This window comes from Diabrotica virgifera, chromosome 7, assembly GCF_917563875.1.
Source record: "Diabrotica virgifera virgifera chromosome 7, PGI_DIABVI_V3a".
Lineage (NCBI taxonomy): Eukaryota > Metazoa > Arthropoda > Insecta > Coleoptera > Chrysomelidae > Diabrotica > Diabrotica virgifera.
Window position 1 is genome coordinate 236,867,809 of NC_065449.1, and position 144,179 is coordinate 237,011,987.

A 144,179-nucleotide genomic window follows, 5' to 3' on the forward strand; every position below is an offset into this window, starting at 1 on the left:
AATATCGAAGCCGAACAAATGCAGAGATTAAGAAAGTACTAAAAGAAGATATCGTGACCAAAATAAAGCAATGCAGAGTTAGATGGTTAGGTCACATCTGGCGGGCAGGAGATGAAGCAGTGACATATGCTATGATAGAATGGAATCCAGGAGGAAGAAAGAAAAGAGGAAGACCAAGATCAAAGTGGTTGCAAGAAGTTGAAGAAGACTTAAAAAACGCAGGAGTCAGAGAATGGCGGGGAAAAACTAGAGATAGGAAAAAATGGAGAGAAATCGTTAAGAAGATAACATAAGCAAAAGGGACTGATCCTCCTAAGAAATAGGATCTAGAAAGCTTACGCGACTTAGCCCCATATCGGGGTGTACAGTCACTATATATATTTGGATTTCGGATGCTTTCATAATAGAAATTCTTAAATTAAATCTATATTTTTACTGCCTTTATCTTTTTTAAATCTATATTTTTATTTTATTACCTGAGTGAGTTGGCGAGGAAAATACCTACCGGATTAATAGGAACCTTTAAATGTGGTGAGGAAAATACCTGTCAGATTATATGTTTTTACTGGTTGGTGAGGAATTTACCTCCGCCCTTTCGGAGATAACTGTTTAGTCTACTCAAAGTCCTCATCAACATTTTTGTTCAGAAATTACTCAGCTAAACTTCTTGTTTGAAATATTCTTTTTTACGGCGATCCTTGATAAATCGATGTTTTCTGTCCCCCTTCCATACGAGGGGGTGCTTTAGTCGAAAACCCAGGGATAAGAGTGGCAAATTTTTTGCATCCTTTTAGGGGTCCCAAAACTCTTAGCTTCAGCTTGTTCGTGTGATTTTTAGAAATCAAATCTTTGACGACTGGACTACAAATAGATTGTGTAATGTGAGAAATTAAATATAGTATTCTGTAACATCCTTTTGCGTCACAAATCAATCGAAAAAAATAATTGGACGGCCTCAGTGCAAAAGGTAACAAGTCATTTTTCGGATTTTTTTATCATGTGATATTCATTGTTTTACCAATGTCTAGCTCTGTGCAAAAAGAAACAAGTCCACTACCACTGAAAGGCTACATTTTTTTACGTGTAGAATGTAACAAGTTAAATATGAAAAATTTAATTTGTGCAAAAGGAAATAAGTGGACTTGTTACCTTCAGGGCAGTATTTGAATTTATCACCATAATCACTGCCTGGTTGACTTGTTTCCAATCAGTAAAAGTACATAAAGTCATTTTATAATAAATTTAGTATTTTTGTGCCTTAAAGTTGCTGAAAAAACGAAATAGTGCCTGAGTAAGTCTATGCCAACTGCTGACAAAAATGAAGAAGAAATAGAGAACTTTTATAGCGAACTTCAAAAAACATTACAGCTCACAGCATCTAGAGACATAACAGTGATCATGGGTGATTTCAATGCAAAAATTGGCGAAGGAAAATGCTACCCTAATGTAGGGCCATATGGACTTGGCGAACGAAATGACAGAGGGGATCGCCTAATAGAATTTTGCCAGGAACATAATGTTGTAGTCGCAAATACATTCTTTAAATTACCTAAGCGACGCCTTTATACATGGAAATCGCCAGCTGACAAAGACAACAAAATCGTCAGAAATCAAATTGACTACATCCTAATAAAGCACAGATATCGAAACTCAATTCAGGCAGTAAAGGCATATCCAGGAGCGGACGTATCTTCTGATCACAGTCTTCTTATTGCTAGGTTTCAACTTCAACTAAAAAAGACGCAAAAAAGCCGCAACAACAATAAACTTAACATACAGAAACTTAAGTCAGAAGAAACAAAAGAAAATTTGAAACATGAAATCAACACAAATCTAGATAGAAACCCAAGAAATAATTGCAACGTAGAACAACAGTGGCAATTCTTCAAAACCTCTATATTAGATCCAAGTAAGAAAGTACTTACAACAACCAAATGTAAGAAAGAAGAATGGATGACGGAGGAAATTCTAGAGTTGATGAATGAAAGAAGAAAAAACAAAACAATTAATAAGACTCGCTATAAACAGCTTCAAAACCAAATAAGAAGAAAAATTAGGGAGGCTAAAGAAACCTACTTCTCTGAAAAATGTAAAGAAATAGAAGAACTTCAAAACATATATGACAACTTCAACCTACATAAAAAAGTCAAAGAACTAGCCGGAATAGGAAATAGAAGAACCTCAAATATATTGCTCGACAAAAACGGAAATACTATAATAGAGACAGAACGAAAACTACGACGATGGAAAGAGTACATCGAGGAACTATTTCATGACCAGAGAGAAGCTAGTACATCCGTAGATAGCCAAACCGGAGATGTAGGCCCAGAGATATCCAAATGAGAGGTTAGTCAGGCAATAAACTCTATGAAAACCAATAAATCTGCTGGTCCAGATGAATTACCTAGCGAGCTGATAAAGTTGGTCAACGAGAAAAACCTGGACATAATAGTAGAACTGTTCAACGCTATCTATACTACGGGAATCATCCCTAGAGAAATGTTGACATCAGCATTTGTGTGTTTGCCAAAAAAAGTGAATGCCAAAGAATGCAGTGACTACCGAACCATAAGCTTAATGTCACATACCTTGAAAATTCTGCTGAAAATTATCCACGCCAGAGTACACTCTAAACTGGAGCTGGATATTAGTGACACTCAATATGGGTTCCGCAATGGAATGGGCACCAGAGAGGCATTATTCTCCTTCAACGTGCTGACACAGAGATGTTTGGATGTTAACCGTTCTCTTTACGTCTGTTTTATAGACTACAATAAAGCGTTTGATAAAATAAAACATGACCGACTCATGGAAATTCTAAAAACTAAAAACCTAGATGAAAGAGATTTAAGACTAATAACACATCTCTATTACAATCAGCGAGCAATAGTAAGAATTGAAACAGAAACATCTGAAGAAATGGAAATAAAAAGAGGAGTCAGGCAAGGCTGCATACTATCACCTCTATTATTTAACGCTTATTCTGAAGAGGTAATGCGAGAAACTCTGGAAGATGAAACAGTCGGCATAAGAGTAAATGGAGTCTTAGTTAACAACATCAGATATGCAGATGATACAGTAATAATAGCCGATAATTTACAAGACCTGCAAATACTCATGAGTAAAATAGTAAGGTGTAGTAGGGAGTACGGACTCTCTCTCAATATCAAAAAGACAAAGTTTATGAAAATTAGTAAAAACAACCATAATACTAACGAAATCTTGATAGTAGAGGGCCAGCAGATCGAAAGAGTAAAAAAGTACACTTACCTAGGGACACTTATAACCGAAAATAATGACTACACTGCAGAAATCAAAGTCAGAATCGAGAAAGCACGTTCTAATTTTATGAAAATGAAAAAGGTCCTATGTAGTAAAGATTTAACATTAGCTCTTAAAGTACGCCTAACAAAATGCTACGTATATAGTGTACTATACTATGGACTGGAATCATGGACGTTAAATGTAGAGACAATGAGACGACTTAACGCCTTTGAAATGTGGACGTGTAGAAGAATTATGAGGGTTTCCTGGGTAGATAGAGTTACGAACAATGAAGTACTGAGAAGAATAGGTAAAGAGAAGGAAGTTGAACTGACAATTAAAGAAAGAAAACTACAGTACCTCGGACATGTGATGCGGGGCGAGAAGTATGGCATCCTGCGACTCATAATGCAGGGAAAGATAGATGGCAGAAGAAGCATCGGCAGAAGACGAATTTCATGGCTGAAGAACCTGAGAGAATGGTTTGGATGCAGCTCAAAACAACTATTTAGAGCTACTGCCTCAAAAATTAAAATAGCTATGATGATTGCCAACCTCCGTAGCGGAGATGGCACCTGAAGAAGAAGAAGTCTATGTCAATGGTAACAAGTAAGGAAAATATGGTGCATTTTGTACCAAGTCGAAAAAATTAATTAAACTAAAAGTCCAACTATAAAATTTTTTAAAGTTCAATAAAAACAACTATTTTGTATTGGGGTGATTCCATTTCAAATCACTCAATTTTGGATAAAAAAAAATTTTGGATCCCCGATTTGTTTGAAAATTGGTATGTATATAGCATCTGCGGGATGTAGAAATAAAACATTTTAGGTCGAATTGTCTTTTTCTTCTTCTTCTTTTTTTTTCTCAAAATGTTATTTTAAGCGATTTTACAGTGATTTGGTATTTATTTAAACAAATTTGCATTTTTTATCGTAAAGTATTAATGGAAAACATAATATTTTAATAGAAGGGACTCAAAAATGTCATTATATGGCATTATAACAAGTTACTTTGATTCAAAACAAGTTTTTGAACAAATTTTATAGTGTAGAAAACGTTAAAATAACGTTTTTTACCTTTTCCTCCACTACCAAAATATATCAGAATCGATTTTGCTGAAAATTTGCCCACAGATAGCCAAAACATAGGACTTTAAGTGGTTAGAAGGATTTGAATTATATTACAATACCAAAAAGTTCCATGCAATATCATAGTCAAAAAGACGTCTACTGTAAGTACAATTAACTCGGAAAATATAGACCTCACGGAAAAAATTTTTTTAAAGAAATTGTAATAATTGTAAATACGATTTATTTGGAACAACTAGTTCAAAAATGGCGGAGATATTAAGCATAAACAGTTCTCTTTAAAATCAATATGGCGGCTAACGTAACGGAGGAATATTCGCGATTTTAAATTTAGGCTGCTATTGACCCCCTAAAGATTAAAAAAAATAAAGTTTTGGGCAGCTCGGCATACAAGGTCAAATGCTATCCCGACTGGACTAACATACTTTTGAGTCTGATATTATTGCATGTAACTTTTTTGGTATTGTAATATAATTCAAATCCTTCTAACCACTTAAAGTCCTATGTTTTGGCTATCTGTGGGCAAATTTTCAGCCAAATCTATTATGATGTATTTTGGGAATGGAGGAAAGTGTAAAAAACGGTATTTTAACGTTTTCTAGACTATAAAATTTGATCAAAAACTTGTTTTGAATTAAAATAACTTGTTATAATGCCATAATATAATGACAATTTTGAGTCCCTTCTATTAAAATATTATTTTTTCCATTGATAATTATTTACGATATAAAATGCAAATTTGTTTAAATAAACACCAAATCGCCAATAAACCATTGTAAACTCGCATAAAATAACATTTTGAGAAAAAAAAGATGAACACTTTTTGACTTTAAATATCTTATTTTTATGTCCTGCAGAAGCTATACACCAAGTTTCAGAAAAATCGGAGATCCAAAAGTTTTGGCCTGAGTGATTTGACATGAAATGTAGGTACCATTGTTTTCTGAAAAAATTTAAAAATTTATTCGAAAAAAACCCAAAAACCGGTTTCATTTCCTCAAAACCAGGAAAGACTTGTTACCTTTTGCACTGAGGCCGTCCAATTACTTCGCTAAGGATAAAGAAAAAATAGACCTTTGTTTATTATTGCGGAAATTATACAATAAAAGATTGTTAAAGATTTATTTATAATCCCAGTAAATATTTTATTAAAAATAAAACACCGTAAAGCGTTTTTACAGCTATTTGATTGAAAATTACTATCACCTTGCATAAAAAATTGCTCTCGCGCCGTGCATAAAAAATTGACTTCATAATGAGATTACTTGTATTGATTGATTGTGCAATCGAAAGTGAAGATGAATCAAGGTAACTCAGATATAACCTTGAAACTACTTTCATGTCACTATAATGAATATAAAATAAATATAATCCTTACGTTGTTATTCACTGTCCAGTTCATGCATTATTTCTACAACTCATGGGCGGAACATTTCGATATTTATTTTTTGTTAATTAAAATAAAATGATAAGAAGCAGTATTTAGTGCAGTCACTGAAGGTTTTCATCTCCGATTTCGTTGAACCTTCAGCGATTTTCATGAAAATTGGTGAGCAGTTATAGAACACCTCAAGAAACAAAGGTGACATGATGCTAACTTGCGCTTTTACCCTGGAGGTGGATGCCACCCCTTTTCTGGGGTGAAAATTATTTTATTAAAAATAATACCATAAATCGATAGAGGAACAAATTCTAAGCAAAATTTGTTATATTAAGTTATTAACAAAAATCAATACTTTTTCAGTTATTAAAGATCAAAAATTTTATTTTTTCTTAAAAAAATGCATGTCTTAAAGTTTTTTTCACGTATAACTCAAAAACTATTAGCTCTAACAAAAAAGTTATTCCTACCAAAATTGAAGAAAATAAAAATTAATTACAATGTTTACTCAAAGTACTAAGCTAATGTTAAGTCAAAGTGAGGTATGGGTAATTGAATATATATTTTTTTCGATGAGTACTCAAATCTAAGTATTCAAGCTTAAATAACGGGAAAACGATGCATTTTATAAAATATACTTGCTAATCACTTATTAAAGTACTTCAGAATGCCTAACAAGTGAGCTTCATAACAAGTTAATAGCATCAAAATTAAGCAAGTTATAATGAAACGAAGAGAACCCTTTCGATTTTTTTAGAAAAAAGTGAAAAATAAAACATACGCCATTTCCACAAAAATTAAAATTTATAGTAATTCTTACCAAAATTTCTTTATATTAGCATAAGTAATGATTTTAACAATTTTCACCGGTTTAGAATGCATATTTTTGAAAAAAAAATAATTTAAAAAAAATCAGAATTTTTAAAATTATCGTCATTTTTATTTTCTTTTGATAATAACTATAAAAATACTCACTATACGTAAAAAATGGTAAATAACCAAATTTGAGTTTTTTCTATATAAAATATTATACCTGTTCTACTATTTCTGTAGGGTAAAAAATAACCGAGATAGAAACGTTTAAATATTAAATTTTGCTGCGAGAACCATGTAACCGTAGCCATTTAATCTTTGATTTTTAAAAAAGTAAGCGGTGTAAATGATTAATTTTAACGTGTTTTAATAGCATTTGGAAATACCTTTTAAACCGTTTTCAGGTGAACTTGATATCTTAAAAGTTAACGGAGTTATTAGAAAAAAAAACAATAACATTTTTTGGAAAATTTTTTAAAAGATTAAGTTTGAAAAATTTTTGGAGCATAAATTTTAATGCTATTAACTTGTTTTGTATCTCATTTAATAGATGTTTTTAAGTTTTTTCACAAATGTTTAATAAGTTTATGTTATAAAATGCATCATTTTTCCGTAATTTAAGCTTGATTACTTAGATTCGGGTACTCGCCGAAAAAAATATGCATTCAATTACCTATAACTCACTTTAAGTTAATATTAAAAGGTCTTTTTGGCAAGACGTTTATTTAATTTTTTATTAGCTTCAATTTTGGTCATAATAACTTTTTTGTAGAAACTTATAGTTTTTGAGTTATCTATGAAAAATCGGTTAAAAACATGCATTTTTCTTACGAAAAAATAAAATTTTTGATCTTTAAGAGCTCAAAAAGTTTTGATTTATTTTAATAACTTTATATAACAAATCTTAGCAAGTTGGCACCATGTCACCTTTGTTCCTTGAGATATCCTCTAACCACTCACCAATTTTCATGCAAACCGGTGAAGGTTGAACGAAATCGGAGGTAATAGCTCATATCCACCTTCAGTGACTCCACTAATTGTTCAATCTAGAAGAGCCAATATTTTTACTACAGTGAGGACTTTTTGATTGTATTTTCCATTTTAATGTTGTTGTGAAGCTATTTCCTTGTGGCATTTTTATAATCAACTATTTTCAATGGGAAATTAGCCACAATTTTACCAAAAAAATGATTTTATTAACGTTTCGACGCCCAAGTCGGGTGTCGTTGTCAAAATAAAAAATAATTCCTATTCTATTTGGGAATAAAGCCACCGTTTAAGTTTGGAATTAAATTTATTTGACTTTTCGACTTCCACTTCGGAAATCGGTATCAAAATAGGAAACATTAATTAATTATACAAAATATTTGATCTTTTTGCTTGATAAAAAAATTCTTCTAATAATTCAATTTTATCTGACATTTATATTACCAAATAAAATAGTAAATTGCATAAGATGCCACAATAATGTTATGTTTTTTATTATCATCTTGCTTTAAACAACAAAATTTTTTGTGTAAAAAATATATTTCTAAAATATAAATCTTCTCTCTACCATCATTCATTCTTACAGCATGACAAGCCTAGTTCCATTTTTAGTTTGGCAATATGTTCGATAATATCGTAAATTTGGATTTATCCTCAATACATTAAATTTCCTATACTGTATAAGATATTAATAACTGGGTAAGAAGCAGAAGAATAGAATGGAATGACCACATAAGCCGAATGACAATAAATAGGGTAGTCAGGACAGCAAGGGACGGTTACCCAATAGGAAGACGATCAGTGGGAAGACCACGAAAACGATGGAACGACAACTTACTAGAGGCACATTGAAAAAACAGACAGAGTCATGTCTATACAAAAAGAAGAAGAAGACATTAAATTTCCGTAGTTTTGATTGTCACTATAAGTTTTTCACTTGTACTTAAGGTAGTGTGTGATAAGGAGATAATACAAGGTAGCAAAGAAAGAAGCAAACCGCGCTGTAGCTACTGCTAAGAAAAGATCGTCTACACAGCTGCTCTATGAAACACTTGAGTGGATAAAAACGTTATAGTACATTGCTAAAGCAAAGGACTGCATCTAAGGCATACCTACTCATGTATGCTTATCATACTCATGTATGGCATATATGGCAGTTACGAATGCGGATTGAAGTGTGTTAAAAACCAATATTGAAATGAAGCAAAGAAGGTATGAGTACTTTGAAAAGTTGCTAAACTCAGGACACCAGAGCAGAGTCAGATGATGCGGGATTGCCGGGATTCCAAATGAAAATGTAATACCAGGGATCCTGAGAGACAAGGTTGTCGAGGCGTTAAATGGGTTGCAAAATGGTAAGGCAATAAAGACCTGATTGAGTTGCTGTGGAGATTTGGAAGGCTTTAGGAGAATAAGGGTTGATATTTTGTGCGAAGTAATGGGTAAGATATATGAGAAAAGAAGGATGCTCAATGCATGGAGAGAGAGAGTTATGGTATTATTAAATAAAGATAAAGGGAACAAACTAAGTTATCAATCGAAGCAGCGCAGAAAACGACAATAAATATCGCCTCCGTACCACCAGATTGACAACAGGTGGAATACTTTCTTTGGTTACACCTACTGAGACTTTTACAATTTATAAGTCATACAGGTGCCGAGAAAATTAAGATGAGAGAATTTTAAATAATTCACAACTCATCTACTCAGCATGGTAAAGCTCCAACAAGAAAGATTCCTTAATACTCAAAAGAGTAAATGAATTAAAAATGTATAAACATTCTCAATTTCTTTGCAAAACGAAAATGCAGCAGCTGCATAATACTCTGGTTATGGCCCATTCGGGAAGGCCCTAAGCTATGGTAAATGGTTAAAGCGGAGAGAAGAGGATATGGGTTTACTGATGAGGGGAAAAAGATCTCCGAAACCGGTATAGACTCTTCCTGCACTCTCCGCTTTAACCAGAGTATTATGCAGCTGCTGCATTTTCGTTTTGCAAAGAAATTGAGAATGTTTATACATTTTTAATTCATTTACTCTTTTGAGTATTAAGGAATCTTTCTTGTTGGAGCTTTACCATGTTGAGTAGATGAGTTGTGAATTATTTAAAATTCTCTCATCTTAATTTTCTCGGCACCTGTATGACTTATAAATTGTAAAAGTCTCAGGAGGTGTAACCAAAGAAAGTATTCCACCTGTTGTCAATCTGGTGGTACGGAGGCGATATTTATTGTCGTTTTCTGCGCTGCTTCGATTGATAACTTAGTTTGTTTTCCGGTAGATGGCCCTAGTTCATCCGTGACATTTCTTTCTTTGCAATTCGGCAAGGCCCTAAGCTATGGTAAATGGTTAAAGCGGAGAGAAGAGGATATGGGTTTACTGATGAGGGGAAAAGGATCTCCGAAACCGGTATAGACTCTTCCTGCACTCTCCGCTTTAACCAGAGTATTATGCAGCTGCTGCATTTTCGTTTTGCAAAGAAATTGAGAATGTTTATACATTTATAAAGGGAACATTTGGGAAAATTTGGAAGAGTTAATAGAGAAATACGGCGAGAAGAAAAGAGAGCCACATTTGGTATTTATAAATCTTGAGAAGGCGTATGACATAGTTGCTGGACAAGAGCTATGGAGATGTATGAGACAGGAACTAGGTTTATGAGTGCGTAAGGCTCGTGAAGGATATTAAGTAGGGGTGAGCGTACGCCAAAATAAAAACTTGTATCGGATTAACCGAAAATTTTCAATTGACTCTTTAATTTAGGGGTAAGGAAGAAGGCTCTTAGAACACACATTGGCATTTGCCGATAGTTTTTTCACCATATTTGATTGTAAGTACTAGGGATATTCGTAAAATAAGATTCCCTACATCGCTGAGAAAGAATACGACGTTGTGGGAGAAATATGGCACCACTGCCTTCCACATCAACTCTCCCTCACACTTAGTACTCCAAGATTTTCGCTTCGCTGCATTGCTCAGTGTTGGCGTAGCAGACTTTGAAGATGAGGGTCCCGGTCGCTGTTGCCGTCAATGTAAAATTTATGTTGTGCTACGTTTTTTTAATGCAAAATGGATTCACCTATTGAGATTCATCGTCTGTTAATCGAAGTTTATGGATTAAAGAGCATATTTTTTCAACATGTTCGCATCAAAATATAGAGAATTCAGTGAAGACGAACAGAAATTTACGATGAATCTGAAGTCCTTTTGCTCGGCCTTCACTGAATTCTCTACATCATTTGCGAACATGTTGAACAGATATGCATTTTTCTTAAAAACTTCGATTAACTGGTGATGAATGTCAATAGGTGAAATCCATTTTGCATTTAAAAAACGTAGCACAGCATGAATTTCACATTGGCGGTAACACCGATAATAATCTCCATCTTAAAAGGCTGCTAGGTCGACACTTAGCAATGCAGAGAGTCGAAACTGATGGGGAAAAGAGAGGGAGAGTTAATGTGTTAGGCAGTGGTGCCATATTTCTCCCACGACGTCGTATTCTTTCTCAGCAGCGTAGGGAATTTCATTTTACGAATGGCCCTCTAAAAGATAGGCCAATATTTTGTAAGTCACGTTTAGAAGGAAAATAATTCCTCTTTATTTATCACACATTGTTTAATCTCCTTTCGTGTGAATAGGTACAATTATAACTACGTTTTAATCGTCTGGTAGTTTTAACTGTTTCCAAATTAGTTCAGCTACCCACACATACAACAGGTCACATTTTTTGCAGTCAGATGTTTTAAAAGTTAAGAAGGAATTCAATCCCCTCTGTTTTGTTTTTGCATTTAAAACGGTATGTTTTGCTACCTGAAAAGTTCATTCACAAATTTAATATGGTAAAGAAGATACGCTTGGGTCATGTTGATAATCATTACTTTGCGCTTCTATTTTCGGATTCACTAAATTATTGATAACCTACTTACCCAGAATGGATACTAAATGTAATAGATTCATCCCATAAAAAACATATGCGGTACGTCTCTGGGGTGTCATCGTAAATGCATTTACAAGTTTTATTAGCGAATTTTGCATTACAATCATAGCGGTAAGATTGTTATTAAATATTTTAGACACGATCGGCATGTACACTGTACACATGTCCATCCTTGTGATTTACAGATATATAAAAATAACCGTTTGCGGATATCGGTATAACAATAATTGATAATAGTTAAAAATAGATTTGCAACTATTTTTATTCAAAACGGCATTTCTTTAAACAAAAAAACGTGAATGTCCTCTTACTACACGTAACAGATTTTTCTGTGTGGAAAAGATAAACAAAAGTGTTAATAAAAATGCCCCAATTTTTAAAATTGGTTATAGTTATGGTACATCGGGGCAGGGCCCACTTGTGAGCCCTTCGGACACTTAGACCTCCTACAGCGGGTCCATTGTATCACCCCTATCTTACGGATCAAGTTCATAAGAACCTGGTATTCGGCGTTTCTGGGACGCAGGCTGCACCGGGCTCCCATGTCTGCCAGAATCAGCATGGTCTGCAATTCTGTGCTTCTCCTGCCGATGCCACCCCGAACGTCTAATCTCCCAGAAATCTTATGGCCTCACAGAAAGCCACAAGTCTCTTAAAAGGCAACTCAATCACCTGGCTCGGCTGCATAGATGCCGACCCCAGGATCTGCCACCTCTGATGTGCCTCTCTCAATGTGCACTCTCAATGTTATACTTTTCCTCTTGTACTACATTCATAGGTTGTGGTCGAATATCTGGACACAAATTCTTGACATGACCAATCTTTGCACAATGAAAACACCTCCATTTTCAGCTGGACATTTACCTCTATGATGACTTCTGCCACAATTTTTACAACTTTGATCTGCACTGAGAGTTGATCTAAACTTTGGATTTCTATGCTTGCCTCTTTTTAATACATTTATATTATCTCCCTCGGATAACAACTTAACTTGTTTCTGTGCAACTTCCGAGGCCAAAGCTAACTGATAAGCACTCTGAAATGTTAAATCTACATCACCCAACTTCTTTTGTGTTCCTTCGTCTCTAATCCCACAAACAAACCTATCCCTTAGAGCCTCTTCTAGAAACTGTCCAAAATTACAAGAATTTGCCAACTTCCTTAGCTCTATACTGTAATCAGAGATATATTGATCAGCTTTTTGTTTACACCGATTGAAAATAAAACGTTCGTAGATTTCGGACACAGATGGAGAAAAATGTTATCAATTTCCCTTTCACTTCTTGGAACGTAAAGTCCGTTGCTTTCTTTTGGGCCACTAAGTTTTTCAACACCTGAAAAAGACTCGTACCTCCTAGTGTGATTAATATTGAAACCTTCATATTTTCTTCAACCTAATTAACAATAAACAAATGTTCTAATCTTTCTATGTAGGATTCAAATTCTGCTGGAACACCGGTAAAAGCTTCAATATTACCTATCAACGCCATGTTGCTGGCTACAATAACTAATATAAATCACCTCTCTGTATAAACCCTATCGTAAATAGGAACTTTACTTTATTTTTTATCTCGTAGCCAAAATGTTAAGTTTGAGCCCGTGATACAAATACTAAATTGTACTTTGATTACTTTATTATGAAATATCTAATACAGAGATGAGAAAAGAGCTTGCTTCCATTTTCTGGTTACCTGTCATCTGTCACCGTTGACAGCCCAACGCAACGTTGCCAAGCAACTCAGAAACTTACAATTAAATACACATCAGCTTTGAGTAAAAAATCTTTTAGGTTTAGGTAACATATTTCATTATGGTTATGACTTATCTGATGCCTTCTTACAATGTCTTTTTCAGGAATTCTCTTCTTCTTCTCTGCACTGGTGCGCACTCCATCATTTTCTTTGTTCACCAGTCTCCCTTTATATGGCTTTCATGTCCGGACCATCTCAAACTCTTGATATCAATGGTGTCGATTATGCATTGTTGAGACAAAATTTTGAATGCGCGACGATAACGACCAATCACGGAAAACGTAGGATGCCGTTAGCTGTCATTCATCTGCGCGAAGGACTAAAATTTTTGATGCGCCGTCACCAAAATGGAACATGGAGGACAAAGGATTTTCGCGGATTGGCCCTACTAATTCTTCATATACAGGGTGTAACAAAAATACAGGTCATAAATTTAATGACATATTCTGGGACCAAAAATAGTTCGATTGAACCTAACTTACCTTAGTACAAATGTGCACATAAAAAAAGTTACAGCCCTTTGAAGTTACAAAATTAAAATCGTTTTTTTCCAGTATATCGAAAACTATTAGAGATCTGTTATTGAAAATAGACATGTGGCATTCTTATGGTAGTAGTATCTTAAGAAAAAATTATAGTGAAATTTGGACACCCCATAAAAATTTTATGGGGGTTTTGTTCCTTTAAACCCCCCAAACTTTTGTGTACGTTCCAATTTAATTATTATTGTAGTACCATTAGTTAAACACACTATTTTAAAAACTTTTTTGCCTCTGAGTACTTTTTCGAAAAGCCAGTTTTGATCGAGATATTTTGAATATTTGTCAAATCCACCACATATTTTTATATGGCTAAGTACGATTATGGAGACTTGGTAATAATGTGCAAATTTATTTATGATTTACATTTTTAGGCATATTTTGAACCATATTAGAAAAGAAGTAATATCTCGATAAAAAGTGCCTTCTCGAAAAAATACAAAGAGGCAAAAAAGTTTTAAAAACACTGTGTTTAACTAATGGTACCGCAGTAAAAGTTTAATTGGAACATACACAAACATTTGGGGGGTTTAAAGGAACAAAACCCCCATAAAATTGTTATGTAAACATATTAAAAAAGAAGCCGCAACTCGATAAAAACTGCCTTATCGAAAAAATACTAAGAAGCAAAAAAGTTTTAATAATATTGAATTTAACTAATGGTACCACAATAATAATTTAATTGGAACGTACACAAAAGTTTGGGGGGGTTTAAGGGAACATAACCTCCATAAAATTTTTATGGGGTGCACAAATTTCACTATAATTTTTTTTTAAGATGTTTCTGCCATAAGAATGCCACAGGTCCATTTTCAATAAAAAATCTCTAATAGTTTTCGATATATTCGAAAAAATCGATTTTCATTGTGTAACTTCAAAGGGCTGTAACTTTTTTTATGCGCATATTTGTACTAAGGTAAATTAGGTTCATTCGAACTATTTTTGGTTTCAGAATATGTGATTTAATGTATGACCTGTATTTTCGTTACACCCTGTATACTGTGCCCCAAGCTTAATATTCTTCATTCAACTTTTTGATAACATATCTTTTGCCGTATAATACCTAATAAGTAAAAAAAGCGAACATAGCCCAGCAAACAGACCGACGTGTTAATTACGTGAATTGTGGGTACATTTGTCACCAATATACGTAAATTGCTTACGTGAATTTCACGTGAAAATTTGGTTGGAATGTCACATTGAAAATACGTCTTTAAATTACGTGAATAACTCTTTTTCAATAGACGTGTTATTTACCTTAAATAGCAATAAAATGTTTCGGGAAATTCACGTTGCAAATACGTGTTGATTAACGTATCTTTTAGGGAATGTATATATTAGTATTCACGTGAAAGATACGTCCTCGGTTCACGTAAATAATTCGACCTTAATTAACTTATGAATCACCTAATTATTATCCTCATATGATATAAATAAAACTAGCATATAAAGTATTAACAATGTATTTATTTAGTAGAATTTAGAGACTTTAAAACAGTTGTCTTGTATAATTATTATACAAGATAATGAACCAAAAATGGTACCGACCTGAAGACACATTAAAAAATTTGCCAACACAAAACACAACACAGGTCACTTCGAGGACACTTTCTTGTTTTTTCTAATTGCATCATCGGCACTTCAACCCTCGAGCAGTGAGGTAAACGTTAATACGAAAGACATTATTATAAATAAACCCGCATAAAATAAAACGAGGGAAATAAAGCTCTTCACGTTTCGCTTTTTGTTGTGAGAAGCTGATATTAGAGGTTATGATCATCGATTATAAAATTCGATTAATTTTAAATTACAGTTACAATATTCTACTTACTTTAAATTAGTATTACGTATTTTCTTTTTGTTTTTAAATTTCTTCTACTATTAACTAATTGGTCTTACTAAAAATCTATTTCAATACCAGAATAATAAAAAAATAATCCTATCGAAACTTATCTATTATTCGATAAATCGATTAACTTAGTTTTCGAACCAACTATGTTAGTCACGTGGTAGTATTTAAAGGAGGAGCAAGGCTTGGTAGTACGTCATCACCGCGCGCGATTTGAAAATTAGAGTCAATATCATTTTGTGATATTTTTAAAGAAAAAAATAGCAAAAATAGCTTCAAATCAAGGTTGGATTGAAATAGTAATGCTAAATGATTTTAAAAGCAAAATCATGAACTTTTTCTTTAAATATTGGTATTATTTACATTACTTTTACGTGAAATACATCTAATTTTTCGACGTCCATAAAATACAGTGAGTAAAATTTAAGCGATACGTATTTAACCAACACCGTTGTAAGATTTTGTTTTCCAAAATATTTTTGAAAATTTAACCAAAGGAAGTTATTTCTGTTTCGTGATTATTACGTGAAATAAACGTACCTTTGCGATGTAACCGACATTCACATACTATACAAAACATGTACTATATTCGTCATGATGATTTTATATTATTCTAATGACAAACATGTATACTTAAAGGAAGCACTAATATATAGGTGAATGATTTGGCACTGAAATACGTTTTTTTCCCGTCATAAATCACCGAGTTACGTATTCATTGAAATTTGCCGTAAATTTAACGTAATCATCACGTAACTGGGCTCAAACTTGTTTGCTGGGAGCATACATTGTCATTCTCATTTTTATGGCTTTTACTTTCATCATAGACATACCAAACTCTACCAACTTGAAGAAATCTTACTAAATGACATATCTAACAAATAATCGCATTTTAGTAAAAATCGAATATATCAACATTTGCCAAAACACCGCAGATATTATAATATGGGTCATCCATCATACCAACAAAATACCAATATCAATCCTTTTGACAGATAAATGTCCTGTCTAAGCCTGCCTTAATATGGTAATGCTTTTTGTCTTCTTGAATGATAATATATATTTCTCTTTAGTTCGCTAGGAATTTGGTGAAATTTAGGAAATATCTTCCAATATAATATGTCTTCGGTTTCAAATATTTTGTCATCTAAACTGCGGCCTCTTACGGTATTATTACGAAAGTTTTTATATCTAAACGGCTTGACTACACAACTTGAAGGTTCTTATAGTAGAAACCTGTAATTCCGTGTCATTTATATTTACAGATTGCTATTTTTACTTTCACATAGTACAAAAAATTTAAAAAGTTTTATTAGCGGATTTGATGATAGTCCATGTATTGAGGCCTCCTACCTATGAAAAATTTTATGATTCGATGTCTTTTCGGATTCCTGTTAAAAAAATGTCCCCTCTAAATAAATCGGAAAAAGTAATGACCGACCGCACAAGAGATATAGAGTATAGAGAATATAGAGTATATAGGCAACAATCCGCCAATGGACAAGCAAAATTGCTTATATAAAGTAAGAAGAAGGAAAAATCGAAAAAAAAAAATAAGTGGGTTGCCTTATTATCTTATTTCTTATTGTAGTGGTTAGTGGTATATTTTTGGAGGTTTGCAACTTTTATTTTCTGTTATTGAAACCTTGAAGCCATGTATTGTTATGTGATGTTAAGAGCAAGATTATAACAAGAACAAATAAACAACAAATAATAACAAGAACATCAGGAATAGGTACACAGATTTAAAAATTTAAATTTTTAAAATATACACATAAGTATAAATTGTTAAAATTTAATATTTAAAGGATCATAAATAAATTGTGGAAGAATTTTAATGAATATTATTTGTATTTAAATGATTCGGAGTTACTACGCATACGACCTCTTACAGCACAGCATCCATACCAATATTTTAAGATTCAAAGACGTTGACTTTACAGTCGAAACGCAAAGAACATAGGAATCTGTGAGATCTTGGCATTTTTATTTACAGATTACTATTTTCTTATACAAAAGATTTAAGAACATAACTTAAGAGGCTACTAAATTTCAACTCTTATAAAAAATGTATAAAACTAACAGCTAATAGCAGCCAATTATATTCATAAATAAATGAATATAATCGGTTGCTATTAGCTGTTAGTTATATAAATTTTTTATAAGAGCTGAAATTAGTAGCCTCTTTAAGTTATGTTCTTAAATCTTTTGTATAATAAAATAGTAATCTGTAACTAAAAATGCCAAGATCTCACAGATTCCTACGTTCTTTGCGTTTCGACTGTAAAGTCAACGTCTTTGAATCTGAAAATATTGGTATGGATGGTGTGCTGTAAGAGGTCGTATGCGTAGTAATTCCGAATCATTTAAATAAAAATAATATTCATTAAAATTCTTCCACAATTTGTTTATGATCCTTTAAATTTTAACAATTTATATTCTATGTATTGTGTATTCCTGATGTAGAGTTTTTGTTATTATTGGTTGTTTATTTGTTCTTGTTATAATGTTATTAGCCAAAAAATTTAAAAAAATTATTATTTATTAGACAAGAATAATAGGATGAAAGATAATAATTGTTCTATTCTTAATAGGTAATAAGTATTATGCTCAGGAGGTATTATCTCACCCAAAGAAAAGAAATATTAAAAAGCTGAGAGACAAACACGAAAAGGCAATACCTAGATAGATGTAGGTACAGGAAAGTTTGAAAATAACTAGAGAGTTTTATAACTACCTCTATACTAGCCAAAGACCACAAAATAATTTCCTGGCACGAGTAAAGACTCATAAATTAGTGTCAGAAGTACCTAAGGGCTGTTTTACGTTTGGAAGCTCCAGAAAATGATGAGAAGTGACAGAAAACCCATCCCCCCATTACATGGAGCAAACGGCATGGTATACACCATAGAGGGAAAAGTAGAGGTGATGAGGTCCACACTCGAAAGAGAATGCAACCTAAACTTCCACCAAAACGAAGACGACGACTTCTTGGAAGAAGTCGAAGAACAAGAAGAAAGGCCAGAAGACCCAGATGATATCATTCCCCCAACATCACCGGAAGAAATCAATGAACACATCAGAAACAGTTCACCTAGAAAAGCGCCTGGCCTAGACGAAATAACAAACAGAGCCCTAAAGTATTTGCCCAGAAAAGCTATAGTGTACTTCACAAACATAGTGAACGCGATACTAAGATATAAAATATTCCCGAACAGATGGAAAGAGGCCCATGTCATTATGATCCCAAAACCTGGCAAGAACCATACATTCCCGCAGAACTACAGGCCAATCAGCTTACTCCCAGCGATCAGCAAGATAGTAGAAAGAATCATTCTTAGCAGACTGCAAGCGGAAACAAACAGATTAGAGATAATCCCAGAAGCTCAATTCGGATTTAGAGCAGAGCACTCCAGCGAGCTACAAGTACTCAGACTAACTGAGTACATAGCAGCTGGATTCAACGACAAGCAGTACACCGGAGCAGCATTCCTGGACGTAAGCAAAGCTTTCGACAGAGTGTGGCATAAGGGGCTCTTATACAAAATGCGGGGTTATGGGTACAGCGGAGCGATGACGAGGCTAATCTCCTCGTACTTAGGCGGCCGGAGTTTCAGGGTTCGGATAGGACAAGTCCTGTCCGAGCTCGGAAACCCGGAGGCTGGAGTACCACAGGGAGCGGTCCTGTCACCTCTGCTGTACACAATATACACCGCTGATGTACCTAGAACACCAGGTACCCTTATGAGCCTCTACGCCGACGACACAGCGATAGCGGCCAAACATAGAAACGTAGACATAGCAGTGACCAACCTGCAAACAGCGTTAGCAGACATCGAGGAATGGAGTATAAAATGGAAGATAGCCATCAACTCAGAAAAAACGCAAGCGGTTCTATACAAGAAAGGAAGACAACAGCCAGAAGAACAGCTGACGGTGCAGAACACCCCCATCGAGTGGAAAAACGAAGCTAAATGCCTAGGAGTCATCATGGACAAAGGATTAACCTTCCAAAAACACGTAGAAGCCACAGTCCAGAAGGCCAACATAGCAAGAGCAACATTAAGAGGACTCACAGGCAGAAAAAGTAAATTAAGACTAAAAACAAGGTTAAGATTAATAAACAGCATAATACTACCGGTATTAACATACGCATCTCTCGCATGGGGACAAGTATGTAACACCCACAAAAAGAAGATACAAGCGGTCCATAACAGCAGCTTAAGAGAAGCAGCCAGAGTCCCAAGATACGTAGCAGAAAGATTACTGTTTAGAGAACTTCAACAGGTGAGAGTCACCGAAATTATGACAGACAAGGCAAGGGTCAAATTCGCGGAACTAGAGCACCACCCAAGTCACATACTGCGAGAGATGCTAAGGTATGACATGTTCCACCGATGGAAGCACAGACGTCCAAAACAGCAAATAGTGGATTAAAGTGAATAAAAAAGACAAGTGAAAGTGATAGTAGTTAGTTCGTAGCTCGAAAATCTAAGTGCCGAAGAAAATACGCATCCCAAGCGTAGGTCCAACACCACGACCAGGTAAGCTAACCATTAGTAAATTAGAAAATAGAGGAAAAGGCATAAGCCAAACAAAAAAAAACACAAAAAAACAAAGAAGGCGTAAGCCAACAAAAAAATCACACAAAAACGAAAAAATCATAAAAATCTTGAGTTCCGAGCCATTGGACCGAGCTCAATTGGGCTTGGTACAATGGCTTGGGGCCCAAGCAAGCAATTTTTAGTTCCGCGGTTAAGTAAGTAAGAGGATAAAGGCATAGAGCGCATCACGCTGAGCCTAATATTTTTGCATTCGATTAGGGTACCACATGGAATCTTATTACCCAGGGTTCCATTGTGAAGAGCATTTGGCTTCGATAGTTGTGCCCCCATCGCGCATCAGCGTGCTATGGGGGGGAAAGGGATGGCCTGGGGCATTGGAGCGAGGTGGGGTGATCCCTGTTTGGACTCGGGTCAAAACACCTCGCCCCAATGAATTGTTACACCCGAATGTACTTTTTCGATAGGGTGGACATCTCCCACAGGTCGGGTTGAATCAAATTGCTTGCTTGCTTACTAAGGGCTGTTTTAAGGGAACTGAAACGCCATCGACGGCCTGGTGATGATGGACTCGTTATTAAGCAATAACGAGTAAGCAACGAAGTAGGAGATATTTTATTAAAATCAGTAAGCTAACGGCGAACGTTTTTAGGGCATATGCTTCTTTATGAATAAGTAGGTATATCTGCTTCTTTTATATGCATGTCTACATTGATTATTCTTTCATTTCTGGTTATCCTTGTAATTGCTAACTGATAAGTTTCCTAATTGTTTCATTTTCTGGCATATTAACATTACTGACGTATCCAGATTGATAGTCTCTGATTATTCCTCCTACTCTATCTTGTCTCAATCGCAAGGATGCAATTATGTCCTTTGTTTGATCCGACCATCGTACTTGAGATCTTCCTCTAAATCTTTTTCCCGCTACTTTGCCTTCAAGAATTATTTGTTATATGCATTCTCTTCTTTATACGTCCAAAATATCTCACTATATTTTGGTTGATAGTTGCGCGAGTCTAGTTGTTATGATTTTATGTATTCATCATTTTAAAACTGTATTTCAAATGCCAGTATACGCTTCGAATCGGTTTTTTTGATTATCCGTAGGATTTAGGAAGTTTCTAAAGGGTAGGTGTCGATAGGAAATGTTACTGCTTAAACAAGGTTTAAGCAGTATCAAAAAAACAAAAAATCTAATTTTGCATTTTTTGTAAGGTCAGGTTTCTTTCATATTTTTTGAATTTGCCTGTTGCCGATCTGGCCATTGTGATGCTTCGGCGGATTTCGTGTTCACATCCACCACTAAGCTGTTAGTAATAACGGAACCTAAGTAATTAAATTGTTTGACCATTTTGTAGCCTGCCGTGTTTCATATCTCTGTTCGGTTGTTCTTGATTGTATCAGAATTTATTTAAACACATTTATTTTCAAACCATATTCCGTAGGTACTCACCTTGTCTAGCCTATTCATAATTTGTTCCAGTTTTTCTGGTGAAGACGCTAATGTAACAAAGGCATCATAACATGTTTTTGATTTTTCTTCCTCCTATAGTTGCTCCACCTCACCATTCCTCAAAAACCGCCATTTTACTATATATGTTGAATAACATGGGGGCCTTACACATCCCTGTCGAATTCCAGATTTTAATTTAAAGCGTTTCGAAACCACATTATTAATTCTCACATTAGAGGTGCTCAGAGCAACTGTGGCCTAACCCCAACAACGAAGTTTTAAGATAAATTCAATATTTGCGTTCGTATTTCCATTATGCTTATGGGATGGCAGATGGATGGAATACAGATTATGTAGCGCCATTTAGCCAAATATAGAGGGAGGTTGCGTACACCCTTGTTATTCCGAAGATTTAATGTTTCTGCTTTTATAAAAATAAAAATGTATACCATTTTTATTCAGTTGCAATGCGAAGGCAAAACAATCTAATTTTTCACTTAGAATACGGAGCGCAGTCCAGCACTCTGAATTGAAGATTTTCGACTCTTATTGGAGTCTCATCGGAGAGACGTAGGCCTGCTGCTCCATACTCTAAGTGACCAACAATCATGATAAAATAACTGAAGATATGACATGGAGTCGGTGGGCGGGGCCTATGTAGCTACGGCACTCTGTGAGTAGAACAGCATTAAATTCAGTGTTGTCGTATAGTAAACGGTGTTTATTTTTTTGTTTAAGGTGAATTTTACTTATGATTTGTTAAACTTTTATTAAAAATGAGGCGTGCCGTGTTTGGTTGTAATGTGGACAATCAATCACAAGGCTTCGATACGAATATCAAGTTTTTTAGTTTCTCAAAAGACAAAAAAGCGCGATGTGTGTGAAAACAATTATGTAAACGTAAACGTGCAGACAATTTTAACGTTAACAACGCTCGTATATGTTCAACACATATTGTAACAGCGACGATTATGAAAGCAATCTGAAACACGAGCCTCTTGGATATTCTCCTAAAAATTTTCGATGCCTTAAAAAAGAAGCTATTCCATCGCAAAATTTAGCCAAAGTGGGAAAAGGCAAAGTGGATTCTGGTAGAGAGCGACTAACTATTTTTAATGGGAAATAAGCCACAATTTTACTAAAAAAATGATTTTATTAACGTTTCGACGTCCAAATCGGGTGCCGTTGTCAAAATACAAAAAATATTAATGAATTAAACAAAAATGTTGTTGCTTAGTAAAAAATTCTTTCTAATTTATTTAATCTGACTCATTTATATCGGTAATTCAGACATACATATATTATACATTTTAAAGGAGAAGACTTTAAAATGATATTGCCAATTGTTAATTCGATTACATGAAATTAACCCCAACTCAAGAATATCCGTCACAGAAAAAAATCATAGCATGTGATCTGTCTTTAGAAATACAACCACATGCAACGGTGACAGTAAAATTCTCGCGTTAGAGATTTCATAGTCACGAGGAAAACCTCGTGATACTATCCTGACATAGTCAGTACTAGGTCTTACTTTAGTTTATTCTCAAAACTAATACCAGGTTCTAATATAATACTTACGATAATAATAGTAAGACCTAATACTTACGATGTCATGATAGTATTACGAGGGTTTTTCCTGGTTTTCCCTCGTGATTTACTACGGAATCTCTAACGCGAGAATTGTACTGTCACCGTTGCATGTGGTTGTCTTTTTAAAGACAGATCACATGCTATGACTTTTTTTTGTGACGGATGTTCTTGAGTTGGGGTTGATTTCATGTAATCGAATGAACAATTGGCAATATCATTTTAAAGTCTTCTACTTTAAAATGTATAATATATATCTGAAATGCCGATATAAATGAGTCAGATTAAATAAATTATTAGAAGAATTTTTTACTAAGCAACAACATTTTTGTTTAATTCATTAATATTTTTTGTATTTTAAGAACGGCATCCGATTTGGACGATTTCCCATTAAAAATAGTTAATTACAAAAATGCCACAAGAAAATAGCTTCAGAACGACAGTAGAGAGCAACGCTGTGTATTATACAGTATAATATATAATGATACATACCTTGCCTAATAATAAAAAATCATGTTTGTAATTGATTTCTATTATTGGATTATGTTCTCAATAATTATATTTAATCATACTAAACAAAACAGCACTTCTCGAAAATTTCACAACTGATATTAAAAGCTAAAATCCCCAAATCATAATGGCAATGCATTCGAAATGTAAAGGATCTACACACAACGTGACGTCATGCGCGACCTGAGCGAAATTAGGAACGCTGCGTATCGTATCTTGGGTTATTGTATCATGACCAACAACGAGAGTTCATCCCCCACACCGCAACTGACGTGAATGGATTAGGTGACTAGCGTCATCTGGCAATTGAAAGGTAAAGTTTTCAATCCTAATAGCGACATTAATAATATTGAAAAACATTAAAAATATTACTAAAAGATTTTTAAATTGAAAACTTATTGGTCCATTTCCCTGGTGACACCTCCAAGGCTTCTACAATATGCAAGCCAAATGGATGCTGCAGTGAAGACAAAAGGGAAGGAATTCTACACTATGCAATTCACAACCCCCGTCTGCAGATTGGTAAAGTTCCAACGGAAAATGGACCTAGTTACTCTATAGGAGTAATACTAATATAAAAATAAAAATGAATACCATTTATATTCAGTTGCAATGCGAAGGCAAAACAATCTTATTTTTCACTTAGAATACAGAGCGCAGTCCAGCACTCTGGATCGACGATTTTTGACTCTTATTGGAGTCTCATCGGAGAGACGTAGGCCTGCTGCTCCATACTCTAAGTGACCAACAACGAGATTTCATCCCCCACACCGCAACTGACGTGAATGGATTAGGTGACTAGCGTCATCTGGCAATTGAAAGGTAAAGTTTTCAATCCTAATAGCGACATTAATAATATTGAAAAACATTAAAAATATTACTTAAAGATTTTTAAATTGAAAACTTATTGGTCCATTTTCCTGGTGACACCTCCAAGGCTTCTACAATATGCAAGCCAAATGGATGCTGCAGTGAAGACAAAAGGGAAGGAATTCTACACTATGAAATTCACAACCCCCGTCTGCAGCTTGGTAAAGTTCCAACGGAAAATGGACCTAGTTACTCTATAGCGGTAATACTAATATAAAAATAAAAATGTATACCATTTTTATTCAGTTGCAATGCGAAGGCAAAACAATCTTATTTTTCACTTAGAATACGGAGCGCAGTCCAGCACTCTAAATCGACGACTTTCGACTCTTATTGGAGTCTCATCGGAGAGACGTAGGCCTGCTGCTCCATACTCTAAGTGACCAACAACGAGAGTTCATCCCCCACACCGCAACTGACGTGAATGGATTAGGAGACTAGCGTCATCTGGCAATTGAAAGGTAAAGTTTTCAATCCTAATAGCGACATTAATAATATTGAAAAACATTAAAAATATTACTAAAAGATTTTTAAATTGAAAACTTGAATAAAAATGATATACATTTTTATTTTTATATTAGTATTACTCCTATAGAGTAACTAGGTCCATTTTCCGTTGGAACTTTACCAAGCTGCAGACGGGGGTTGTGAATTGCATAGTGTAGAATTCCTTCCCTTTTGTCTTCACTGCAGCATCCATTTGGCTTGCATATTGTAGAAGCCTTGGAGGTGTCACCAGGAAAATGGACCAATAAGTTTTCAATTTAAAAATCTTTAAGTAATATTTTTAATGTTTTTCAATATCATTAATGTCGTCATTAGGATTGAAAACTTTACCTTTCCCGTTTCTGCTTTCATTGAAATATTAATCTAAAAATGTTCAATTTGTGAGTTAGGCCACTGTTGCTCTGAGCGCCTCTATGGCTCTGATCGATTAGATGCTCTGGTGTACCCATTTCTCTAAGCATATACCACATGTTATTCCATTTTACGTAATCAAAGGCCTTCGAGTAGTCAACAAAGCACAAACATGTTTCTATATTAACCTCTCGAGATTTTTCGATAATTTGACGAATATTAAGAATGTTTTTGATATCTAGCACCAAAAATAAAACGGTTTCCCATCTATTAATTCTTTTTAACCTAATAATTTGAATCTTCCCACAGTGCATGCGAGGTCTAAGTGAAATAACACGTTCAAATGATGGTTAATTTTTGTAATATGCCATCATAAATAATTGAGCAAATATTTTTTTACCATTTAAAATATATTAATTGAAAAACCAACAAAAGCACAAATTTGAAGATGATAATCCTTAGCTTAAAAATGACCTTTTATTTTATATTCAAATACTTCAAGATGGCCAAGTCAATTTGTAATGCAGTAATATGATATATCAATATTTTAATTTCAGTTTTTGTATTATGTCAAGTTTTGCCCACACAGAAAATTATGGTAGTTAATTAGATAATATATGACCATTGTTGTTAAATTTAATAACCTTGTTAATCATCAGAACGAATTTCGGTTTCAAATTTATACAAAAGAAATGTTAAATTATACATATTTAAAACTTAAACAAGGATTGTCGAAAATATCAAAGAAAATTCATTTTAAAAAGCTCCAAGCTATGATTTAATAGTACAGGTAACTTATTTATTGCCAATGTAAAATGCTGCTGTAAAATTAACATGCGTGCCCAACGTTTCTTCATAATTTTCAAGAAAACTTTTCGTTTATAAATTCGCAAAGTCTGTGTGTTATTGCGTTGCCGCTCCTGCAATCTTAAATCAGATTTATCGATGGATTCCTATGTAGTTTTTTCTTCTGAATACAAATCTGAAAACGGCATTTCGGTACCTCTAACCGTCTTCGAGATAATCGACCTTAAAGTCGAAAATGTGACGTCACAATCCATTTATTTTCTGCCGACACACTAAACGTCAGCTGAAATCGTTGCTAGTAAGTAGGCTAGTTTTTTAATCTCCATTTTTGTTAAGCAAAGCATAGGTTATTTACATTTGAGTTTGACACTTCGTGAATGTCAAACTAAATTTTAAATTAAGTATTAATAAAATATCAATCACATTTGATAGTGAATTTATTTATTATATAAAATAAATAAGATGTTCAAAAATACAATTAGTAATTCCCAAGGTCCGTAAAGTTGGCTTGTCCACTTTTATATAACAATAAAATTTTCATGCCATAATTTAGTGCTCATTTAGTGCTAATTTTGTACCGCAGTCCCGAATTTTGTGCTCTTTATTTATTTAAAAAAGCAGGTGGACAAGCCAGCTTAACGTTAAGCTGGCTTGTCCACTCTTAGTACACAATGAAAAAATAAAATTATTCAGATTCTAAATAGGCTATAATTTAGTGCTCATTTAGTGCTAATTTTGTACCTTAAACATTATAATGAAATATTTGTTTAAACAATTTGTTATAAACAAAATTTAAAAAAATTAAAAAATCGAAAATTTTTTTATGCTAGAATTTAGTGCTCATTTAGTGCTAACAAAATATCCATATCCTGAATTTTGTGCTCTTTATTTATTTAAAAAAGCAGGTGGCCAAGCCAGCTTAACGTTAAGCTGGCTTGTCCACTCTTAGTACACAATGAAAAAATAAAATTATTCAGATTCTAAATAGGCTGTAATTTAGTGCTCATTTAGTGCTAATTTTGTTCCATAAACATTATAATGAAATATTTGTTTAAACAATTTGTTATAAACAAAATTTTAAAAAATTAAAAAATCGAAAATTTTTTTATGCTAGAATTTAGTGCTCATTTAGTGCTAACGAAATATCCATATCCTGAATTTTGTGCTCTTTATTTATTTAAAAAAGCAGGTGGACAAGCCAGCTTAACGTTAAGCTGGCTTGTCCACTCTTAGTACACAATGAAAAAATAAAATTATTCAGATTCTAAATAGGCTGTAATTTAGTGCTCATTTAGTGCTAATTTTGCACCATAAACATTATAATGAAATATTTGTTTAAACAATTTGTTATAAACACAATTTAAAAAAATTAAAAAATCGAAAAATTTTTTATGCTAGAATTTAGTGCTCATTTAGTGCTAACAAAATATCCATATCCTGAATTTTGTGCTCTTTATTTATTTAAAAAATCAGGAGGCTAGCTTAACGTTAAGCTGACTTGTCCACTCTTAAAAATTAAAATATCGAAAAAATTTTTATGCAGGAATTTAGTGCTCATTTGGTGCTAACAAAATATCCATATCCCGAATTTTGTGCTCTTTATTTATTTAAAAAATCAGGTGGACAAACTAGCTTAACGTTAATCTGGCTTGTCTACTCTTAGTATAAACAATGAAAACATAAAATTATTCAGATTCTAAGTAGGCTATAATTTAGTGCTCAGATAGTTATAAACATTATAATAACATATTTGTTTAAACAATTTGTTATAAATAAAATTTTTAAAAATTTGAAAATAGTAAAATAAATTGTTTTTTAATAATTTGTTATAAAAAAAAAGTTTAAAAAGGTATAAAAATGTAAATATTTTTATTCTGCAACTACAGTAAAACCCAGATATATATTATTTTCGGTCCTTTACTGTAATAGTAACTAATAACTTACTTTTTGCTAACAAAATATATATTTCTTGAATGTTGTGTCCTTTGTTTATTTTAATCGAGCCTAAATCATATTATGTGGTATAAAAAAATATTTTAATAATTTATATACTGTCATGTATTATAAATAGTTTATTCCGTTTAAGATAATTTGACCTTAGGAGCCAGGATATCACATCTTTAAAGATGGCACGTCATAAACCTTTTTGTATTGAAAGGGACTTTTATGCGTGAAATATACCTCCAATAGTGTTTTCTCATGGTTTTTAACTACAGTAGAAAAAATTGGAGACTTTAACCAGCTTTAACCTTCGTCGGGCGACATAGGTACAATTGTAACTTTTGAGTTTTCAAATTGTGATAACTTTCTTTTTCAAAGAGGTAGAGACTTGAAGCTTTGTGACATTTTTACATTTATCCAGTAGATTATGTGAGTCAAATATAACAAAAAAATATTTATTTAGTTCCTAGAAGAAGGCCTAGATAGTTCCGACCCCATAAAAGACGGCATAGGTACATTTGTACCTTGTTAATTTTTTTAAATAAAGGTTATAAAAAACAATATATTTTGTTATTAAATGATAGTTTATTTAAATAAAAATACAAAACTGAATGTTATTGTGGATTTTCGCAAGACATACATGTCGTTTTAGACGAAGAATGTTCGTCACACACAGGTAGAGAACACACTACACAACTTTTCCTCGTTTTACGCTGTTTTTTTTTAGTTCGTTCCGACACACATGGCAACTTGCGGTTATTGGCGTAGATCCACGAGTACTGTGAGATATTTGAGGTGGAGCAACTATAGAAAATGTTATGTTTCGACCAAGGACCATTTCTACAGCACTACGAAGAAAATGACTCCTCATCATCATCCGGTTTTGACTTCGAGATTGAACTGAAGGCAAACAAAGATCTTTAGCAAGATCCTTCAAAAATTTCCTGCGTTGGTCCTTTGTTTTTGGTAATGGATTGTGCTCTCGATATATAATGTAGGATGCTAAGCCAGTGACGTCAATCATATTATAAAAAAAGGCCAAGGGCCAACGTAATGTTCGACGCTTGACCGTATACTCACTCAGCATTTTATCCATAGTGTCAACCCCCCCCCCCTTTGGTTTGATTGTAGTACTTAATAATTTCCGGCTTCGCTACTTCAGTGTCTTCTACTTTGCCTGTAGTATGTATGGACGAAAGTAACACTACTGCTTTATTTTTCTTTGGCACATAAGAACATACAGTAGCATAAGGATTGTATGCGAAATTAGTAGAAAAAACAGCTCTTTCCTTATTTACTAGCATATTGGTGGGTAGAAATCGTTTGTTCTTTCTAACTGTGCCCAATAAAGTCATTTGCCATGAGTTCAAGACTTTAGCCAGTTCAAAACTGGTAAAAAAGTTATCTGTTGTAACATTCCGACCAGAACTTTTATAAGATGTGACCAGATCCAAAACTGTTCGTTCGCCAACGTTAACTTGTCGTGAACCAGCTGCTGGTTTTCCAGTATAAGGCTGACCTTGTAAGGGATACGCGTTTGATGCATCACAAGCCCAAAAATCCTTGATACCATATTTAGCGGGTTTGGAAGGTATGTATTGCGTAAAACTTGTACGGCCTCTATACGGAAACAATTGTTCGTCGATGGTTATGTCTTCGAATGGTTTGTAGCCTTGTTGCAAATTTTTATTTAGCATTGTCCAGATATATCTTAGGGGTGCAGCCTTATCGGTTTTTTGCGTTCTTCCCGGTTACTTTCATTGTCAAATCTGATAAATCGTAACATGGTTTTGAAACGATCACGAGACATTTCTGCACGTATTAATGGCAGAGAATCCATACTCCACATCTCACACAAGTTGTCTTTGTTACTTCTATGTACACCAGCAACAATTAGAATACCAAAAAATGCATTGAGCTCACATTCAGTAAATGGTTAAAATTTTTTTTGTGGAGGCCGTCTTGAAGCATTCTGGAATCTTTGCGCCAATTCTTTGTTAAAAGCCTCACAGACTCTTTTGCCTTTTCTGTTTGTTTCACATTAAAATTATGTCACAAATTTCTGGGCCCATAATTGACATGAATACTTCTTTAGGTGTAAATAAATTACTCCTATCTGCAGGCCCATCTTTTTGTCGTAGGCTATTGCGAGGTTTTGTTTGAGCACTGCGCATTGGATCATTACTCCATTCAGTTCCATCCTTGGATATCAAAATTTTGCTTGAAGATTGAGGTTCATTCTCTATATGCTCGTCTGAGTCGTACTCGTCTGCCTGTTCTATGATAAATTCATCTTCAATGTCGGACTCCTCAGCATTTGTTGTTAACAACGATGCAGGACAATTTAGTGTAGCACAAATGCTGAGCTCAGTACATAATACTAATGCAGTTATGTACTTCCTTAACGAGTGGACTCGTTTAGGTGCCCCTCAACCTAAAGAATTCACGTGTGATGGAGGAAAAGCGCTCATAATCGTCAGCATTAAAGCATTCACTCAGTACCGCACCATCGAAGAATATGTTAATGCTTCTGACCTCCCTCAATGTTTTATTAGAATGGATGTTGCTCATTTCATTAAATTGTACGTTAATTTTTTGAGTGACTTGACAAAATCTAAGAAAGTTAAAGTATTTTATAAAGCTGCTATAGGACAATTAATATTATGTCAAACTACAGAAAGAGCAACCACTATTCTAAAAGCAATTTTAATAGTGGCTTCTTGCGAAACAGATGGATTACTCATTAATACAAATGAAGACAGTAGTTGTGAAACGCAAAAACAATTTTTAAAAAATATAGTTCAGCCACATGGTTTAGAAGAGGCTCTTTTCGACGAAGAAGTAACAGAAAAATGGGAATCAATGAGGCCAACTAATGAATCTATTTTTGACGACACAAACGAAGAAAGTGAAAACTTAACAGATAAACCAATAAATTGTTGGTCAGATTGGTTTGAAAATGTTGAAAAAGAAGTCGAAATGGTGAAAACAAAAGAAATAGGAATACATAACAATCCATTTAATTTGCCAGAATTTTGCGCACGTTTAAAGAAAGACATTAAAAGCTTCCCGTTATGGTCTTGTATTTGGGTACAAAAATTTGGATTAGGTAAAATTCCGGCTTCCAGTTCTGCAGTAGAAAGCGAAATAAAAAATATAAAAAAAGATTTATTTGAAAAAAAAATTGAGAGCAGATGCAGCAGTTAATGCGATTTTAGAGTACCTGGTTGGTCGCTCTAATATAATTCAAGCGAAAACTGATGCAATGGAAAACAAAGAAGATAACGTTGAAATTACTAAAGGATCTGGAAATGAATCGGAGAAAGATCTTGATGCAGAAAGAAATTTAATAATTGCTACTGAACCAAAGTCAATCTCAATTAAGGAAGATAAAGAATTTATAAAAGGTATGTAAAAGCTTCTAACTGAAGTAGGTATTTCTTATTCATTACTCCTTGTTATATATTTTACAACTATTTTTATTTTCTCTCATGTTTAAAGATACCATTCAAGAAGAGAACCTAAGAATAATTAATACCAAAGAAATAATATGCCAATTGTGTTCATGCAGTTGTGTACAACAAAAAAAAAAGGAAGTAGTGAAATGTTGTGCAACAACTGCAATGCTGTAAACAACGTACAACAAATAATCGACTTAGGAAAAGAAGAAAATTGGCGTGGTCAAGTCACTAAGGCATCAAAAAATACAACTAAAAATCGAGAACAAAATCTGCAAAGTTATCAAAATACTTGGATCAAAACCAAATTACTTTTGATTCACTGTTTCAAGATAATTTGCAGAAAGTGCCAATTCTGAAGAATGGAAATGCTTTAAATTTAAAGGTAAAATTAATCAGTTTATATTAAATATTACTTTGTGTTGCAAAATAGTTAATAGTGAATAGTTACTTAATTTAAATGAACTCAGTTCAATCAAATTATGAATTTATTACGATAAACAAAATAACTAAAATATTTAAAATTTTATACCGGTTTCTTTTATTCTAGGGTGTGAAAATTAAAAAACAATTGTATTCATTTTATAACACGTGTGCAATAGATTCAATTGTACAATCGTTTATTGTTGGAGCAATAGACCCTTCTGAAGTCGAAAATGCATTAAAACATTACAAAAGGATTGTCCATTTATTGCACTTGCACTATATATAAAAAAGATGGGAGTTGCACAATCTTATGTAAAACGAGGCAGAATTTTACTGGAGTTTCATGAAAGTGCTATACAGAAGACACTAAACAAAACAAATAATGAACTTCAAAAAGTAATACACGTAGACTGCAACACAAATGCTTTTGACATGATGTTAAAATTAATTGAAAAATTACCAATTAACAGAATAGTCATAAACTGTAATAATGGTTGCCCTCAAAGAACCCGAGAAACGAATTATTATTTTTTGGATAACTTACTCTTTAAGGAAGCTTTAAGCGAAGTGGAAATGCAAGAAGCATTAACAGCTGACAGAGATTGTAGCAGAAGAGGATGCTGAGGACAATCAGAAGTGCAATATGATTCAAGTGGTACGTTTTAAATGATTAAAATCAACAAAAGTATATTATTTTTCACGTGTACACATAAATTAAAGAAAATCCATATTTAAAATAATTTCTTTACAGGTCCAATTATCTTAATTCAATTAACGGACATCAGGACCTTAACTCATCTGGATAACATCCCGATAAAATTTCCCGATGAACTTGAGACCTCTGATTATTATTTACTGGTAGGAGTAATCCGTTACATTAACAATGACCTTACGTCGACTAATGGATTAGGAAAACTGTCCATGGGACACTACACAACAATCTGTCGCAGAAATAATCTGTGGACCGAGTTTAATGATCTCAATGCAGGAACACAAAGAACTCTAACCAAAGATGTGGACAAAAAAGTCAACATAGAATTTCTAATATACGTTAAAGTTGAAAAAACGTATAAATAAAATCAATTAAAACTGTATCACCATGCCTTTATATTTAGACCGTAATTCTTTTCTACATTAATAAAGAGCACCAAATTTGATCTCATGATGTCTTATTTAGTTATTTGCACACAATTTGCGCTAAATTGGATAACTAAAAATTTTCGTTTTTATTACTGTTTAAAATTTTAATGTTTTATTATAATCTTTATGGTACAAAATTAGTACCAAATGAGCACTAAATTATTGCATAAAAAAATTTTCGATATTTTAATTTTTAAAAGTTTTGTTTATAACAAATTGTTTAAACAAATATTTTATTATAATGTTTATGGTACAAAATTAGCACTAAATGAGCACTAAATTATAGCCTATTTAGAATATGAATAATTTTATTTTTTCATTGTGTACTAAGAGTGGACAAGCCAGCTTAACGTTAAGCTGGCTTGTCCACCTGCTTTTTTAAATAAATAAAGAGCACAAAATTCAGGATATGGATATTTTGTTAGCACTAAATGAGCACTAAATTCTAGCATAAAAATTTTTTCTATTTTTTTATTTTTTTAAATTTTGTTTATAACAAATTGTTTAAACAAATATTTCATTATAATGTTTATGGTACAAAATTAGCACTAAATGAGCACTAAATTATAGCCTATTTAGAATCTGAATAATTTTATTTTTTCATTGTGTACTAAGAGTGGACAAGCCAGCTTAACGTTAAGCTGGCTTGTCCACCTGCTTTTTTAAATAAATAAAGAGCACAAAATTCGGGACTGCGGTACAAAATTAGCACTAAATGAGCACTAAATTATGGCATGAAAATTTTATTGTTATATAAAAGTGGACAAGCCAACTTTACGGACCTTAATTCCCACAACCTGTATACATACAAAATCTCCGCTATAAAATTTTTTCAAAGAAAATGTTATTGGTTTTTTTAAAATAACTCCGTTAAATTTTGAAATATGAGATTTATCCAAAAACCATTACAAAGCTAAGTAAAAGTTCTATAAAACTGTATTAAACATAATTTTCTAAATCCTTTATTTTTTTTTAAATACAAGGTGAAAGGGCCCCGGTTACATGGTTCTCGCAGTAAAATTTAGGTTTTAAATGTTTCTATCTCGGTTATTTTTTGTCGTAAAAAAATATTAAAAAAACAAAAAGCTTAAATAAAGTTAAAACTAAAATTTTGTTCTCTACCATTTTTTAAGTATATCGAGTATTTTTGGAGTTATTATCAAAAGAAAATGAAATTCACGAAAATTTGAAAAATTCTAATTTTTTTAATCGTATTTTTTTTTCAAAAATATGCATTCTAAACCGGTCAAAATTGTTGAAGTTATTACTCATGTTAAAATAAATAAAGTTTTAAATGGGTTACTATAAATTTTAATTTTTGTGGAAATGACGTATGTTTCATTTTTCATTCTTCCCTAAAAAATCTGAAAGGGTCCTCTTATTTCCATCATAACTTGCTTAATTTTGATGCTATCGACTTCTTATATAGCTTTTTGATAGTTACCTTTAAGTACTTTATTAAAATGTTTAATATCTATATGTAACAAAGTGCATCGTTTTCCTGTTATTTAAGCTTGAATACTAAGATTTGAGTACTCGCGGAAAAAAAATGTACATTCAATTGCATATAACTCACTTTATATATGTAACAAAGGATTTTTCGAATAAGGAGCTTATTTATTTTTATATTATCTTTGATTTTGGTAATAACAACTTTTTTGAAGAAACTTATGGTTTTTGAGTTATTTATGAAAAACTGCTTTAAAACATGGATTTTTTTCAGGAAAAATCAAAACTTTTGATCTTTAATAACTCAAAAACTATTGATTTATTGAAATAACTTTATATAACAAATTTTACTTATAATTTGTCCCTCTATCGATTAGTGGTATTATTTTTAATAAAATAATTTCCACCCCCGAGAAGGGGTGGCATCCTCCCCCAGGGCAAAAGCGCAAGTTGGCACCATGTCACCTTTGTTTCTTGAGGTATCCTCTACATACTTACCAATTTTCATGAAAATCGATGGAGGTTCAACGAAATCAGAGGTGAAAACCTTCATTGACTCCACTAATTAGACAAATAGGCAATTAAAATAACGTATTTATTTTTTTCCGCACACGATTGCTTAATTTTTTATAAAAAAATCAAATTTGATTATGAATTAAAAGTTTGGTAAAGTGTACCATAGATTTAACAAAATTAACTTTTATTACCAAAATTAATTTTTTTTTAACAAATATTTAATTTATGTTACCACCAATCAACTGATTTATTCAAACAAGAAAAAAATCAGGCCCGGATTTAAAAAATAAGTTCGTTTTGGGCTTAGAAAAAAATTTCACCCTGTATACGCTTTTTGAAAACTCTAATATATTTTTACAAATTAGACAAATAGGTAATTAAAATGGCATATTTATTTTTTTCCCCACACGATTACTTAATTTTTTATAAAAAAAAATCAAATTTGACTATGAATAATTAAAAGTTTGGTAAAGTGAACCATAGATTAAAAAAAATAACTTTTATTACAAAAATGAATTTTTTTTGAACAAATATTTAATTTAAGTTATCACCCAATCAACTGATTTATTCAAACTAGAAAAAAATCAGGCCCGGATTTAAAAAATTAGTTTGTTTGGGTCTTGAAAAAATTTCACCTTGTATACATTTTTTGAAAACTCTAATATGAATTTTACAAATAAGACAAATAGGCAATTAAAATGGCATTTTTATTTTTCCCCACACGATTACTTTTTATTAAAAAATCAAATTTGAAAAAAATTAACTTTTTTTACAAAAATTAATTTACAAAAACAAAGTTTTTCTTAAAATTAAAAGTTTTACCATTTTTTTTTTTTCTATAACACGTCTAGATCTAAAACACTTCTTTTGGACTCTATAGTTTAACATAGACGTCATCAAATTGATAAATTTTAAATTTTTCCACCTAATTTTTGCGATTTACAAGTTTGCAACTTTTACGAGAAGAAGACTGAAAGTCTACAACAATTTTCATAGTCTTCAAAATGGTAAGAGATATGTGTTGTAAAAATTTCAGAAAAAAAATATTAAAATGGAACAGAGTTGTAACGAGTTAAACCGTGAGTTCATTTTTTTTCATTTTTAGGTTAAAATTCCGATTTTGACAAATTTGATTTTTTAATAAAAAATTAAGTAATCGTGTGGGGAAAAAAATAAATATGGCATTTTAATTGCCTATTTGTCTTATTTGTAAAATTCATATTAGAGTTTTCAAAAAGCTTATACAGGGTGAAATTTTTTCTAAGACCACAACGAACAAATTTTTTAAATCCGGACCTGATTTTTCTCCAGTTTGAATAAATCAGTTGATTGGATGGTAATATAAATTACTTATTTGTGCAAAAATAATTAATTTTTGTAATAATAGTTTTTTTTTTTAATCTATGGTTCACTTTACCAAACTTTTAATTCACAGTGAAATTTGATTTTTTTATAAAAAATTAAGTAATCGTGTGCGGAAAAAAATAAATATGCCATTTTAATTGCCTATTTGTCTAATTTGTAAAATTCATATTAGAGTTTTCAAAAAGCGTATACAGGGTGAAATTTTTTCTAAGACCCAAACGAACTAATTTTTTTAAAGCCGGACCTGATTTTTTTCTAGTTTGAATACATCAGTTGATTAAGTGGTAATAGTGTAACGATTAGTCAAAATAAGAGACACATCGATCTGACCGTTCAAAAATTATGACGAATACAAATTTCTGTCAAAATGAGAAACTCGCCCTGTATATTATTAAAAAATGGGAGCAGACACTTTTTAATGGTCATTTGTTATTTCCAATAGGAGCCTCTATACGAGGTAGGAGTATGTACAGTTCCTCATGACTCACCCTGTATTATGAATTAAAATACGTAAATAAACAAAGTTTTCGTTATGATAATGCTCGCATTTTCAGCTTGTTTATTCTGTGGTGGCATTTTCTACTTGTTTTAAAATACAAGGGCCTTCTTCTTGTTTCTGAATTTCTCCCTGAGATATTATTTTGCTGTTATACAGTTGACAACTATTGATTTATACATTCTTTGTATTTTGAACTAAGCATATCATCATAAAATATATTATTTTTAATAAATTTGGCTTTAGATACTCGTTACTAGTTCGCTTTTTTTCAGAACTATAAATTCAAACCAACGTATTTTTTATTTATCTTACATATCCTCGTATCTTATCGCGGAAAATCTGCTCCAACTCCAATACCCCATACATATTCTTTTGGGCTTTGTTTATGAAAACTTTTATATCACTTTTACATCAACTTTTATATAAGTTATAGTAGAAGACTAAATCGCCCTTTCTCAGTAGCTGCCTAAAGTAGCTTTAGGTTCACTAAAGCAGTGTTTTCAAAACCCTTTTACTCCGTAGACCACCTACCAATATTTCTGGTTTCCATGGACTGGAAACTGTCATACTGTCGAATTTTTCGATATTTATTCGATGCACCCAACGTCCAAGTCTCTTTAAAAAACTAAACTACCTTGATCTATATTTTTCTTAGCTGGCACATTGCTTTTATTAATTATTTGTTTTATTTAATTTTTTATGGGTAATAATAATTATTGTAAAATAAAAAACTTACAAGTTTAATTCACATTTTATTAAAAATACACATAAATATTATTCAATATACAAAAGGGGCAAATGTATGAAATACATTCGGTATTTTGTAAGCCGGCGGCTTAAAAGAGCGTAGGCCCAAAATTTCGGACCAATGCTTTTAAAATGCATTCATTTTTTCGAATGCTGAGAAAACTAATAAATATTTTTGTAAAATTTAAATTTAGAATGAAAGATTACATTATTACCGGGTGCCGAAAGTCCCTTAAAATAAACAAACTTCGACGATTCTGCGTTTAAATTTTTCAAAAATACTGCTAGTTTTCTCAGGATTCGAAAAAATAAATTGGTGCATTTAAAATGCATTGACTCGAAATTTTAAGCCTACGCTCTTAAGGAAAATTCCCGAAACAGATCGATTTTTATTTTTAAATTCTGAGTTATTGGCTTATACCTACAGGGTGTCCAAAAATTGTCCTAACAAACAAAGACCGCAGATTCTTCAGATAATTTTAAGACAATTTAACCCAATTATTCATCTAGTCCGAAAATGCTTTCTAAGTGGCTAGAGCTCCTTTAAGATGGCGCCTTGTACATGTACATAATTCGTTTTTTTTAATAACTCCAGTACGCTTCTATTTGGAAGAACGAAAACTGGTACGCCTATTTATCTTCTAGAGATACATCCATTGACCTACGCAGAACGGATTCATGACCAGTACTAGCAATTAAGCAATTAGCAATTGATGCAATCGACTCATGTCTGGAAGGTAAATAAACGTATCAGTTTTCGTTTTTCAAAATACATAGTTTTTATTTTCTCAAATTTCAGAACAGAATAAGAAAGGTTATTCTTTCTGAACCCATAATTATTGTCCACACCTCTTTCTGAAGTTTTTCCTCAAGTTGAGCCTTGGAATAAGAGTGGAGCCAGACATAAAGATTTTTTATATAACCAACTAAGAGGCGTAAATTGCTTTGAATGGAGGAAGACCTTGCAGCATGTCAACTCCCTTAAAGGGGGGTTAATAATACAATAATGGTCATAATGAAAATCCTAAGCATTTGCCAATTAAAAAATATTTTTTTAATATGATGTTACAAGCACGATTAGCAATTGAAGACGAGCCATCACTGTTGCAAATAACTCAGCAGAATGTCTTGTGAATGCCAATAAAAACAAGATTTTTATTTAAACAAATTACTTATTGTATTGAAGGAATGTCACGTTTTTAAATTAATCGAGATAATGCTGCTTGCTATAAACAATACACCTCCACAAGGAAACGTTAGTAAGTACCGGAACATCAATACTCGCATTGGCGTAGTGAGTAATTATTTTACCGAGAGTCAGTGGCGTAACAAACTCCGGCGGGGCCCCCGCAGAATTAGAAATTGGACCCCCTTTTAAAAATCAATAAATGCGACATGTGTAACAGAAACTTATATGTGTTATAGCCCAGTAAATGAACGTAAAATACGGTGATACAGTGTAATTTTCAATGTCACCACCGAAGTGGTCCAGTCAATACGTTTCGAGTTATTTACGAGTGAAAATGTTCAACATTGTTCAACAAAAAAACACGTTTTCAGGCGGTTTTTCGCAAATAGCTCAAAAAGTAAATATTCGTAAGTAAGTAGCAAAAATGTAGCTTAGGTGTATAGAAATGAAGTCTATAAAGTAAATACAAATTTGTAGCTCATGAAAAATTGTTCTTATTCGTCAAATTCCAAATCTAATATTTCAACGTGAAATAACCAAAAAATAAAGCAATTTCAGGGAAAACTGGTTAAAACTGTTTTAAAGTGTTTAAAAAAGTTTTAGGTATTTTTACTTTTTATAAAAATTTCTATTATCAAAACTCAGTGAATTACGCTCAAAATACAGTTAAAGTCTTTTTTGTTAAAAAAAAATTGTGAAAATCTTCCCCTATTTAGCACCCCAAATGAAACTAATCATTACCGCTTTACGAATCACTTAACTTTTTTATATGACCTGTTGCATCGCTTCAAAGTGCTCATTTTTGAATAGGTCTTATTTGAAAGGGCTCGTACGAGTCACTAATTACAAGTATATACAAATTTTGAACAGCCATATCTTTACCAACTTTTGTCTTACAGAAAAACAAAATAAAACCAAAATATTTATTTAAGCAAAACCTACATTTCTTTACTCTTTGAGATTTTTCGTATCACTAATACTCAAGGGCGGATCCAAGACCGATTTTCGGGGGGTCTATGAACTTTTTTTATGATACAGGCATAGCTTAGGTTACCTCATACTTTACCTCGTTCAACACAACCTTTACTACCGTTCAGCACAAAGCTAAAAACATTTTTCTCGTAGCTAGCGGGATATGTGTTTGAAACTAGAAATATTTGAACTGCAAATATTTGAATTTATATTATTTTATATTCTCGAGGGGGTCTCTCCATTTTCTTTGATCGACTCTTGCTAATACTTTTGAAGTTATTTTGAAGAAAGGATGAAACCAATTTTTTTCAAAAATAAGAATTTAAACCGATCCAACTTAAGGAGAGATTTTCACGTTATTTTTTAGCAAAAAAATGGGCTAACTTTATTTTGAGCGTAACTCGCTTAGTTTTGATGCTAGAAGTTTGCTATAAAATACTATAAAAGATGCTTTAAAAAATTTAAAAATACACCTTTTTTAAACATTTAAAAAAAAGTTTCCGTGAAAAGTGCTACTTTTGTTGGTTATTTCACGTTGAAATATTCGATTGGAAATTGAACGAATAAGAACAATTTTTCATGAGCTACAACCTTCCTTTTACTGTGTCAATAGACTTCATGAATACGTACACCTTTTTTTTTTGTTTTTGAAGTTATACTTCTTTACGGGCGTAATGACGGTGAAATTTTATATGGGAAAACCTAGCGACCGGGCGCATGCGCATTATAACTTTGTTCTGATTGGATGTTCAAATGACATGACAAAAATTATCCAATATGGCAGCTGTGGCACAGCTGTGGGACTGTGTTTGGTTATAATGTATGCTTGTTGCGTTTTAAAATTTGTAGGAAGAGAAACAACAAACAAAAAGTTAGTTAATGGTTATACTGCCTTTTTAAATAGTTTTCATATTATATTTTTGGACTTATTTACATAGAAGAGATGATTGTTGCATGCCAATGTGAAAGCTCATCAAACTGTGCCTAGTATGAGTGCCGCAGATCTCGCTTATTCAAAGCTAAAGAATCTTTCACTGGTAAGTGTTTTATAAATAGTTGATCAAATTTTGTTATGATATTTGAACATAGCCACTTTGCACGACGCAAGTGATTGCGAAATGTATTAGTCGTTATACGGGCTCCGATACCTACCTTGAACCTACCAAAATACATAAGTAGTATGTAATACTTTTTTTTACATAATTTGATTACCATCAAAATTTATATCAATATTCACCTAATATATTGTCTTCTTACCCTATGTTTTGTTGTATTTTTTCAATTCTAAATCATTTCAATTCAAAATCAAAATAATTTGATTTACATAAGTTAAAAATGTCAAAAGGTTAATCTGTTTAGTTAGACGATCTTCGCACATAATGACAAGCTGCCTCTGTGGTGCAGTTTTAATGCGGGTGAATCCCAATACAACGCAAATACCAGCCGCGTGGTAAGTTGGTTCGAATCCCAATAGAAACTTTTATTTTTTTATTTTTTTTTATACATTTTATGATTGTAAGTATATTTATTATATAATTTTATTTTCAGAAAATACGTATTTAGTTAAAAAATTTTCCGACAATTAATGTTCAGAAATCATTTGTGGCATTTTTAATGTGTTTGTGTGTGTTTTATTTTTTTATTATTTTAATTTTTGGCACTGTTTTAATAAAAATGTTTGAGAAGTATTAAGTATAAATTAATTTAATATTTAAATAAAATATAAATAAAAAGTATATTAATTTCGTTTATAATCATATAATCATATAATAGAAGTATAACTTCTTACGTGCGTACAAAGTACACACACATTCTTTTTTTTATAAGCTACATTTTTGCTAAAAATATTTTTTCGATACTTTATTAGTTATTTACGAAAAATCACCGGAATATGTGGTTTTTTGTTGAAAAATAAACATTTTCACTAGCAAGTCACTTGAAAAGTATTGACTTAGATAAAGAAGCTCTAAAGTTGCTTATAATTATTATAGTCAATTTATCCATTTCCGGACCCCCGCGATGGGGTGACTTTCACCCCAAAATAAAAGCAACCAACGGCACAACTCCAACTTGAATTGGTGGATAAGTAGAATCTAAATCCAAATTGCCAAACAAATACGTCGTGACGCTGATAAATACACTCCAAAACGGTCATCTACTGAGCTATTGTATATTCATGCACTGTTTATGACAACTTACATTTTTCATCTTTATTGGTATAGAATAAAATAGAATGTGGCTAATGGATTATGTCCGAAGCCAACTACCACTCTGACTGAATAAAATAGAAAGAAAATTAATAAACGACTACATTATTAAATAGTATTATTCTATGAGATGAACTTTGTGTACTACTATCAGCGAATATATCTACAAATTTATTAACACATACGATACATTGTGCCTATCTGCTGGGCAACTTCATTTTCAATATTGCATGGCTTAAAAAACGTTGCGTATGTATGCGCAAAATAATATAACAATAACACATTTTTACATATATTCGACGACAAGATGGGGTCCCCCGCAAGCTTCATGCTGCGGGGGCCTCTGTTACGCCCCTGCCGGGAGTAATAGTTTATAGTAAGTAATATTTAAATAAGAAAGTGTATTAAAAAGTTTGAACGTGGAAGAAACGTTTTAGTTGAAAAATCATGGCTACGTAGATATTGGGACCGTGCAAGTTCAGAAGAGCGACACCTGGATTGATAGCTCAGAAACATTTTTAGTACCTTTAATTATATTGGCCAGTTATATTAGTCCTGGTTACTGGAAAATTGTCAAGGCCATAGCCCAAAAAAGAATAAGAAGAAAAAGTAAGATTAAGATTATGCTATTAAAAGGTAAACATTGTACTGCAAGCAAAATACCATTAATTAAATTCACTTTAATAGATCAATATTGTGGAGCATCAATTCACGCATATCAGATCAACATTGTGGAGCAACATACAGTGCTAGTCAAAAGTCCGTACCCCCCCTCGTATCTTTTGAACGGTTATACCTATAATAGTGAAATTTGGAGATAGGAAATAAACGGACGTAAGCTTCTTAACTAGTCATGACAGGTGACGTAATAGTGACAGATGACTTTATAGCGCCACTGTGACAGATAATTTTAAATGGGACCTTATGGCAAGTGACAAATCGTTTGAAAGGTATTGAAAATACCTATTCAGTCATACTAATATTGTTTAATTTTTAGCTAATTTTGACGAATTAATGAAATAAATATAAAATTGTAGTTTCATTTAATTAATTTAAAATTCAAAAATCCGCCTATGATTACTTGTCAAAAAGGTTGACGTTGACGTAAAAACTACTAGAGAATCGAAAAACGTCAACTTTTTTGACAAAAAAACCATAGGCGTACATTTGAATTTTTATTAATTAAATGCGAAGCTACAATATTATATTTATTTAATTTATTCACCAAAATCAAAATCAACTAAAACACAAAAAAATTAGTATGGCTGAGTAGGTATTTTGAATACCTTTCAAACGAGGTATCACTTGCCATAAGGTCCCATTTAAAATTATCGGTCACAGTGGCTCTGTAACGTCATCTGTCACTATTACGTCACCTGTCATAACTAGTTAAGAAGCTTACGTCAGTTAATTTCCTCCATCCAAATTTCACTATTATAGGTAAAACCGTTCAAAAGATAAGAGGGGGGGTACGGACTTTTGACTAGCACTGTATAATTTTTACAATTTATAACACATCATTTGCGAAATCCCATTCTCTTCAATGACAGTAGGTATGAAATATACGTCAATTTGACAATTTCAATTAAAAATTTAAGAAAAATATTAAGAAAGTTGTAAGATTTCTCCGCTATTCACGCACGATCGTTTCTCGTATCCCCTCCAAGTACTTGCACACAGCGAATACCTGTGAGTACCTGTGAGCGAATACCTAGGGAGTGAGCGGCCGTGGAGGAATGGCATAACCGCTGGCTTCATACGCCAGTGCACGTGGGTTCGAGCACTGCCAAAGACAAACCATTTTCATTTCCAATAATGACACGAGCCGTCTCACCGTGCCTCGGAGAGCACGTTAAGCCGTCGGTCCCCCTGGGCTAGTGTACATCGGCACTAGTTACTTAAAACAGGGTTAAAGATGTAAATGGCGCCGGAACTATCCGAAAGGATCTCCCCGGCAAAAATACCATACGATATTATTATTATTATTATACCTGTGTGGTTAAAGATTTATATTCCTTTATACGAACATAATGTTATTAGGTATCTGATTACTAATGACAGCAAATCCAACACTTAACTGCACAGTAGGTAGGTATTTACCACTACGTTCTTTATTCTGCTAGTGTTCGTTAAACAATGATATTCTCAACGCTATCCAACATTTGTGGATAGTGTTGCAATTATGTTTTTCTACAACCACTATTCAAAGTGCACTTTTCTGCACGGTTTTATGTTAGCAAACTTGATATTTTCTCACAGTATAAGATTTTTGACATTAGTGTGCAGAAAAGTGACGTTTCTGTGCCGCAAAGTGACGTTTCTGTGCCGCAAAGTTCTTTTCTGCACAGTTGACTACCTCATTCTGAGTAACGTTATATTCTGTTTACATCCGTGGACTACCGCATTCTGAGTAACGTTATATTCTGTTTACATCCGTGGTTAAACTTTAGACAAAAATATATAACCTATAAGACAATTATTATATTTAACTATAGCATAGAAACTAAATTATGGATGTTACAACTGTTTTATTTTACAATTTTATTCTTATTAAACATTTTATAATTATCAAATAACCAATAAGGATTTAGCAACCTGTGCAAGAGACGTGGAATGAAGTAGGTTTTGTGTAAATCCGTGACTGCATAAATATAGTGTCAATAATGTGTAATACTTGTTTAAATTTAAACAAATTAAGGCAGTGCATTAATTTTTTAACTGATTTCTGTGCAATTTATTTAGGTATAAGGAATTTAAATTGATTAGTAGGTATTAATTAAATACAGTTTAAAATTTATCACATAGGTACCTATTATAATTAATCGTCGTTTGGAAATTGTGATTTTTATTTTTAGGAAAAACTGTGCTTGTAGAAAAAGTATAGTGTGAAACACGTGCAGAAAGGTAATTTCTCACTCGTTTGAATTGCGGCACTCGCTTGCGCTCGTACCGCAACTTTTCAAACTCGTGAGAAATTAGTACCTTTCTGCACTTGTTGCACAATATACTATTTCAGACTATCCTCTATAATTTCACCTGAAAACTTTAGAATTATCTGAACCTAGTGCAAAACTGGCTAAAAAATGAAAAATCAAGATAAACCTATTTAATTTACTATTAAAAATAAGAATTATTAATAACACTTTTAGTTTAAATTTTATTTCCATTTACTCTCCTTTCGATTTCCACTTCGGAAATCCTTTGGCTATTTTTTCTCTCCTTTGCCTACATTCATCTTCAATTAATTATTTGGTTGGATTAATTGAACGTTGATGTTGATGTAATACCTCTATAATTATCGCGTACGGTTCAAGCTTCTTGTCACGCTGCACTTCGCCTCAGTGTAAGGTGACTTTATAATGGAAATTATTTTTTGCCGAATGTTTTTTAGCTCTAAAATTTTCCATATAGCAGCATGAGATAGGATGTCAAAGGCACGTTCGATATCAACAAAAACCATGTATAGGGATGTGTTCCATTCAACCGATTGTTCCATTATTACTTATTACCCTCACAGTATTAATGTGGTCTATGCAGGAAATTCTGGTCTACAACCTGGTTGATTAGTTCAAAGTTCAACCTTGTTTGTTAATCTTCTAAGTATGATGGTCGTTAAAATTTTATTTATGATGTCAAGCAAGGTTACCCTTTTTGGAAGCTTAATAGTGTTACCTTTTTCCAGCCCGTTGAAATGCGGTTTGCTTCAGCGGTTAGATGCGGATCAGTTTAAGTAACTCGACAGCAATGTTATCGATTCCCGGGGACCTGTTGTTTCTTTGAGATTTGATCGCTGTTATTATCTCCGTTTTGGAAAAGCACTCGCAAGATATATGCAAGTTTATATTCTGCGGGTTTTCGACAATTTCATCTGCGTGATCCCTGGGCGTGCCTAGCAACTCCTGATAAGGCTCTTTCCATCTCTCTACTTGGTCATCTGTTGTAGTAAGTAATTCGTCTGTCTTGGATCTTGCAATGTTCGAACAGCTGGGCCCATTTTTTGTTAGTCGTCTAGTAATTTGGTATAGCTCTATTGTTCAGTTGTGTTGTATTGCTGGGTCTGCTTGTTTTGCCACTTCTTCAGCCCACCTTCTTTTGTTTCTTCTTGCATTCCTTTTAACTGCTTTATTTAGTGTTTCATATTCTTGTGATCGATTCGCTCTTCCTTCTACAGTTCTTGCTTGCAAAATACCTTTTTTTCGTTGTTTTCTTTCCTCGATAAGTTTCCGAGTTTCATCTGATATCTATTCCTTTCTATCTATTTCTTTTTTACCTAGTTTGTCTTCAGATATTTCTGTCAAAATACCTGCCAAATCTTCCCAGCTATTTACTTCACGTTCTCTTGTTTAGACTGAAGCTCACGTGCTTTAGTTGAAGCTCCTCCCTAAAAATGTGTTTTCCTGGGACCGTTTTAATTTGTTTAGACTATATGTCGGTATTTTGGTGCTTCTTGTAATTTTTTTGCAATTTTGATTTTAATGGTACCAATTACAATATGTTGGTCACTTGTGCTGTCTGCTCCTCTTTTATTACATACATCAAAAAGAGATGGTCTCTTTTATGTGGTCTATTTTAGCTTCTCTTGTATGACCAGGTACAGTCCATGTTACCTTGTGAAAATTTTTATGTGGGAAGTTGGTTCCACCAATAACTAAACAATGATTGGAACAAAAATTTGTAAAGCTCTCTCCGTTTATATTCATCAGTCCCAGCCATGTTTGGAGATTACGATTTCTAAATTAATATTGTCTTCTCCAACTTTAGCGTTCATATCTTCCATCACTATTAGTATATCGCCTTTGTTTACTTGTTGGGTCGTTTGTTTTATTTGTTTGTAGAAAATGTCTTTATCTTCGTGGAAAGATGTGTTCGTAGTAGCATAACGCATAGCAATGAATAACTGTTGTCTTACGGTATCTGGTATAAAACCTGGCAGTCATTAATGGGTTTCCATGAAATGAGGCTTTTTTTTAACTTGTTTGCTGAGTAGAAGACCCACTCCGCTCTCGTAACTTCCATTTTCTTTACCACTATATAATAGAAGTTCTCCTGTTTGGGCATGATGTTCATCATCTTACTTCCCATAGACCAACAAAGCTTAATTTATATCTATTTAATTCTGTTACTACTTGAGACAGTTTAGAAATCACATACAGAGTTTTAACATTCCAGCATCTAAATCGTGTCCGTGTTTTCGGTGATGCCAGAGTCGTCAACATTTGATCCGTCCGGTTTGTTTCTACCAAAGTTTCAGTAATAAGATAAAATTTAAAGTAGGTCATTGGCCTTCTGCACCCGAGTCTGATGCCGGGGCTGCCGACTCTAGCTTCCAGACAAGCTTCAGGGGTAGTGGTCCTGGAGGTGGCAACGACATTTCCTTCGTGCGAGATACTAAGGTTATACTGCCTATACTCCGTCGTGTGGGGGGAATAAAGGGAAGGAATTTAGGTTTTGGGGTAGGATAATACTGGGGTTTGGGCCTGGTTTCCCCTAAGTAAGGTGTGGAGGAAAAACCAGAAGCCACGAGCTCGCGTGGGCAGGGACGCTACCTCCCTGAAGTAAGTCTACCCTCTATCGGGATCATAGAGGGATACGTACCCGCTACCACAAAGGAAAAACAATAATATATAAATATTTCTGCAATGCTTTTACTATTCAATGTTAAGACATATTGTTTTATTATTATTATACTTAATTAAAAATTATTATAATGATAAGCATAATTTTGTTTAAAATAAATATGCAGCGCCTATGAAATTAAGACAATGATAGTGAAAACAAAGACCATGAATCTTAGTGTTAGTTTAAGGTCATTTACTGCTTACACATTAGCCATACTCATGTAAATATAGTTATTATTAATTTCTTTTTATATACAGCTATAAATCAAAATTGCTGTTCAAAAACCTACAGATCCTCAAATATTACTAAATAAATCTTTATTGACAATATATCGAAGTTTGGTTAATATAAAGTAATAAAAGAAGAATACTTTTAGATTTTTTTTATTTGGTAATAAAATTCGTATATCAAATATAAATTATTCATAACTAGTTGACTGGCAGTTTCAACGAAAATTTGACCCCTTCCCCCAAAAATTCAGAAACCAGAAGCTTCTTCAAAATTAAAACTCGTCAATTTAACCCCCACTTTTTTTTAATAGCAAGTGTGGTCAAGTGGCACATCAATTGAAAGGTAATTGTTTTCTCTACACGACACTATTCTTTTTAATTTACGTAATAAGTTTGAAGATAATTTTGGACTTAATAAATTTTTTATAAATTATTTAAATCCAAAATTATCTTTAAAGATATTCCGCAAATTAAAAAAAAATAGAGAGTTCTGTAGAGAGAAAAATACCTTTGAAATGATGTGCAACTCTACTACATTTGCTATTTAAAAAAAAATTAGGGGTTGATGCGGGGCAGTAGGGGCTTACATTTAAGGGCATGAATTTTGCATGAAAATTTGTCGCCCTTCCAATACACATTGACGTGTTTTTTAAATTATGAAGGAAATTAGACCGGGCTGTATCGTCGCCCCCGCTAGCGAAATTATTCCGATTCGATTTTTTTGCACAGACTTACTCAAAAAGAGGTCCTTATAACATATTCACAGGGTGCCGTGGTCGAAAAATTGTTTAAACAATTTTTTTAAACAAATTCACAAAAATTATTTTTTCGTTTGGCCCAATTTTTTTGTTAATAATTTGGGTTATTCTGAGCAAAAAAGGTCATTTTTTTCCAAAATTGATTGTTGTCGAGTTATATGCGATTAAAAATTTGAAAAATGCGAAAATGGCTATTTTCAAGGTAACTTAATAACTCGATTAAAAATTATTATTATGAAACTCAAAAAGTGACCAAATCAAGTTTTAAACCCCTTCTTGAAGGTCCTGAAGAGATTTTGTCAATATTTGATTACAAAGCTGTTATTTTTAATTATTAACAATTAGCGATATAGTCCAGGATTTATCGTCACCCCCGTTAGTGAAATTATTCCGATTCGTTTTCTTTTGCACAAACTTACTGAAAAAGAGGTCTTTATAACATACTCACAGGGTGCCGGGCGGTGCCGTGGTCGAAAAATTGTTTAAACAATTTTTTTTAAACAAAATCACAAAAATAAATTTTTCACTTCGAACAAATTTTTTTAGGTTATTTAAGACTTGTTCTGAGCAAAAAAGGTCTCTTTTGATTTTTCTCTAAAATTGATTGTTGTCGAGTTATACGCGATATAAAATTTGAAAAATGCGAAAATGGCCATATAACTCGACAACAATCAATTTTAGAGAAAAGTCACAAGAGACCTTTTTTGCTCCTAATAACCCAAATTGTCTAAAAAAAATCATTCACAATAAAAAAATTATTTTTGTGAATTTGTTTTTAAAAATTAATTAAACAATTTTTCGGCCACGGCACCGCCCGGAACCCTGTGGATGTGTTATAAGGACCTCTTTTTAAGCAAGTTTTTGCAAAAAAATCTAATCGAATAGTTTCGCTAACGGGTGTGACGATACAATTGAACTGTAGAGCTAATTGTTAATAATTAAAAATAGCGGCTTTGTAATAAAATAATGACAAAAATCTCTTCAGGGCCTTGAAGAAGTGATTTAAAACTTGATTTGGTCACTTTTTGAGTTTCATAATAATAATTTTTAATCGAGTTATTAAGCTTTAATAATGGCCATTTTAGCATTTTTCAAATCTTTAATCGCATATACCTCGACAACAATCAATTTTAGAGAAAAATGACAATATCGTCCAAATCGGATGCTGTTGTCAAGATACAAAAAATATACAAGAGACCTTTTTTCCTCAGAATGACCCAAATTATCTAAAAAAATATTGTTCGAAATGAAAAAATTATTTTTGTGAATTTGTTTAAAAAAGTTGTTTAAATAATTTTTCGACCACGGCACCGCCTGGCATCCTGTGGATATGTTATAAGGACCTCTTTTTGAGTAAGTTTGTGCAAAAAAATCTAATCGGACTAATTTCGCTAGCGGGGGCGACGATACTGCCCGGTCTAAATCTTGGTTTCTGAGTTTCTGGGGTGGGGGTCAAATTTTCGTTGGAATACACTGTATACAGGGTGTCCCAGACTAATTAGCCACGCTGTATCTCTTAAACGAAAAGAGATTTTCGAATGGGACAAAAATTGGTCTATTCTACGTGTAATACACTTTATTGTGGCGTAGAAAAAAATCATCCCCTAAATATTTATCCTTTAGTTACAACCCCTAACTTTAAATTTTTTAATAGCACCCTGTATATTTTTTACAGTTTTGGATGTGGTCTTCTATCGTCTATTCAACACATTTTTTGAAAATAAAATCGGTTCGTAAATAACCAAGAAAATATCAGTTTAGTTTTGTTAATTATGTGTCCCAGACTAATTTATCCAGGCTATATTTCTTAAACGAATAGAGATTTTCGAATGGGACAAAAACTGATCTATTACATTTGTAATACACTTTAATATGGCGTGGAAAAAAATTATCCCCTAAATTTTCATCCCTTAGTTACAACCCCTAACTTTATTTTTTTTAATAGCACCCTGTAAGTTAGAGATGAATATTTAGGGGATGAATTTTTTCTACACCATATGAAAGTGTATTACGAATGGAATAGATCAGTTTTTGTCCCATTCGAAAATCTCTATTTGTTTAAGAAATATAGCCTGGATAATTTAGTCTGGGACACACAATTAACAAAAATAAACTGATAGTTTGTGATGAATAGACGATAAAAAACCACATCCAAAACTATAAAAAATATACAGGGTGCTATTAAAAAAATTAAAGTTAGGGGTTGTAACTAAGGGATGAATATTTAGGGGATGATTTTTTGTACGCCATATTAAAGTGTATTACAAGTAGAATATATCACTTTTTGTACCATTCAAAAATCTGTATTCGTTTAAGAGATATAGCGTGGCTAAATTAGTCTGGGACACCCTGTAGATAGATATAATCATTAATGTCGCTAAGATTAAATATACATAGCTTTAAAGAACCGTGAGCTTCTGTTCACTTGACGTTTTAGAGCAGGGCATTTAGGAAAAAATAGATCTATTTTAATTAGAACCTATCGAGTTGCAAATTTTTGCAGTGTGTTCGAGATGACTTCAGAAAAATGTCTAGAATGGAAAAATGGGTGAAAGTGCATAAAATGCATCCAAAAGTGCATGAGAACGTTAAAATCAGTATACAGTGCTAGTCAAAAGTCCGTACCCCCCCTCGTATCTTTTGAACGGTTATACCTATAATAGTGAAATTTGGAGGGATAAAACAAACGGACGTAAGCTTCTTAACTAGTCATGACAGGTGACGTAATAGTGACAGATGACGTTACAGAGCCACTGTGACCGATAATTTGAAATGGGACCTTATGGCAAATGATACCTCGTTTGAAAGGTATTTAAAATACCTATTCAGTCATACTAACTTTTTTGGATTTTAGTTGATTTTGATTTTGGTGAATAAATTAAATAAATATAATATTATAGTTTCGCATTTAATTAATAAAAATTCAAATGTCCGCCTATGGTTTTTTTGTCAAAAAAATTGACGTTTTTCAATTCTCTAGTAGTTTTTACGTCAACGTCAACCTTTTTGACAAGTAATTATCTGCGGAATTTTGAATTTTTATTAGTTAAATGCGAAACTACAATTTTATATTTATTTTATTTATTCACCAAAATTAGCTTAAACTCAAACAAAATTAGTAGAACTGAATAGGTATTTTCAATACCTTTCAAACGAGGTATCACTTGCCATAAGGTCCCATTTAAAATTATCAGTCACAGTGGCGCTGTAAAGTCATCTGTCATAATTACGTCACCTGTCATGACTAGTTAAGAAGCTTATGTCCGTTTATTTCCTCCCTTTAAATTTCACTATTATATTTAAAACCGTTCAAAAGATACGAGGGGGGTACGGACTTTTGACTAGCACTGTATATATAGAGCCAGATTTTGTTACTAGGAGGAATTTGGGCTGGCTAAGGTCATTTACTGCTTTACACATTAGCCATACTCATGTTGTTCTGAAGCTATTTTCTTGTGGCATTTCTGTTATTAACTATTTGTAATGGGAAATAAGCCACAATTTTACTAATAAATGACTTTATTAACGTTTCGACGTCCAAATCGGATACCGTTGTCAAGATACAAAAAATATTAGTGAATTAAACAAAAATGTTGTTGCTTAGTAAAAAATTCTTCTAATAATTTATTTAATCTGACTCATTTATAACGGCAATAAATATCGATATATATGAGTCAGATTAAATAAATTATTAGAAGAATTTTTTACTAAGCAACATTTTTGTTAATTCATTAATATTTTTTGTATTTTGACAACGGCATCCGATTTGGACATCGAAACGTTAATAAAATCATTTTTTTTTTGGTAAACTTGTGGCTTATTTCCCATTAAAAATAGTTAATTAGCCATAGTCATGTAAATATAATGACTATTAATTGTTTTTTATATACAGCTACAAATCAAAATCGCTGTTCGAAAACTTACGGATTCTCAAATACTATCTACCAAATAAATCTTTAATGACAATAATATATCGAAGATGGTCAATATGAAGTAATAAAAGATTATAAGAATACTTTTAGATTTTTATTTGTTAATAAAAAATTTTATTACATTTATTAAAAATTATTCATAACCAGATTATTATATAAATACGAGTATATAGATACATAAATGTCGCTGAGATTAAAATATAGCTTTAAAGAAGGCCCGTGAGCTTCTGTTCGCTTAAAATTCCGATGACCAACCTTTTTCTGTTACACGGATGACCAACGGGGGTAAAAAATGACCCCGGGTCAAAAATGACCTGTAATGAACGTTTTCAGCATTTAAATCTTCATTTAACAATACATCCTCGTTTTCTGATACTATTTCATCTTCTATATCATTATAAAAATCGGTAGCAGTAACAATTTCCTGTAACTCAGCCTCAGTAAGATACTTGCGGGCCATATCTTATATGTACACAAAATACTAAGAAACTATAATAATATATGCCAGGAAATAATAATAATGACTAACTGTAGCAGACAGGAATGTCATGATTCGTACATAACAGGCACCACAGTCTAAAAATAGATTTTGATAACGCGCAGTGTAAAACTACTGGGAATTCCACATAATAGACGGTATTTTACTAAACATCAAGTTCAGAATATATTTTTTATTCGTAAAATATAGGGAATTTTTTTTATTTCAAAATATGAGGATATCTACATAGAATGATATTAAAGTCAAATAAAAAAATAATGAGTTAAAAATTGAAAATACTTTTGAATTTATTAAAGAAAAACATACGCCGGGGTCCAAATTTACCCCCTTGGTCATCCGAAGGTTAAACGGGGTTTTAGAGACGTTGGTTGAAAGAAGGAAGGCGGCGATAGCTGTAAAAATCCTTACATAGATAGAGGTAGAGATGACCTCAGGAAAAAAAGTCGACAAGAGAAAAATGCACACATACATACATTTTAAAGTGCACAAAATGCATCCAAAAGGGTATAAACATGTCAAAATCAGTATAGTAAGAGCCAGATTTTGTTACTCGATAGTTTCTAGGGCAGATAAAGGAATAAATGTTAAGGGAAGAAAACTCAGTTACTTGAGATATGCTGATGACATTGTAATACTCGCTACAAGTTTCGAAGAATTACAGACCACTATGACGCAACTATTTCAAGCTTCGGAAAAAGTAGGTATAAGATGAACTTGAAAAAAACAAAAATAATGACGAAGATTAACACCGAAGATTAGAAAAATATCGTTGAGCGACATAAATTTAGAAACAGTAAGCGAATACATCTACCTGTTCTGGGATAGATAATGAAAGTCAACAAAGAATACCAAACTGCCGAAACTACTTGGAGAATTAAGTTGTTGGATCTTGAAAAGCACTAAAATCTTGAAAACCAGAGTGTACGATCAGTGTATCCTCCTTATACTCGCGTATGGTTTACAGACGTGGACACTCACCAAGGCCAATATGGATAAAATAGTAAAAGAACTAAGAGCGATGAAAAGATCAGTGCTTGGGGTGACGCTTATAGATAAAAAAGCAAACAAATGGATTAGAAACAAAAAACCAAAGCAAAAGACGCAGGAGAACATGTTGGCTAATTAAAATGGAGCTTCGTAGGAAACAATGCCCGACTGAAGAATAAAAAAAGAAATCACGAAATACAATAATGTACACCATGGTTAGGAAGCAGAAGCAGAGGAAGGTCACAAATGAGATGGGCTAATGGCATTAAGAAGACACAAATGGACCCTGGACACAAAAACATTGAAAGAAAGGCACGTAAAACAGAAAACACTGGATTGAATAGGGGGAAGCCTATGTCCAAAGGTAGATTACTTAAGGCTAAAGAAGAACAAATGGTTTTTTGGATGACTGGACATGAATACGTCATCAAAACCGACCCATAGAGCACCTGGTGTCCAGGGTTACTACTAAGGCACATAATCTAGAGGGTTTTCCATACTAAATTTATGCAAACAGATTATTCGAGGGTTTTTGGGGTCGCTGAGCATGAACACGCCATCAAAACCGATCCCCAGAGTTACTGCTAAAGCACGTCATCTTCTGGAGTTTCGAGAGCTTTCGGCACTAAATTGATACAAACAGATTACTCGGGGGTTTTTGGGGTCGCTCAACACAGGGTCATTGCTAAGACTCATCATCCTTTAGAGTTTCGAGGTTTTTTGGCATTACTGAAAAATTGATGCAAACAAATTACTCGGGCGGTTTTAGGGGATGATTAGCACCAATACAACCAATCCTCGGATTGTGCCCAGTGTAACTGCTATGCCCGAGTAGTATATTTGCATCAATTTAGTGACGAAAACTCTCGAAATTTCAGAATATAACGTGCTTAGCAGGGACCCTGGACACCAGGTGCTCCGGGGGGTTGGTTTTGATGGCGTATTCATGTTTATCGACAACAAAAACTCCCGAGTAACAAAATCTGGCCCTTAATACACTGACATTGATATGTTTATGCAATTTGGATGCATTTTATGCACTGTAAATGCAATTATGCCTTTCCACCCATTTTTCTACTGCAGACTTTTTTCCTGACGTCATCCTGAACACAATGCAAAAAGTTGTAAGTCTATAGGTGCAGTATTTAACAATCGATTTATTCTGGTGTTTTTTGTTCTAAATGCCCCCTGGTCTATTTGTAACGAGATGTCGATATACATATAAAAAAACTCAAAAAACTTTTATATCTAAAAGTCTAAAAGTCTAGATTTCACATATATTCTCCTTCTTAAGGTCCGTCTTCTGTAGACGGTTGGTGATCATCATGACTATTTGTATCCTGTTCATTGCTGCTCTAAAAAGCTGCAGAGACGAGAAATTAAAACACTCTATGGGATAGCTTCCAACGCTATGCTTTTCTAAAATGTTTCCCTGCATGATATTCTGCAGAAGCTGGTATTTTATTCCTCTCATCACGTGGATAAATTATTGCAGTTTTCTTTTTTTTAATTTATTATTGAGTTCTATTTAGTTTAAAAGTTAAAAATAAAAAAAAATATATTTGTTAAGAAATAGAAAACCTCCAAATTGCCGTATGCTAAAATTGTTTTCTTTCTATTATCGTTTGTTCTCCGTCTTCTTGTCTGCGATTCTGCTTCAGTTTTTCCTTTTCTTATCTAAACTTCTCTATCAACTCTTCCTCTTCTTGCCTTAGCTTCTCCATCACCTCCCAAAACTTCTCATTTTTCTCTACAGATGTTCTAAAGAAATTTGGGTTTATTTTTTAATTATCAACAATTTAGTGCAAAAAATGTGTTAAAAAATGGAAATGGAACGAAAAAAATATGTCTGTGAATGACTAGAAAAACCCTCAAATTGCAGTATTCTAAAATTGTTTTCTTTCTCTCATCGTTTGTTCTCTTTGTTCTTGTCTACGATTCTCCTTCGGATCTTTCTCTTGTTATCTACGCTTCTTCATCTTTCTCTTCTTGTCTACGCTTATCCTTCACCTCCCAAGGCTTCTCTTTTTTTCTCTTTTTCTTCTTGCCCACGTTTCTCCTCGTCCTATTTTTTAAGCATGTGGGGTCGAGGGACGTATCCATTTCTTTACCAAATTCATGTAACCATTGACAATTACTTATTATCTATTTTATCCCACCGCTGACACGAACGTTACACTTCGTTTTAACTGCTTTTATTCAATATTATATATACTATATGTATGTTATATAGGTACAATAGTAACTTTAACTCAATGATAGAAGTATTCGAACACTTAATTGTCACTACATCTTCATTTGTCGACTTCCTCTGTGTATATACTGAAAGGATTTTAATACTTGATCTATTTAGATTTATTTTAATTTATTTACATTCATTATTAATTAATTTATACTTACCACTATTTACCTTAAAAATTTTTAATAGTTCTTCTTTTATATATGGAATAAATCTTACAGAACTGTAGTTAGTGTAGAACTGTACATTGAGGGGGAGAGAAGTTCCAATGAACCATTAACCAAAAAGCATAAAAATGATAAACCAAAACTACATAAAAAATAATAACGTATAAGGTATCCATTATAGGATTAAGTTCCCTTAATTTTGCTAACTAGCTGGTTTATTGGATTGAATTTTTCATGAATTCTGAACCATGAATTCCTATTTCCTCTGCCCATAGATCCTCCACTGTTTAAGAGTATATATAAAGGAGTAAAAGAAAATAATAAAGCAGACCCAGAAGAGAGAAGGTCAAAAGGGACACCCAACCTAAAATATATGGAACAAGTAGATCAAAATTTGATAGATTACCACCTGGAAAAATAAAGCAAGGAAGACATCAGAATGACGGAAAATCATATAAGAAGCTAAGATGCACAGAGACTCAAAACCATCTTAAAAAAAAACAAAAAATTAACAAACAAATAAATTAATACGGAAAAGACAAAGATATAGCAATTCATCTAGATACAGTGATGAGCTGTAAACATGTGAGATACAGTAGCCATGTTTTATCAAAGTTTTAACACGCGCCTTTTAACATTTCGGTGAAATATTGGTTACCAGTTTTTATGTCCCAACCCATTATTTATTAAATTAACAATTTATCAAGAAACAAAAGATTGTAGTACCTCTGATCTTAAAGACATTATTTATAGAATGGTTTTTATGATAATCGAGTTATTTATCTTGTTTAACTGTAGCTCATTATTAATTGTTAAATTGATTAATAAAAAAAATAATTGATTATTAAAAAAATATTTATTGTTCTTAAACTCCATAACTTATAATAATTAGACAGAATTAAAGAAGTAAATAGCTTGTTGAAAGAACTTAAATTAATAATAAAAGATTTTAAATAATAAAGTACTTTCTATGACAAAAAATTTACTAATTGATGAATACTGGTTTTGATATTTTTGATTATGAATGAATACAGTTGGAAGTATAAATATTATGTTCATTTTTATAGGTACATGCTCTGTTTGCTTCTTCCCGTATTTCTTTAAATGCATCATTTTTTCTTGTATTCCCAATAATGAAATATTTATTTATTGCAGAAATATACTAAAGTAGTACCATCCATCTAAAAGACTAATTCTTATTCAATTGAACGGGATGCTATTGTTGAAGGTGTGGAATTCCATAAACCTGTTTTATGAAATGATCCCTTGTGTATGTTATTTCACACAACAGGAAAATCGTGTTTTTTTCAATTTTTGCTCTATAACTCCAAAGATTTTAACTCTACACCAAAAACATCCAAATAAAAATTAAGCGTAATTAAATTCTGCATAGAAACTTGTTTTTCCCGATTTACTTCGACATAAATTTTCCCCGGAAAATTCAGGATTTTCAGTAAAATTTTAGATAAATAATTGTTCATCAATAATTAAATAACTTGTTAATATAAAAGATCCTTTCGTATAGATTATAAATTAATTTATTATAACGAAACAAAAGAAACTTTGACATTTAATAATGCGTTAGTTGGATGGCTCTACTCGAGCTACTTGGGAACAAAAAAGAATGAAGAAAATTGCTCCATGGGAAGCCGAGCATTTTTTTAGCGTGTACCGATTTTGAACTTTGAGATTACATTTCCTCCAACCTAATTTTTGATTGGAATTTTGCAATTTTTGGCAATTTTCACTCGTAATATCGATAGTTTTTATTATAATAATATATGTTATGAGTATTTTAAAGATATAAAAATTGGTGTGGAGAAAAGGGATAAAAATAAAAAGGTGATGGTTTGACTATGCCGTGAAGGTGAATAAATGCCGGTCAACTTTGAGCGGTTGTATCTCAGGAACCACTCATCGCGATTAAACGTTTTTTCTTTTAAAAGAAGCGTCCTGTAGCTTTTTTTTCCAATACCCCTTTTATGATTTAATTTAACTTATTATTTCCCGAGATATTCTATTTGCTTTTAAGCCAAAAAATTGTATATAATTTTAAAATATTCTTGTGGCCGTAATTTTAATTCCGTAAAGTTTTTATATGATATAATAATTTAAACTAACTGGATTTTAAGGTTTTCAAAAATGGAAGAAACACTTTCAATCCTTCCAAAAACGTAGGGATTTTTTAGGTTTTTATGGGTGGTGGGGGTTTTGAACGTATTTTGTCCAATTTTTGAATGTCCTAAAGGACTGAGTTACTTTAAATAATATATAACCTATAAGAAACCTACCTTGATTTGATCTACTTTGAAGCCTATAAAATGGGGAAAATCACAAAAACCCCTAAAAACCAGTTTTGCGGGTTTTAAAAGTGGCGAACCTTACGCAAAAATCTGAAAAAAATAGTAAAAATAGTTTTTAATAAGATACAAAAACAGAATAGAAGAGATATGTACACTCAACCCATGCGTCTGTAAAAATAGACAATTTTTTGTAAAAGCCTGAACTATGCATGTGAATTTTTTGAAAATTTTAAATTAATTGAATCCCACCTAAAAATAAATAAAAAAGAAAAATGATGTTTAAGGGGAAGCTGAAGGGGGTGGATGAATAAAATAGCACTGTCTTTTTAATGACATAAAATAATACATTTGAAGGGCTTAATATGAAACAATGACAAGTCTCAAAAAGGTTAAAGTGAGATATTTGACTTTGAATGTTAAAAATAATGTTAAAAAATCCAGTAACAACTTTTATTGTTTTAGTTTACATATTTCGATGCATCATGCCCTATGGTTGACTATAGTTGACCACAATATTAATCAAACTACTTGAAACTCGAGAAAAAACACCCTTTATTTAAAAAAATGTGGTTTGTTACATTATTTCATTAATAATAAATACCCAAATTTTAGATATATGTATGTAGATTCAGAATTTTCTATTATTGTCTGCGTTCGGGGTGGTTTCAACCCTATAGGTGTTAAACAGTGTTTATTTCTTTGTCTCCATTAACTTGTTGAAATTTTTGACGGATGTGTTTGGTTTTTATTGACGGACTTTGTTCATTATCCTACAACCAAATGGAATAATATAACAAGCCACGTCATAAGCCACTACATTATTCTTGAATGGTAATAATGTGGCAAGCCACATTTAGGAAAAAATTAAATATCGCTGGATTTTCACTACTTGTGTCACTTCTAGATTGTACATAGTCAGGGTCAAGGTCACTGTCATCGAATGTCAAGTCAACTTTGCTATTTTTCTTTCTAGAATCGTCAGAAATCAATAATTATCCGAAACGCTTCCGCCCATGTTTGCCATTTTGATGTGGCTTGTCATTATGTCGAGTAAATACTAGAACAAACTAGGCATATGCAATAGTGTGACCATAGATTTATCGGGCCATCTATTAACGAAGGGCTGAGATAATTTGTTAGTGGCTTGTTATACTATTACTTTAACCAAGAATAACACTAACTCTTTTTGAACTCATGTGTGGCTTGTCATTGTTTCACATTAAGCCCTTCATTTCATCTCAAATAATGAGATTAACCCAGCAGAAACTCGCAAAAACCCTTAAAAACTTTGAAAACGTTTATTTTGAGGGGTTTGAATGTGTTTCGTCCAATGTTTGAATGTCATAAGAACTCAGTTAATTAGATTTATATAATCCTTTAAAAAATCTTGATTTGATCTATTTTGAAGTTATAAAATGGGGAAAACCACCAAAACCCTCTAAGAAACTAGTTTTTCGGGTTTTATGTAGTGTACTATCCTTATCTAATGGCACATTTTTGAATAAACTGTTTATGTCAAAAGTTACTAAAATATTATTTGAATTAAATTCAATTTTCGATAATTTATAAAATTTGTGTATTTTTATATAAAATATTTTTTTTAATTTTCCCACTAAGCTGACGCGGGGTTTTCAAACATTTGGCGGGGGAGTCTGATAAAAGATACTCATCGCTCTTCAATTGGAGAAGACAGGATAAAATGGTTTGTTTAGTATTGTAGTGTTGTCATAAAATTATTTTAGTGAGTAGTGGCAGGTGCGTTAGTTGAAATTTTGGACAGTGTACATATATACAAGGATGTTAACGAAAAGGGTAAATAAAGAGATACTTTATTTAATAAAAGGAATAAATTAAGAAAAAAATCCATTCATTTAGATATGTTCTTGGCCTACAATGTTAAGTGCAAATTAAATTTATTGAATATCCATTGATTAATATGTTTGTGTGTTCCTCTCAAGGCCTAAGTAATAAAAGAAAATATAATGGCTTAGGTAATTCAATTAAGGATGGTATTTTATATAAAGAAAATGTCATTTCTATGTTTTAGCATATTAATAAGCAATATAGGATTCAAAGAAAATGACTTAATGTTGGTTATTTAAGACATCGTGTGACTAGAATCAACACATTATTACTATTATCATCAGTACTCTTATAAAATAATGCGTTGAGCCCAAATGATAAAAAAATATTTATTTCTTTAGTTAATACAGATACAGCTCTTGAAAATTAAAATATGTTCTAGTATTCCAAAACGCGTAAAGTATATTTCTCTCCGCCAAGCTCTAAAAGTATGTTTTTTTAAATAATCTAGTTTGACATGTTCACTCGTTTTTGTGGAGTTTATAAAATACTTTGAGAAGAAGTAAAGTACTTTTTAGGTTGTTCAAAATTTTAACATAGATGTGGATACTTTCAGTACATACATTATATGTATATCAAACCAGGTTTTTTATTGGCCTCACCCTCGGAATTATTATGTGATATGCACAGTTCTACTACATTTTTTGAATGACTATTTTAATAGATATATAAACAACAAAATAAAAACTTTGCTACTCCATCTTTAGGTGTTTATTCTAGAGTTTTGTGGTCCCATTTAGTTTTAAATACCTTTGTTCATAAGAATGTCTATAGTTTTTCAGTATGTATTCTTATTTCTTCTATCATCATCATCATCATCATCATCAAATAACTCTACACCAAATTAATGCTTAACCAAACACATATGGCCTGAGAATTCTCCTGGCATATGTTTCAGCATTATAGAGAATAAAAATAAGGATTAACTACTGCGCACTGATCCAGTCCCAGTTGGGCATCAAGTTTATCACTGTCTCATAACACATTTTAGTCTATTACACATCATCATCATTCTCTTTGCCTTATCCCTATGCGGGGTCAGCTTCCCTAATTGCATTTCTCCACACAATTCTATCTTGGGTCATATCAATGTCAATCCCCTTTACCAACATGTTCTGCCTTATCGTCTCCCCCCAGGTCTTCTTTGGTCTTCCTCTCCTACTCCTTCCAAGAATCTGCACTTCAGCTATTCTTCGTATTGGGTGATTAACGTCTCGACGTTGAACATGACCAAACCATCTTAACCTATGCTCTCTCATTTTGACATCAGTTGGTGGCAAACCTAGACTTCCCCTAATATACTCATTTCTAATTTTATCCTTCTTTGTCACTCCACTCATCCATCTAAGCATTCTCATTTCCGCCACATGCATTCGTTGTTCCTCTTTCTTCTTCACTGCCCAACATTCAGTTCCGTACATCATAGCCGGTATTATGGCTGTTTTATAGAATTTTCCCTTCAGCTTCATTGGAATTTTTCTGTCACACCACACACCACTTGCTTCTTTCCACTTCATCCATCCAGCCCTAATTCTACTGCACGCATCTCCATCTATTTCTCCATTACTCTGTAATGCCGATCCCAGGTACTTAAAACTATTGCTTTTTACAATCAGTTCACCATCCAAAGATACCATTTTATTTGTAGTAACTCTATCTTTAAATGAACATTCCAAATACTCTGTTTTTGTCCTACTAAGTTTTAAACCTTTTTTCTCCAGAGCTTGCCTCCACTGTTCCAGTTTTTGTTCTAAGTCTCTTTCACTGTTTGCTACTAACACGACATCATCAGCTTACATTAAGCACCATGGAATGTTACCCTGTAGTTTCGCTGTTATCTGATCCAAAACTAATGAGAATAAATACGGACTAAGCACAGAACCTTGGTGCAATCCTAATTTCACCTGAAATTTATCAGTCTCTCCCACACCTGTCCTAACACTAGTCGCTACCCCCTCATACATATCCCTCACAATCTTTATATCTTCACCAGGGACTCCTTTCTTATTGAGTGCCCACCACAGAATCTCTCGAGGAACTCTATCATATGCTTTTTCAAGATCAATACCGTATGAGCGTTTATTTCTTTACTCCTGTATTTTTCCATCAACTGCCTTATAATGAAAATTGAATCTGTTGTTGATCTGCCCTGCATTAAGCCAAATTGATTCTGGGATATTTTGGTCTATTCACGTATCCGTCTATCAATTACTGTTTCCCATATTTTCATGGTATGACTAAGCAGTTTTATAGCCCTGTAGTTTGTACATTGTTGTATATCTCTCTTGTTTTTGTAGACATGTACCAGTATACTGCTTCTCCATGCGTCTGGCATTTGTCCAACTTCCATAATTCTATTAAATAGACATGCTAGCCACCTTGTTCCTGTCTCTCCCAATACTCTCCATACTTCCCCAGGAAGTCTATTACACATATCTCTCTTAATTATCACATACTCACTGTGACCTTCTATTTTGCTAAATGTCTGCGGCAAAACCTCTCAGAGTACATTATCCTAATGTTTTTATTCTTCTTTGTCAGCGTTTTCTTTCCTAATGGTTGCTGTTCGCTACTCCTCTTCGCCACTTATTTCTGTACATCGTGTCATCTTCGGTTAAACCTTTCTTTGTTAAGTCCACTACCACGCAATCCTGCCATCTCCTCCTTTGTTTTCCGCTACCATTCCTTCCCTCAACACACACTCAAAAAAATTTAGTTCGTAATATTGATTAACAGTGTTTATTGAATAATATTTCGATGTAACATTTAATTTTTTGTTTCAACGAACTTTTAGACATTGATGAATGTATTTGGTTATTGTCACAATGATTTAATAATAATAATTGTGAAAATAACTAGAGTACATTAATCAATAACACTCAATTTATTCAGCCAATAAGTTAGTTTCGTATATCTAATAAATAATTGTAATTCTGGCAGCAAAACGCTTTCTTGATTTCTTAGATGATACGCAATTACCTTGGTTTATCGTGACAACGTACATATTTCATTAAAACAAGGTACAAATGTTGTTAATATAGAGTAATATTTGATTATTCCGTAGATGTAAACTGATTGTTATGACAACGAATGCATTAATCAATCTACTACTGCGTTTAATAACCACAATCAATGCGTTCATGGTAACAATAAACGCAGTTGTTGAAACAATAAATGTTTTGCTTGACCACTTGAAATGTAACGGCTTTTCCATATCGTGATACCCCGAGCTTTCCTGCAACGGCGTAACCAGGATTATCTAAGGGGGGGTTATAACTTCAAAATGGCTTGATTTGTCAACAACACATATCAGTATCAATAAAGTGATATTATGGTATACATAATGAAATTATTATGTATTAATAAATGGTTGTTCGTCCATTCAATTCAACTAACGAAAATAATGCATTGCAACTAACGAAAAAAATGCAAAATAAGCATCGCTTTGTTGTTCCAATAAAACCAAAAATTGGACAAATTTTAAGTATTGCTTTTGTTGTCTGAATTAACATTTTTATTAATATTACGTGCCTTTTTCGTTGAGTGCAGCTTTATCCTTCACCCCACACCCACATAGTTCTCATTTCTACGTCTGACCTTACCAAACCATTGTAGTTTTTGATCTTGAGATTTTTTTGAGACGGTAAACCCCTTCTTTTCCCTAATCACGTCGTTTCTATTCTTATCTCTTCTAGTTTCACCCAACATCTACCGCAACATTTTAATTTTAGCTACTTCTATCTTCTTTTTGGATGGCAGTTGGAAATATTAATATAGATCAAGGTCAGCTTTCTCTTGATGGAGAGGAGTTAGAACGGGTAAATCATTTCAAGTACCTTGGCAGCTGGTTAAATGTAAATTGTGACTCTGATGAAGACATAATAACTAGGATCGAAATATCACGGAAGGCTTTTATGACCTGGAAACCAGTTTTATGTAATAGAAACCTGTCGATGAATATTCGAAAGAAGATGCTGAAATGTTATGTGTGGTCTATCCTATTGTATGGTTGTGAGACATGGACGTTAAAAACCACAATGCTAAACAAAATAGAAGCATTCGAATTGTGGTGCTATCGACGAATCCGAAAGATATCGTGGGTTTCGCACACTTCCAATGAAGATGTTCTTCAAATGATGAATTCGGAACGTCTGCTCATAAGCATCATAAAGAGGAGAAAAACAGAATACTTCGGCCATATAATTAGAGGACTTAAATACCATCTGCTTCGCCTTATAATACAAGGAAAAGTGGAGGGAAAGAGATTGATTGGTCGAAAGAAACTTTCATGGTTGCGTAATATTAGACAATGGTGTGGCTGCACAGTAGAAGAATTATTTCGCGCAGCAGCCGATAGAGAGAGATTTCAGGAAATTGTAAACATGATGACGGCCAACGTCTGAATACAGACACGGCACCTAAAGAAGAAGAAGATCTTCTTTTTGTGAACAGTTTACATAGGCCACACCTGACTGCCGTACACCAACGCAGGTATCATCATACTTTTGTATATCTTTACATCGTATTCGACCTGTTAACTTTAAGTCTTTACTCTTAAATAGCCCTTCTCTAACCCTCCACTTCTGCTTCAATATTTGTGTGATTTCCTACACTACCACGATTTCATCCGCATAGAGCATTGACCAAGGAGGTCCCTCCCTTACTTCCTCTGTCGTTCCGTAACAAGATTAAACAGGTATGGACTCTATGAAGAGCCTTGGTGCAAACCAACTGTCATAAATCATCTGTTCTCCTTCTAGACGTAAACCCACACTGTCCTCCTCCTATGGATGTCTCTCTCCTTAATCTTCGCACCATTGTTTTTTCAAAATTTGTATTGTGGTAGGGGAGCCCAATCGGGCATTTTTGCAGTTACTCGAGCACGTCAGATTATTATATGGGGAGAAATCTGGTACCCTGCAGATGTACCTCTACCATATATTGGCTCTTAACAAAGGGAAGTTCGTTAAGGGGGCTCGAAAAAAAATATATCCTTAAAAATACTCGAAATTGTCAGATTAAGATAAAGTAAGTTAAATACATGCAAAAAAGTGTATATTTAAAAAATCTGACGATTTGAGCGGGTCGTAAGGAAATGGGTGAGTCAAAAAGTTTCACAAAAAAAGCGAATATTTCGCGAAATGAACGTCAGATCGAAAAACTAAAAAATACGTCTTCAATATTTTTCAAAAATCTATCGAATGGTACTAAACATGAGCCCCCACGGAGAGGGGTGGGGGGTAAATTTAAAATTTTACATACAAACCCCGCGATATTTCGCAAAATGAACATCAGATCGAAAAACTACAAAATACACTTTCAAAATGTTTTTGAAAAATCTATCGAATGGTCCCAAACACGACACCCCACGGAGGTGGGGTGGGAGGTTACTTTAAAATCTTTAATGGGATCCCCAAATTTTTACTGCAGATTTGGATTCTTTACTTAAAAATAAGCAACTTTTATTCGAGACATTTTTTTCGAATTATGGATAGATGGCGCTATAATCGGAAAAAACGATTATTGGAAATGGAAAATTTAATTAAAAAGTGGAAAGTCCCCACTAAAATGGAAAATTTTACTTAACTTTTTTGGTTTTAGGACCTAATAATCACAACCCAATAGGTCCCCATAACGGTCGAGTGACTGCAAATTTAGCATGCTTTGCTCCCCTACCATTGTGTTCGCCCTTATCATGCATATCTGTTGTCAAAATCAACGAATACGACATACTGCGCGTGTTTTTCGATCTCGATTCTCGATTTTTTTACATTTGTCGATCTCTTTATCTGAAAATTACATTGCTTGTTTATTTGCCTTTTAACGATCACGTTACTATAAAATAATACGTTCCATGCGTTCTGTGTCTGTATATCGTGCGTTCCATGGGTTATTTTGTTCACTGCGCAGGATGGTGATCGTTACACGGACGGTTTCTCGTTGTGTTGAAACAAACATATGTAATAAAAAAAGATACAAACTAAAGATGGGAATGAGCGCAACGTGAAATAGCGCTATTTCCCGCAGAATTTGAGATTAACGATCCTTGGACAAAGCAGCTTGTACTCTTCTGTTGTTTTTCGCAAAATGAGCACAGTTCAAAGAAAATCAGAATCCGAACAGACAATGCCGTGGTCATTTTGTGGACTAACGACGTTATGTTAAGGGGATGGGTACGTATTTTCCGCTGCAATACTATTTAAATGGGGATTCATTTTTTTTTTCGAATCCTGAGAAAACTAATATGTAAGTATTTTTGAAAAATTTAAACGCAGAATGAAAGATTACATTCTTACCGAGAGCCGAAAGTCCCAGAAAACTTATATTATGTTTATTTTAATAAGTTACAGGGGTGAAAACTAAGAGAAAATGTAGTGTGATTTTTAATTTCAAATATCTCATTCTACAGAAACTTTTTATTTATTCTAAGGGACTTTCGGCCCTCAATAATAATTTAGTATTTCATTTTGCGTTTAAATTTGTTAAAAATATTTATTAGCTTTTTCAGGATTCGAAAAAATGGACACCATGTCCGTGGTGATATTTTCCAAATCGAACATTCGCTATCTTTGTCATACAACGCACTGAGTCAAATAGAATATGATGACAAGACAGTGACAGTTTTAAATATTTGACATGGCATCGGGAATGTTTTGAGTTGTTGATTAAATAATATTAATAGTGTATTTGATAAATAGTTGATTTAAGACGTGAACTTAATAAAAATTTATATATTGTTTATTATTTATGAAAGATCCAAGCAGAGAATACATCAGGATATATTCTGTGATCCAAGCATTTTTTTGTTAAAGATGTTCAAAATTGTAAGCGTTCCTTAGTAACAATATATTATTAAAAAATCACTTTAACACTTTTCCTCTTTTCTCGATTGAGTATTAGTTTTTGTTGTACATATTTATAAATTATTACAATCACTGAATACATAGTTAGTGAAATAATTATCACATTTATTATTATTGATTATTATTGATTATTATGAAATTATTATGAATTAATAATTGGCAATTATACAAATAACAGTCATCCAAGAACATTCAAAAGCCATCTCTTTAAAGTTAATGATGACATTGTCAAGTTGAATGATATTCTAGTAATGTTCGCTTATCCATAAATCCTAAAATACTGCGTGCTACGCTTCACCAGTTACTTCGGCAAAGACAAATAGAAATTTATAATAGTAAAAAACACCACGGTTGGCACTCCAAGTTATTGTGAAATCAATATGTATTTACTTTGTGATAAAATCGGTCGGACCACCTTTTCCCGTAGATTATAGAGGTACACCATCAGAGTTGGCGGTAGAAATTTTAGTAGGTTGGTTAATTCATACAATTATAAAAACATTTAAGACCATCGGTACATAATTCGCAAATATTTTATTTAGGGCAATCCCTAATTTTTCTGTCTTTACACGGCAAATTACGTATAGTAAAATACTCACTGGTATGGATATGTAAACATTACTACTTAACAATGGGTGGAATGCATAAAACGTAGTACATACCTGCTAATGCGTCAAGTATATACTACATTTTTGAAGATTTTACTACAGTTACAAAGCATTACATACGCATACGCTTACAAATGCTTTATATGTGTTTTACTACACTTACAAAGCATTTAATGCTATGGAAGTGTAGTAAAATTTTCAAAAATGTAGTACATACATACTTGAAGGATTAGCAGGTACTACGTTTTATGCATTCCACCCATTGTCATCATTAACTTTAAATAGATGACTTTTGAATGTTCTTGGATAACTGTTAGTTGTATAATTGCAAATTATTAACTCAGTTAATAAATAATATGATAATTTTTTCACTAATTACCTATGTATTCAGTGATTGTAACAATTTATGTGCTGTACAACAAAATCTAATACTCAATCGAGAAAAGAGGAAAAGTGTTAAAGTGATTTTTTAATAATATATTGTTACTATGGAACGCTTACAAGTTTGACCATCTTCAACAACAAAATACTTGGATCACAGAATATATCCTGATGTATTCTCTGCTTGGATCGTCCATAAATAACAAACAATTTCAACTTTTTATTTTATTACGTTCACATCTTACATCAATTATTTATCAAGTACACTATCAATATTATCTAATAGGTCTGGATCCCGCGTATGAAAAAAAGTTGATCAATAGCAAGCTGAAAATTTGTTAATAGCTTAAGGGTGTTTAGTCGGACAAACTTTGATATATAGGAACACTGGAACAGGGGAAGTTTTAAATGTGGAACAGGTTAAAAATTTGGAACGGTCAGACCACGAAAACGTCACATGTGTTTTGTCCGACAGAACTTCCAATTGATTTGTTACCCTTTCATTAAACTCTCATGCAAAAATCAGGCTGCTATTTATCACCAAATGGGAATTATAATGAGTGGAACACGTAGAATATGTCAAATGACAGGAATTATGACAGGTGATAAATAGCAGTCTGATTCTTACATGAGAATTTAATGAAAGGGTAAAAAATCAATTGGAAGTTCTGTCGGAAAAATACATGTGACGTTTTCGTGGTCTGACCGTTACAAATTTTTAACCTGTTCCACAATTAAAACTTCCCCTGTTGCAGAGTTCCCATATATCAAAGTTTGTCCTACTAGACACCCTTAAGCTACTAACAAATTTTCAGCTTGCTATTAATCAACTTTTTTTTATACGCGGGATCCAGACCTATAATCAACGACTCAAAAGATTCCCGATACCATGTCAAATATTTAAAATTGTCACTGTCTTGTCATCACATTCTGTTTGACTCAGTGCATTGTATGACAAAGATAGCGAATGTTCGATTTTGAAAATATCACCACGGACCATTTTCCGGACATGGAAATATCACCATTTTTTTCAAATCCTGAAAAAACTAATAATAGTCCGTTATTAAACGGTAAAATATTGCAAAACCTCTAAGTTTTAAAGAACAGCTTGGATTGACATGAAATTTGGCACACACATAGCTAACAACTCAAAGAAAAAAAGTGATATTGTGCCGATATGTGCTTTTGCCCTGGGGGTGGTTTTTACCCCCTTTTGGGGGTGAAAAAATATTCGTCCAAAGAAAGTCAGGAAATGGATAAACTGGCTAATTTTAAGTAACTTTTGTTCTATAGAGTTTTTTCACTAAGTCAATACTTTTCGAGTTATTTGGCAGTGAATATGTTCATTTTTTCAGTAAAATAACCACGCTTTTAGACGGTTTTTCGCAAATAACTCAAATATTAAGAATTTTGTCGAAAAAACATTCTTACCAAAAATATAGCCTGTAAAAAATTTTAAAAAATGGTGTAGGCGTCACGTCTCTACACCTAGTAGAAGCAGAGTTATAGCTAATGAAAAATAGGTTCGTATTCGTCAAATTCCAAATGGAATACTTTAACGTGAAATAACCAAAAATGAAGCACATTTCGGGGAAAACTCATTACAACTTATTTAAAGTGTTTAAAAAAGCTTCATTTTTGTTTTATAAAAAAAAATTTCTAGCATCAAAATTAAACAAGTTACGCTCAAAATAAAGTTAGTCCCTTTTTCGTTTTGGTAAAAAAATCGAGAAAATCACCCCCTAATTATTATCTTAAATGAACTTAATCGTTACGACTTCACAAGTTTCTTAAAGTTGTTCTGAAGCTATTTTCTTGTGGCATTTTTACAATTTTAACTATTTAGAATGGGAAATAAGCCACAATATTATTAAAAAATGATTTTTATTAACGTTTCGACGCCCAAATCGGGTGCCGTTGTCAAAATACAAAATACTATTAATATAAACAAAAATGTTGCTTAGTAAAAAAATTCTTCTAATAATTTATTTAATTTGACTCATTTATATCGGCAATTCAGATACATATGATACATTTTAAAGTAGAAGACTTTAAAATGATATTGCCAATATTTATGAGTTGCGTTCCTGGGACGACTTTACTGAAAGATAGTTCATTCGATTACATGAAATCAACCCCAACTCAAGAATATCCGTCACAAAAAAAAAAAAAAAATTAAAAATCATAGCATGTGATCTGTCTTTAAAAAGACAACCACATGCAACGGTGACATTAAAATTCTCGCGTTAGAGATCTCATAGTAAATCACGAGGGAAAACCAGGAAAAACCTCGTGATACTATCCCGACATCGTAAGTATTTGGTCTTACATTTAATTTACTCTCAAAATTAATACCAAATTCTGACTTTACTATAATTTTGTTTAAATTATAAATAATATCAATAATACATGGGTATATAAGTAATACTAAAATATAAAATATGTACTAACTCGACTATTGACTTACTAATTGTGGTATTTTCTTTCTATTGACTTCCTCTTTCAGTATGGGTATCCACATCCTACTGCATTCCACCGAGGAATTTGCGACACAATTGGTTTCGTTTAGCATAATTAGAGCCGCTTCTTTGATTTTTCTCTTTTTACTATCTGTTTCTTTCAGGACTATACTTAAATCTCTCCACTGAACTCTATGTTCATTATCCCATGCGTGTTGACATATTTGAGATCTATCAAATTCTCTATTTTTAATATAAGATTGATGTTCACTTATTCTAACGTTTAATGGTCTTGATGTTTCACCTATATAAAACTGTTCGCATTCACAAGGTATTTTATAAATACAATTCTTTGTCCTTTCTTGTTCATTGTTAGGTTTAGTTTTAGATAGAATAGATCTCAATGTGTTGGTTGTTTTGAATGTTGTTGAAATGTTGAATTTATTTCCTATTATTTTAAGTTTCTCGGATAGTCCTTTTATGTATGGTATTGATATTTTCCTCGTATTATTTCTTGTGAATGTTGTAGGATCCCGTTCTATGTTGTTCTGTTCCATTCGATCCAATCTTGACAATTCCTTATTTATAAACGATAAAGGATAATCATTTTTTAATAAAACAGATGTTAAGAATTGTTTTTCTTCTAAAAAGGAATTTTCGTTAGAACAAGTAATTTTGGCTCTATCATATAAGGATTTTATGATTCCCTTTTTAACGTTGATGTTGTGATTTGATTTGTAATTGAGATATCTGTTGGTATGTGTTGGTTTTCTATACACTTGAGTCTCATATCCAGTATCCTTCTTTAAGACTAAAACATCGAGGAAAGGCAGGGTGTTATTATATTCCTTTTCCATTGTAAATTTTATTGTCTCTTCTTGATCGTTTATAATATTCAGGAATGTATCCAACAATTCTGATCTATGAGGCCATATTGAAAACACATCATCTACATATCTCCACCATACAGTGGGTTTTAAATTTTGTTTAGAAATGATATTAGTTTCGGAATCCTCCATAAATATATTAGCCAATAATGGAGATAAAGAGGAGCCCATTGCTAGACCAAAATTTTGTTTATAAAATTCATTATTTAGTTGAAAATAGGTATTATTAGTACATAATGTCAATAACTCCATTATAGCTGATACATTTAGTTTTGTCCTAGTTGTCAATGTATCATCATTCTCTAATTTCGTTTTGATTATGTTTAAAGTTTTATCTAATGGCACATTTGTAAATAAACTGTTTATGTCAAAACTTACTAAAATATTATTTGGATTAAACTCAATAGTTGATAATTTGTTTACAAAATGTTTGGTATTTTTTATAAATGTGTCATCATTATTAGCAAATGGTTTTATAATGTTTAATAAAAATTTTGATAGTTCACTACAAGGAGAACTGATGGTACTACAAATGGGTCTAAGTGGTATGTTCGCTTTATGAATTTTCGGTACTCCATAAAAATGTGGTGACTTACTGTAATGAGGTGTAATTAATTTTCTTTGGTAGTATGTTAGATCATTTTTAAATTTGAATAAAGTTCTATAGATTTTGTTTTCCAGTGTTTTCGTTGGATCCTTCGTTAATTTGGTATAAGGTCCATTTGTAATTAGATCTGTAATTTTGTCCTCGTATTGTATTTTATCCATTATTACAGTTGCATTTCCTTTATCCGCTGGTAGGATCGTTATGGAGTCATCATTTTTTAAAGTTTTTAAAGCTTTAATTTCCTCTTTACTGATGTTCTGTTCAATTTGATTTGTCTTTTCCAATTCAAGTTTACATAGTACCCTATACTGTTCTTTTTCATGAGTTGGTAAACACTGTGATATTTTTTCCACTGAACTAATTATGTCTAATTTTGGAATAGATGGATGAGTAACAGCATAGTTTAAACCCTTTGACAATACCAAATTCTCCGTTGCATTTAACTGTCTATTTGATAGATTGACAACTGTCGCTAATATGTCATTATTTCTATTTAGGTTATCAAAAGTATGTATACTATTTTGTTCTAAAAGAATATTAAATTTATTTAAATGTATATTTCTTTGTTTCTGATATGAATTTTGATAAATTATGTGTAAACTAAAAATAATTCGATCAAAAAATAAACAAGTTTCTTGACTCGTGTATTTATTGTTTATATGATCTGTAAGTTTCATCGGTTCAAAGTACTTATTATTGAAAGGGCTGTGGTTAAAAGGGGTTGAACGAGTCGATGATCACGAATGTATGCAAATTTAAAAACACCAAATCTTAATCAATTTTTGTCCAACAGAAAAACAAAAAAATACATGATATTCTGAAAAGCAAATCTGACTTTTTTTGTTTTTCGAGATTTTTGGTATCTCTAACAATTTTTAAGTTATTTTGAAAAAAAAAATATTTTTCAAAATTTAAATTTTTTAAAATTTTACTTTGAAACCAAATTTTTTTAAAAATAAGCACTTTGAATCGATGAAACTTACAGATCATATAAACACAACATAAGTAAAATAATTTGTGTAGCGGTAAGGATTAATTTCATTTAAGTTGCTAATTAGAGGGTGGTCTTCCCGATTTTTTTTTGCAAAAACAAAAGGGACCAACTTTATTTTGACCAAAAGAGAAATAAAGCTTTTTTAAACATTTCAAAAAAGTTATAATGGGTTTTCCCCAAAAAGTGCTTAGTTTTTTGGATATTTCACGTCGAAATATTCTATTTGAAATTTGGTGAATAAGAATCTATTTTTCATTGGCTATAACTCTGGTTCTACTATATCCAGAGACCCAACGCGTACTACATTTTTTTAAAATTTTTATAAGCTATATTTTTGCTAAGAACATCTTTTTCGACAAAATACTTACTTTTTGAGTTATTTGCGAAGAACCGTCTAAAAATGTGGTTATTTTGTTGAAAAATGAACATATTCACTCGCATATAACTCGAAAAGTGTTGACTTGGCGAAAAAGCTCTATAGAACAAAAGTTACTTAAAATTAGTCAGTTTACCCATCTCCGGACTTATGTTGGACATATATTTTTTCATCCCCAACAAGGGGTGAAAGTCACCCCCAGGGCAAAAGCACACATCGGCATAATATCACTTTTTTTCTTTCACATGTAAGCTATGCGTATGCCAAATTTCATGTCAATCCAAGCGGTTCTTTAAAATTTAGAGCAAAAACCCTGAAAGAATGGACTATAAATATTTTTAAAAAATTTAAACGCAGAATGAAAGACTAAATTATTATCGATGGCAGAAAGTCCCTTAGAATGAATAAAAAGTTTCTTTTGAACGAGATATTTAAAATTAAAAATCACACTACATTTCTCTGAGTTTTTCACCCCTGTAACTTATTAAAATAAACATTACAGAAGTTTTCAGGGCCTTTTTGCCCTCGATAAGAACGTAATCTTTCATTCTAAGTTTAAATTTTTCAAAAATACTTATTAGTTTTCTCAGGATTTGAAAAAATTAATCCCGTTTAAATAGCATTGTAGCCGAAACTACGTACCCATCCCCTTAAGTTTTATTTTGTTTTCATGTTTGTTTAATGTTCTTCGTGTAAGTATAAGCTTTGATTTATATAATAATTGATTGAAATTTTTATTTGCGTAAAAAAACCACATAATTTAATTTTATAATATGTAATTGTTAGTCGATTGTGCATCCTGCTGGTATGTTAAATACAAACTCGTAAATTAATACTAACAAAACAGTTACCTGCAATAACTATAAACTATTAATATATAATTCCATCGTAAATGTTTAATTGTTTGTTTTTATGTCGCTATAACCATTCTGTGTTTAAATTATTTAATCTTGTTAATAATATTAAATTAAACATAATATATGGTTTTTATTATACAATCAGGGGACAAAAAAGCAGATTTTTGCTACTTTTGCAAATATTTTGGCATATAACAGCAAAAGAGGAAAACGCTAAAATTTTCATCTGGTCCCATGTAAGGTATAATACCTACAGTATTTTTCTATACCTCGCCAGAAACACCAGAAATTTTAACAATTTTGCCAACATTAACATCACAAGGAAGTGAGAATAACTTATAATAATGCGACAAATTTTCGAAAATTTGTTGCCTGACTATTGCAGAATTAAAATAAGTTTGAGAAAAAAATTGGAGCATTATTTTCTTATTTATTCTTACTATCGTGTGACAGTCTTTGTATAAGAACAAGTGACATTTATTACAATTAATGTGACACACTTTTCAACTTGTCAAAGTCAACAGCACAGTTTAACAAATATTCAGACGAAGATATCAATAAAATATTAGTTAAAATTATTTATAAATACTGTTTTATTCATGAAATAATCTTACCGAAGTAACCTCGACCACTTAAAATTGCCTATTTAGGTATTAAGCACTTATGTGCCTTAATAAAATTACCTAATTAAAGAAAACAATTTTAAAAATCAAATTTATGGTATTTACCAGTGGTGCAAAAGTTCACTACACGTTTTCTATATGAAAAAAAAAATTGCAATGTTTTTTAGTTATATTGCCAAAAACACGATTTTGTAAATATTTTTCTAATTATTAGTTACCGGTTAAATATGGGCTTTAACGAATTTAATAAGATTTTAATATTATCGTAAGTGCGTGGTGATATTTTAAGAGTTCCAATAAATATTGTCTTTGTGTAGAAGATCCGTTGTGAAACTTGTACCATGTAACTACTAACATTTTAAATGATTTCTATTGTGTTTTCATTTTTTAAACAAATACATTGCAACAATATAGTTCACAAAATATCACATACATTGAATAGATTTATCTTGTATATATTAGTATTTTATTTTTTTAATTCGATCATTTTTTAACAAAAATAGTTTTAAAAACTGCTGTGTTCCTGAAAGATTCAAAAATTTTAGAACCTACCAGAAAAGTGAATTTTAGATAATGACCTACACTTAGCGGTTGAATTTTATGCTAAAATACTAGTCAACACAAACTAAAGTAAAAACTGGGACAGGTTGAAGCAGGATTGTTGTCTGCCTCCCATTTTATTTTAAATATACCACGAAAGTGCTTTACAAAGATGGAAACAAAAATGAAGAAGAATGGGGATACTACTCAGTAACAATGTGGTATATACGCTAAACTTTGCACAAGATGAAGTGATGGTAGCTCAAGATTATGACGATTTAAACTAGATGGCTCGAAAATTGAAAATTAATAGAAGAGTACGATATGAGGTCTAGAAGTCAATACAGAGAAAAAGTATATAAAAAGATCAGAAAAAAGAATAAAATTTATTAATACTTTTGAAAGACAAAGACAGATAATGAGAAGGATATTGGGATATTGGTGTGAGAAGGGGATAAAAATTTCAGCACGATTATTTATTGGTTTTAATTTAAACATAGATATAGGTAAAAAATCTGTTAGTTTAAAAAAATTTTAATTTTTTTTCTCGAATTTACCTCGGTTTTTTCGCTTTTTTACTTATATTTTTTTACCGATAAGCAAACAAATCTTAAGTGCGTAAATATTCTACGGCTATCCCTACTTTTTCTTTCATTACATGGCAAATTACGTGTAGTAAAATTTTCACTGGTCTGGAGATATAAACATGTTGACAATGGCATTGTCATCATTAACTTAGAGGTGGCTTTTAATGTTCTTGGATAATCGTTACTTGTATGATCGCTTAAATTATTAAGACAGTTAAATAATACGATTATTTTTTAACTACCAATGTATTCAGTGACTACAATAATTTATATACCTAATATACAATATACGCTAATAATTGAGAAAAGAGATAAAGTGATTTTTTTAATAATGTATGGTTACTATGGAACGCTTAGATAAATTTTGAACATCTTTAACAACAAAATACTTGGATCACAGAATACATCCTGGTGTATTCTCTCCTTGGATATTCCAGAAATAATAAACAATAAATAACTTTTTATTAATTTCAAATCTTAGGCCGTGTCAAATATTTATTAGCCTTTTTTGTCACTGTCTTGTCACCACATTCTGTTTGACTGAGTGCATTGTATAAAGATAGCGAATGTTCGATTTGGAAAATATCACCACTTACACGGTGTTAATTTTTTTCGAATCCTGATAGGAAAGGCGGGCAAAACGGGGTAGCTGCCTAAAACGGGGTACCCTCTTTTTTTTTCAATATCACTCGCTCGATCTATACGACGTTAATGAAATTATATTATAGACGCCTGTTTACGCCTTCTGTCATAAAGCAGATATAATTAACTGTTAGTCGATTGTTGTAAACAGTACAGGTGCGTTTTTAGTTAACCAAGTTATAATATCGGCCGAAAAATAATCCATCGTTATTATTACTAAAACAATTTATTATTTAATATTATTACTTCCAACTAACAGTGAATGTGTTCTAGAGTATTCGTTTGTCATTATGTTAAAAAATAAAAACTTGTAATATTTTAAACAGGTCATAATCTCAAAATCTGCTCTTTGGGCAAAACGGGGTACCAATAGGTAGGGTAAAATGGGGTACCCTTTTTACCATACCTATTGGTAGTCTTAACCCTTTTTACTATACCAAGTAAGATAGCCGATGATCAAACCAAATCACAGACGAGTAAGAAATCGCAATTGAATAAAACTAAAAAAGTAGTCAGATTCAGAAGGCGAAGATAGTGACACTGACTGGCTCTGCGGAAACTTTTAAGTATTTAAGTTCCACAGAAGGATGGATAAGCTGATCCAGTTGCCTTAAATGGGCTAAAAATTAATGTGCAGGTGTAGAAGATGAGGATGACGAATCAGTACTTGTATGCGAATTTTGTCAATAACTTTTTCTTGGTTTTAATTTGGTACCCCATTTTACCCTATATGACGGGCATAATGGGGTACTTTACATTGTTTTTTGTTTTTTTATATGATAAGAAAATCTTTTACTTTTTTTAACTTTAAGTTATATTAATAAATAGTTACTACTATATCAATGGTATTTGGCTTATTTCCAGACCTTAAAAGTTACAGATGTGTTTTAAATCCTAATTTAAACCTTAAGTACTCCATTTTGCCCGGGTCTCCACCTAAATCTAAAAGAATATTTTTGGAAAATTTGAGCGTAGAATGAAAAACGACATTATTACCGAGGGTTGAAAGTCCCTTCGAATATATAAAAAGGTTTTTTTTAATGAGATATTTGAAATTAAAAATTACACTAAATTTTGGATTTCTTTTTTTTTTTCACCCTGTTACTTATTAAAATAAGCATTATAGAAGCTTTCAGAGACTTTCTGCGTCGGTAGTAACGTTATCTTCCATTCTACGTGTAAATTTTTCAAAATTACTTATTAGTTTTCTCAGGATTCGAAAAAAATACTGAATTTATAAAGCATTTGAGCCGAAATTTTGCCCATATCCCCTTAACAAATAATTAAAATCTATCTATGTTTTGAACATACATATGCGTTGCGGAACTTATTTCTCCTTCTTATAATTTAGGAGGTTTGAGTAAACAATAAAAAAAATCAATATACTTATCTACAAATCTTACATTCAGTATGGGAATTTTTCCATGGCCTTGACATACCGATATACCTAGGTACTAGTTTAAAAAAATATATTTATTTTTCAGCGTGTAAATTAATTGTTTTATTTGTTTAAGGTATTTGTGTGTTTACTTATCACCTTGAACGTAATTATATGCCAAAAAGACAGTGATGAAGGTCATAGGCGCCCATACACACGGGCAGGGGGGGGCCGTGGCCCCCCCCTAGCTTTTCGGGAAAGAAAAAAATTAAATTTATATTACATAAACGTATTTTTGTCAAATCAATATTGGATAATTTTGAGAGATAAATTGGAAACAACATATTTATTAATAAAAAAAATTCACATATTGGGTAGTTATTAATAGTTTAACAGAAAATCTTTGTGTCTGCGACAGTGGTCTGTATGGAATGTGCATAATATACATTTCCCACAATCACGGTATGCTACTAACGAAAACATTGAAAGAGATTAGAGGCGTGGGAAACATATACACTGTAATTGACACCCAAAATTACAAATTAAATGAATCATTTATAATACTGCAAAAAAACCATATCAGCAAGAAATCCGATCTCTGATCGATAATCACTAATGAGCCATTTGTCTTTAACAAGTGGTATAAAATAGTAATTATATTTTATATTTTGAAAAAATTCATACTGAAAAATAATTTTTAAAATTTATTGAGCATAGTCAAATTTTAGTTTGCAAAAGTATTTTTTTAGTACATAAGTAGATTATTTTTAAAGTGTTCATTATGATGAACAGAACAATTTTATTTAAATTAAAAACAGGCGATCTTTCATGATGAATGAGTGTTATATACAGGGTGTCCCAAAAGTAGCGGAAAGGCCGAATAATTCGTGAAATGAACATCGGATCGAAAAACTGAAAAATACATGTTCAATAATTTTCAAAAATCTATGCGATGACACTAAACAAGTCCACCACTTCAACCCCTGGGTGTGGAGCGGGGGGTAAATTTTAAAATCTTAAATGGAACCCCTAATTTTTGTTGCAGATTTGGATTTTCCTTGTAAAAATAAACAATTCGAGCCATTTTGCGAATTGTGGATAGATAGCGCTATAATCGGAAAAAACGGTATATCGTGATACCACAGCAAAATTATAGAAACGGTCTAATATCTCGAGAAATATACTTCCAAATAAAAACTAAAAAACACGTGTTTAATATTTTTCAAAAATCTATAGAATGACACCAAACAGGATTTTTCATTCCACACTCCGGAGGTGGGGTGAAAGTTAACTTTAAAATCTTAAATAGGAACCCCCGTTTTTTCTTGCAGATTGAGTTTCCTCCTAAAAAAATAAGTAACATTTATTCGAACTTTTTTAGAATTGTTGACTTGACGGATGGCGCTATATTCGTAAAATGCGATTTATTTGCGCCATCTATCAACAATTCTAAAAATGTTTGGAATATGTGTGCCTTATTTTTCATAAGGATTCTATATCTGCAAAAATAAAGGGGGCTCCTTTTTAAGATTTTAAAGTAAAAACTTGGTTCGACACATACTCATGGTTAGTCTGCTCGCCAAAGTTGAAGGGAAGACTTTGCAAGCATTGTATTCTTTTCAAATGGGTTTTAAAGAGAGGCCCAACTTTTGTGGTACCCATGCCATTTCCATTTAAAAACTTGGTCTAGTGTTTAAATGTATGAATAATTCCTCACAACAGGGTTCAAACTAGGTTTTTTAGGTGGTTTAAACTACAGTAGACTCCCTCTATAACGAGAACTGAAATGGTGAATTAATTATCTCGTTATAAGCGGATCTCGTTATATCAAACAATACATAATAATAATGAAATTTTTTGATGCCTCTTACGTAGTTTATTATGTGTCGATGGTCAACCTGAACAGTGAACAATGAGACTTCGCCGCCATAGATTGTAAATTTCCTATAGTATTCAGTATCGGTCGATAAACAGGCAGATGTTTATTACAGGTGGCCGAGTTTATTATAGCACTGGCCTCGATAATAAGACAGACGTTGGGCATTTCTATGTACAGGTAGTTGGGGCATTTATTTATTTATGACCATTACAACGCTAAAAACAGGTAAAGACAAGTATTCTTCGATTTAAATTTTCCTCGTTATAACCAAATATGCCTCGTTATAGAGCGTTATAGTTCAATAGGGATTTCATGGGACACCTAATGTACCTCGTTATAAGCGAAACCTCGTTATATCCGTGTTCGTTATAGAGAGAGTCTACTGTATATATTGTCATCCGAAATATACAAAATGTAATGTGCAACATCTTCACGTTTGGCCCCCCCCTAAAAATTTTTATATGGGCGCCCTTGATGAAGGTAGGCCTTATGAGTTTGGATTCACTATTGATGGACAGCAGCATAGACATGAGAAAAAAGGTGAGTTTTATCTAAAATTATAATATTTGTTTGTTAGATTAATTTTAAATTTATGACGTGTTAATCTGACATAGGTAACAAACATCCAGAAAAGCTTTAGTTGAAAAGGATAGAGGATAGTGATCAAATTGTGCGCTCAAATAAATGAAGTAGATAAGCAAATATAAAATATTGCTAAGCAGGAAAATTTTTATTTTCAGAAACCCAAACATTATTTAGTTCGTAATAAAATAATTTTTAATAGCTATCTCCATAAAATTTTTAATTCAGTTTATGAAAAATAAAGCAAAATTTAAATTTTCTTATAAATACGCCACTACTCCAGTAATGCTGCCATCTAGTGTTTAATATTCAAAGGTTGGCGAACTTGGTTACACGAACCGTTACGTGAAGATGTTCTAACAATGGATGCATTTCTCTAGATGGCGCAAAAAGGAAACAACATTCCTATTTTAGTAAATTTATAAAAAAAAACTGGGATATATTGGGTTTTTAAAAAACCAGGAATATTTAAGCAAGTTCTTAATTAGAAAATAAAAAACCGGAATCACAGTCTACTATATTTATAATAGCAATAAACGATATAATAAAAGACTAAATTTTTAATCTAGTAGCACATAAATTAATATTAAAAATATTACTCTACATCCCACCATATTGACAACAATGGAAACCTTCTCTGGTTACACCTCTTAGGCTTCTAAAATTTGCAAGCCATAACGGCTGTTGAGACTAAAGAAGATGAGGGAATTTCACAATTTATAATTCACGTCCCATCTGCTCAGCGTGGTAAAGTTCCAACGAGAATGATTTTCGTAATATCGCTAAGCTAGTGGGGCAATAGGTATCATGCATGTTATTTGAGCTGGAAAAGTAACAAAAAAATAAAAATAATTGAATAAATTTTAAGTACATAACAAAAATAAATTTTAGAAAAAATGCATTAGAAACAATCTAATGCATTATCTTATCAATCTGATATCAACGTACTTATCTATGAGGTTTTTTAAAATATGGTATTACAATGAACATAAACATTGTTGGAGCTAGAATAAAGAATAAAAACAAAAAACTGCAGAAAAATACAACAGAAAACAAAAGAAAAATTGAATACCAATATCTCAGTACCTTACAAGACCAGAAACAAAGAGATTGCCCTTGCTAAAATACAAAGAAATGGTTGATTTAAAAAAAGCATTTCTGGAAAATGCAAATGTTAGTGACAATCTAGGACAAAAATGGCAAGCATTTAAAACTATATATTACTGGAAGCGGCGAAAAAAGTATGTGGCATTGTAAAAAGGATAACAAGTTTAAACAATCAAACCGGTGGAATGCCGAAATAAAACAACAAGTGAAAATGAAGAAAAAAACTTTGGAAGAATTATTTACGAAACAAAACAGCAAACAACTACAATAAATACAAAGAGGCAAGAAACACAGTAAGAGATATGATAGAAACAGAAAAGGAAAAGAGTTGGCAGCAATTCGGACAAAATAGCAAAGAAAATCAAAAACTTTTTTACAGAACATTAAAGCCCCTAAGAACAGACAAACCTAGTAATGATATAAGAAATAAAAGCAAAGAAGTAAAAATAATCACAGAAGAAGAAGAAGAAATGATTGAAAGATGGCGGCAACACTTCCAAGAATTATTATTAACTACCACAAAAGTGGGTAGGAATGAAGAAAACAATAAATTAATGATTTTTGCTTTTTTGTGTTCAGGGCCATTCCATACGTCTCGCAGTACTGCGTAGTGCGATCAACCAAAATTTACAGCTTCTCTGCTGTTCACAAGGACTATTGTATCGTGAGCATATCTGAGATTATTCACTAATGCTCCGTTAATTGATATGCCTTCATTGATGTCTTCCAGTGCCGGCAGTGCCTCTTTAAACATTTCTTCTGAGCAAATATTAAAAAGTCGACGGGATGCATATTTACAGATGCTAGCGTGTGTTGACACCAGGGTGTTGAAATCAGTCAGGGTTTGGAAAAACAGTACATTTACAAATACTAACAGATTTGGACACCAGAGTGTTGAAACCAGCTAGCTTTTTTAGTGGTTATATATGCATAGATGCTAACGGCTATTGACATTGATTTTATACAGTACAGTGCAAATGTCTGGATAAATTCATTATTTCGGAAGCCACCGACTTTAAGGAAAAATCCTGAAACAGGTCCATTTTTAATTTTAAATTATGACTTTTTGACATATAGATCATAATAGTGAGGTCATCCATCTGGGAGTGATGACGCAATCGATGATTTTTTTAAATGAGAATAGGGGTCGTGTGCTAGCTCATTTGAAAGGTTATTCAATTCTCTATTCAGTAATATAAACATTGACATAATTATTTATATAGGGTATCCTAAAAAAATTATTTTGAATTAAATTAATTTACCCAAAAAAAGGAAGAATAATATAATATGTAATTTATTTAATTCAAAATACATTCTATTGATGTCAGAAAAGAGAAAAAAATGTTTATTTCATAAATAAACATTTAATTGCTTTTTGCTTAAATTAAAATGTTCAAACTGCCAAGAGACAGGTTTATTTACTTTCTTTCTTTCTACTTTCTTTCTTTTATTTTCTGACAGTAAAGTGTATTTTGAATTAAATAAATTACATACATTCTTCTTTTTGTGCCAATTAATTTAATTCAAAAAAAATTTTCTTGGACACCCTATATAAATAATTATGTTAATAATAATATTACTGAATAGAGAACTGAATAATCGTTCAAATGGGTTAACACGCGACCCCTATTCTTATTTAAGAAAACCATCGATTACGTCATCACTCCCATCACTAGTTTGATATATATGTCAAAATGTCATAATTTAAAATTAAAAATTGACCTGTTTCAGAATTTTCCCTTAAAGTCGCTGGCTTCCAAAATAATGAATTTATTCCAGACATTTGTACCATACTGTATAAAATCAATGTCAATAGACGTTAGCATCTATGCATGTATAGCCACTAAAAAAGCTAGTTGGTTTCAACACTCTGGTGTCCAAATCTGTTAGTATTTGTAAATGTACCGTTTTTTCAAACTCTAACTGATTTCAACACCCTGGTGTCAACACACACTAGCATCTGTAAATGTACTGTTTTTCCAAACCCTTACTGATTTCAACACCCTGGTCTCTACACACGCTAGCATCTGTAAATGCGGACGGGGCATTACGCATCCTTGATCCTTGTCGTACTCCTCTTCTTGTTAAAATATCTTTAAATTTTTGTTGGTCTACCCGTGACGTTATTAAGCTTTGAATTTGAATTGATCAGAATTCTCGTTGGTTTTTCTTTTGTATCATCATCTGAAACGAAATAGACCAGGGCGCATCTGTAAAAATATTAGTACATTTGGACGTTGAGAGGTGACTCAAATTTTTTTGCAGAAATTGCTTGAAAATAAATCAAATAATAATATTTGAGTTATCCTCCCTCTCAAAAAGGTCCGGAACATTGTTTAAATAATCAAAATGTCAAAAAATTAAGGAAAAATTCGATATTTTTCTTCGTTTTTCATTATAACTTTAAAAGTATTCATTTCCGAGAAAAGTTGTACTGACATAAAAGTTGCGTAATTAAATTTCCCATAACATATAATTGGTTAAAAATTTAAAAAATAGTCACCCTTGTTGCAAAATAGCAATAATTGCGAAAAAACCATACAAAAACAAGCAATCGCATTTTACGTTTTTCAACCATTTATATTATACTTATAACCTTCATATTTCACCCAGAAAAACTTTATGATACAGTAAAACAATACTGTAAATTTCATTAAGATCGGTTCAATAGATTTTGCAAAATTGATTTTGCAATCCAGCTTTTGCAAAAAAATTAATTTTTTCAAAATGTTACAGGACTGAAAATAAAGCAGATAGCAAGTTGAATTTTTTTGCGTATAGAAGTGTACTGTACCTTTCATTTGCAATTTTGCAAAATTAAAATCGATTAACACCACTGCGTCAGGATTTTTTTCAAATAAACATTAATTATTGGTGCTACGCGCAGGACAGCGGATAGTTTGCTCTGATTGGGCATTCCAATGACCTTTGATAATGATTGATACATTTTAATTTTTATTACATTTCGATATAAATAAATAAATTTGTTTATTGCAAAATAAAAACACATGCTCTATCCTTTGAAATAACACTTTTATTAGCAAAAACTTTCTTTGTTCATATATTTTACCTTAGAGAATAAAAGTTTATTATTTTTAAACATATGCAATTGTTTAAACAGTATTTCACAAACAATAATAAAATTAGTTTGATTTTTGTGGAATTAAAATATTAAAATACAACAAAATATAGAGTAAGAAAATAATATATTAGATAAAGGTTTAAAAAAATACCGCTGTCCTGCGTGTAGCACCAAAAATTAATGTTTACTTAAAAAATTTCCTGACGCCGTGGTAATTAATAGATTTTAATTTTGCAAATTGTAAATGAAAGGTACAGTACACTTCTACAAGCAAAAAAAATTTCAACTTGCTATCTGCTTTATTTTCAGTCCTGTAACATTTTTAAAAAATGATTTTTTTTGCGAAAGCTGGATTGCAAAATTTATTTTGCAAAATCTATTATACCGATCTTAATGAAATTTACGGTATTATTTTACTGTATCATAAAGTTTTTCTGGGTGAAATATGAAGGTCCTAAGTGTAGCATAAACGGTTGAAAACCGTAAAATGCCAATACTTGTTTTTGCATGGTTTTTTCGCAATTATTGCTATTTTGCAACTAGGGTGACTATTTTCTAAATTTTCAACCAATTATATATTATAGGAAATTTATTTACGCAACTTCTATGTCAGTACAACTTTTCTCGGAAATAAATACTTTTAAAGTTATAATCAAAAAACGAAGAAAAAAATCGAATTTTCCTTTATTTTTTGACATTTTGATTATTTAAACAATGTTCCGGACCTTTTTGAAAGGGAGGATAACTCAAATATTATTATTTGAATTATTTTCAAGCAATTTCTGCAAAAAAATTTGAGTCACCTCTCAACGTCCATCTCAAAACAGATGCGCCCTGGACTAAAAAGAAATAATCGTCATCATAAGTGGCTCGACAATTCGTTGTGGATCTTGGCCTGCTCACAAAGAAGTCGCCACTCCTGTCGATTCCTTGCAACTTCTCTCCATTTTCTTACCTCTAGAATGTTTAGGTCTTCTTTCACATCATCAGAAAAGAAATAATAATCAAAGATTAATTTCCGTTTGAATAAAATTTTCGAAAATATTAAAAATCACATTCCATAATCATAAAACCTATTGCAATGTTGTTCTGAAGCTATTTCCTTGTGGCATTTTTATGATTAACTATTTAGATGGGAAATAAGCCACAATTAAATTGAAAAAATAATTTTATTAACGTTTCGAAGCCCAAATCGGGTTTCGTTGTCAAAATACAAAATTAAACAAAAATGTTGTTGCTAAGAAAAAAAATTCTTCTAATAATTTATTTAATCTGACTCATTTATATTGGCAATTCAGACGTATATATTATACATTTTAAAGTAGAAGACTTTAAAATGATATCGCCAATATTTATGAGTTGCGTTCCTAGGACGACGTTACTAAAAGATAGTTAATTCGATTACATGAAATCCATCCCAACTCAAGAATATCCGTCACAGAAAAATCATAGCATGTGATCTGTTTTTAAAAAGACAACCAAATGCAACGATGACAGTAAAATTCTCGCGTTATAAATTCCATAGTAAATAATTCTCCAGGAACGCAACTCATAAATAAATATTGGCGATATCATTTTAAAGTCTTCTACTTTAAAATATATAATATACGTCTGAATTGCCAATATAAATGAGTCAGATTAAATAAATTATTAGAAGAATTTTTTTTTACTTAGCAACAACATTTTTGTTTAAGAGAAAATAGTAGCGATCAACAGGTAGCGGTAGCAACAAACGCGGTCCAAGATTGCGAAAGTTCTGCGAATTTTCAAAAGTGAGGCAACAGTGCGTCGGTAACTCGACACTGACAGTGACGTCTATACTATCAAAAACAATAATTTTTATACGCATAGGCGCGAAATGTTACCAAGTCAGTGACGTTTGATTTCTTGTTATAAAAAAATTGATTTTTAGTAGTTCCAATGTGACACAAAATCTAGGCACGGGATAAAAAAAGTTTATTTGAAGAAAGTTTATTTTTTGTCTTTCTTAGTAGCGGTACAGGCTCCTTTTTGCAATATTTTATTTAGTTATAGAGTAATTTCCACATAGGTACCGATATATTTCTGAAATTGGGCTCTGTACCGCCATTCTTTATTATATTACGAATATGTGTAATCTCGACAAAATATTCAAAATTACAGCCGCAATCTTCGAACGTGTTTGTTGCTACATGTTGATCGCTACTGTGTGCTCTTAATTTTGTATTTTGACAAGGAAACCCGATTTGGGCTTCGAAACGTTAATAAAATTATTTTTTCAATTTAATTGTGGCTTATTTCCCAAGTAAATAGTTAAACATATTGCAAATTATAAACAACAAAAAGATATTTATTAGGAAGCAAATAATTCAAATGATTGTTATTCGTAGAACCTTCGATGCCACCTACTCCAAATAACAACGATAGCGGCGGCGGCAGGGGAACGGGCAGAGCTCTTGAACAATGGGGAAGCAGAAAAATGCAGGGGCGGATCATGCTAAAATTAATTACTCTCTGTCGTTTTGCAATTAAATTACATAGTAATATTATACATATAAGGAATGACCGTCAAATAGTTAAATCAATAAATTTAATATAGACAAAAAAATTTCAAAATTTACACATTTAAAAAAATTAACTACACATATTGCAAATCTTTTATATTCTTTTAAAGAAATATTGTTGGAATATCTTGGACATATTACACTTGGAAAGAGACAAAACTAGCTTCAAATGATTATGCAGAGAATGATCCAGGGAAAAAGAAGCATAGAAGCACAGAGAATGGTACTGATGTACGTAAAATGCACTTTTCAGGGTAGCCGTCCTTAAAGTACGAATAGGTATGATGATTGCCGAACTCCATCGCGGAGATGGCACTTGATGAAGAAGATTAATTTTATGCTGCAACTAATTTTTTCTACTATTTTTGCTCTAAATATATCTTTTTTCTCAGCTTTTAACATCTAGCACTTGATTTTTTAATCTACTTCAAAATTTTGATTTCGTTTGGCTCTTTACAACGATGTTCAGTACAAACAATTTGTATCTGACTAAGTATTCCCTTACAGTTTTTATATTCACGGATATCTTCTTTTCTGGTCATGAAATTATCTATTCGAGAGTGATCTTGTCCATTTTTGTCTGTGATAAGTCAATCTTTTGACAGAATATGTTAACAATGGCCATCTAATATTCTCCTTCGTATTTTGGCATCATAACGTTAAATGGGTCTTTGTCTGTCTGTCTATTTCCTTTCATTCAGATTTCTCTTATGTCGTTCTCCTCCATTGTCTTATATTCATGACTTTCAGGCCGTCGTCCACGTCATCCAACCATCTGGTTCTGGACCTTTCCTTTTTTCAACTTCTCAAAGGCCATCTAATGCGATATATAAGTCCGTCATATTGTGTCTAGCTTCACTTCTAGTTGCAAAGTCTAGTCTTCTGTCTATTTATCTAACTAAGTGTATAATTAATAATTTTTTTAGGAGAAACCAATAAGAGGATATAGGTTTGTTTTTAGTCACTAAAGATTATTTAGGGAGCAACAGAAACAAAAGAAATATGGAGAAATAAAAAGTCGTATGTACTAGTCCTTAGTAGGTACCTATGCGTGGCTACGCACTGTTTGAGTTGATGAAGATTTAGTTAGACTTCTTAAAAACTTATCATGACAAGTATCCTGCCACCAATTAACAGATAAAACGTGTTGGTGAACATTATTGGGACTCCATCTTCTTATTCTTCTTCTTCTTCTTCTTCTTCTTCTTCTTCTTCTTCTTCTTCTTCTTCTTCTTCTTCTTCTTCCTACTTGAAAAATGGGCTCAATGCCTGTTTTACTTCGATTTTTAGTCTCAACTGACGTTGTCTGACCATCTTTACCTCGGTCGTCCCAATGATCTTGTTCCGTGGTGTAGTTGGATGCGTTTGTGATAACCTTATTGTCCACGAAAACAAATAAATGTAAAAACAACAAACTGCCAATAATATAATATTTAATTCCGTGTTTTGTCGATCTATTCCGACGCCCGCTGGGTCGTGACTGAACGGACTCAACTAGACTACAAACATTAATTTGTCATTACGTTGTTTTACTATACGGCCAGACAGGCGATAATTTATTAGATCTGGTGTTTTAAAAGCTGAAAAGACATTTTACCTGAATAGGTATATATTTCGTTTCTTAAAACTTAACAAGCCCTTCTATGCATATGGTTTATATATTAAATGTGAATTTTAAATGGGACGTCTTATTTCAATTTGAAAAAGTTATTAAAAATTAAAATTAAAATAGTAATAGTAATTTAAAAAATAGTAATTGAAGCGTGTAGCCACAATATTTTTTCATTTCACGATTTGTCTCTTGCTATTCGTACTATTCTAATTTCTGTCATTCTTTCTATGTGTTGATTTAATCATATTTTTTTTGGTCCACATGTTTATTTCTTCTATACCACATCCCGCTCGTATTTCCTCACTACTTTATTTGTCTTTTAGAGTATGGTTTGTTATGTTTCGTATGACATTCATTTCTGTTGTTTCCAGCAGTCCTTGTGTTTTCGCCGTATCTGCTTTCATTTCCGTTGTGAGGTATTTTTTTCTCCAGATTGTGTTGTTGAGACATACTGCTGCTCTGTTTGCCATGTTCGCTTGTTTTTGTACTTCTTCTTCCACTTTTCCGTAGCTTGTCCGTTTTATTCCCAAGTATTCCGTTTCCATTACTTTATTTTATTTTTTACGACCTATTATTTTGTTATTTACGGCCAGTTTACATCGTCTCAGTTCCGCTGATATCACTGTCGATTTAGTTTTTTCTGTTGAGATCACCATGTTGTATATGAGCGGCGTGTCTTCAAATACTTTAATTAATCTTTATAGGTCATCTTCATTTTCGGTTGCTATTATGGCGTCGTCGACGTAGCATATTATCTTCTGGACCTCATCGTATGTAAATATAACAGAAAAGCAAAAGCATATGAAAATGCAGATCAAGCGGCTGAAAAGGCATCATGTTTTGATATCTCAATAGAAAGTATTCAACTTGGTTTAGATTTACAATATGCAATTAAGCAAAAAATATGCTTGTGAGCTTGGTGAAACCTCTGGAATAGAATAAGCTCAAAACTTCATGATATTCGACACAGAATCCATACCTTCAAAATACCAGCACAAGTTGTTATAAATAGATTAATAATTGAACATTGCCGTCTACCTATGATTACCTAATAAGTCAAAGCAATCCTCCTTGGTGCCATATCTGCAATACTCGTGTCACCATCAAACTCATACTAGAGTTGTGTGCCCGCTATATACCACCACTCGAAGAATACACAAAACACTTAACAACCACTTGGCTTTTAGGTCTTTTGGATGAAGACCTAAAGGCGAGTTGACACGATCCAAATGTACTTGGTCAAAATCTGCTTGGGCGCTACGCGCGCAGCACTTGGAAGCTGCTTTGATCGTGTCACCTATTCGTCCAAATACACTTGTATCAACAGGTTCTATCCAAGTTAACTAGAACGCTGGCCAACTTTAATAATCACTCGTAGTGACGATAGCCGATAGCAACTTTAATAATGTGAAAATGTTTTCCAAAGACTGTCAGTTACACTGCGCAATATAGATATTGTTCTTATCATTTTGCAGTTCTTTTTAAATACACTGTAATACTTAATTTTATAACCATGTCAATGGCCTTTGTTGATGAGACACGTTAATTGAAGTGAAAAAAATTAATTTTTATTGTCTCAGGATATGAATCTAAATAATTAATTGGAAATTCATAAAGCCTTTATTAGAAAAATTGATCCATACCGTCTCTGAAAAACTTGGGCACGCTTCACGGACATTACCATTCGAACAAAGCTTTTATAAACCTTTTATGAAGGGCTTTCATCGCAGCTTATAGAGTTAATATTGATTTTTATACGAGATATTGTTTGATAAAAAGGTTTTGTGGTATTACGCCGCCCTGTAACAATGCTTTTCAAAACTTCGTCGACAATGCTTCGGACAATATAAGAATAATTAATCGAGAAAGAATGAAACTTTATTTTAGCGCTCAAAGAAAACCGTGTTTTAGAAATTTATGGATTATTTGAAAACATTTTATACTTTAATGCAAAGCTTGAGGAAATTACACTCAAAAAAATTTAGTTCGTAATATTGATTAACAGTGATTACTGAATAGTATTTCGTTGTCCCAACAATTTAATTTGTTGTTTCAACGAACTTTTAGACATTGACGAATGTATTTGATTATTGTCACAATGATTGAATAATTATTGTGAGGATAACTAGAGTACATTAATCAATAACACTCAATTTATTCAGCCAATAACTTAGTTTCGTATATATAATAAATACTGTTAATTCCGGCAGCAACTCACGTTCTTGATTTCGTAGGTGACAAGCCATTACCTTAGTTTATCGTGACAACGTACAGATTTCATTAAAACAATGTACAAATGTTGTTAATATAGAGTAATATATGATTATTGAATAGATGTAAATTGATTGTTGTGACAACGAATGCATTAATCAATCTACTACTGCATTTAATACCCACAATCAATGCGTGCATTGTGACAATAATCGTAGTTGTTGAGACAATAAATGTTTTGCTTGACCATTTGAAAGTTAACGGCTTTTCCTTATCGTGAGACCCCTAGCTTCTCTTTGTTTTCAAGTGTAGTCCGTAGTAGAAGGAAGTTTTTGTGTGGCTATTATCGTGAAATTTCGGTCGAATTCTTTTTAAATGTATTAATTTTTTTCGAATACTGAGAAAACTAATTATTATTTTTGAAAATTTAAATGCAAAATAAAATATTACAGTATTATCGAGGGTCTGAAGTCCCTGAGAACCTCTTTAATGATTATTTTAATAAGTCACAGGGGTGAAAAAGAGAAAATTTAGTATGATTTTTAATTTCAAATAGGCATACCATTCAACAGAAACTTTTTGTTTATTCTAAGGGACTTTCTGCCCTCGGTAATAATGTAATATTTTATTTTGCGTTTAAATTTTTCAAAAATACTTATTAGTTTTCTCAGAATTCCAAAAAAAATGAATGCGTTTAAAAAGAATTCGATCGAAATTTTGCACCTGCGCTCTCAAAAAGGATTAAAGTGTTATACATTTTTGGAATCACTATTTCAAACGCTTTTAAATAAGCTGTCACATGACGTACTTTCCATTAAAAAAATCAAAGTTACGCCGCGCCTGTCACCTAAAGAGGGATCGTGTAAAGTTCGAAACATTGATGTTATAATATACTTTGATTATATTAAAAATCGACCTGTCCGAGCGTTTTGCTTATGTGCTAAAAATAAATAAGTTAATAAGGGGGTGGGGGGAGTGTAAAACTTATTCCAGTACACTGTGTAAGAGAAATCATATGAAAAATCACACAATGTAAGGTCCTTTAGGTTAAGGACAAAAAAGGCGGATTTAAAAAATTATTATTAATCAATTAAAATCATACATTGGGCTATTGCATTCAGTAATTATTAATATAAAATACGTTCACAGTAGGAATGAACGAAACTGATTGTAAGAATGAATAGAATTGCTTGTAAGAAACACCGTATTTATTGTAAGAATGAACGGAATTAATTGTAACAATAAACCGAAATAATTGTAGAAATAAACGAAATACGTTAGGAGAAATAACACTGTTATTGACACAACGAATAGTCTTCGTCGGTCAATTAACGACGTTGCTGTCTCAATAAATAGTGTTCGTTGAAAACAGAGTTCGTAATATCAATAAATAGTGTTCGTTGACTCAGTGAACAGAGTTCGTAATATCAATAAAATGATATTATGGTATACATAATGAATGTTCATCCATTCAATAAACGTAATACATTGGCTCAACGAACGAAAATAATGAATTGATGAACATCGTTTTGTTGTCCCAATAAAACCAAGAATTGGACAAATTTTAAGTATTGCGTTTGTTGTCTGAATTAATATTTTTATTGATATTACGTACCTTTTTCGTAAAGAAAAACTACAATACAGGGTGAGTCATGAGGAAATGTACATACTTCTACCTCGTATAGAGGCCCCTATGGGGAATAACAAATGACCATTAAAAAGTGTCTGCTCCCATTGTTTAATAATATACAGGACGAGTTTAGCATTTTGAGAGAAATTTATATTCGTCATAATTTTTGAACGGTCAGATCGATGTGTCTCTTATTTTGGTCAATCGTTACAATATTACCACCTAATCAACTGATTTATTCAAACTAGAAAAAAATCAGGTCCGGCTTTAAAAAATTAGTTCGTTTGAGTCTTAGAAAAAATTTCACCCTGTATACGCTCTTTGAAAACTCTAATATGAATTTTACAAATTAGAAAAATAGGCAATTAAAATGGCATATTTATTTTTTTCTCCACACGATCACTTAATTTTTTATTAAAAAATAAAATTTGTCAAAATCGCAATTTTACCATAAAAATAAAAAAAATTAAACGTTTCTCTTAAAATTAAAAGTTTCACCATTTTTTTTTTCTATAACACGTCTAGATCTAAAACTCCCCATAACACTTCTCTTTGGACTCTATAGTTTAACATAGACGTGATCAAATAGATAAATTTTAAATTTTTTCACTTAATTTTTGCGATTTAACTTTGCAATTCACGAAGCTCCACCTTTTATTTTTAAAAATTCATAACTTCTACGAGAAGAAGACTGAAAGTCTACAACAATTGTCATAGTCTTCACAATGGTAAGAGATATGTGCTGTAAAAATTTCAGAAAAATTTTTTTTAATGGAACGTTGTAGTGAGTTAAACTGTGATATCATCTTTTTTTTTTTCATTTTAAGGTTAAAATTCCGATTTTGACAAATTTGATTTTTTAATAAAAAATTAAGTAATCGTGTGGGCAAAAAAAAATAAATATGCCATTTTAATTGCCTACTTTTCTAATTTGTAAAATCCATGTTAGAGTTTTCAAAAAGCGTATACAGGGTGAAATTTTTTTTTAAACCAAAACGGAATAATTTTTTAAATCCGCCCTGATCTTTTTCTAGTTTGAATAAATCAGTTGATTGGGTGGTAACATAAATTAAATATTTATTAAAAAAAAATAATTTTTGTAATAAAAATAATTTTTTTTTAAATCTATGGTTCACTTTACCAAACTTTTAATTATTATTCATAGTCAAATTTGATTTTTTTTATAAAAAATTAAGTAATCATGTGGGGAAAAAATAAATATGCCATTTTAATTGCCTATTTGTTTAATTTGTAAAATTCATATTAGAGTTTTCAAAAAGCGTATACAGGGTGAAATTGTTTCTAAGGCCCAAACGAACAAATTTTTTAAAGCCTGACCTGATTTTTTTCTAGTTTAAATAAATCAGTTGATGGGGTGGTAACATAAATCAAATATTAAAAAAAAATAATTTTTGTAATAAAAGTTAATATTTTTAAATCTATGGTTTACTTTACAAAAAATTAAGTAATCATGTGGGGAAATAAATAAATATGCCATTTTAATTGCCTACTTGTCTAATTTTTAAAATTCATATTAGAGTTTTTAAAAAGCTTATACAGTGTGAAATTTTTTTCTAATGCCCAAACGAACTAATTTTTTAAAGCCGGACCTGATTTTTTTCTGGTTTGAATAAATCAGTTGATTAGGTGGTAATAGTGTAACGATTGACCAAAATAAGAGACACATCGATCTGACCGTTCAAAAAGTATGAAAAATATAAATTTCTGTCAAAATGCGAAACTCGCCCTGTATATTATTAAACAAGGGGAGCAGACTCTTTTTAATGGTCATTTTTTATTCCCCACAGGAGCCTCTATACGAGGTAGGAGTATGTACAGTTCTTCATGACTCACCCTGTATAAAAGCTTTACCAATATAGAGTACAATGACCCAAATAAGGCCCGTCTTATTTAATTATTTTTAAATAATTACTACATATTTTACGATAAGCAGTCTTCTGATATTGCTTCCTTAAAAATAGCTTCGCTGTACAGATTGAATATCTGGGACATGTTATGAGGGGCGAGCGTTATAACTTGTTACAATTGATAATGCAAGGAAGAATACAGGGTAGAAGGAGTCGCGGAAGAAGACGCATCTCCTGGTTAAACAATTTGAGAGCTTGGTTTAATTGCACTTCTGCTGATCTCTTTAGAGCAGCGGTATCGAAAGTGCGAATTGCCGTGATGGTTGCCAACCTTCTTAGAGGAGATGGCACATGAAGAAGAAGAACAGATTGAATATCAATGGAGACAACACGCAGCCTTGTCTAACACCTTAGGTTTCTATAGTTTCTGTTTCGACATTTTCGATTCTAACATTTGCTTTATGTTTCCAGTATATGTTTCCATATTATTTCGACTGTTCACATTCTTTCTTTTAAAAGTTCTACGAGTTTATGATGTCGTACTCTATCAAAAGAGTACGACAACGGAAACTAGAGATCATCAAAATGAGATCATGTAACTGAAAAGGATTAGTATCGGCGGCAATAGTAGAATATTTTAGAAAAATGTACGAAAAACAGGTGGTGGCATAGATGAATAATACCTTCTGACGCTGGTACGCGAATACTATTGATTTTACAGAAAAAATTATAAATACATAAATTATAGGAAATTTTTTCTAGTTTGATTTTGCGTTTTCAAAACTCCCGGAAAACTTTCCAGGTAACCCCTTTTTTTTTCGACCTAATGACTGAACTATATAAATATTTCGAACCGGGCCTTATTTGGGTCGCATAGGTACCTTATTTTTACATCTAACGTGATGATCAGTTATGTACATTTTTCAGATCAAAATGGTATTATCCAGGGAGAGTTTGGTTTCATCACAGCTGATGGAGTGTATCATGTTACTGTATATGCTACAGACGAAAATGGAAATTTTAAAATTTTGAGCATGAGGAATATTAGGATAAGTGCTCGTAAGTATTCTAGTACTGGTAGTTCATTATTTGGCAATTACGAAAAACGGTATTACATTTAGCTATTATTTTTTAAATATTTTATCGAATAAAAGAACGATTTTAAATATTTATATAGGGGGAACACAGATAGCTAAGATAATTATTGCAGATAATTATTCCACAATATATAAAATACAGAAATAAATATAAAAATAGCCAAAAAATGGGAAGAATTAAAGGAGGAGTAAACTGGTTGGAGGCTTAACGAAGATAGAAAAATTACGGAGGAAGATATAGAAACAAGGGGGAATTGCAAACAGCATTAAAACAAGTAGTGAAGAAAAGTGAATTTGTTAAAAGGGAAGGAAGATAATAATACTCTGCCATATTGATGGAACCAAGAAATAGACACCATAAGAAAAAAATGCATAGAAACAAGGAGGAGGGTACAAAAATGTCAAAGTCAAATAGCAAATAATAAGTACAAATATTATAGAAAGATTTAAAAAAGTAAATAAACAAAACTAAAAGAGAATACTGACCTAGACTAATACCAGATTTCTGGTGGAACACGTACAATATAGCCGTAAAAAAAATAAAGGCAGAAATGCCGTATAGTTTGGCGTCATTGGAAGAAAAAAGGTGGCAATAAACGTGTTTCTTTCTCAGCACAATGTGAAACTAAAACAAATCACGAAAGAAGAGACACCGGTAGACTTTATGATAAATATATAAATGTGAGCCGAGATATCCAGTTTTCTACATTAAAAATACAAATAGAGTCTTCCTATTTTTTCGATTTCGAATATCATATCAAATATTTTACTAAATCATACATATTTTTTACTTTATTAATAAAATAACTAATAATTTGTAATTTTGTAGCTCTTGATGGTTCACCAGCTCTTGGTCCTATCTCTCCAGAAGCATCAAAATATCTAAAGAAAGCAGGTTTGCCTAGCCCTGCACCATCAGCTCCGGCAGCTGCCCCTTCAAAACCGTTACCACCTGCTCCTCCAAAATTTGAAAGGATTCAAGAAGCTCCTCCTCCATCAGCAAGTACCCAAAGGGCTCCATACGTGTTCACTACCCATAGTACAATTAGACCTGCATGCGCCGGCTGTGGTCTGATAACAACACCGAAACCAGGAGAGAAATTCATGTTCCAGAATCCTGCATTTAGAAATTCCCCAGAGGCAGGTGTCCCAGTTCCTAGTGGTCCACCTTTATTATCAAATTCGATTCCGAATGGTATAATTGGTAATGGTCCAGCTTCATTGGCAAATTCAGGAACCCCCGATCTACGTTCTAGATTCTCTGAGGTAGCTCCTGACGCAGAGGTATTGCCACCTGGTTACAACAATAGGATTGTTCAGCCATCTAACGAAAAACCATCTCCAGCATCAGAAAAAATTCAAAGTTTTGTCAGTCCACAACAAAGTTTTGGTCCCAATTTTAAAAGTCAAGAGGATTCTGGTACACTTTCAGCTATATCTGATAATGGTAACGCAGGCTTTGTGAGACCCATTGAAGTTCAAGGGCCACCAAGTTCTGTTATTAAGAGTAATGTCCAATCAACTTATCAGGCTGCGGGTAGAACTACAGATGATGGTATTGAAACCTTTGGTGATGTCAAAATTGCACAAAATAGAGGTGGGAAGTCTCTTGGAGGTTTCAGTAATTTGCCACAAATTAATAATATACAAAACATAAATACACAGGATAATGGATCACCTCAAAATATAAGAGGACCTGTTGAAAACATCGATGTCGCAGGTCAAGTTGAAACTGTAGGAAACAGAAATATAAACTCCCAAGAAAATCTACCAAATTATCCACAGGGTAAGTAAATACTATCAACAATTTTTATTTTCTGCTTTTTCTGTTTTTTATTCCTAGGCAGTTATCCCTACAGTTTTCGATCCTTCTAGTCACCTTCTCTAATATCTGTCCAATATTGCATCCCCTGTATAGGTTTTCCGTTTTATAGCTAGTTTTCCTTTCTGTCTTTTTCCTGGCGGTTGACATTTCATCAATCTTTTTGGCCACCTATGAACCGGCATATTTTTAACAGGACCTTATCAGTGTAGTATTCAGTTTTCCATATTTTTTATTGAGCCTTCATTCTATTCCATTATATTTTTACTTTCAACCGGATCCATATTTCCTGGGTCCTAATTCTGCTCCTTCGGGTAATTTGAAGACATTATCTTCTCATAAAGTTCAATTCGACTGTATTGTCATTGGGCACACTTCTGCTTTACTATATATCTCTCTCATTGTTTCTCATTCTAACATTCTTCTCATATTCTTGGAGTATTATTCTTCAACCACTTACGAAATTTACCTTTTTCTTTTAATCATCTCTTCTCTTTTAATCAAGTCTTCAATGCGTTTGTCCAGATATTTATTCTTCTATTGTTCTAATCCAAGTGCTTCTTTTGCCGCTTTAGTTACCGTTTCTTCTAGATGTTGATACATTTTTGTTGGGGTAGGTCATTTCTTGGCCTTCGTTTGGATGTAGAAAATTTTGAAACCTATTTTGATATAACACTTGAACAATAAATTGATGTAGAAGTTTTACTTTAAATTTTGTTTAAATTTACTTTTTGTATTAATAAAATATAGTCACTTTATTATGTCCACTAATTTTAAGTGACGTTCTTTACATCGTTTCTTTGTCCCCGCACAATATGCCGTGTCTTTTTGATATATAAATTTTCTTTTATGATCTATATTCCTATAAAGGTTCCGAAGTCTTCAAATTCCCTATTCATTCAGTTCCATACTTCCATTTCTCATTTTAAAACATGTTTCACTATGTGGATTTTTTGTAAATCGGTCTGATAAAAAAAAGTATTGGATAATAGTATATTATTCAACGAGCATGTCATGATGGCTATTACTCACGATGATGAAGTTTGCGACACGAGCCGTTGGCGAGTGTCGTAATTCATCAGAGTGAGTAATAGCCATTACATACAAGTAGAATACTATACTTTTTCTACGACCTTTTTTATTTGGATTAGTAGAAAAATATAATTATCAACTACTAACATTATTTAAAACGAAATATTTTACTTTTTCATAAGAATATATATTTTATACAACTATGGCAACACTGTTAGAATTACACTCGTTGAGCTTATAAAACCATCAAACAGTTGTCATTATGTCATGGAATGACGGTGGCTTTTAAAAATAAGACATATTTTAAGGCAACTACATGAAATAGAGCATGTGCTCTCAATTAAAATCTATTCTACAATGAACAGTAAGTAAAACAGAATTCATTGATATGAATTTCATATCCTTAAGTCATTTTACGAAATTAATACCGATTGTTTATTGTTTACCTTTTAATAACGTCAATCTTAAAAGTCAAATGTTGAAATTTAAACGTAAAAAATATACTAACCCATTGTTAAAGTTAAAAATCCTTTAAACAATTTTCAAATTTAATTGTTCATATAAATTATAATGATTATTTTATTAAATAAACAAGTTTAAGTAATTTTATTTGTTAATAGGTATATTAAAAGTGCCATGCACCACTTGAATCTAACTTCAACCCGTGAGTAATGACCCGCAAGTAACTTCAGCCCGTGAGTAATGAATTATTACTCACGGGTAAAGTAATGGGTGTTATTATCTATTCAAAAATAGCGAATAATGAGTATATTATTAAACGGTCGTAGAAAAAATAATATAAATAAACAATTTTGTATTGTAAAAAAATGTATTAATTGTCACTATGTATTTAATGAAGCAATCCACTGTTACTTTCTTCCCCTTGTGGTGCTGTTTCCTTTAGTAGAGGTTAGCAATTACACTGGCAAATATCTCTCTGTCCAATGTGGCTCTAAATAAAGATGTTAAATCAAGACCGGTTAATCCATCCATCCATCCATCCATCCAATGGCACTACATCCCAAACCGGGCCTTGGCCTCTTTCAGCAAGCTTCTCCAATAATTTCGATTTACTGCTGTTCTTTTCCATGAACGCGTTTTTAACAGGTTTGAGCAACCTCATCTACTTCGTCTTCCCATCCCTTTTATGGTCTTCCAACAGGTATTTTTCCTTGCATATTTTGCAATTTTCTGGAGATTCTATTCTCATGCATGCAGACCACATGCCATGTCACCATAATCTCTACAGTTTAGTGTATTGTGCTCACCTCAGGCCGGTCCATATCCTGATATTTTTAAACCATGAGATCTGATGCCTACCGGGACCTCGTTTTCTTTTAATCTTCCCCTGGATGATCATTTTCGCAAGATAGAATAGAATAGAAATATGCTTTATTGTCACTGAAAATTATACAATTTTATGGACAAAGCTTAACATAGATTCACGAAAAAGATATACATAACAATAACAAATACAATTTTATAAAATTAGATAAATCGTCAATAAAAAAATTATAAACAAGTTAAAAAAGTGAAGTAAAAAAACAAAAACCAATATATTGCAAAATTACTATAAATTGCAAAATTGAACATACAGCATAATATAATAAAACACAAACAAAGGAACTAATAAGTTTAAGTTTAAGCTGCTGTATGTGACACCCAAATATATATAAATACACTTTAGTTACTTGTACATTACTGTGATTTCTTAGTCATTAAGAAACTCTTCTACTGAATAATATGGTCTTTTAGATAAATGAGCTTTTGTCATTTTGCGGAACTTGAGAAGGGATGTTGCAGATTTGAGTTGTAAAGGGAGATGGTTGTATAGTTTTTTGCGGAATATAGTATAGATTTCTTTACTAACTCAGAAGACGGGATCGGTAAATATACATCAAAAGTTGAATTTCTGGTGGAGTAGTCATGATAAGGCCTTGCTGGAAAGACATGCATGTGTTTACGAATTAAGCAAACAGTTTCTAAAATATACAAAGATGGAAGAGTTAAAATTTCGTGATCTTTAAAGTAACTTCTGCAATGGGTTGTTCTTCTGAGGCCAAACAGATATTTTATTGCTCTTTTTTGTAATTTGAAAATAACATCAAATTGGGCAGCTGTACTAGACCCGCAAAAAGGAAGACCATATCGAAGATCAGACTCGAATAAAGAAAAATATGATGTTATTTTAGAAGATGCTAAATTGAGTTCCTTCGAAACAGATCTTATGGCATGGCAGGCCGAGGCGAGTTTCTTACTTAACAAATCGATATGAAGGGACATTTGAGGTTGCTGTCTAAAAGAATACCAAGAAATTTTACAGAATCAACGGTAGAGATCTGGCTGCTATTCACAAGCAGGGGTTGAAGAACACCTTTATATGATAATGCTACCGTTTTATCCACGTTAAAGGAGAGTAAATTAGAGTCAGACCAGGTTTTTATCGTAAGAAGATCAGAAATTATAGTTGCATGAAGAGTTGCAATAGTTGAGTTGCTCCAAGTGATACTGGTATCATCAGCAAAAAGAAAAATTTTTCCATCGATTTTTAAATTAGTGATGTCATTTATAAAGATCAGGAAAAGTAGGGGACCCAATACTTAACCTTGTGGTACTCCACATATAATGTTTTTGAGACTAGAGTCAGTATCATTTGCTCTAACCAATTGTTTCCTATTATCTAAGTAAGATTTGAACCAATTCAAAGAAATAGCTCGAATTCCATAGTAATTAAGTTTTTTAATCAAACTGTTGTGATTTACACAATCAAAAGCTTTGGAATAGTCACAGAAAACAGTGGCAGTATAAAGATTATTGTTTAGTGCTTCGTAAACCTCGTGAAGTACAGAAAACATGGTGTCAGTTGTACATTTATTAGTTAAGAAGCCGAACTGATTTTGTGATAAAATATTGTTATCAAAGAGAAAGGACATAAGTCGGGTTTTTATGAGCCTCTCAATAATTTTGGAGAGTACCGGTAGTAGGGCAATAGGTCTATAGTTGCAGGCATTAGATTTTTCGCCACCTTTATGAAGAGGAATAATAATGGCTGTCTTTAGGCACTCTGGAAATTTACCGTTTTCAAAGGAATCATTAATTAGTGACACGAGGAGTTCTAACACATTATCTGTGAGATTTGAGAAGATTTTTATGGATAGTCCATCAGTACTACAAGATGATTTGCTTTTGATACTATTGATCGTTTGGATCAATTCAGATTTATAGATTGGTCTTATAAAGAATGAATTCGAGACAATTTCTGAATTAGGGAGATAGAAAATGGGATCTTGTTGAGACTGAATAGTTGATGTTATATTTTTACTCACGTTAATGAAGTATTCGTTTAGATTTTCAGGGTTTGGAAGGGCAAATGTTTTAGCTGCGTGGGTTTTATTTCGAAGATCGTTTATTATGGACCAAGTTTCTTTTGCAACACTTTTGGAGCTTCCCAGGCGATTTTGATAGTAGGCTTTTTTAGCTGATTTGATGAGTTTTAGGTATGTAACTCTGTAATTGGTGATATATTGAGTGACAGAGACGTTGGTAGTAAATTTCTTGATATAAAGTAGTGAACGCATATTTTTTGCTGATATGCAAGACTACCTTTGGTAGTCCAGGGTTTGCGACGTTTTGGCTTCTCCAAAAGACAAAATACAGACAAGCTTCTCCAAAAAATCACTGAAATTATAGTCCACGTCCGTAGAAGGAAAATGCCAGTCAGAAGTTAAACATAAATTTTGAAATTTATGAAAATTCCGAGCGGAAAAAATCCTACCTCAACGTCGGGTTTTCGAGGAGGGTTTGCTGAAGATGTTAAATTTCGTATATACTGCTTCATGATCCGATAGTTCCGCATTAATAACTGTAGAGCAAACATCAAGGGGTGAGAAATCGGAGACAATATAATCAATTATGGTAGATGTAGTTTTTGTAATCCTTGTAGGAGAATTAACGTGCATTGAGGGACCATATGATTCAAATATGTTGACCAAGAACATTTGGGTAGCACAAGCAGCAGCATAATTTATGTTGAAGTCTCCGCATAGAATTTTTCTGCTTTTGTGAGGCAAGTCATCTAACAAATTTAGCAGGTTCTGAAAAAATAGTTCCACGGAAGAGTCAGGTGATCTATAGATGCAAATAATGTAAAGATTAAGATTTTTATTAAAAACTAAGGAAAATTCAAAGAAGGCTTCATTCAACAAAAAGTAATATTTTGTTATCAGAGAAAAATCATTGTTTGCAGAAAGAATTAGGGTGCCTCCATGAGCTGAGTTTCGATGCTCAGATTTCGATTCCCATTATGTCTCCTAGGTAGCTCTTCTTAACTTCGATGAACTTTAACAGCTCCTTATCTGTACCTATTCTCCTCAGGACACTTTCGTTGGTGGTGTGGGTTGTCCATGGTATTTTCAAGATTATTCTGTAAATCCAGAGTTCAAATGCTTCTAACTTGTTCATTAACGTACCATACGTAGCGATGCAGAAAACGGCATCTAAGCCTGATATTAATGCTACTATTACCAATTTCAGATAAATTTGGCCGACTTTTGGCACCACCTATTGGCAGCGGTCCTAATCCACTACTACAACCTCAAGAAGTCGCTAAATTGCCACCAGTGATGGTTTCAGATAATGTCATTCATGTTATGGGTAAAAAGCCGATTGATATTGCTATCAAGGACAAATATCCAGGAATGGTGGATGGTTTACCAAACGGAGTAGAGGTAAGGCAAATAGCTCCATTGAAATTTATCATAGGTATCTTTCTACTACTACGTCATGTCGGTTTATAACGTTCTCCTCTGTTTTCTGAATTTCAATCGCCTCTTCGTCTAACCTCTAATCGTTCCATAGGTTCTCTTCCATGTTTCTTTCATTCAGCTCTTTGTCTATGACTTCTCTTCAACTTCTCGGTCTACCTCCTTTTCTCTTCTGTTTGGTTGCCACTTTTTGTGGTGTTGTTGGTGACCCCCATAACTTTAAAAATTACCCTTATTCTGCTAGACCTTATGTTTGAAAGCTTGAGCGTTTTTTTTATAACAAAACAAATTTATTTCTATTTAAAGGGCTTATTTTGGACCCAGCAAATTTGCAATTCTTTTGCTGACCCTGGCTTTCAAACCAATTATGTAAAAACCAGTGACGACGCGTGACTTTTTTGAAGTGTTACTAAAACCAGATGCAAAATATCTTATTTAAAAAAATAAAGATATGGTTAAATGTATATATACACTCACCGGCACAAAATACCGCCATCCAAAATTTTTGATTAAGTTTGACAATCTATAACTTTATTATTTATACTTCGATTTTAAAGATTCTTGCACGAGTTTGAAGGTACATGTATTGCTGTCAACTGCTATTATTCCGGTAACAAAAATTTTTTGCATACGGGGGTGAATGTAAGCGTTGTTTTTCTCCTAATTTTAAAAAATTCTGTGGAAAAATTGGAGGACTGATTTTGTTTCATACTCATTTTATGTTATCCTGGAGGTATCACTAAGGTCTTGTTTTTCGAATTATCTGAATATCTCTTTTCTTGTAAGAGCTGTAATTAAAAACGCTGCTTTGAAGGTTTATTTAATTAAAAATATCAAACGCACTAAAATTAACAAAACAAAACAAATTTAACAACAAAACAAAACAATTCAATAGCGTCCACCTCTTGCAGCAACGACTGCTCTCAATCTGTTTAGCATCTAATAAAGATGTGTTTTCCTTGCCTGGGAAATAGCCCGATATTCCTCTACCAGGGCCATAACTGTACCAAATTTTCTGGAAGCCTAGGATGACGGCAAATAGCTTTTTACTCATCACACAAATGCTCAATATGATTGAGATCTGGGCTGCATGAGGGCCATTCTAATCTTATCAATCCAACCTCAATCGTATGAGTCACTCAGTGTTTTTATTTACAAAAAATGGTACAGCTCTTACAAGAAAAAAGATATTCGGATAATTCGAGAAACAAAATATTGGTAATGCCTCCGGAAAAATATGACAGGACTTTGAAACAAAATCAGCTATTCAATATTTCCACAGAATTGTTTAAAATTAGGAGAAAATACAACGCTTCCTTTCACCCCTGTACAATGACATGCAAGCAAATTTTTTTGTTACCGGAATAATACCAAACAATATAAATACATGTTCCTACAAACTGGTATAAGAATCTTGAAAATCGGAGCACAAATAATAAAGTTATAAATTGTCAAACTTAATAAAAAATTTTGGGTGGAGGAATTTTGTGCCGGTGAGTGTAGCTTCAATAATATCATTTTGTATATCACTTGAAACTCGAAAAAACAGATGTTTCTAGATGTTGACAAAATGTTTGATCTTTTTTGGCAATTAATGTTAACAATTCCTTGTAATTGCCTGGATTGTCAGAGTCGTCGCACTCAAAATGACCACGAAACGCCAGTTCTTGTTTGGCCCCAAAACATACAGTATCTATTATAAGTGTGCTAAGGATATACCTATCTATTTTTTTAACAAACTCATTATGTTTATCAATATTTGCTTTAAAAGCTTGGTTAAGAGAACTTTTGATTTTTGTTTTACCAAACTGAATCAAATTGGGTATACATCTTACATGTAGGTAACGGAGAAATTTCATTTCTTCTTTTTAAAAATCTAACACTATTTAATTCGTGAACCTGGTCCACCCATTTTTCTGTAGAAACCAGAAGACATGGCCAACAATACAGTATATTTTTCTCGCAACCATAATATAACCAAGGATTTTCACTGTACCAACTAAATTTAAAATATCGAACTACTTTTGTTGATTCCTTTTTTAAATTGTTTAAAATAGGTCTTTAATTTTTAATCTCATTTTTTTCTTCAAAATTATACAAGGAGAATTACTTTTCAAGTAGTTGATCGATTAAGAAGCGACACTCATCCATGGTTAACTGCACGCACACTTTTTATAGGTACTGTCAAAAATTTTAAATCTGGTAACAACGCTACTGATACACAGCGCACTTATGCCGTCGCTTCTTCAAAATTTTCAGTCACTAGCCGGTCCCGAGCGCCAGCGTGGGTATATAACCATTGTAACCAGAAATGAGTCTGGTAACAGAGTATCATAAAGTGCAACTGAGTCACATAAACTCGCCAATATTTTCGTGTCTACGAGTAGTTGGCTATTTACTGAGTTAGGTACTATTACCACATAATATAATAATATATTTATATTGGTAAAAACATTGGTAAATAGAATTATTCATCGTCATAAAATATTTATTTGCAAGATTTTTAACTGTTACCAATGGTAACAGTGGTTACATGGACGCTTCGCTAGTGGTAAAAACTATTAAATCAATTCTAACGAAATTTAGCACAGATGTGTTATATTTAAGGTGTTGAAAAATTTTAAAGGAAAAACTCAATTTTTTGCACTATTTCCCCCAATTATTGCAGTAGTAAAAAAAATAATACAACGTAGAATGGAGTAAACACTTCTGTTGTATGTCGGTATATGAATTTATTAAAAAATTTCTTAAAATTTAGAAGATATAATCCAAAATGTATCCGTGGAAGAAGTGTACAAAAATATAATAGAGAGTATGCAAACATCCGCAAAAGAAGCGCTTGGTTTAAAATCCGAACGCCACAGTAAAAAGCTATGGTGGACGGAAGACATACAAAACCTAATTATGGAGAAAAAGAAAGCGTACGCACGGTGGCTAAGTACTAAACACCAGGTAGACAAAGACAAATATTTGGACCTACGAAGAACAACAAGAAGAGTAGTAACAGCAGCAAAAAAAGAAATGTGGGATAGGAAATGCCAAGAGATCAACACTTACATAGGCGGAAGGAAGTGTTCAGAGACATGGAAATGTTTAAACAAAATAAAAAACACAGAAAGAAATACTACTTCTATTCAGTTAATATCAACAGAAAAATGGAAAGAATACTACCAGAGTTTGCTAACAGAAAGTAGAGCCGAATATACCACACAATCACCAACAGAAGTATTCGTTGAAGGCGAAGAGATAGTAGTGGGAGTTGATATGGTGAAGGAAGCTGTAAATGAACTAAAAAATGGTAGATCTCCAGGGCCAGAAAATATTCCTGCCGAATTAATAAAATGTGGCACAGATTAACTCTTTCAAGCACTTACTTGGTGTATGAACAAATATATAAAGGGTGTCACACCACCCAGTTTATGGAAAGTAGCTTATATTTCTTCCATTCATAAAAAAGGAAAAAAGTTGGATTGCTCAAATTACAGAGGAATATCGGTAACTAGTACACTAAACCGGGTGTACGGGCGTATTCTTAGAAATCTCATTGAGAAGGAGTATAGGGAACAAGAAGAAGAAGAACAGGCTGGTTTCCGCGCTGGAAGGACTTACACAGATAATGTCTTCTGCCTAAAACAATTAATTGAAAAAAAAATCAGCAACGAATCAACAGACCCATTTCATGTTTGTTGACCTGCGTAGAGTGTACGACAGCGTTCCTGTGACTAAATTGTGGAAATCGCTACAAGAAACTAACATCAGCTACACTCTAGTCAAAACCTTAAAAAATTTATACGGAAATTCTACATCACAAGTAAAAATTGGCAACACACTATCTAAAAATTTCATAGTTAACAAGGGTCTGTGCCAGGGCTGCTGTATTTCACCAACTTTGTTCAAGATATATGTTGCAAAAGAACTAAACCAGTGGAAACGTAAATGCCATGGTATGGGTATAGACCTCGGAGAGGTTTGTTTATATACCTTACAATTTGCTGATGACCAAGTCATCATAGCTAATGATAAAGACGACCTACAGTATATGGCAAGAAAACTCAAGGAGGAATATGAACAGTGGGGCTTGGAAATTAATGTGGAAAAAACTAAATACCTACCCATAGGAGCTGAGTTATCCAATATCGAACTAGAGGATAATGAACAAATCACATCCTGTAGTGAATACACGTACCTGGAAATAATCTTCGATAGAACGGGAAAAGACGATGAGGAAATAAAGAAAAGGGTAACACAAGCTAGAAGAACAATTGGCTGCCTAAATGGAATACTTTGGAGCTCCGAAATAGGAATACAGCGAAAATACAATATCTATGAAACACTTATTAAAAGCAGCCTACTTTACGGAGCAGAAACTTGGAGAATAACCGAGAACAACAGGAAAAAATTAGAAGCTGTAGAAATGGATGTGTTTAGAAGATCGTTAGGTATATCCCGTAGGGAAAGAGTTCGAAATGAGGAAGTAAGACGACGAATTGGAATAGATGGTTACTTAACAACAGACATTGAGAGGAAACAGTTGATTTGGTATGGTCATGTTCAAAGAATGGAAGACACAAGATTGCCCAAAAAGATCATGCAGTGGGTACCACCAAACCGCAAAAAACGAGGAAGACCCAAAAAGACATGGAAAGAAGGGGTAACCAAAGCAATGAGTACAGGGATCTTAGAGATGGAGAATGGGATGATAGAAGGACGTGGAAGTTAAGCATCGGACAACGTCGAAAGACGTTCTAAAACCGATATATACATACAATTTTCCACTACCTTGTGGATAAATTTTAAGGAATTTTTTAATAAATTCATATACTTATATACAACAGAAGTGTTTACTTCATTCTCCGTGGTCTTATCGAAGGTATACAGCCAACTACCAGGTTTACCCTTTTTAAAGTTTTAAGAAAATAATCTTTTATGTAAATACAAAGGTATGGATAATTTTTTATCGTTATCTATTTTTTAGGTTAAAGATGTGACCAACATCCTTTATAAATTCAAATACACCGTTGGCTTCCACGGTCACTATGAAAAAGGTCTTAAGGATGGAAGCAAAATCGGAGGCTACTTCGTGAATGGTAGAGATGGCATCAGCAGAATCGTCACGTATGTCGCAGATGAAAATGGCTTCAGACCGAAGTTTAAATTTATCAATCTTGGACTAGACTCTCCCGATACACCCAATGAAAAAACTGAGAAGACTTTCGGTCTTAAAGATTTTGAGTTTGTCTGGTATCCTGTCGACTAAGAGAAGATATAGTTATTATTATAATTTATTAAATATTATAGTTAGATTATCTAATTATGTAATATATTTTTAAATAAGAAATATTTTTATATAAACACTATGTAGTTTGTTACTTTGTACATAATTTTGCAAAAATATGTTAAAGCTGGGGGGATATAGGGAAGGAATTTGGGGCTTGGGTAGGATAATACTAGGGTTTGGGCCTGGTTTTCCCTAAGTAGGGAGTGAAGGGAAAACTAGGGGCTCGTGTGGGCAGGGACGCTACCTTCCTGAAGTACGTCTACCCTCTATCGGGTTCATAGAGGTGTACCTACCCGCTACCACTGAAATAATAGATACATATGAATAAAATCATATGAGCAAAATAATAACATCAATAAAAATACTCATAGTTCAGAGAAATAAGGAAAAAAATATCCTGTTGGTGGCACAACCCCCTCCAGGCCGAAACCATTTTTTTAAGTAGTATGGACGTCTATAATAATAACCTATATGTTTCCTGCAGCCGATTTTAATGATATACATAGTTATAAACAAATGAAGATCAAAAAACGGTAAATTTTCGCTTTTTTCGTCTATTACCAAAAAGTTAAGGATTTTAAACAAATTTGAGAGTAAGAAACTCATAAATCGTATAAAAAACTTTAATATGGCGTTCGCTGAATATGTCTATCCTTATTGGTTGCTTAGAAAATTGCAAAATAAATCATAAATTTTGAGTTTTTGTAAATATTTCATAACTTATGTAAAAATTAACTTAGAACATTCTTATTACACGCAATGCTGAGACTTCTTGTGCTTAAATTTTAAAAGTTTGTGCTGTTTAAAAGTTATTTAATTTGTTTATCCCAAAAAAAGTTTTTTTTGTAACACTATAAGCCAGAAAATGATGAAGTTACAGTAATACTTTGGATAGTTTATGAAAGAAGAAGATTTACACTATTAATTTAATTTAAAAAAATGACAAAAAATAATTCTAAATATTGCAAAATTATTTTGCAAGAACATGTGAATTAAAAAAAGGGGAGGCTAAGTTCGTCCCTACTTGTCCTAGGACAATTATTGTTCTTTCTAAAGGCTATAGCGGGATAAGATGGTCAAAAATGCCCCCGCACCGATCAGCCCCGCTACTTATTTTTTCGATAAAGGATATAAAATTATGCCCTCATGCAAATTTTTAGCTTCCCAAAGGTCCTAGAACCTCTTAAATCGAGAAAAGAAGAATTTTTAGGTTTTATTTTTTTGTGAGCGCAATTTTAACTTAAAAAATCTGAAAAAATTCGAGATGATGTATATTTTGAATACAAAACAGCCTGATTTTTTTCAGATTTTTGTAATAAAAAAATTTTAGGTTATGTAAATATAATTTGGCCAACTTTTAAATAGTATTTTTTTGTGTATCTTTTGTCGTTCTTTTGAATGGCAGAGGCAGAATTTTTAATATCTGAGCGGAAAGACCGAAAAAATTGAAAAAACCGTTTTTTGCTGTCTCGAGATGCATCTCGGGACAGCCAATTTTAGGATTTAGGATCCTGACTACAACAACTTAAAACAACACTAAAAGTGTGAATTTTGTCATAAAATTTGGTATGTGGGTTTATAATAATATTTGGAACAGCTTTTCCAAATAACTTTTTTCGATATCTCTAACGCGAAGCAAATCGAATCGCATATCGAAAATTCACCCTGTTCGTGGATTCGCAGTAGACCGCGTTTAAAATTTAAATTTCAGTTGACCATTTTAAAAATTGTGAACCATTAACTTGTATGACTGTGCCAAATTTCAAATCTGTATATATTTTGATTGCCGAAATATAGGGGTGTCTTCATCTTAAATGCGACACACTGTATATTATCAATTTGATAATTTATTGCAACTAATATAGACGTATTTTTTATACCTAGATTCAAAAAATATACATTCCAAATATACCCTATTCCACGAACATACGCCTGTTTTGGATTACTTCGACAACGAATATTTTACTGTGCAAAATAAGAAGAACGAAAGTAAATTGCAAATTACATTGTTGTTTATTGGAGTAATTATTAGCGCCATTTACTTTCGTACTTCTTATGTTGCACAGTAAAATATTCGTTGTCGAAGTAATCCAAAACAGGCGTATGTTCGTGGAATGGCCCATACTGACTAATTCACTAATTTTATCATAAAAAGTCAAATTGATTGCATTGAAAATTGAACCAATTAATGCGTATTAATATAATATTATTATAATAATTATAATATACAGTGAGTTTTATGGGTTACAATTATAATCAAAATATTTTTTATTTTATTTAAAAAAGGCAATCAATGCTTAATATTTGCTATTTCTTATTATTCTTAAACATAACATTTACAAATGGGAATCTTATTTCCTTTTGGTTTTCAATTGAAAGTTTTTATTAACATTTAACTATTAGGAGTTATTAGGAACAACTCTATTTAAGTTTGATGAAGCTTTTCTGATATTATTGATTATGTTATTCAATTTTTTATGTGGAATTTAATACGAAAAACCCATACATTCATGTCCAAACAAATGAGACTGACCTTTTCCTGGTGAACTGAAAATGTCCTCACACAAGACCCTTTCCTGCTATCCTTGGCTGCGATCAAACCTCGTCCTGGCTTCCAGTGATGTTCTCCTTTGAAAAACTAGCTCGAATAGCTCTCGTTCCTGCTTTTGTCGTGATGCTGTGTTCTACCTTTTTCGAAACTGCTATCAGCTACCGGGACACTCTGGGCTCAAGGAGGTTCTTTTACTCTCGACCTGGCCTACTTCTCGTTCCACGATAGATACTCCACACTCACGGAACTACACCGGCTTTCTCACTCCTCGAACACTACCGTCTACTACTCGACTTCACTTCTCGACAGCTCAAAACATTCTGATCTCACTTTGTCATCCATTCCCCTACTTTCTAAATATCCCTTCCAGATTCACAAATCAATCTTCCACCACCAACTCTCATTCGTAATATTCCTCAAAACCAATTTTTAATCTTTCTAAATATGCTTAATGGATTTCAAAAGAAAATATTTAATTCCCATTCTAAAATACTTTCTAACTATTTACAAATTTTAATGACCTATTCTCTCTTTCAAATGAGTCTTATTTAGCATAGGCTAATGATCGAAACCTTCCGCGAAAAACGATAATGAACTATCATCTATTTCACTGAGTTTTATTTAGCATAGGCTAATGATCGACCTTCCGAGAAGAACGATAATGGTACGCGTCATTCACTTTGTTTATCTAAGCACATTGTTCCGAGTTTCGTACGCTTATTCTAATCACTTCTTAAAATTAAATATAACAATTTGTTGTATACAGGTTGTTCTAAATTTATATGCCCGAGGTTGAGAAAATTAAAAATATTTTATATTAAAGTGAATTTTGTTTATAATTATCAAATTTTAATTTTTATATCAAATAGAAATATAACAGTATAGAAACCCTCAATTATCTCGGAAACATCTTGCTTAATTTTTATAGGTTTTGGTGGGTAGAGGTTTTCTAATGCAGCCGATATTATAGTGATAATTACATTGTTGTCAGATCTTCCGTTTTTCTGGAAATCTAATGAATTTTCTTATTTTTTTTGCGTTTTGAAGTCCTTAGGAAATACTGATTATTTTTCATGTTATATTCTCTATACCTAAATGCCACAGTTTCGGAGTTATTGCTACATGTATTTAAAAAAAAAATTAAACAAATTATAAATATCAATTTTTTCGGCCCGTGTAGTTACATTCTTTGGATCATTGGGAAGAAAAAATGTTTTTGTAATTTTTCTCTAAAGGTTTTCGAGATCCAAATAATTTAATTGAAAAAAATCGAATAATGACGATTTTCAAGGTTCAAAAACACAAATAAAAAATATTATTTTTGAAACTGCTTAGTAGCCAAATTCAAGCTAAGCCCTTCTTCTAGGGGTTCGCTATAAAAATTTTTGTCCCGTTTTATTCTAAAACATTGCCTTTTATTAATTGTTAGTGAAGCGCATATGAGAGGACGGGCGATCGGGGTACATTAACAACTAAAAAACAATATTTTAGAATGAAACAAGCTTAAATTACTTATTGGTAACTTATAAAATAAGTCTTGAACTTGAATTTGTGTAGACAGTTTTCAGTTTTAAATTGTTTATAACTCGAACTCGTTTAACTTTAGAGAAACATTACAACAGAACTTTTCTTGTTCCCAATAGTCCAAAGAACGTAAAATAATGTCTACCCGGGCCGAAAAAATTGATTTTTATAATTTGTTTAAATTTTTTTTTAATAAATGTAGCAATAACTCCGAAATTATGATTTTTAGATATAGGGAATATAACATGAAAAATAATTAATATTTCTTAAGGACTTAAAAAAGCAAAAAGTAGAAAGGGTATTCCAATTGAAGTAAAAAAAATAGATTTTTAGAAAAACGGAAGATCTGACAACAATGTAATTATCACTATAATATCGGCCGCATTAGAAAGCCCCCATCCACCAAAATTTATAAAAATTGTGCTAACCGTTTCCGATATATTTGAGGGTTTCCGTACATAAACCTCACTCTGTATATTATATTATTACACATTAATTGGTTCAATACTTCAATGCAATCAATTTGAACTTTTTATGATAAAATTAGTGAATTAGATATTATTACACATTAATTGGTTCAATACTTCAATGCAATCAATTTGAACTTTTTATGATAAAATTAGTGAATTAGTCAGTATTTTGAATGTATATTTTGAATCTAGGTATAAAAAATACGACTATATCAGTTGCAATAAATTTATCAAATTGATAATATACAGTGTATCGCATTTAAAATAAAGACACCCCTAATATTTCGGCTATCAAACTATATTCAGATTTGAAATTTGACACAGTCATACAGGTTGATGGTTAACAATTTTTAAAATAGTCAACTGAAATTTAAATTTTAAACGCGGTCTACTGCGAATCCACAAACAGAGTGAATTTTTGATATGCGATTCGATTTGCTTCGCGTTAGAGATATCGAAAAAAAAAAAATTTGGAAAAGCTGTTCTAAATATTATTATAAGCCCACATACCAAATTTTATGACAAATTCACACTTTTAGTGTTGTTTTAAGTTGTTGTAGTCAGGATCCTAAATCCTAAAATTGGCTGTCCCGAGATGCATCTCGAGACAGCAAAAAACGGTTTTTTCAATTTTTTCGTTCTTTCCGCTCAGATATTAAAAATTCTGCCTCTGCCATTCAAAAGAACGACAAAAGATACACAAAAAAATACTATTTAAAAGTTGGCCAAATTATATTTACATAACCTAAAAAATTTTTGAAAATTTCGAAAATTTTTCCTGGGCTCATTTTTTAAGACAAAAATCTGAAAAAAATCAGGCTGTTTTGTATTCAAAATATACATCATCTCTAATTTTTTCAGATTTTTAAGTTAAAATTGCGCTCACAAAAAAATAAAACCTAAAAATTCTTCTTTTCTCGATTTAAGAGGATCTAGGACCTTTGGGAAGCTAAAAATTTGCATGAGGGCATAATTTTATATCCTTTATCGAAAAAATAAGTAGCGGGGCTGATCGGTGCGGAGGCATTTTTGACCATCTTATCCCGCTATAGCCTTTGTATGAAAATTCAGTCTTTACAAATATGAAAAAATAAGTTTTCTACGGGTAACGGGTAAAGCGTTATTCTATGGTTGATTTTTTAACCAAGAGGAGTAAACTAAAAAGACAGATTCATACCCAAGAAAGTTACTAGAAAAGTCACCAAATTATAATCCATACATATTATATTATACTAACACATCGCTAAAGAGTTCTAAAAATAAGTGTTTTTATATAAAAGTAGACAAAAATCTCAAAAATTAAAGGAATAATGCAGAAAACACAAAAAATCGCCGACATACTTAATTAACCTATAAATGACCGAAGTGTCAAAATTTGATAAATGTCATTAGCGTCAAAATTGAATAAAAGTGGAGTAAACTTGCCTGCGGTTGGACCAATTAGAAACAAGCATTACGACGCGGTAAATTTGAATCAGTCCTCTTGGTTAAAAAACAAACAATAATTATTTATAAGTAAGCAAAAAATCGACATGTTTTTGCAAAATAATTTTACACTGTTTAAAATTACTTTTTGTCATTTTTTTTAATTAAGTTAATAGTATAAGGGCCGGTTGTTCGAACGCTAATCAACAATGATCATTATCAAATAATTAATTACTGTCAATGTCAATTGTTAAAACATAATTAATTACAATTCTGAGACTATAATCAATTAATATAACAATAATTATTAACATAATTAATAATAAATCTCATAATTGTAATTAATTATGTTTTCAGCAACCCAAACAAAGTTGACATTGACAGTTTTGGTGACAGTAATTAAATATTTAATAATGATCATTGTTGATTAGCGTTCGAACAACCGGCCCTAAATGTTCTTATTTCATAAACTGTCCGACGTGTTACTGTAACCTCATAATTTTCTGACTTACAGCAGTGTTGCAAAAAAAATGAATTTGGGATAAACAAATCAAATAACTTTTAAACTATTTGACCAATTGCTTTGAAATTTAAAATATAATTTAAGCACAAGAAAAGAACTCTCAGCATTCGGTGTAATATGAAGGTTCTAACTTAATTTTTACATGTATATAAAATCTTAAAATTTATGACTTATTTTGCAATTCTCTAAGCAACAAATAATGATAGACACATTCAGCGAACGCCATATTGAAGCTTGCTATATGATTTATAAGATTCTTATTCTCAAATTTGTTTAGAATGCTTTACTTTTTAGTAATAGACGAAAAAAGCAAAAATTTACTGTTCTTTGATCTTCATTTGTTTATAACTATGTATATCATCAAAATCGGCTGCAGGAAACATATAGGTTATTAATATAGATGTCCATCCTACTCAACAAATTTGGTTGCGGCCTGGAGGGGGATGTGTCACGAGAAAAATCTTATTTCTCTGGACTACCATGTTAATATACAAAATCTGTAAGCCATAGGCCATACAAAAAGTATAAAATTGATTTAAATTTGCCTATATATAGATAGATACATATAAGTATAACAACTAAATAATTGACCAGTTTTATCTGTTTAATTTGAATAGTATTATTTGTAGATACTTTTTAAAAGAAGCAAATATATCATTGTTTTCTAAAATCATAAATATGTGTGAATATTAGTTAATATTCTAAAAATCCGATCGAAATGGAACTACTTACGTAGGCAGAACCTATATCGAGAAAGAACGATAAATTTTACAGTATTCTTATATGGCGTGTAGAAAAAAATACAAAACTGCTACAGTTTCTTATTTTGAGTGGTTGTTGACCAGCAGTAACAAGTAACAGCCAAGGCTGTCCGTAGGTTTTTCGACCTGCGAAAAAAACCACCATTATAAGTTACTTCTTGCACGAAAGAGACTTAATGAAGTATTTTACACTTACGCGTTATTAGGAGATCCGGCTATTTGTATTTAATTTGAAATTTAAAGGTCGTTGGAATACAATTCGTGTTGATTGGATTTAATCATTAGTTATTATTTATTTAGATACGGGTGGTACTAAATATAATTTACAGTGATCCTGCTTACTATTATGTCTGGTCAAATAATGAGGTGGAATAAATTAAATGTAGAGTTAAAAAATCCACGAGGAAAATAAACTTCCTCTAGCTGGCTGTATACCATAAATCACAAAAATACCAAGTTTCTTGTAAAAGGTATATATTAAAATACCCTAAATAAGGGTCACAATACAAAACGTTTTCGGATTATGGAATCCATCATCAGTGTTTAAAAGCCCTAAAATTAAGTATAACCTAATTAATTGAGAGAAAAGTTAAAAATTGACAGAGGTTTAAAAAACAAGAGGCCATACTTACAAAAATTGCATGCCTGAGCCACCAAAATGTATTGGGTAACAACCCTTTAAATGTAAATGGTACAGTTGTTTTACATATTTATATAAAAATCATCTGATGTCAAAGATATATCTGGATGTTACCCAGGGCAACACAGGACTCTCCCCACGTGGTTGGAATTTTTTTGGAGAAAACCTCACATATTGGATTTCAATGGCCAACTGACAACTGAATTCAAAATCAACCCAAAATGACATTAAGAACTGTCAATGCAACCTAGTTGTATTATTACTTCAGCCACAACGTTTAAAGATTATTTTGAATGTTTAAGATAAAAACAGTATCGAATTTACATACACACATCAAAATAATCTAGGGGACAAAAATAAAATGCGAGATTACAGAAGGATTCCAAATAATTTATTTCAAGTATTAAAAAAAAGTTTTAAACAAGTGTCCCGAATATAACATAAACAATTTTTTTCCCAAAATTAAGGCAATTTTTCTTAAAAAAATAAAGATAGAACTCCCTAAGTCAAAAATGCTAACAGAAAAAATAAGAAACTCTAATTTGTTGCCCCTCAACTTTCAACAAAATAGTCTTTATGTTAAGCTAGTATAGTGCATGACCTCCACGATTGTTGATTACTGCAATACATCTGCTAGGCTAACTCATGGTCAGATGGTCAGTGTCTTTCTGAGGTATTCTGCTCTACTCCAGCGAAAGGCCTTCAAACAGTTTCTGTCTTGTATTGAACACAATATTTTGTTGTAAAATGCATCTGCCTAATATTTTCCATACATGATCAATTGGGCTTAAATCTGGCGATTGTGCAGGCCATGATAAAACCTCAATTCATTATCTTCGAGGAATGTTTTCAAGACCCTGGCAGTATGCGGACGCGAATTGTGGTGCACTAATTGAAACTGGAGACAAGATTGTTGTGCATAGGGTACAACAATAGGTTCAAGAATAATAACCAGCTACTCTGTTGCATTTAGAATGCGTTCCAGACAAACGAGATTGGTTCTTCTAACAAGAGAGATGCCACCCATACTATTTTACTGCCGCCTTGCTGTCTATGAACCTCCTGTACGGCGACTAATCATTCAGCATTGCCAGATTGTCTCCAAAGTCTTGTCTGTCTCAAAGTAGAGGCCCACTTACGTCTAACCCAATTTGCGTGTTCTTGAACACACTGAAGTCGATGAGCGCGATGTCCTCTGGATAACACAGGCACTCTCACAGGTCTAAGAGCATCTAAATCTACTTCATACAGCTTATTTCTAATAGTTTGGCAACTTAAAATCACTTGAGGGGGTCTTTTGCAGCCCCATTTGTAATTGTGATGCAGTTATAGTAAGATCTCGCAAAGCCTGCAACCTAAGAAAACGGTCATCAATCTGGTTGGGTATCCTTGTATGGCCTGTATGACGTTCAGTAACGTCACCAGTTTCATGGAACCTTAACCACAAGCAATGAATGACATTATTGTTCGCGTGGAGGACCTCATCAACGTCTTTTTGACTTCTGCCAAGTCTAAGCATCCCGATGGCACGCCACTGCATTTCGCAATTTAAATTATGTCCCTTCAATATTGGCAATTGCAAAACTAAATAAAAATTCATATAGACATCGAAAATCAAGTACCAATAGAGAAATATGGCTTCTTATCATGTAGACAAAAACGCATACTGAAGTTATGTTTTATTTTCTATAGCCATTCTTGTCAGCATTATCGTCCAAATTGGTACAATAATCGAAAAAAACAACAAAAAATATTAAAATCATAATTTATTTTGGTATTTGCAGCTAACATTGATTTAAAGCTGTTAATATAGGTATCCCCTAGATTATTTTAATGTGTGTATATTAAAATTAAAGATGTTCGAAAAAAATATGAAAAATTTTTCTTTGAAATAATATAAATCAGAAAATAATGAAGTTACAGTAATACTTTGGATAGTTTATGAAAGAAGAAGATTTACACTATTACCTTAATTAAAAAAAATGACAAAAAAAATTATTATAAATATTGCAACATTATTTTACAAGAACATGTGAATTAAAAAGGGGGGGCTAACTTCGTCCCTAATTGTCCTAGGACAATTGTTTTTCTTTCTAAATGTGTGTAAAAATTCAGTCTTTCTAAATATGAAAAAATAATTTTTCTACAGGTAACGGTTAAAAAGTAACCAAAAAATCGACAGGTTTTTGCACAATAATTTTACACTGTTTAAAATTACTTTGTGTCATTTTTTTTAAGTTAATAGTATAAATGTTCTTTCATAAACTGTACGAAGTATTATTGTAACCTCATAATTTTCTGACTTATAGTGTTGCAAAAAAATTAATTTGGGAAAAACAAATTAAATAAATTTTAAACTATTTGACCAATTGCTTTGAAATTTAAAATATAATTTAAGCTCAGAAAGTATCAGCATTCCGTGTAACAAGAAGGTTCTAACTTAATTTTTTCATAAGTTATGAGCATTTATGAAAACTCAAAATTTATGATTTATTTTGCAATTTTCTAAGCAACCAATAAGAATAGACATATTCAGGGAACGCCATATTGAAGTTTTTTATATGATTTATGAATTTCTTATTCTCAAATTTATTTAGAATGCTTCACTTTTTAGTAGTTGACGAAAAAAGCGAAAATTTACCGTTGTTTGATCTTCATTTGTTTATAACTATATATAGGTATCATCGAAATCGGCTGCAGGAAACATATAAGGTATTATTATAGATGTCCATAGTCCATACTACTCAAAAATTTGGTTTCGGTCTGGAGGGGGATGTGTCACGAGAAAAATCTTATTTCTCTGCACTAATATTTTTTATCTATCAAAGTCACTAAGAAATACTGAATATTTTTTATGTAATGATCTCTATACCTAAATGCCATGGTTTTTGATTTATTGCTACATTTAGATGAATAAACTTTTTTAGTTTGAATAATCTTCAATCAATTTATATCCTTAGTAATATCATAATCAGGTCTAATAAAAGTTTAACGAAACCGCTGCAGTAAAGGATTTATCCAAATCATAGGGCAGAAAATTTTTAGCTGCTGAAAACACATTCACGTTAGAGTTAGAGGTATGTCAATATTTGAGCAGTAGAAAAATTGGCAATTTTAGAAAACCAGTAAAGGCTATTACACAAAGCTTCAGTTCATTCATTGAAGTTTACTTCAATGCAAGGCAAGTGATTTTTAAAAATTCAAGATATATTTTGCAACATCCCTGACTGCTTAATTCTTCTTATCTCTGAGGTAATCCTATCCTTTAATTCCTGAATATTGACAGGTTTCTTTATAAACACTTTTTGTGGCCCCCAGGAAATAGTCTAGTCTAAAGGATATGTAAATTATATCATTTATATTTTATATTTAATGTAGGTTGGTCCTTACCATTGCGGTCGTAAATTTGTCTGTACTTCTCTCCAACAAGAAGGAAAAGAGAAAAAGTGTGCAAAAGAAAATACCAATAAAAGTTATAATATAGTAGTCGTTTATTAAAAAAAATAAAAAGATTAAAAATGAATTGAAATGATTTTGGTAAATTTAAGTCTTTCGCCAGATTGTTCGAAGAAAAAAATAAACAGTTTATTATGAGTACCTGGTGACCTGGACTGAATTGATGATTAGAGCTACATGGATTTTGTTTAGCTCAACTGGAACTGTTGTTGCTTAACACTTTTCACTTAACACTTTACAATTGTTTGAATTAAAGTACTATTTCACAACATTTTATAGTATGAGAATAGAATTACAAAGTTTTGTTTTATTAGCAAAAAAAAGTAACTGCTAATGGTTGATTATTATAGAACATTCCACATTGGAACGATGTAGGCACTGTTCATTTGAACATAGTAAAAATTTTGTTAAAAAAATAAGTTTTTTTTATCATATTATGAAGCTGAAGAAACTCGTTCCGCGAACTTGTATTTATTTCTTCTTAAGAACAACATAACGAAACTATTCTTTTTAATACACTAGATAACTAGACACAAAACATACTCTCTTGGTATTAACTATACCCAACGTTTGTTTTCTAACTAAGAAAACATACTGAAACGAGAATCACTACATCTCATAACTCACAAAACCAAAAACCGTCTCCTAGACCAAATCGGTCTGTGACTGTACACCTTCATCGCTAGATGTTGACTTCCTTTTCGTGCCAATTTCTGAGCCGGTTCCTTCCTCAAAAAAAAAAGAATTCACCTCCCATTCTAACAAACATCAGATAGTTTTATCCAATAAAAAACCAGAGCATCTTTCTAAGACCATCCCACTAGGAGTTGTAAACCAATCAGGAATACTTACTTTCTGTAAACAAGACTTTCGGATCTCGCCAATGAACTGCTGGCTCAGCTGCAACGGTCAACTCTGAGAACCCAACTACTTAAGAATTTTATCAACACTAAAGACGTTGTTTATGTCGACATTCAGTTCGTAACATAAACATTTCCCAGTCTTTATGTCGCAGAAAGTCATTAAATTCTTTTGATACTAGCCGAAACACACACAAAGTATTAATTCAAGTATTTGGACGGCAAACGAAAATTATAATATCATCACATAATATCATGGGATATATACAAAAAAGATTTCGCAGTATAACACTGTATCTAATTCATTCGTCACTACAGGACCGGACTAGATATACATACGAACGGACTAGATATAAACGAACATACTAGATATCATAAAAACTATTGAGAACATCTACCAAAACAACAGAATTGAAGTCAGAATAGATGGACAACTTACAGAACCTATAGATATAGGCAGCGGAATAAGACAGCGAGACTCATTGAGTCCTATACTTTTAAATTTAATCATGGATGAAACCATTAAAAACGTCAACAAAGGAAGAGGTTATAGAATGGGAAACAAAGAAGTAAAAATACTCTGCTACGCAGACGACAAAACATTGATAGCCCAAGATGAAGATAGTCTGCAAAAATTAGTCCACAGATTTAACATAAGAGCAAAAGAATTCAATATGACAATTTCATCTCAGAAAACCAAAACAATAGTAATCAGTAAAGAACCAATCAGATGCAAAATAGAAATTGATGGTATCGGTATTGAACAAGTAATGGAAGTAAAATACCTTGGAATTATATTGTCAAGTTACGGAGACCTAGACAAAGAAGTGAGAAATCAAGTACAAAAAGCAAATAGATTGGCAGGATGCCTTACCAACACTATATGGCGAAACCTACTTATTAACACTGAGATGAAGTCAAGAATTTATAAAGCCAGTGTAAGACCAATAATGACATATGCATCAGAAACAAGACCCGATACAGCCACAACACAAAGACTACTGGAAACGGCAGAGATGAGAATACTGAGAAGAATTACAGGAAATACACTGAGAGATCGAAAGAGGAGCGAAGATATTAGAAGACAATGTAACGTACTTACAGTGTATAAACGAATGGACACTAAATAGAAAAAAAGAATGGAACAACCACATAACCAGAATGGGGGAGACACGTGTGGTCAAAATAGCACGAGATAAATCACCAATCGGTAGAAGAAGTATCGGCCGACCGAGCAAAAGATGGAGTGACAACCTTCCATAGAGGTATCAGTCTGCCAATGAACAATCAGAATTTCTTACAAAGAGGAAGAAGAAGAAGAAGACTTATTTATTGGTCTTACATATCTACAAACTATGAAGAATAATAATCTTTTTACCAAAATAAATGTTTATTTCTCCAACAATCTATATTTCCTTTGTCTGTTTAAAATTAGTTTACTAATTAACATTCCAATTTGATATTTACAAAAGACAAAAATACAATTCTCCCAACAAAGATAAACGTGTATCGCTTTCTTCTAACAGAACTACAAAAGACAAATTAGACATGTCAAGAGGTCAACACGGCAAGGTCTTCTTAATGCATTTCAATTACTTGGAAACGAGGTTAGACGATTGGGCGGACAACAACGTTTTGCATATGTCTAACTATGACATCATTTATCATACAACATAGTTTACAAGAATAAATACCTGAGTGAGAGACAGACAATCGTTTAAAGTTAAAGTAATTCCCTGAAATTGAGAATGATTAAGCGATCTAGTAGTTTGTGAAAACCTGTGGGAAGGTTAAAAGTATTTCACCGTTTACTATGACAAAAATCAAGCCCCAAAAAGGAATTTTATGTTTGTATGGTTTTAAGATTAGATGTAAAAATAACTCTTTTTACGTATTATATACAAGATGATGAAGTGATATCAGATATTTTGTTTAAAAATCGATTAGTCAATCTATATTTGGACTGGTACAAAAACAGCAAATATAGAAGAATTATTATTCACAAAACACAAAAAATGGTTTGTTGAGCTTGTAATATAAGATCGTTGATAAAAAAATATCAAGCTATTGACAGTAATGACATTTTTGAAAACAGAAAACAGAAAAAAATGTTTATTTGATAAATAAGCATTGTTTTTCGCTTAAATTCAATGTTCAAACCAGCTCCCGCCAACCACCTGCCTCTGGGAAGTTTGAACATTTGAACATATACATTTTTTTTTGTTTTTCGACAACAGTAAAATGTATTTTAAATTAAATATATTACATAAGTACATTCCTTTTTTTTGGAAATTATTTTAATTTAAAAAATTTTTGTTGGACACTGTGTATAAACAATTATGCTAATATTTATATTACTGAATACAGAATTGAATACACTTTCAATTGAGCTATAACACGACTCCTAGTCTCATTTAAAAAAATCATCGATTACGTCATCACATCCATATGGACGACGTCATTCGTATGAAATATATGCCGTATGAAATATCGTAATTTAAAAATAAAAATCTACCTGTTTCGGGATTTTTGATTTCTTTGAAGTTATAAAAATCGCATTGCATTGAAGTAAACGGACATTATGAGAATCTCTGTACAAGCCTTTACTGGTTTTCTAAAATTGCCAATTTTTCTACTACTCAAATATTGACATACCTCTAACTCTAACGTGAATTTGTTTTCAGCAGCTAAATATTTTCTTCCCTATGATTTGGATAAACCCTTTACTGCAGCAGTTTCGTTAAACTTTTATTAAACCTGATTATGATATTACTAAGGATATAAATTGATTGAAGATTATTCAAACTAAAGGAGTCTATTCATCTAAATGTAGCAATAACTCAAAAATTATGGCATTTAGGTATAGAGAACATTACATGAAAAATATTCAGTATTCCTTAGTGACTTTAAAAGACAAGAATAAAAATCCGCTAAACGCCGTAAAAATGAGTGGCGCATACAATATTCCAGCTACAAAAGATCTGATATAAATATTACGTAGCGCGAAAATGTATTTTCATTTTGATGCAAAACAAAATTCTAGTTTTATTTTAAAAGATTTTTTCATAATATTTGGCCAATTTGAAGTAAACCGCGCCACAAAAGGGTAACTTTGATAAAGTTTGAATTTTGAAACTCTTTTGTGGCGCGTTTACTTCAAATTTAGCAAATATTACGAAAAAATCTTTTAAAATAAAACTAGAATTTTGTTTTGCATCAAAATGAAAATACATTTTCGCGCCACGTAATATTCAAAGCAGATCTTTTGTAGCTGGAATATTGTATGCGCCACCCATTTTTACGGCGTTTAGCGGTTTTTTTATTCTTTTATCAGGAGTTTTTCAAAGTTATTTATAAATGAAATGTATAAAGTTGAATGCAATGTTTCTCGATTACACGTTAAGCTTTATAAATGGTCGCCTTTGTCGCATTATCTCCCAAATGATCTATTGTCCATGGAATGTACACTAGATTTTTTTTTCTATTCGAAATAGATTGAAAAAAATATTGGGATGGCCGGTCAATGAACTTGGATTGCCCGTTGTCAGATCAAATTAGCGTCGTAACCACTACATAAACATAGAAAAAATGTAAACCATTTAGGGAATAATCGTTAATTGGATTATAATTTGTAGCTTAATAACTTCTAAACGGCTTAACCGATTTTGTTCACTAAACATGAGTTTGAAACGTATTGACAAGTAGTATCTTATATATCTAAGGTCAAGTATGATAACTGAAGCTATTACAGGAATTATTGTGCTTGAAAAACCATTTTTCCCACAAGTAATAGATTTGATCATACTTATGAAGCCTAGAACTTAAAAATTTGAATTTTCCCGGATATAAGGTATACACCGTTAGATTCGTCTAGAGTCCTTCTACAAACGCTCAGTTGTTGGCGTAATTCGTAGGTTGAAATTTTGAGTAATTGTCGAAAAACCAAAATTTTCAAAGTTTAGTTTTTCAGTTTTTCGGCTATACTGAGCCGTGTGTATGTTTGATCCTGACAGCTTAAACACCATTTGAAAGCTTAACTCAACGCTATTGATTTGTTGTATTTACTGTTCTCCTGTATCTTCTTGAACCGAAGATATATACCGCCAAAAATATGCCGTTTTGTACCTACCAAGTCCTATAGCTGGCTTAAGGGTAGTCAAAACTCACAAACTACACCGATTCTGAATCGGCCCTCACCCCCTCTTCAAACACAGAAAAAAAATCAGATCGGTTTAACTTTTCCACACACATACATACATATCCACAAACATTTTCCTTTTTTAAACAAAAATTGACTCATATTTCTGAGCTCGGTAACTTTTGAACGGTATAACCGATTTTGAAAATTAGACATGTGTTGGAAAGGTAATGATCGCTTCTATTAGAAGCCGTAAAGGTCTGAGTTAAATTTTCGACGTTTTTAGGCATTTTGGGGACGGGAACGAAAAACAGACCCTAAATTGGAAGGGCCGTAAAATCCACACCCTTGGACCAAAATGGATACTTGACATATGAGTGTGTGAGTCTTTTCCTAAACTTTAAGATGGGAGTTGGCCCAATTTTCATTTCAGTCAGATTTAGAAAATCGAAAATTTCGTGTATATATAGTGTCGCATGTAGGGGGTGTAGGTGTGCGCCACTGGCGAGAACTGCCGTTCTCTGGTAATAAAAAATATAGAGGGTGTTCTATTTTAAATAAGAAAGTTCATTAGATTTCCAGAACAACGCAAGATCTGACAAAAATTGTAATACTACCAAAATATCGGCCGCTAAGCAAGACCTTTACAGACCAAAATTTTTAAAAATTGTACAAGATATTTCCGAGATAATTGAGGCGTTTCATGTGAAATGATAAACTACCCCAGACAATTGAAATATCATCGGAAAATAATATTTCAATCATCCATGATTGTTATCGTTCACCCTAGCCTAGCTCCGTCTCCCAAGTTGTGTGTTTGTCTTGTCCTAATCAAAACTATGAACTATGAAGATCTGGATTGGAAGCAAACAAATCAATAGGTACTTCAACAAATCATGTTTATTGTTCAATGAGGATATAGTAAAATATGACTTATTAAATACAATAACCTATATATTCAAATTCTTGCCAAAAACTAACAATTTATGGATTATACTTATGGCTTTCGGTATTGGTTCGATGGCAACTCCTTGATGTCGAATGGTACTGCTGTTTATGCAACTGGCTATGGGGTTGCAGGTGTTCAGGGCCATCAGACCTACAGGTGTTAGTTGGTTGCAGTCTAGATGAGATTCATTGTTGCAATCTACATAGATGATTTCGTCTTCGTTGTTGTATCGGCGGCGATTGAGGATACTTGAAGATCCCGGAGGGAGAAAAGTGGTTTTATTCCCAAAAACTAGAAGATATAATGCGTAAAGTGACAATCAAGAAGTTAAAAGCCAAAATGCTCCTTCTGCCATTCTCAAAGAAATAATCAGAAAGAGTAGTAGATGGCAAGAATAAATTAAATGGAATGATTATTAATTATTGCTAGTTAAAATTACTTAATTTCTACTTGCATAATAATAGGTGAAAAAAAAATATTGAAACCAAGCACATGGTTGGAGATTTGGAGGTTAGACAGCTACTCAAAAAATCATTGTAAAAACTGTGAATCTAATGTACAACCATGAATACAAGAAAATACAATATTTAATTTCTTACCCCAAGAGAAAAAGGTGATCTGATGAATAAAAATGTTTTATTTTCAAGCTCCTTTGGCTTTTATAAATTAATTTCCCACCACCCTAACTAAATTGTGTCACCGAAATAATTATATGCAGAAAATAATTATTAATGAAATTGGTTTGCCTTATGATATGATGGTTATGATATTATGGTATGATGGTTTGCCTTAAATAGGCAGAACGTTTATATTTCCTTCAGAGTTGTGACTGCATAAACTTCACTGATGATGTATAAGGATGCTGAAATAGCTATATGGAGATGGTGCTTCAACTCTGAATTAAATTAAACAAAACCTGCCTTGATCTTTTTTATGTTTTTCATTTTTACTCAGTTTTGAGTATTTAGAAACTGTCTTTCGGTTATTTTCCTAGACGAAGAGAAAGTAAATGCGTGGCCTAAGTGTCCTCTATTTGCTTTCTCCTATTTTCGTCGTCTCTGTGATTATATATTGTAAAATCCGGAGATACGGGATGCAGCCAGAAAGGAGTTTATTAACGAAAAGTCTTAGATTTAAAATATTGTTTACTATATTTTTATTTCAATTATTCTAATTGTTTAAAAGGTAGTAAACTTTGTATCTGGGGCTTTTCGTTGTTTTCCTCGTAATACGAGAGATGTCGCTTAATTGCGTCTCAAAAGGTGGGTTCATTGCATTGCGATGGTTTGCCTTAAATAGACAGAATGTTTATATTTCCTTCAGAGTTGTGACTGCATAAACTTCACTGATGATGCATAAGGATGCTGAAATAGCTATATGGAGATGGTGGTCCAACTCTGAATCAAATATAAACAAAACCTGCCTTGATCTTTTTTATCTTTATTAATGAAATATTAAAGAAAATAAAATAAAATAATTATTTAAATATATAATAGCAAAGATGTGACGTTTGAAAGGTTACACATATTTATTAAAATATGTAACTCTGTATAATAATTAAAATATACATACATACTATTGAAAGTAACCCAGTTCAAATAGATAATTAGGTAAATTTCATCGTGTTACATAAAATAAATCCAAATTGACATATAATAAAAAAACGTGTAACTACAAAAAGCACATTAGTATCGTTTATTTGTCATTCGAATAGGAACAATGTTTAATTTACCAGAAACTAATTTTTACTAAATTTCAACAAATTGCCTGCCGCAAAATCTACAATGTTTCTCGCGCACATTACATTTCCACATATTGTGTAAATTCGTTAAACACTTCAAATTGATTTGAATTAAAATAAATTAAGTAAGTACTAGTTTTGTATTAGTATTACGTAACACGCGAGTACTTATCTCAATTGATTTGTCAATCAAAAATGAAGGTTAGTAATTTGTAAAGTAGAGTAGGTATTGCAACTAAATTGCAGCAAGAAAAAGCACTAACATGCTAAACCTATAGGATATTACATGCAGTTCTTCATTAGTCTTCATTAGGTAATAGCATTTATAAAACATCATAGGTTAATTAAGTAAATAATTAACTAATTAACAACGAACATATAACTAGAAATAAAGACACATAATATGTTGTAATTAGTTAAAGCATTCGATGTTTTTTAAATTCTAAGTCGCTATAGTTCTATGTGTTTTCTTTCTGTCTAGTTCATCCTTTCTGTCAATAGAGGATTTTACGAACACTACATTATAATATAATAAGTTAAAAGACTGAAAAAGAAAAAAGACTCGATTACCGATGAAATACTTAAGTTAACTAGTAGTTCTACCAAAATTTTGTTTCCGAATCCAACAAATTTTTAAAATCTTATTTCTAGATCTTATTTCAATAAACGGTCATATTTTGAATAATACAGCGGAGGTCTAATGTTTACATACAATAGTTTATTGACCTTAAACTTTTCGATATCCACAGGGAAGCGTTTTTTGTTTAACTCGGAAGCACTGGTATGTAGTTTCTTTTAGCATTCAAATAATACAATCAAACAACTAAAAACACAGCCTACACCGAGAGAAAAAAATTCTTGACATAAAGAAACTTTATTAATATTTAAGAAAGATCGACTTGGCATATTGCCTAAGAAATATATCTTTGTATGTAAGATATAATTTTCTAAAATATTTCAAATAAATTCTACTACAGCCAAAGAAATATATCTTAAACATGATTGAACTATCACTTTCTGGCAAACTTCAAATCCATTTATCAGAAAGAAATTACACTTGATGTTAATTAATTTTATTAGTCATAAAAATATATTTTCTACACATTAGAAAACTATTCTTTCTGAGCAATAATATTTCTTAGTAAGGAATATTATTATTTTACTATTAATAATTAATTTATTTAATGTTAAGAAATATATTTCGCAGAGATAAACGTATATTTAGAGTAAAGTTAATATTTCTTGAAAATAAAGTGATATTACATACGGCGAAATAAATCATTGTGTTAAGGTAAAATCATTATTTATTAATAAAACAAGATATAAAACGTTATTATTACATACAAATATTTTCTCCACTCTTAAACCACTGACTTCTACACAACAATAAAGGGATGGAGAGGCAAATCCAACTTCCTCAAATTTTCCTTCTTTTGTTAATAGCACTTTGTATATCAGCAATTCACTAAAACAAAAATCATTATGTAGAAAGAGTAAACTTACTTTAATAAAAAAAATTTATAAAGATATAGATATTGATTTTGACAAATTTAGAAAATACAAAAAAAAAACAAATACACGGCCCCACCTAAGAACTATTAATACTAATAATAATCAATCATATTTAGTTCAAACATGGCATTATTCAACCTATACATCTTTTTTATTTTTTTTCTTTTTGTTAATGAAATATTAATTATTTATCTGTATAATATTAAGTCACACAATAAACATTGTTTAGCTAAAACAAGAGGGAAAATACAACCAATGTAAAACATTGAAGCAGACATAATAATATGTAATTTTCTTAATTTTTATAATCTAAAAGAGACAGCATACCTAATCATTAAGACATTTTATTACGGGAAAGTATTATTAGTTTACATCTAAGTCATTTAATACATATTAACTAATTCACGGTTTTCGGCAATAACATTTCTTAACCATAAACATATATTTCTTTTAGACTAACTGATTTCTTTATCTCAAATAAATTAACAGAAAAAATCCTCAGCGTTGCACCCGCCATGTTTGATATAGCGTTGTATTGTATATTTTTATAGAAGACGATACATTCAAGAAACCTATTATGACTGATGCATAAGTATAAACATTTTTAAAAAGGTACTTACATGTATGAAGTTCTACCATTTCTGGAAGGCCCCGCAGTTGGTTAATAACTCCTTTCTTAATATTGTTCTGAAGCTATATATTATATCATTCTGTCCCAGCTTTAAATTGTGGCATATTTCCCAGTTGGAATAATAAGCTCCTTTATTTCAGAGTCGTCCATCATTATATCTAAAAAGCATATAAAGATACTATTATGTTTCTATTTTAACCATTCGGATACGCAACAATATTATTATTACATCTTAAATTACTCAATTTACTTTTATTTAATACCTATATATGTACGTACCTTCAAAATATCTGTTAATTTTTAAAGTACACCAATAAATCCAACATCCATCTATATTAACATGAACATATCACGCCATCTTGACAAACACTGACGACTAAATCATAAATAGTTAATCTGCGCAATTCTTTTGTGGAAGAAAATCTCTTTGCAAGTAACATTTCGGTATTAATGACAAAGTTTTTATTTTATAACCACAGTTACTACAGAGGGTATTTCTGAAGAATTATTTCTTGTGGTTTAAAATATTTATTTAATTGCAAGAAAATTTCTTGTTCACAAATATAAATATGGATTAACTTTGTAACACTATATTTCTTATACTGCAAAATATTTGTAGTTTTCAATTTAAGAAATAAAAACTTTAGGATAAAAAAATTAAATGTAACCATTAATGCATTTCTTAGTATTGAAGAAATTATCTGTAAGAAATTATTGAGGTGTGTTTAAAAAACTCGTTTCTTTATATGTGAACCGGTATGTTTAAATTAATAGGATATGTTAACTTTTAAGAAATATTGCTCAAAGAAATCGGTGTTTTAGGAGAAAAGAAATTGTTCTCTCGGTGTAGATTTCTAGTGAATTATTACTTACGCAGCTCAAGGAATCTATCACGATACAATATAATTTACAACAATAAAACAGATAAGTAGTATTAATCTGTCTCTCTGAATCTTTAGAGTAAGAAGGGTGAGTCAATTCCCGCAGCACTTAGGTCACAATTATTGTCACATTGCGCATCATCCCAGGAAGTTGTCTTCCTTAGGTCATTTTCCATTCTGCCATATCCAGGAAGGTGGACAAATCACCATGGGGCATCACTCTTATGTCGGCAGGTGTAGGCCAGGTCTCGCCGGTCGCCGAACGCACACTCTCATATTGACGACAACTTCGGACATTCAAATACGACATGATCTACAATTTTGTGGTTTGGTTCACTTTGCCTGCATAGAGGTGTGTCTACTAGCCTCAGTGTGTGGAAGTGTTTGCTAATTTGACAATAGCCAGTTTTTCTGGTCATTTCCAAGTGCTTTTCTGATGCTGACTTCCCAAGGTCCCTTAGTGTTACCTTGGCAAGTCTACATTTTGGCCCTTCTTCCCATCTTTTCAAGGTTTGCGTGTGGGAGCAACATTTGGCAATTTCCGCGATTATTTTAGTTGACCAGTATGACCAGCCAAACAGATCATCAGGCCCTAAGAGTCTTAGGCCAGCTGCCTTTCTCGCTAGCTGATCAGCAATGCGATTTCCTTTAATTCCGTTGTGCCCTTTAACCCATCTCAGGATGATTTTGTTACCATCCAAAGTTAAAGCTAGTGACTAACGTCACTCCATTACTAATCCTAATGTGACACATTCAGGGTCAGTAGCGCTTGTCTGCTGTCTGTGCAGATTATCATGGTTTTACCGGCTTTACCTTTTCAGGTTACTTCTTTTGCGGCTATGGAGATACCAGCCAGGTCAGTCTGGACTATACCCCACTTTATACTAAGGTTCAGTGATCTGGAGTATATCATAACTTCCTGAGCCTTCCTCCTGAACATGTACTAGGAGAATCGTATCATTGTCATCAGCGCCACTTCTTTGATATAATATATGTCTATAGAGGGGTGATGCCAATGAGCAATTTCATTACAGCAGTTGGTGTTGTTTTCATGACACCTGTTGTTTCATGGTTTAGTGTTTAGTTTGTTGATCGCTGTTGCCTGTAGCACTTTTGGTTCCCAAGCAATTAATAGCTCCATAAATTAGCATTAATGTAATGGTAGGGGAGCCCAAGCGGGGATTTTTGCAGTTTCTCGAGCGCGTCAGATAATCATATGGGGAGAAACCTGGTACCCTGCAGATGTACTTCTACCATATATTGGCTTTTAACACAGGGAAGTTCGTTAAAGGGGGCCCGAAAAAAAAATCTATCCTTAAGTTAAATATGTACATGCAAAAGAGTGTATATTTCAAAAATCTGACGATTTGAGCCGGGGGTAAGGAAATAGGTGAGTCCCAAAGTTTCGCAAGAAAAACCGAATATTTCGCGAAATGAATGACAGATCGAAAAACTAAAAAATATGTGCTGAATATTTTTTCAAAATCTATCGAATGATACTAAACACGGCTTCCCACGGAGTGGGGTGGGGGGTAAATTTAATATTTTAAATACGAATCCCGCGATATTTCGCGAAATGAACATCAGATCGATAAAACTGTAAAATACACTTATTTAATATTTTTGAAAAATCTATCGAATGGTACCAAACACGACCCCACACAGACGTGTGGTGGGGGTTACTTTTAAATTTTAAATAGGAGCCCCATTTTTTATTGCAGATTTGGATTCCTTACGTAAAAATAAGTAACTTTTATTCAAAACATTTTTTTGAATTATGGATAGATGGCGTTATAATCGGAAAAAACAATTGTTGGAAATAGAAAATTAAATTAAAAAATGGCAAGCGCCCACTAAAATGGAAAACTTCACTTAACTTTTTTTGGTTTTAGGACCTACTCTTCACAACCCAATTGGTCCCCATAACACTCGAGTGACTGCACATTTAGCATACTTTGCTCCCCTACCATGACGACAGTAGTGTGTAGATCTAGGTTATCACCCTAGGCGAAAGGCCCTAATTACGTACGACCGTTCGCTGACACTGTTCGTAGGCCATAAATGCTCTTTCAGCCCTGCTATCTAAGTGCGGGTTCTATGTTAACTTCCTGTCAAGGGTAATACCAAGGTATCCACCTCTTCAGGGAGCTTTAGACTGCAGTTTAGAATCCTTGGTGGTATTAAGTCCCTGATCCTTCTTTTTCTGGTGAAGAAGACCATTGCTGTTTTCTTTGGATTTATAGACAGTGAATGTTCCTTACACCATTAGTCTTTATTTCAGAAAAAAATAGATTTTGTTCAGCTGTATTATAATTTTTATTATTGACTAGTTTATTTTTTCGTTTAACTAGTAGTACCGCCAACATTATTTTTACAAGTTTAACAAATTCTTAAAGTCTTATTATTTCTAGATCTAATTTCAATAAATGGTTATATTTTTTAAATTGCCGTGGAGGTGTTTACATACAATAGTTTATTGACCTTAAACTTTTCGATATCCACAGGGAAGCGTTTTTTGTTTAACTCGGAAGCACTGGTATGTAGTTTCTTTCAGCATTCAAATGATACAATCAAACAACTAAAAACACAGCCTAGAGTCCTAGAGAATTATGCAATATCGCGGCTCAAGGAATCTCTCACGATACAATATAATTTACAACAATAGAACAGATAAGTACTTTTAATAATTAAACGTATATTGATTGTAAATATACATATTATTATGTATGACATTTTTAATTTCATCTAATTATAGAGTAATAAACATTTATAAAACTGTCGGTAATTTAATACAAGTATGATAAACAAGGAGCATTTTACACATCATTATTATGATATATATTTTAAACGCTTCTGTCTATTGCTGAGCAAGGTCGATAATATTTTAATATTCGTTCTTCTAGGAAAGGATTCGTTCTTCACTTTCTGAAGCTCCTTTAGGAAAACTCGAGGCATTTGAGATGTGGTATTACAGACGCATTTTAAAAATATCGTGGGTGGATCCTGTGACTAATGTTAAGGTCCTACCAATGCCGGATTAACCATTAGGCGGACTAGGCGGCCGCCTTGGGCCCGGGCACTTGATGGGGCCCGCATCCCACACAAATGCATTAATTAATATTGAATTATTTAAGCAGTAATTAAAAAAAAAAAAAATTTTAAAAAATCAAATGGGGCTAACTGAGACAAAAAAAAGAGAATGGTTAATTTATGATTTCCAATCAAACTCAGTTTTTTGCTTTGTCTTCTGTCAAATATCAGGAAAATACAACCGACTTCGACAGATTAGGCAGTTATCTTCAAAGGCATTTTTATATTCCATGTTCTAATCATTCCCTCAATTTGGTAATCAATTTTGCAAGCAAATTTTGCTTAGAAGCTGGTAATTATTTTGTTATGGTACGTTTTCTTTTTCAATTTCTACCCACCGATGGGCCTTATAGTCCATTCACTCACGGTAAAATATTGCAAAACCTCCGGATTTTAAAGAACCTTTGGATTTGAAACAAGAGCTTGGATTGACATGAAATTTAGTATAAGCATAGCTAACATGTCAAAGAAAAAAGTGATATTGTGCCAATGTGTGTTTTTGCTCTACGGTTGAGTCCACCCCTTCTCGGAAGTGGATAAACTAACTAATTCTAAGCAACTCTTGTTCAATAGAGTTTTTTCATCAAGTCAATACATTTCGAGTTATTTGCAAGTCAATATCTTCATTTTTCAATAAAAAATAACACGTTTTTAGACGGTTTTTCGCAAATAACTCAAAAAGTAAGTATTTTATCGAAAAAATATTCTTAGCAAAATTATAGCTTTTAAAAAATTGAAAAAAATGGTGTATGTGTGCAGTCTGTAGACCCAGTAGAAGCAAAGTTGTAGCTAATGAAAAGTAGGTTCTTATTCGTCAAATTCCAAATTGAATATTTCAACGTGAAATAATCAAAAAATGAAGCACTTTTCATGGAAAACTCATCATAACTTGTTTAAATGTTTAAAAAAGCATTCTTGTTTTTTTTTAAATTCCCAACATAAAAAGTAAGCAAGATAAGCTCAGAATAAAGTTGATCCCATATTTTGGGTAAAAAAAAACTGGTGAAAATAACCCCCTAATTAGCATCCCAAACGAAATTAATCCTTACCGCTTCACAAGCCACTGTACTTACGTATTGTTTATATGCTCTGTGAGTTTTATCGGTATAAAGTGCTTATTTATAAAAGGGCTGTAGTAGAAAGGGCTTGACAAGTCACTAATTACGAGTGTATGCATTTTTTTATTTGGCTTAATGCCTCGACAACTAATGGCCATTGGCATGGTACAGTAGATTTTTACAATCAGGTACCTATTGTAATGGGTAGTGTGTGTGTTGAGTAAATGTCTTGTTACTTAGCAAAGTCGTCATTGTTTTTGCAAAGAGACGATAATTGTATCCGAACGTCTGCGTTCCCTCCGGTGAGTACCGATCCCACAAGGATAGAAACTATTTTCATTTATTAATTTTTAATTTATGAATTTAATTCATAATTTTCATTTAATAAATGAAAAACTCTCTACCCAGGATATGCAAATTTTGAACAGTCATATCTTAACCAATTTTTATCTTCCAAAAAAGAAAAAATCTGAAATACATATTCAGAAAAGCAAAACCGACATTTTTTTACTCTTAAAGATTTTTGGTACAACTAATAATTTTTGAAAAAAATACATTTTTTTTTTCAAAATTTCAAAAAATTTGTTTTATTTTAAATCCCAATATTTTGAAATATAAGCACTTTGAACCAGTGAAACTTACAGATCATATAAATAATATACTTCAAGATTTTATACTTATAAGATTTTTCAAGATTTTCATAAATTTTCAAGATTTTTTTGCCAAAAAAAGGAATCAACATTATTTTAAGCTTTACTTAAAACTTGCTTTGAACTTGTTTAAAAAAAAACAAAAATAAAACTCTTTTAACACTCTAAAAAAGTTTTGATGATTTTTCACCGAAAAGTGATTCATTTTTTTGTTCTTCTTTTATCCCATTTATATCCAACTTTGGACATAGGCCCTCCCCAAATCTTTCCACTTCCGTCTGTCCTTGGCTGCGTTTTTCAAGTTAGTTCCTGCAGCTTTTACAATATCGTCCTTCCATCGCATCTGAGGTCTTCCTCTTCATCTTCTTCCTGTCCACGGTCTCCAGTTTTGTATTTCAGCATTCCATCTTTTATCTTCCTGTCTCGCATTGTGGCCCGCAAATCTCCATTTTAGCCCTGTTATATGTTCAGTTACATTTTTTACTTTTGTTTTCTCTCTTATCCATTTGTTTGATTTTGTGTCTTGTAGTTTTATTCCCAACATGGATCTTTTGCTTATTTCCGTTGAAATATTTGATTTGGAATTTGTCGAATAAGAATCTACTTTTCATTAGCTCCAGTTCTGCTTATACTGGGTCTATTATAATATTATACTTAGGTATATTATACTTCATACATACACCATTTTTTAAAATTTTGTATACACTATATTTTTTCTAAGAATATTTTTTCGATAAGACACTTAATTTTGGAGTTATTTGCGAAAAACCGTCTAAAAACGTGTTTTTTTTTTGTTGAAAAATGAACATATTCACTCGCAAATAACTCAAAAAGTATTGATTTAATGCAGTTGTCGGCAAACTTATTAGCCAAAGAGCCAAATATGAACATTATAACAATTTAAGAAAAATTGGGAGCCAAATCTGCTTGTTCAGTCAACACTTTTATTACACGAAATAAAATAAAACTATAGGGTCTAGCCGGTTAAGTATACGACCAAAAAAATTTTTAGACCCCTAGCCGTACACATAACCCCCAAAAAATTAAAACGTTTTTTTTTCTTTTTTTTTTGCGATATCTTCGTTTCGAATCATCGTAGAAACTTCTATTATCTTTTGTAGGGTTTCTATTTCCTGCAAGATTGTATTTTTTACAAAATTTTTGGCGCAAAACTTAATTTTTTTGAAATTTTTATATGTAGAACTGAAAAGGGAAAGAAGACAAACGCAAGCTTCTTCAGCTGATCGTAAGAATCAGGAATACTATTTCAAGAGTGGAAAATGATCTTCCATTTCTAAGATCACATTTTTTTCTTCTCTAATATTTCCAACTCAACACAAATATGTTCGAATTAGAGCGCCATGCTTCCTTGTTCTTTTAAATCCAGCAATTCTATTTCAAAGCTACCAATGTCAATTTCATTGACATTGGTAGCGTAGCATCAGGAGGATTTTAGCAAAATAAGATGTAATTGTTTTCCTACTAAGTTTTTTTGTTAATGAAAATATTATTGCGCTTTCCGTGGATATTTGTGCCAAAGCCGCACTTAAGGAGCCAAAGAGCCACATGCGGCTCCCGAGCCGCACTTTGCCGACCACTGATTTAGTGAAAAAACTCGATTGAACAAAAGTTACTTATAATTAATCAGTTTATCCATTTCCGCACTTATTTTGAATGTATGTTTTTCCTCCCCCAAAGGGGTGGCACTCATACCCAGTGCAAAATCACATATCGACACAATATCCCTTTTTTTCTTTGGCATATTAGCTGTGGACTGTTAATGAGAAGTTGTGAAATGTAAAAAAAAATTATCTTTTTTACATTGTCGTAATTTATTTTTGGAGTAACTACTTCCCAAAACAACATAAATATCTATAAATTTGTTTTAAGTAAATGGTCGCTATAAAGGGGCCTACTTCTTATGGCCGCCTAGGGCCCCATGATGCCTTAAACCGTCACTGGGTCCTACGTAGAATGAACAAGGAATGTGAGATAATTAACACCATAAAAGAGCGCAAACTAGACTTTCTTCGGCATGTTATGAGGAATGAACAGAGGAATGGCTTGTTGCAACTTATTCTTCAGGGCAAGGTATTTGGATAAAAAGGACCAGGGAGTAGAAGAATATCTTGACTTTAAAACCTGAGAAAGTGGTTCAATACATCGACAACAGGACTATTCTGAAAAATAGCAAGAAAAGTTAGGAAAAAGAGGAAGAAGGAAAGAATCGTAAACGGTATTAATAATTGACAGAGTGTCTTTTTCTTGTTATTATGCAATTCTGTCTGTTTATATTTCCTTGGATTGTGCCTTCATTGTCTTTCTAGCTTTTCCGTGGTAGTCCCACACTTCTTGTACCCGACGAAGATTTGTCTCTTGCTATATCGACTACCCTTTCATCTGTCATTCTACTCATACGATATGCAATTCTGTCTGTTTATATTTCCTTGGATTGTGCCTTCATTGTCTTTCTAGCTTTTTCGTGGTAGTCCCACACTTCTTGTACCCGACGAAGATTTGTCTCTTGCTATATCGACTACCCTTTCATCTGTCATTCTACTCATACGATTGTTCCATATTCTCACCATATTCATGTGTATGTCATTATTGGTCTTACAGCCGTGTTTTGCCTTAGTTTCCATCCTAATGTGTTTGTTCCTCCATACTGTATTGTTTGGAAATCCTGCTATTCTATTGACTCTCTGCAGAGGTATTGACGAGAAATATCCTTTACGTACCCCTTTCTAATAATTTTAAAATCACTAAGCGAAGACTTACCAACAAATTAGGCAAAGATTGTTCAAGACGTTTAAGTGAAACTGCGCAGGGCACTTAGCTAGAACACAACATGGACGTTGGATAAGACGAATCATGGAATGCAGGCCCAGAAACTATAAAAGAAGCCGAGGACGATCACTGACTAGATGGACCGATGACATAAAAGGAGTAGCGGGAAACTGGCTACGAGCAGCCCAGTGTAGAGAACACTGGAAAGAACTGAGGGAGGCCTATGTCCAGCAGTGGACGCGATTAGACGCGAAGACTATCGATAGAGTGATGGAGTGTAAGTATGACACACAAGCTCCTCTGAAAGTGTTCTCAGTCGCGGCGGTATACGTTAGCGAAATAATATCAGGCATCTTCACTAATTGTGTACCGCGGCAGTATTACTCAAATTTAAAGTTTAAACCTTCAGCATGTTGCATGTCGTGTTTTATTGTCGTATTTCCAGGAGGAAATCAAAAGATAAAATTGAAAAAATATTTTCAGTACCCATATTGGGCTAGATGCACTAGATTACTAGATTATGAAGAATGAAAACTTAGAACACTAATTCACTATGGCCGGAAGGCACTGTTGCTCAGCTCTGGTAGATTATTGGAGGAGTCGCTCAGAAAGGTGAGAAACACAAGAAAGTATAGATACAAAACAAAAAAGAAACAGGGAACAGAATAACTTTTAAAAGAACTGGCGCCACTGTTTTTAAATGTGTATATCCCAAAAAATATATAAATGGGATATTTAGAAAACAAGGTGACAGGTTTGATAGGTTTTTATCAATTCTAATTTTTGCTGTTTGCTGCCAGTACAGACTTTTACTTAACCTTACGTTTTTATTGTCTAATCACCTACCCTTTGATAGTTATAAAAAATTGCAATGATTGACTTTATCAAAGGCTCTCCTGAAATTAACAAATCATATAAAACATTTCCCGACAGTATTTGTAATGTAAAAAGAATCCCCGTGTCCAATCTACAACGGAAACCTAACTGATCTACACTTATAAAAATTTATTTCACACTTCTGAAAAAATATCCGGTTATGACTTGTATTCAAAAGTATTTTGAGAGCGTGACTCATTAAACTTTTTCTTCTTCTTCTTGATGTTCTCCGTGACGAATGTTGACGACCATTATGGCAATATTTATGTTATCTGCAGCAGCGAGGAAAAGCTGCACATATTTTTTGTTGAACCAGCTTCTGAGTTTCTTTAACCAGGATGCTCTTCTTCTTTCTGGACCCCGCTTTCCAAACATTTTTCCTTACAGGATGGCTTGTAGAAAGGCATATCTGAAATTATTTCGCATGGTGTGTCCGAAGCATTATAATTTTCGAGATTTGATGGTAGTCAGTACCTCTTGGTTCTTCTTTCTTCTTCTTAGGAGCTCCTCATTTGTGACATGGGCAGTCCACGGAAATTTGAGTGTTTTCTATATAGCCACATCTCTAATGCTTCCAATTTTCTGCAGATATCTTCATTCAATGTCCACAATTCAACACCCTAGAAAAATGACACAGAAGACGTAGCATCTTAGCATTCTTACTTTTATACCAAGAGAGAGGTTGTGGCTCTTGAAGAAGGCCCCATACGGTTGAAGGTGAATCTAGCTTTTAAGAGGCGCGCTTTTATCTTAAATGTTGGCCATTCTTCATTTATTATGATGCCAAGGTAGTTGTCGAACTTCACTCTTTCCACAGGGGTCTGGTTGACGTGCAGTTGACCTTTTGTTATCTTTATCTTGTTAATTATCATACCTTTGTCTTGTTTACGTTTATATTGAGTTCATCTTGTTGACTGTAATACGTGATTTTGTTCATATAGACTTGTAGATCTTCTAAGTTGTGAGCCAATACTATGGAGTCACCTGCATATCTGATGTTGTTTAGCCGGTACCCATTTAGTAGAATACCCTTTTCAGTTTTGTGCAAACTTTTGATAAATTACATTCTTTCAGAGTAGAGATTGAAAATTAGAGGAGACAGAATATAGCCTTGCCTCACGCCACGCATGATTTTCAAATATTCTGTGTGTTCACTTCAACTCTGATTTGCGGTCTGATTCCAGTAAAGGTTTCTGATTATTTTCAAATCTTGGTTGTTAATTCCTACTTCGTTTTTGCATCATCTTGGCGTACTGTACTGTACTCGATCAAACGCTTTCTTGTAATCAACTAGACATGTGTATAAGTGGAATTGGCGTCTGTGCATCTCTGGAATAAGAGATTATTAAATTTATCAATCTAAAATATTTGCTGTTGCTTTATTGTAAATATTATTATTTTGATGGCTCAACATAAAAATAATAAAAATATTAAAAAATATTAAAAACATAAAAATTGTAGTCGAATAATATTCATTAAGAAAACATAAATATTCATTAAACAATCTTCGGATTTCGTCAAATAAACGTCAATACTTAAATATAATTTTTCAAAGTTCTCTGAAAAATTGTTGGTTTTTAGCATTGATTGGGGATTTGAAAGCTAAATATTTTGCAAGGAAGAATGTAACAACTGAAGATATTGCTAATAGTTGTATTCCTGTCCGTATTGGTGTAATTAAGATAAAACCAGTGAAAATCCGGAGAAGTCAGGTGAGATCCTTTGAGATCCTTTTTTTCCTTTCCAATTTGCGAAAGGGTCTGTGAGTACTCTCACATATTGTGTTGTGGTCTTGGTAACCAGGACTTCACACATTATGAACAACACACAACCAACTACATCTACACAAAACACCCCTAATTCCATCCCAAAATCTTATGTCGCTGCCACACTCTCCAGGCCTCCTCCCCCTTCGTTTCCTAAAAGGGAACAAGCTGTTGTCATGCATTCCATTCCAAATACCGTTTTGTTTGAATATATTAAAGCCATTGGTGAAATAGTTCAGCCAAAAAATATTACTTTTGCGTCTCGCATTCCGAACAATCGAATTTGCATTTTTCTCACGTCGACCGACATCGTTGATAAACTATTGAAAAATACACCACATATCACAATTAATTCTACCATCGTCCCTATCCGCAGGCTAATTTCTCCAGCCAAAAGAATCCTTATTTCTAATGTATGTCCTTCCATCCCGCATTCACTGATAGAACAGTCTCTAAAAGATATTGGCTTACAGCTAGCAGCACCTGTTACTTTTGTTAAATGCGGAACATCGGATGATCAATATGCTCATATCATGAGTTTTCGTAGGGTTACATTTGTTTTCCCTGACAAGGAGGACTTCGAAGTGCAAACTTCTCTGCTAATCAATCATGAAAATACTTCCTCAAGAATATTTGTATCCACTGACAGGCTAGAGTGTTTTCATTGTAAAATTACGGGACACACCGCGGATTCTTGCCCTAAAGTCCCCAGTGGACCAGACCACACACTTATTTCGGCTAATGCTTCTCCCTTATCTTCACTTTCAGCTGACTCTTTAACTACATCAAAAGAACTTCCTTCTTCAGAAATTGAATCCATCCCCGTTAACGACACACCTTCATCGACTGCCATTACGGACCTATTCATCCCTCCTCCAACTAATACAAAACCCATATTGACTGTAGGACAAAAAAGAGGACACTCTAATGATAGTTCTCCTGATACTTCTACCATTCTCTCTCCCTCCATTGCTCTTTCCCAATCAACTTCTTTAACCCCTCCGTTATTCACGATGCCAGCCAAACCAGCCAACAAAAAGTCCAAATCTAATCATCGATCAGATTATTCAATGGGGCCTGATTGTATTTCTTGTATAGAAACAGTTTACAAAGATAATCCGGCTAATTTTACACTTAATTCAACTCAACTTATTGCTTTTCTTGAGAATTCTTTTGGATGTCCGACGCCACTACAAGAAGCTCAAAAATTTTCCTCTGACATAGATGGCATTCAAAACGACTTATCTCAGCTCTACACAGCTACAAAGGAACGATCACTAAAAAACCGTATCACCAGAATCTTGAAAAAATTAAGACAACATTCTTCCTTCGCTGAATCACAGGACTGTATAAGTGCCTCTTCCGATAATCCTTCTGATGTTGAATCTAATTACAGCACTCATAATGAATAGTTATCCTTTCAAGCTAATTCAATGGAATTGTGATGGGTTCTTCCCTAGGCTGGAGAGAATCCAACACCTAACATCACAATTTAAACCTAACATTATATGTCTGCAAGAAACCAATGCTAAGAATTCCAAACTTCCTCATTTAAAACACTTCGAGGGGTACCACTATATAAGGACTAATTGCATAAGAGCCAGTGGAGGCACCTCTACCTTTATTTCTTCTGATATTTTCTCATCACATCTTCCACTCTCTTCTAAATTAGAAGCCATAGCTGTAACTTGCTGGTGTCCGAATAAACTTACAATCTGTAATTTATACATTCCTCCCAACTACCCTCTCAAAGAGGAAGAGCTGGTAAACTTAATCTTTGAACTTCCTAGCCCCTACATACTTGTTGGGGACTTCAATGCTCATAATGTGCTGTGGGGTTCCAACCACACATTTGCTAGAGGTAAAATTGTTGAAAATGTTATTAATTGCTCGGGTACATGTCTGTTAAACACGGGCTCTCATACTCACTTTAATATTTCTACTGGTACCTTCTCCAACATTGATCTAAGCTTTAGTGACCCAAAATTAGCTCCTACATTAACATGGCATACATCTGATGATCTCCACGACAGCAATCATTTCCCAATCTTTATAACCAACTCAGATACATCAAATTCTCAAATATTGACTAAAAGTTTTTGGCGCTTAAATAATTGTAATTGGTCTGATTATATTAGTGAAACTGATTATTGCCTACCTAAACTCACTCTAACTGATAACATTGATATGGACGTCACCCAATTCGCAAACACAATTCGCCTTGCTGCTGAAGCACATATTGGAAAATCAGTCATTTCAGCTGAACGAAAAAGTGTCCCATGGTGGAATTCCTCTTGCGAAAACGCTGTGGAGCAGCAAAAATCTGCTCTAAAAATTTACAGCAGAAACAAATGTCAGGAGAACCTTATTGCACTTAAAAAAACAAGAGCGAAATCTAGATACGTTATTAAATTAAGTAAGAAAACTTCATGGAGACAATATATCTCCTCCATAAATGAAAATAGTAGCCCAAGCCAAGTTTGGAAAAAAATTGGACAAATACAGGGCAAAAAAACTAATCTTAAGATCTCCAATCTCCTTTTTAATCAAAAGGTTATCTTTGATAATCAGGAGATAGCCAAAGTTCTGGCAGAAAACTTTAAAGAAAAGTTTCACAACAAATCTGGGCCTAACCTTGTATCCTCTACTCTTCCTTCACCCTTTCCTTATTGTTCTCCAGTTTCACAAGATATAAATTATCTGAATTCTCCTATAACCTATTCCGAATTAAAATCTGCACTCAAATCCTGTAAAAACACAGCTGCTGGCCCTGATGACCTTCCATACATATTCTTAAAGAAATTGTCA

The 144,179-nt window shown here is 32.5% G+C and overlaps 1 protein-coding gene across 2 annotated transcripts; it reads left to right on the forward strand.

Annotated features, from left to right (window-relative positions):
* The first annotated feature begins 60,585 nt into the window (after positions 1-60,585).
* LOC126888249 (uncharacterized) lies at positions 60,586-109,158 on the forward strand. Of its 2 annotated transcripts, XM_050656343.1 has the most exons (7): positions 60,586-60,723; positions 78,713-78,773; positions 80,936-80,995; positions 96,018-96,149; positions 97,017-97,973; positions 103,575-103,768; positions 108,780-109,158. In XM_050656343.1, exons 1-7 carry the CDS (start codon positions 60,709-60,711, stop codon positions 109,059-109,061), a joined length of 1,701 nt encoding a protein of 566 aa, XP_050512300.1. In that variant the 5' UTR covers positions 60,586-60,708; the 3' UTR covers positions 109,062-109,158. The 2 variants fall into 2 exon arrangements, with proteins under 2 accessions (XP_050512300.1, XP_050512301.1); XM_050656344.1 differs by lacking the exons at positions 78,713-78,773; positions 80,936-80,995 and having other exon boundaries at positions 60,608-60,723.
* Positions 109,159-144,179: the final 35,021 nt, after the last annotated feature.

Excerpts from the sequence above, each read along its gene's own strand:
- LOC126888249 (XM_050656343.1), top strand. Across the intron at positions 80,996-96,017 it reads GCATAGACATGAGAAAAAAG|ATCAAAATGGTATTATCCAG; the intron begins GTGAGTTTTATC and ends TACATTTTTCAG. Across the intron at positions 97,974-103,574 it reads TCTACCAAATTATCCACAGG|ATAAATTTGGCCGACTTTTG; the intron begins GTAAGTAAATAC and ends TACCAATTTCAG.